The sequence below is a fragment of the Epargyreus clarus genome, unplaced genomic scaffold, assembly GCF_041222505.1.
Source record: "Epargyreus clarus isolate Ecla_fem2 unplaced genomic scaffold, WU_Ecla_fem_2.2 ptg000027l, whole genome shotgun sequence".
Classification (NCBI taxonomy): domain Eukaryota; kingdom Metazoa; phylum Arthropoda; class Insecta; order Lepidoptera; family Hesperiidae; genus Epargyreus; species Epargyreus clarus.
In genome coordinates this window covers 12,722,419-12,832,301 of record NW_027332234.1, presented here as the reverse complement: position 1 = coordinate 12,832,301, position 109,883 = coordinate 12,722,419, and the positions used below count along the sequence as shown (strand labels likewise).

Here is a 109,883-nt window from a genome sequence, read left to right as displayed (position 1 = left end):
AATAGGTGTGGCAATGGTGCCGCCGGAGTCGAACCACAAAGGGTTCTACCACCTTCAGTATTAGTAATTGAAGGATGTGGAAAGGAAGACATAATTCTCCGAGGCGTTCCAGCTTAGTCTTCAGGGGTAGCAGCGGCATCTGTGGCCGACTTCAGGTAGGAACATTTAATCTTATCTGGGATTGCGTACAAATTTTCATGGGCGGCAGTAGCCACTCAACATTACGTGGATTGAATGCTCGTCTTCTACTCTCATATTATAAAAAAGTGATGCTTACCTCATTTTCATGCAACCTGTGCACAGTATGAACCCGGATCTGGAACATCCAGGCCTGGCCGAGCACCGCCACGGAGCCGGTGAGCAGCAGCGGCATGCTGTAGCGGAACTGCCACGCCAGGTTCATGAGGAACAGGAACAGACTCTTGCGCCCCGCGGTCATCGTTCTGAAACTTGGAGCTTGGTCTTTTAAATGCTGTTTATGGCTCAGTCTGAATTTAATTTCGTCTTTTCAATTATTTTTATGGCCCAGTCTTAATTTAATTTGGTCTTTACAATGCTATTTATGGCCCAGTCGGAATTTAATTTGGTCTTTTCAATGCTTCTTATGGCCCAGTCGGAATTTAATTTGGTCTTTTCAATGCTTCTTATGGCCCAGTCGGAATTTAATTTGGTCTTTTCAATGCTATCTATGGCCCAGTCGGAATTTAATTTGGTCTTTTCAATGCTATTTATTGCTCAGTCTGATAATTATAATTAATATGGATCTAAATAAAAATAAAACATGAAATAAAATTATATTTAAAATGAAAGCTTTTTAGTAAGGTATTTCTAATTGAATTTAGAATAACGTCACTAAACTAATAATGGTAATAATATCATCATCATTAACCCATTACTGTCCCACTGATGAGATGAGAAGGATTAGACCATAGGCCAACCGCGCTGGCCAAGTGCGAATTGGTAAACTTCACATATCTTAGAAAACTCAGACCCCTTGATAAAGAGGCAGTTTCTTTACCACTAGGCTATGACTGCTTATAGTAATAATATACCTAACGTCATCCAAAGTAAACGTTTATGCATAGTTTAACTCAATCGGTTCAGGTTAACTAGTTCAGTTACAAGTTCAAAATTCAGTTGCAAGATTTGACCTTCTATCCCTCACATAGGATAGCCGTAACGAAATACGTGTAAGGTCAACATTAATGCAATAATTAACTAGCCTTAATATAATTACTATATACTACACTAACAACTACACTACTATACTACTATACACTAACTTAATGCAATAATTAACTAGCCTTAATATAATGACATTATGTATTAATAGCTGGTATTTTAATTTTCGACACGTTATTGTGTTAACACGATAATAGTTCAGGTTTTTTGCAAGTATTCCGAAAAATCAATGTATATTCAAATAAATAATGTATTTAAAATTGTGTTATTGTGACCTATAGATTACTAATGTTTGTTGTGACCATGAACTTACATAACATTTAAGCTAGTAGTCTAGCCTCCATTAATATATTTTTAATATCATTGTTAGCCTCATAATATCTGCGTCTATCGCAGACCTATTTTAGTCATTGCCACATACTTAAATCAGAATTTTTACGTATTTATGAGTTTTGGTAGGCATTTATAGCATTGAAAATATGTCTCAGTCAGGAGGTCCAAGGTACAAACCCAGGTACGAACTATTGGTTTATAAGTTATGCAAGTCATAGAAATAAATTATCACTTGCTCTAAAGGTAAGGAAAATATTGTGGGGAAATCTAGATACCAGAGTTCTTAAAATAAAAACAGTTTGGTGATGTATGACGTCAACCAATTCGCACTAGGCCAGCTCAGTGAACTATAAGCCTTTGGGGATTTACCTTTTTAACAAAAATGAGTTTTGTTGAAGATAAATAAAAATATTTAACACTTATGAATGTAACTCATATTAATAATATAACTCATAGGAAAATTAAAAATAAAACTGAAATAGGGTTGATTGAAAGTCAAAGTGTTAATTTCAAGCATTTATTGGTAATATGAATTGCATTCATAATTTACAAATATTGAATATACGTAACATGTATAGGAATAATGTTATAATATATAAATGGAATCTCTATAGGAATGTAATGTAAAACTTGTTTCTTGATTGTATAATAATGTGTTAATTAACATTATAATTAAATGTCTTCAAATGGTAATTTTAATGCAATTATCAAGTTTTAGTTTACATAATGACAAATAATCATTATGTAATTTGTGCTACATTGATAAAAACATTTTTTCATAAGATTTAAGTGGCAAACGACCATGCAATCCACCTGGTGGTAAGTGGACACAGCCTATGGATATTTATAACCAAATCTATAGAACGGGGCTTCCGGAAACAGAGCTCTGTTGTGTTGCCACTTCTGAGGAGCGAGATATTTGCCTCATATATAAATCTTATCTAAAATTACAAATGAGAAATCCAATTACAATGTTCATTAATAGTTTAAATGGTTGATAACATTTTCTTATCAATAAAACATTAACTATTCCTCCACAGATCCAATCAAGAAACAATCGTCAATGATTTAATTTTTCAAGTATTTTATAAACTGCATATTATTAAAGACAAACACGAGTACATTTTGAGATAGGATAGTAAGAAAACTACATTTAACAATAAGAGAGCCGAAGTCACATTATCAAACGTTACTCATCATCAAAATAATCGGTGTGTTCCCCAGAAGTAAATTTCCCGGAAAGTAAGACTTTAATGCACTTCTTTGCCGTCATCTCTGGCTTCAATAATGTGCCCTGACTCTTGAAGGAGTGGAAAACGTCTTTTAAGTTGTCGTTAATGGCCTCGGCAATGACATAGTCGATCATAGCTGTCTCAACAGGCCCTGGGGAGTAATTCAGCACCGTAATATGCTTTTTCTCCTCAGCGAGAACCTTGAAATATAACTCCTTTGCTGCCTTCCCACTGCAGTAATAGGCCATCCCACTCATAGGCTTTATCGCGCACAGCGACGAGATGTTCACAAGCACGACTCTCTCCTCGACCGGTTCAAATACTTTCAAGAACTGAGTGTTCAGCACAATAACATTGAAGACATTGAGATCATAATATTGCCTCAACTCTTCAACATTTTCCATGCGGGTTGTTTCAATTGCCAAGTTACCGAGAGAACCTACGTTGTGGAAGATTACGCACGTCTCGAAGTCAGTGACTTTTCTCCCCTCCAAAGCCTGGTTCAGAGCAGCCAGCATTTCGTCCTTGGTTGCCGTCGACAAATCAATAGAATTGTACAACACATGTACATTGCCGGACTTGCACAAGTCAGCTGTTTTAGCAAGCTCCTCCTTGTTGCGGGCGAGTAGCAGCATTACAGACTTAGGGCCGAGGAGTTTGGACACCTCCACTGAGATAGCTCTGCCAATTCCTTGCGAAGCTCCAGTCACTACACAGTAAGTTGTCCCGGAGAGGCTGACGTGGGAAGATGATGAAGAAGCCATGGTTACTTACAAGGTTCGGGTAGGATTATTCTTGAAGCAGCTTCTCGGACTCAGTGTCGCCGATAACGGGGTCCAAGTCGCAGCCCTCGCGCATCAAACGGTTAATGCAATCGGCCCTGTATGCAGCCAAATTTTCAACTACTTTATTCTTTTTCCTGAGCGCCTGGAGTTTTCTCTCTGTAATATAAATAAAAGTATTTGTAAATGAGCTTGTAAGTCAATATTGTACGGCAAGTAACAGTTGAACAAACACCCACACCGCAGAATATCACGTTACAGACTGACGTACATTACGAATTGCTCTCTCCGATAACCTATTGCAAACATTAAAAAACAATTATAACACAAACAATGTCATCTATCGCTCGTAATCACCTAAAATAGCGAGGTATTCGTCGGAATCGGCAAGTTTGTTGCAATCGCGTGCGGGCTTAAAGTTGTCCTCGAATTCAGGCACGATCGCTGTTTCTACAGCTTCACAGCCCCAAGGATCCATGAAACTGGAAAAATCAACAAATCATGTATCATTTTCTGTTTATTTACTCACGTATATAAGTAATCGTCTGTGAAGAAATAAAAAAAATAGCGCAAGAAAAGTGACGTCTCTGGTATGGAAAGGCACGCAACCTTATTCTAGTACTCACTTGAAGGCTTTACGCCGAATGTAATTGTAATTTTCCTTGTGGAAGGGATTAGAAAAAACTGGATATTGCTCGAATCATTGACCAAACATCTGACATTGACAATCACTAATTTACTTTTCTAATAACTTTTAATGGCTTTGCAATTCATTTTATTCGGCCAAAAATAATTTCCTTGAAATCTGTGAACTCTTACTACCATTTTAAACACAATACAACGTATGTGACATTAATTTAATTTTAATTGTACGCCTTAAATATGTTAACGATTTTATTTTATATTGCTAGTTATATTTATACTGAGTAATCAGTGTGAGTATCCGAACGCCAATAAAATTATATTGTCTATGGTCTTCGATTTGGCGGGAAATTAAAATCGAGGTGATTTATGAAGGCAGCCGAAGTTTAGGCGATAATAAAGCGAGCAATAAGGGAGGAGGTAAGTCACGAATTCACAATAGACAAAATAATTACAAGACAATGGCGGTAAATGAGGACATATTTCTAATCAAAATTTAGGTAAGTTATTTGTCTACTGCTGAGTGCATAATAAATGACAAATTAGATATTATTATTTGAAGTTAAAAAGTGGGTGACAGTTTTTTAAAGTGGGAACAGTATAATCCGTATTTGTACCAAATAACTTATATCTTCAATGACTGGTTTTTCTGACACTTTAGGGCGAATTTATTTACATATTAACATAAGTTTCGTTATTACCTAAATCCATAGATTATTAAAGATTACTCACTCCTAACAACAAAATGTACCCAGTTTTGAGAATTGGAATAGTTTTATTATTTTACTGATCTTCAAGCGCTTATTGACCGTAACATAAAGAGTGTAATAATCAAGAACTCTATCACATTGAGCGAGTAACTGTATAGGTCTATGGTATTATCCAATAAAATTATTATTAATAAAGAAAATTTAAAAAATCCTTTACGTCAGAATTTTTGTAATAAAGAATAAAACTTTATTTACGTCGATAGAGTCGATATTTTATACGAGTGCGATAAGGACGCGATTACTAATATCTTGTTACTGATTATTGGGAAAGTAATTCAAAGCATGTCTACGGAGAAATCTATTGTGTAATTATTATTTGCGTATAGAATATTATGTATAAATAAAACATACTTTATAGTTTCCATGCCTTTAAATATATATCCTTATGATTTTTTCTTGTATTTTGATGTTTAAAGGCAATGAATGGTTAGTGAAGTGCAATAGGTGCCTTGGGCCAAGAATCAAATATCAGGCACCTCTGATTTTCGAAGTTATGTGTATTGTGTATGTTAAAAATAAAAAACAAAAATAGCGAGGACACCTAAATGTCTGATTTTGTAAATATCTTAAACGTGTATGAAGGGCATGAAGTCTAATAAATCACACATGACCAGTGTCGTATAGGTCCTCAGGCCTTTCTCACTTTTAAACGAAGGAGACCCGTGCCTAGCAGTCGGAAAGAAATGGATCGGCGACAAATATATAATAGAGTTCGGGTTGTTAAAATCTAACAATTGTGATATTTGCCTTTTTCGATACCTGCCTATTTTCCTTATGATATCAGTATCAATTTAATTACAAAATTATCGTAATTTATCAATACAATCAACATTTATTTTTTAACACGCTTTTTTCTTCAGTTAGTAACAGACATGCCTCGTATATCATAATTATATGTTAATGAAATTAATTATCACTTAAAGCGCGATGAAAAACCTCACGAAAAAAGTTATACACCTGAGAGTTAAAAAATAAACGTTCTGAAAGTTGTTAACGAATTCGCACTTGGCTGGCGCGATGGACTAGGACTAGGACCTAGCCCGCCTGACTCTGAGAGAAGAGCCGTGCTTAGAAGATGACGATGATTATCTATATTCCCATTTAAAGGGCACTGGAATAGCGTGTTAGTGTGTGCTCCAAATCCTACCCGGGTTCGGGGAATCTTGTGCCAGATTTCTTCGTAACCGAGACTATTTATTTAATAAATTATGTATATTACTACCAGATTATCCGCTGTTTAAAAATATTATTAGCGGCGTATGACGTAACGTGGTTGTGACAGCGAAGTATTGCTTCGCACGCACTGAAGTAAAGCTTAGGGTTTCCAATCGTTCGGGTTTCGCCGGACATCTCTTTATTTAGAAAATAAAGGAAGCGTCCAGGCGGAGGTTTATATTAAAATCAGTATCAGAAACGAGTGTAAATAAGTTATAATTAATATAATAACCCAGGAAAGTATAGATCATTGTGGTGTCATCTTTAAATAGTAGCGTAAAACCCGAAAATCCGGGTCGTTGAGTCTATTTATCCGGTTTGTTTTTATTCATGGTAGACCTAGTAAAGCTGTAGAGATGGGTACTCAGCGGGCAGCGCAATTACAAAACGCTTTGTTTAGACCGCATATCGAAACCATACCTTATTTCGATAGAACCGAAGTCTACTTTCGTTAGACTGAACTTGGATACTCGTTGAAAGTAGTATTATTAATCTAAAATCAACTTTTAATGCTAGCAGTAAAGTTGTCTTTGGCGTGTGTAGACGTGAGTGATAAAAGCAGTTTTCACGGAGTTGCGACCGATCGCACTAGACGCAGCTGCCTGCCGCCCCGCGCCCCGCCGCCCGGCCGCCCCGCGCCCCGCGATTACCCCGCGCGTGTCGCGTTCCCATAGACTAACTTGTAGTAATATACCCAAAGGTGACGCTTGTATGCCTTACGAGCTCTCTACTCTCAGAGACATAATAAAACATAATTCTTAAATTATGTAGCATTAGAATGGGAAGTTATTTTATAACTAAAGTGTAATTCTTGTCATATGCCAGACTCTTTAATGCCGTACGAGATATTTAGTCTAAAAGACAATATAAAAATATTTCTTAAATTATGTAGAGTTGGAGACCTTAGTCATTGTCAGGACTAAAGTGTAGTTTCGTGTCAGATTCTTTAAAGGTTTATGTGATATCAATTCTTAGAGAATCATTGAATATTTTTCCTACTATAGTGTCAGGTTATTTTTATGCAAAATAGATGTAGAGTAAGGTAGAGGCGTAATCCAATGTATTGTACAAGATCAACTTGTATAATTTTTCTTTTCATAATTTTGTCAATTAAAGAAATTATAAATGTATATTTTAATTATTTATAAGATAATATGTTTTTGTTGCAGCGAACTACCTTAATTAGCCATTAAATTAACAGCCTAAATTTCTGAATGATAGTCGGTTGTAGTACTAAAACATTATTTAAATTTAATGAACTGGCTAACTGTTGCTAATAATAACTTACATTTGAATGGAGTATTTAACATACGTCAATTATTGGTGTATGTAGTATTGGTTACCTTACGGTTTTTATTGTATGACATAAGAAGTGCCCCATTTTCTCATCCCTTTTATAGAGTGGATTAATGATTTCGAACTATTGGAAGAGTGTATACTAACTGTTAATATTGCGCAGTGGTGTCCGTATGGTAGTGAAATGTCTCTCTGTCACCGTCGGTGAGCTATGACCGGCGGAGCGCCATTCTGGATATTTTGACGGGAAGGTCGGTCACGTGACGCGGCGCGGGGCGAGGTGCGCGGGGCGCCGGCTAGACTCTCCAGTAGCCGAGCCATCCGTCTGCTGCTTTGACTGCGGCCGGTCGCCGGAATCCACGCCCCCGTCTCGCGCGCCCGCTCCACTACGTGCGCCTCGGGACGCGGTCCGCGGCGCCTTTCCAATCGGAATTCCTCCTCGAGCCGCCGGATCCGCGAGTGGAGTCGAACGGCCGCCCGGGACGGCCGGATAGGAGATCCGACCGGGTGATGAGAAGGAATCGGCGAGTATTTTTGCACGGTTCCGTGTGCGGCGACGGGGCGGGGACGCCGGCGCGGCGCGCTCGGCCGGGCCGTCGCGGTGGCTCGCCTCGCCTCGCTCGGCAGACATGTTCGGATCGCGGCCGGAGCGCGTCGTGCGGTCGCGGGGCCGCGCGCGGTAGTCGGGTGTAGGCCGTGACATGCGCCCCTCGCGCGCAGGCGGCGAGCGACGGGAGCGACCATGGATATAGTGACGCCGCACATCACCTCCGTGCTGAAGACGTACCAGGCGAGCGCGCCGCGGAGCCTGCAGGGCCCGGGCTGCGGCCGCGCCGGGCCGGCCGCCGCGCCGCCGCCGCCGCCGCCGCCCGCCGCGCCGCCCATCCTGCTGGCCGCCGACCCCGTGCTGGGCGAGCGCGGCGAGACCGCGCTAGAGGGCGAGCCCATCTCCTGCTTCAGCGTGGGCGGCGAGCGGCGCCTGTGTCTGCCGCAGATCCTCACCTCGGTGCTGACGGACTTCACGTTGGAGCAGATCAATCGCGTGTGCGACGAGCTGCAGATCTACTGCTCGCGGTGCACGCCGGAGCAGCTGCACGAGCTGAAGTCGACGGGCGTGCTGCCGCGCTCGGCGCCGTCGTGCGGGCTGATCACGCAGACGGACGCGGAGCGGCTGTGCGCGGCGCTGCTGCACGCGCCCGCGTCGGCGGTGCGCAAGCTGCACGGCTTCCGCGTGTACCACGAGTGCTTCGGGGGCGCGCGCGGGGTGTGCTCGCCGGATCTGGGACTAGTGCAGTGTGTGGAATGTCGCGCGGTATACTCGCCGCGCCGGTTCGTGTGCCACTCGCACGCCACGGAGCACCGCACGTGCCACTGGGGCTTCGACTCGTCGCGCTGGCGACGGTTCCTGCTGGTGGCAGACGAGGAACCCGACCGGGAAAAGTGCGCCGCGCTGCTGGACGGCGTGGCCGAGCGCGACGTGCCGCTCGTGGCCCCTACACCGCTTATTGCTAAGCAACAACTCCCTGTCAAGAGGAAACAGGTAAGTTTACTGGCCAATATAGTCCAACTCTATATTATACTTATAGATAAATATTATCTACATAGGTCTGAAACATGTTTGTACAACGCATTGAAACAATTTAACTGAACCAAGTCCTAAGATAGAATTGGAAACAATGAAAAATGGCTCTACATTATTTGTTATGGCAGTAATTAACATATATCGCATGATTATATTCTGCATAAGTTTTTATTTACCTTATGTTTGCAGATAGTAATAATAAACTTTCTTAGCGGAATCTGATTCAACGCCTCTACACTGTTGAAATATTCCAATAAGAATTAAACAGTCTCTACATAGCCGCTATCCTTTATGAGAAAGATGTGACAAGAGCAGACAGTTTCTAATTATTCTAACAGAATATTTTCTTGAATACAACATGACTTTTCGTGGTCAATATAGCCCATTCATAACTGTATTTTCGTTAAAACTAAAACTTATGAAGCTCTACCTGACTTTGATCTCAGACATGTTGCTCCTTCTGGCTTTTCACATGATTTCATTATAGCCATTATTGATTCACTTCCTTAACACAATGAAATGGTTTTATAAAACTACTAATTAATATAAAAATAGGTAGCAACATAAAGTATATTTCCAATAATACGCATTTTATACTTATGATTTATAATACTAAATGCTGAAAATGCTCAAAATCAATTTGAGAGTTGAACAAAACCCTATTTTCTAGTGCATACTAATTACAGCCTTGTCCGCTACATTTGCATACAGTGTCGCTAAATCCTTAGAAATTAGTTAATCGTCACGCCACGATGCAAACATCTGCTCGATTGTTACGCGAGTGGCGTTCCACCTCTCACGATTCTACTTACACGTAGTTAATTATTACCCGTTCGACACCACATGAATTAACTATGACATAGGGTTTAACCTTCGTGAGATAGCGATTTACGAGGTTTTGTATTAAACTGTGAAAAACGGAAAATAGAAAATTGCAAATCAAATTGCAAAAGTTTATTTATTCATTGAATCATAATTTAATGATTTCTGACATACTTGTTACATTTCATTCATACTACAACTATAACCATTATGTTCACCTATTATAGCAGTGATAGCTTAGCGATTTGAAATTTGGCTTCGGAATCTGAGTCTTTAAATTTGAATCAGAGGCGTCTTGATTTTTAAAATTATAGTGCATATTATATCATTTGGTTAAAGATAAAGAAAACTATTGTGGGAAACATTCACGCGAACTTTATATAATACGCACTTTACCAACTTGGTGAAACCAAATCTCTCATTTTTTAGAGGAAGAGCCCAGCAGTAGGACATTTATGGCTAGACGACGACATAAAACAAGATTACAAAGAAAGTTCCAAGATAAATCAACACAACGCGTCTTATTAGAATCTTTCATACCTACATTCCAATTGCAAACATAGCCTGCGCACGCGCATCGCTGCAGACGGATCGGTTATTTATTTACGTAGCAGTTTTATCTAGCGGCGTAATTACACGTCTGAGTTTATGTCTGCGATTCAACATACTTTAGTCATCAGATACGCGCCATTGGATCTCGTCAGCCAGTATTACTGGAATTTCACATTCTTTGCGATAATTATCAAGCGATATTATTGTAAAACTCCGATTTGTTATTTTATTTCCTTGTTAGTTAAATGTTTGATATTGTGTAGGTTTGTTCGTTCTGGAACAAATTAATTAGTTTACTAAAACTTTGTAAAGGAGCTTTGTTTATGGAGAAGAAGCGACGAAAGAAACTTACGTACACGCATATTTTTCATCTTATTTATTTAGGTTATACTTAACTTAATTGACAAAAGTAGCCGTAAGGAGGAGAGTCACGTTCCTTTGGCATATACATCCCGGTAAAATCTCGCTAACAAGCATTTCCATTTTAATAGTTTCTATAGACAACCATGCTTAGTCCTGTTTCTCTTAAACTACATCTGAATTTGTCCAGGACTTTATATATTACACTTGGCACGCATAAAATATACACAGTTATTAATTATTTTGTGGGTATTGCATTGTTTTCAAATTATATACATAAAAACCCGACTGCCTATTAATATAGCCTATGTCATACCCACAATTTAGACGAATCCAGAGACACCTCATATCTTAACATCCGTGAGGCCATTAGGCCTATAAGACTTGCCCAATAACGACATACATATTATACACCCAAAAACCTACTCTACAATCGTGTAATAATTATAGTTTAAAAACTAAAAACCACGCTAATATCGCAAAGGAAAATCTTTAATCCTGATACCTGACGATCCTTATGAGGAGAATGGGATTAAATTATTAAAATGATGTATTGTCATCGGTTCCTGATAATTGTTCAAAATTTTAAATTAATCGGACCATTCAAAGTGGGTAAAAATCGAGTTCAAAGATTCCGTTACATACATAGATACAACCAAAGCTAATAAAACGGTGTTAAAAATTAGAATTGTTTTATTAAATAATATCTATGTATATTTTATATGTTATATATGAATGAATATTATTGCACTTTAAATAACTATATCAAATTGTGATAACGTTATCTGTGGTAAGCTTTACTTTGGATATTATCACGTCACGGATGCTAAAACCATTAAAATACTATATATCATGATAATGGCATTAATTCGTTTAATCCTTTAATGTATATAAACATAATTAAATTAATTATATTTCGTCTAGAAAGATCATGTTAAACCTAAGGAGTTGCAATGCATTTGCGATTCATTACTGTTCCCTTACCATGAGTTTTTGCGTTTTGACAAATATGACTGTTTTGGTATTTGTTTACGTATTTGCCCATATAATTTACAATCAGCGCCCCTAGAGGATTGTGTAAGAACTTGGAAATAGTATGGGCCAATACGTAAACAAATACCAAAACTATATTTGTCAAAACGTTAAAACTCCTGGTAAGGGTACTGTATTGACTTGGGTATAAATGGCAGTGGCCACTTACCATCAGATGAATTGCAACTTTGCTACTCCATTCATGTAAAAATGACAGATACTTGAGCTGACTCGAAAGTGGAACATAAACAGAGCTTTTCCCAGTAGTTATATCAAAAATATAGTAGTAGTAAGAGTAGGTAAGCAAGAGTTGATATTTTTAATCGACTGCGTTTTACACAATAACAGAATTATTTATATTAAGTTTGTAAATTATTGTCTTACTGAGACAAAGCTTTGTTAAAGAGTGTTATGTTTTTCGAGTGTATTTATGTATGCTTGTTTGTTTCAATCTTAACATAAATGAGTGTCGATACTTTTAAACCCAGTGACACTGGGTCTATAATTTTTTGTTGAATTCAAGATAACGTTTTTGAATTTCTTATTTAATACATAACCGCGATTCTCATTTTGAATATGTGACTTAAAATAGGTATATTATAAATATTAAATCTACATTAAATAAAAAATGTGATTTTAATTTCGAACACAGTAACTACCAAATAAACATTTTTATGGCAAAAATAGGTGATAAGAAACCTTATTGCCATCAGCAGGATGTACCATTGATATCGTCATAGCCGCCCCCAGCAAAAGGTATTTTTCCATCAGATTATTAATACATAATAATATAAAATCTAAAATACCTATATTTTCTTATCATTATTATGTCTGCCGCGGGCATAACAATCACCCCGTTATCGGCATTGTCGCAAAAAACAACTTTATCACCATTGATACCTACTATCAGAATGTTTTACGAGGCTATTATTATATGAAGGTCTTGTAACGAAAATATTTACTAGTCATGAAGTCGACTGTACGAGTCATTTGTAAGAAATGTATACCGTGTGTTTTATACAATGGTGGTAGGTGGTTCGAATCCACAACCTAGTCTCCACCTATTGCTAAATAAAAACATATATACTTCTTAGGTTTGATTGTTCCTAAAAAAAATTAACGGTTGCACTCAGGGAGTACCACCGCCACACGTATTTCTGCTTTAATACAGCAGTGTTAAGCGTTGCTGTGTTCTAATAAGAATGGTGTGGTGAGGTAGAGACATTTATACAAATGCGTTTGTGGCTAACCTTACGTAGGATTTTAAATCTATTTGGGTCGAGTGTGACTACTTACCATCAGGTAGTCCATCTGATGGTTAGTAATCACACTCGACTCGCTTGCTCGTTTGCTACGTCTATATGAATACAATGCATGTAAAACTTGTTTTTTAACCTGGATCCCCTTTATTCATTCCTATTTAACTCTATTGTGCTGCCAAACAGAGCTCTACGTAACCACAGCAGGACATTTCTTATTCGGTGATGAGTATGGACAGACATATTCGCAATTAGACTGCAATTCATCGTTGTGACATATCGTTTTAAAAACCTAGACATCTTTCCATTTTATTGAGCGATATGATATCTAGACGTACCTAATCTCTTTGAAAACGACGTATCATTTACGTAGACGAATCATGTAAGTAGACATGGTTCACGTGGTTGATCGGTCGCTTTACTAGCTCGATTTGCATGTTCCAGGTTCTATCCCCGGCCAGACAGATATCTAAATGATGAATTTAGAGATCCGTATGGGTTTATGTGTATTCGTATGTGTCGATGATATCCACGACACGGTAAAATCCTAGTAGGGACATAGATAAGTATATATATCTCACCGCCTTGTTATTGAAGGAAGCCATTAAATGGCTTAAACGGCTGACAATATGTTAGCCATTTAATGGCTGTCATGGTGTATATTACACGGAACAATGCTGACATGTGCAGTTAAGTGGTGCAAAACACGAAAACGAAGAAAAAGTGCGGAGAAATATCGTTTCATTCGTAAATGCTCTAAAAACTACATTTTTTTAATATTTTTCAAAACACGAAAATAGATGACAGTGACAATTTCAATTGTCAAAACTGGTTACATTTTCTTGTTAGGATCTTTACTAATCTATGGTGTGGGGTTATAAGTGTAGAAAGTGTTATGTAATTTCCGGAGTCATAGTTAAAATTAACTATGACGTTTGTAGGTAAATAAGTCGCTCGTTTAAAAGTGTTATGCTTAACTACTGCTTTTAACCGCCTCAAAAGCTTTCAGCTCTGAATCGTTGCAAAACACTTTCATTTGATGTCGTTAAGTGTTTGTGTATTAAAGTTTGACCGATTTCCGTGTTCTTGGACGCTTTATATACTTTGATGCGTGTCGAGTTACTAGTGAGTAGTGATAGCTTAGTGGTTTGAAAGATTAGGTAGTATGTACCTCTGTATAGTTCGCGTAAAACTGCTAGTCTGCTCTGAATATAGAAATGAGTCGCGTCGCCATAGCAAATTGTATGACTACACCTGCTCGCAACAACTTCAGAGCGGACTACCAGTTTCGCGTGGACTATACATACGAGTATCTGAGGTTTAAACTACACTACACCACCGATCTTTCGAAGTTAGTCATATATATAATAATGACTTGAATTATTGTTAAAGCAAAATTTCGTAAATACTACACGCCTGTTATTTTAAGTTGGGAATGACCTGTGCCCAGCAGTGGGACTAACGTAGGGTCCGACATGCACTAATGTACTAATGTCTGTCGATATACCCATTACCTTTTTTTTTATAATATAAGAGTAGCAGACGTGGCATGCAGTCCACCTGATGGTAAGTGGCTATTGCCGCCCATGGACATCTGTAATAAACCCCAGATAGGATTAGATATTCCTACCTGAGGTCGGCCACAGATGCGCCGCTACCCCTGAGGACTAAGCTGGAATGCCTCGGAAAAGTCTTTCTCCCTTACCACACCCTTCAAACCGGAACACAGCAGCACCTAACACTGCAGTTATTAGGTAGAAATAGCTGTGGCGGTGGTGCCGCCGGAGTCGAACCACAAAGGGTTCTACCACCTAAAACCTACCTACTCGAAGTTTCGGCCCGCACGTGGACTGAGCGATAGTTTATCTTTGCTTATCTTATTGTTTCGGCTGTTAATATCATATATTACCAATAACTAAGCTTTTTGACATATCTCGCCTGGATAAAGGCATTATAGCTTAACTGATAGTGGACCGATAATAATGTCTATGTCTACTGCACTCAGTGCAATGAAATATATTTTTGGATTTGTTTACTAAAGATCTAGGTTAGACTTCAATGCTCTGTTGATTTTGAAAAGTGTGCAATGTACACTCCTATTACAGGGATATTACGATAATCATAAAGATTTTTATCTTTGTAAGGTTTTAATTAATTACCAATTGAGCTTTTGTAGCACTGTTAATTATTGGTCGCACATTACAGTGAGAAGGAATTAATACAAGTTTCGCACATTACTAAACTTACGAGTATTTTACAGAACACTTATACAAATAAGTTTTCCTTCACCGTCAAATCAAGTTATATTTATTCTTAGGTTAAATTGTTCAGTTCAGTGTTCAGTCTCTCAGATTTTTCTGTCAGACGAATAGGTTTAAACGTAGAATATCTCAGACATTAATGATAGAGTCGCACCAACATCAAACAGAGGCCATCCCACCGTAACCTTCGGTCTTCACAACCCACTCATTTCACTGTTAACTAATTGAAGTGTACCGTGAAAACACCACACAAATATATCCCCTTTGCTATTCGAAATATAGATGCTATTCAGTTGCACATTTTGACATTTAGTGCAACTTGTAATTACGATATCATTGCATGTTTCGTTCGGAATGTTTCAATAACACAGCATTTATGTAATTTAGTGTCCATGTTTCTTAGAAGGCTCGGTCCTATGTCGGTGATACATTCCTATTTACGTTACCAATAATATAATTGAAATTAAAATGTCTGTCTCTGAATTTAAGGTATCTGTGTTTTTTCAATCTTATTTTATTCATCTATGTACATTGATACAAATAAAATAAAAAAAAAACAATGTGAGCCGTCACGGGACGCCTGGCAGATGTGAAACATCGACATTATTTTGTAAAAGTAATATGCAGAAAAGAACATATTGTGATAGGAACTAAATATGTCATAATGATAAAATAAAATATTACGATTTTTTTCCAGATAACGATGCGCATGGCGACGCGTCGCCACACCGTACACACTACTGCATATAGACTGTATATATATACCATCGTATAGCGTGGCCACGGCATGCGTCGCCACGCCAGAAATCGGTTTTACGTGCGGCTATAGATGTTTCACATCAAAAATAGACAAGCAATACAAATAATTTTGAAAATATGACTTTAGATATAAACTGCAGTCGGACCCAGATACATTGCAGGCTCTAAGAACTAAACAAGAACATTTCATAGCATTTCTCTTATACAGCTTTTATAAGAAAAGGTATGATACCGAAAGAGGTGTGGCGATAACGCAGTTGACTTACTAAGGGTTTTACTACCTTTTGTGGTCTATTTATCCTTGACTTTTATGAGAAAGTCGAGAACTTTATTGTGAGCAATATTGCGAATACTAATATAGAGCATATGTACAGTGCATTAGTATTGTACATATATTATGTTACATTATCATAATTGTAACATTTGTAACCGTGGGAATATACCGCTGGAAATAAATATAACTAATGGCATAGTAGTCAACCAGTGATTAAATTTGTACAATATTCTTACTGATATGAATTGAAAATGGCAGACCAAGCTTACGTAAAATGGCATACCTTTCAATTTCTGATACACACAAAAATTGGCATAACGATGATGAACTGTGTCGATTTAACGTCTTTACCATCGAAGTCTTTACCTACTTATCTATGGCCAACTATCTAGAGGCACACAATTCGTTAGATAGGCACATGGTTGCGTGTAATCTCTTAGGAAGACGCGAATAATAGAGCGAACTGAAGGACAAAGATAAGAAAACCCGATTCAACCGTCAATTGGGATGTGTTTGCAAGAGAGAGACGGGGAGTACGAAATCCTTTGTCTGTTGCCGCTACTTTGGGATTAACCCGGAGCTTTGTGGGAGACCGAAGTTTTCCCGGTGAAACAATAAAAATTATAACTTCCTTAATCCATGTTCTATATCGCTTATTTATCGCTTGTCTCTCAATATTCTTACAAAAGCCTCTATGGAATTGAATATCAGATAATTCAAATTGGAAGATGAATTATTCAAGTTGAACATAATCTCCATTGTACACGGTACCTTCCACAATGCAATACGTATGTTGAATAAAATTTCTAGCAGTGTTATCAAACATCTAACCACGTTGCACTATCCTCACACAAATAGTCGTGACATTAAAAAAAACAAACCCTTCCCTTGGCACCAAACAGTCTCGCCAGCGTGCCAATTGGGTCGTCAATTTGGCCTAGCCCAGTCTAGTTCGCGAATTAATAATGAACATACATACTTGATTATAGATAGAGACATTTAATGTTTCCTAAAAATACTATATACCGAGACCTTTTATTAAATTACGAATAAAACACAATATTATTTTTTACTTTCATTAATAATTAGGTAAGTAATTGTCAAGAATGAGTATGAAGTAAATACATAATTACGTAGGAAAAATTAAACAAATATAATCATTCGTTCGTAAATTTCATAGACATCTCACCGTTTTGTAATTGAAGGAAGCCATTAAATGGCTGACCATGTGTCATAAGTGATACAAAAACACGAAATCAAAGAACAATTCTAGAGAAATATCGTTTCATTCGTAAATGCTCAACTACATTTATTAATGTTTTTCAAACACGACAATAGATGACAGTGGCAATGTTAATTGTCAAAATTGGTTACATTTTCTTGTTAGGAGTGAGTAACCTACTATTCTATGGTAAATTCTTAGATAGTAGGTAATACAGATCCAAGTGATTGGCACTACGGTCCTTCAAACAGAGTTAAGTAAAGTCCACTAGACATTGAATTAATTACATCAATACAATTCATATTTTATGCATTTTATAGAGAAACTTTAATGTTTTAGAGGACTTAACAGTAAGCTTTTTATTTAAGTATGTAGGTACATTAAATATTTTAATTTGTGCACAGAGCTGCGGGGGCGATACCTGCGCCATACACGGAAGCTCGTCAAATTATCTATGTATTTCATTGAGTTGTCAGAAACTGCAACACCTTGTACGTTGTAAGTGTAGAAAGCGATATTTTTTAAATGCCAAAGGAACCTCGCCCATGTATATGCAACTGTTATTTACTAAGCGTATTATTGATAAAACTTTATTTACAGATACGAAAGTCATAGAAATATGGTTAAACTAACAATTACTTTGAAAAGTTACTGAATAATAATAAAAAAGAATACCTTATGGAATAGACTTTTTAACTTTTGCTATTACCTATTAAATTTTTATTATATCTAATGACACATTTTATCCAAGGCTTTGATTATTACCAAACAAGTAAAAAAATATTCACCTATGTACATATTATGTTAAAATACAAAACTAAAAACACAATTTTCCTCGCAGTTAGGTATTACTTTACGTGCTATAAGCTTCAGAATAGTATTTATGACAAAAAGATCAATTCAAAGTTGATATCCGTTGGCAATAAAACCGCAATGTTAATAAGATTCGATGTTTATACGCAGAACCAGTTTGTAAACAGACTTATTCACTATTGATATAGTCCGCGTAACACTGCTAGTCCGCTCTTAATATAGAAATGAATAGCGTCGCCATAGCATACCATACCATATGACTATTGACTATACCTGCTCGCAACAACTTCAGAGCGGACTATCAGTTTGGTGCGGACTATAGTTGTCCGCTAGTTTGAGTACGCGACTTTCGCGTGGACTATTATCCCACTGCTGGGATTCCTCAATGGCTTTCAGAGTAAGAAGATCAAAGTTCTACATGTTAGCTAGGTGTGGATTGGCAGACTTTACAAAACTTTGTGAAATTATGGAAAACTTTAGGACATGTTTGCTAAAGGACACACTGAATTTTATTAGTATGCAATGACACTAATCATTGATTAGTATTTTGTGTTTAATTTAAAAATACGTTTGCGTGTCGGGATTTCAATCCCGGACCCCTAGTCGCATGTGGCTCTACTCCATAAGTAAAAAACAGATATAAGTTCATAACTAAATTATTAAAACAATTCTAGTTTTAGAATTAAGTATTGCGTACATATAGGTACCTGAATTTATTTAGAAAAATAGTAATTAGAAAAATGTTACAGACAAATAATTTTATTTAATATTAAATAACATATCTTAAGTCATTTTTCTTGAAAATAAATTTAAAGTTGAATGAGGTAGAAATCGCAAATGCCCAATCGCAAATCTCTACCTTATTCAGCAGTCTCGTGTTGCTGTACTCGGCACACAGTTTGCAGGTGTGATGAGGTAAAAAATTAGTTATAGTATATACCTAAGGCGTTCCAAATGTAACTTACTCTTCAGTGTCTCCTTCACTACAACTATGAAATCCTGAATTATTATGATATGTCTTCATTATAAAAATAGAAAGAAGAGTAGAAAGTTATTTTTGCCTCCGACCTTTAGGAAATTTTCTTACACCTACATTATTTTTTCTTAAATAACAATATACCTATTTCTAATAGAAAACAGGTTCTTTCTAGATTTTAATGCGTAATCGTATCGTTTCGTTTTAATTTATATAGTTCTACATTTATAACAAACTTGAACGAAAAAATTGTATTTCAATTTACTTTTTAATATACCTAATAATAAATACAAAGATAGGATATGAGGTTAAAAAAGGTAATGGAAGTAAACCTATTCGTCACGTCTTCGTCTGCAATGTTCGACACAACGGTGATCCCAAAATTTGAGGTCAACATCGCGATTTGCAACGCTACAAAATAAGCTGATTTTAAAAATAGACCCTAATTAGTATGCTGACAGTACTCGTGAGCCTGCAATTCGCATGCGAACATATGAACGTGTGTCTATGTTCAAGTAAGCAAACGACCAATTTAAATTCCCATCATGCCGCTCTCACTGCAACTCATTCTCGGTATTTTCATTTTTGTCGCGTAACATTCACACTCGGTGTGGTAGGTATAGCCCGACCGGATTGAAGAGGCACTTCAAAACGGAGCAAACATTTGTGCCTTGTTTACACACAACTCGGCCGGTGTAAATGATTCTTGCCTAGTAACAGTCTGGCAGAATAGGTAATCTACCTACTCGTATTACTTGTTTATAGACGTGAGGGCGACAAGCAGGCCAGTGTTTTAGTTTTAGTGTTAAGCTAATACCTACTTCACGGAATTAATGTTATTGTTCAAAGAAAATGATGTCATGCTTAGACCAGACTATTGTAAAGACGTTAAATACGCTGACTTTAGCGTAAAGATTTTTCAATTCGAAAATTTAGCAAAATTCTATTAGGTATCTGTTTATTCTCCACATTAATCACAGAACAAGATAACGCCTGTAAAAACATGAGAGGCGAAGCCATTAACACATTTTAAAGTTGCTGTTGAAAAAGATGAATGTCCGTCCGATCTACAATGTAAGATGTAAATCAGATAGCAGGAAAACACAGTATTCATGAAGTTGGGTGCGTATCTAAAAAGATAATAGAATCTGGTTGGTCTTCGACCTCCGTAGAATCAAAACAACACTGAGCGATCCGTCATAGGAATTGGAAATTTGAATTAATTTTTAAAACAAGTTTAGTATTGCAGCGATACACGGCGCGCTGCGGGGTGCCGGTGCCAAGAATGGACACTGAAAATATCGCGCACATTCAAACCGGTCTTTGTGAGGACGCAGACACATTCAGCGTTCAAACGCTTTCTCAAATAGGTAAAATATCGAAATGTACAAAATGTAACGCACATGTTGAAGCAAATCTTAAATAAATAAATAAAAACACTCTTTGTTACTGTAATACTATTAATAATTCCCGTTAACAAAGGATCTGACAAGTTGGAAGAAAGTCAAGAAAGTCCTTGCAGTGAAGTCAAATAGGTTAGATGATTGTATTAATAACTGTACCCAGTACATTCAGTACGCACCTACTTAGATTATACTTATTGATTAATGTTACCTACTATTTGATAATTCTTACAACATTGTTATTATGCTCGTATAGTAGTCGCCTTATCAACTAGTGGGAGCTGTCGCGCGTCGGAGTAAATAATATTTAGTGATATTCCAATACCGTCATAATAAATACACAGTGGAATCTTATCGAAAATAACCTTTATATAGAAAGTAGAACATTTTACCTATCATCTGACGCAATATTATAATATCGTTATGTATTTAATAGCATAATGTGTATTATGTTGCAAAAGCTACATTAAAACAAAGTATTGATACCTTCCATCAAGTAGCCATTCACTAGTATTAACTATAAAATAAAATAAAAAACAAATTGGACGCTCAAGCGACAGCGGGTTAACCGACTACTCAGTAGCTTAAGCGAGAAGATATCTTATTATCGCTCACGATAGTAGCCCATGGAAGATCAACCTTATATGACTCTGTTTTCAATGATTATTGAGTTATCTTTTATCGCCTGTAATCTTCCTGCGAGCTCTCGTAAATTAGTTGTAACGGCGTCCGGCGCTTGTGACATGCAAATTATTGATTATCGATTGATTGTCAGCAAAACCGCTGAGTATGAAATTTGCTAATAAATGTGAGTCGACCATATGAGTGTCAGTTTCGCGTAGTTCATTGACACTTTCACAAAGATCTGTCTCCGGCGGCCTCGATGAACGAGGTAATGTATGGTAAACAGGCTGGTGACACGTCTCGTACCATTTATTTGCGTCCTAGTGGTGCAAAATGTTTGCACCGAAACTCACTTGCCTGACAGGTTTTTGTTTTGTAGGAATGTGGAAGGTGGATCGTAGAATTTGGATTTTATGAGCACTCGATAAAACAGGTGTGCTTTATTAAAAACAATTCTACTTAAGACTCGGGCTGGTCAATAAATTAATCTATTTTATTCGCCAATTCTGGTTCAAGTTGTAAATGGAAACATAATAGAGCAGGCTAAGCTAATATAAGTTTTTACCAAATATATCTTGCTAGAAATTCATTTTACAATATTTATACCCGATTTCTAGATACATTAGAACCTAAAAGAAGTAGCAAATAATCTCACGTGATATAAGGTGGTCACTACCGCTCTTATCGTCTGTAAGCATGTAAATCGATGTTCTACGAGAAGAAGATAATAGTCTTTTGAACACCAAATTTGCTCCAATACTTAATTGAGATACACTGCGTGAAAGCCATATGTAACCCAAACAATATTTTATTTAATAGTATTATTATAAACAATTATCTGTGAATACTAATGTAATACGCATATTCTTTTTAATACTACGTGAATTAGACAAAATAATATTGATATGCTTATTGGATACATTAAAATACAAAAAATCAAATGGTTATCTCTATCCGAAATAAATTAGGCTGTCGGACGAAAGAGCGATAAAAGATTACTTCATATACGGACAAATGGAAGTCTATATGTTATAGAAGTAACAAATGACCATACTCCTGTCCTGGACTACTGTGAGTAATCAACCCTAGATAGAATTATAGCTCTACCTGAACCAGGCCATAAATACGTATATGCTGCCCCTGACTACTAAACCAGAACGCCTCGTATCTTTTCCTTACCAAAATAATTATAGTTTAAAAACTAAAAACCACGCTAAAATCGCACAAGGAAAATCGTTAATTCCCTGACTCCTGACGATCCCGATGAGGAGAAATGAATAAAATTATTAAAATCTTTTATTGTCATTAGTTATTGATAATTGTTCCAAATTTTATATTAATCTGACCGTTCAATGTAGGTAAAAAACGAGTTCAAAAATTCCGTTACATAAATACATACGTACATACATAGATACAAGCTAATGGTAAAAATCTTCCAAAACACATCAAAACAATACTTAAATGTTTTTACGACTTGGGCGAATACTTTGCACATAAGGAAAATAATCAGTTGCTATATTGACATACATACTTTTTTCATGTTATTTAAATAAATTTAATTAAATTAAACATATTTGACATTAATATACATAATTGACTAAATTAACTAAAAATTATTACTGTATTATGAACTTGACATTGCACACTATTTTTATAGTAGAATGTAAGAACATATAAAATATTTGTCACCATTTACCATTACTACATTCTGGCAATAAATAATTTTCATTTCATTTCATTTTCATTTCATTAACACTGTTGTTATAAGTCAGAATTAGGTGTGGCGGTGATGCCTCAGCCACATCTATATGTCTTATGATCTTATCCAGTCAGGTAATAATTTAAATAACATCTTAATTATTAAAATAATATTATAATTTATTAAAATAAAAGCTGAACGCTGTCGTTACCTGACCTTACAAATTTATGAAGCCTAATTAGTATGGGTTGTATTTAGTACTGAGTTTTTTTAAACAAATATTTTGGCCTCGCTGGTATACTAGTTAGGATGCAAAGCGAAATAAAAAATACTTGATTGAAGTTGCCTGGTCTACAATACACATGATGATAAGTGGTCACTGCAATTTATATCTGTAAGCAACTCTATGTATAGTTATCACCAAACTGCTAGTCCGCTCTGAAGTTGTTGCGAGCAGGTGTAGTCATACAATTTGCTATGGCAACGTGTTTCATTTCTATATTCAGAGCGGACTAGCAGTTTAAGCGGACTATACTTCACCTGAAGCCGATTACAGATGCGTTGTCACTCCTGATGACTAGACAATCAACGTCTTTGTAGGTGTAGCTGTGGTACTTCCCCGGTCGAACCATGCTAGTTTTACCATCTTTTTTATTGTTAAGTACACACTAATGTTATTTTTATTCAGAGAACAAAAAGTGAGCAAGAGATTACCTTAAGGCAGTCCTGATCGCTGATTGCAACTTATAATTAACAATCGAAAGGCTAGACTAGCTAAATAATACACATGTCAGATAGCAACAACAGATCAAGCACTCGCACGATTACCAGTAAAGTGTCTACGAATGGCTGACGTCTGCCGAAGCCGTATAAGGATCAGATACACGTGCCGTTCATTATCAAGTTCGTTCACTCAACACGCCGACTTCAATTTGTTCATAATGAAATGCACGCTATTGTTCTTGGCAATGCCTAATCAGGTTTTGACTAAAAACTTGTTTAAAGCGTCTGGTTCTTTAAATCGACAAGTGAAATTATTGCACAAGACTCTCGAACTCTTCGATTTTCGATCGAAGTCATGTGAAAAGATCTAGTTTTCTTAAATAATATAATTCAGGAATAGAGGACACGCATACAGTCCATCTGATGATAAGTGGCTAATGCCGCCCATGGACATCTGTAATTAGCCCCAGATAAAATTAGATTCCTACCTACGGTAGACCATACACCCCTACCCCTAAGGATAGTTCCTATCCTAGTAGTATCTACACAAGAATGGCGTGATGTATTGTACCCAACCATTCTAAATAGGGATAGAGATCCTTGGCTAAAAAGGGCTGCATCTCGATTCAACTATTCTTAATTTCATATAAATTTAGTCAGTGGGAATTTAATGTAAAGGTTCTTAGGTTGTACGGCAGAAGTAAATGAAAGACTGGAAATGGAATCTATTTCTAGATCTCTAATTCTAGAATTTCATTAACAGAACATAGCATCTGTAACTTTATGAAATCAATATGCTCCACCAAGCATGACTACCTTTCATAACATTTGCCACTAGCGAACACCTACTCAAAAATCAATCACGCTAATGGACAAAGTTATGGGTATGTATAATTTCAATGGCAATTTACTACGTCCATTTGCGACAAATAGTTTTTCAAAAAATTCAAATGATTGTCCAGGTCATACCGCTACCATGCATAAATAAGTCTTACACATCGACTTAGTTTTTTTTCGCTACGCTTCCATATCTATGGTCTTACATGTAAAATTGCAAAGAAAACCGGATTTCCAAAGACTTATTATACATCACTCACTGAGTACCTTCATCCTCACGCTCATTCAGCGACTTGACGACTCCGCAACTGAAATACACGCCTCGTGTACGAATACATCTAAATAAAGCAGATAATGTCATCCGTGGCCAAAATTACTTCGTGTAGGAAGGCAAATTGTGAAAGTACTTCGATATATTCTTGTTTTCCAAAGGAACAATGTTACAATCCATAATAATAATAATATAATACTTTATTGCCTCAATATACAATACAATAAGAATTACAATTAAGATTTACAAAAAAGTAACAAACATAAGATTGTAGAGGCAAAAGGAGGTGGCTCAGCGTTTGCTGACACAGAGTCCGGGTTCCGTGCAGCGCTGTTTTTCAGCCACATCCTTGTCCCGCAGATGTTAAGCGGGAATAAGTGGCCGCCGCCTTTTCAAATACAGTTTCCACACAATTTGCATTACAATCCATCGTTTTAAAAGAACGCTAAATGACTAACGCCCGTTAAAAATAAACCAATATTAAAGTTTTTGTCTGCCAAAGGTCAAAGGTCGATTTTTGTCAAACAAAATAATCAAATTTCGAATTATGATAGATACAGATTGATTAACATCAATGTTTACAATTAACGGACTTACATTGAATTGGGCAGAATTGACACTACCAAAGTTATTTATTTAATTGAATTATCCAGAATCATTACTCTCACAGCGAAGCTTCCCACCTACACATGTATCGAACTGTGGTCGAAGTAATACTTGTATTTATAGGACCGCACACGTTCCTGCTTATCTGCCTGCTATTGACAGCCAGAACCCACATCCACGCAGGTGAAAACATTCACCCCGGGAGGCAACTCATGACATTTTTCATTTCCATGCTGGCGCGTAGCTAAAGTTATTATTCCCTACCCACCCCCTGTAGGGGAGCGGGCGAGGAAAGCGCTGAGAGCTATATACGTACGCTATGTGCTTCTAGTTCGTAGTACATAAAACGGAAATAGTTTCTAGGGTTTCGTTTACAACGGCACACTCACTTGATATCGATATTTTAGTAGTGCTTCATGAATGTTACATAAATTTCATGATAGGCTTTGTCAGTTTCAATTGACTTTCGGGGCTCAATTTCATTTTCATAACATTGCAAAGGTTATAGAACTCAGACATAACAAATTCTGACCCTACATACATTCATAGTATACAATTCCCTAGTACACGTAATACCTTCCTGAAATAAATAAAATGTTTTCTATAAAACCCTTTCAAGCGTATCTCATACGTACTTTTTATTCATCGACTTCCTTCCTCATTCTTTATACTTACGTTAGAAAATGGCAAAGGTTAATTCGGCCATACAGTCTAGTGGTAAAGATTCCTTTCGTCGAGCAAAGGTTAATTGAACCATACAGCCGTTTTAAATGTAATGAATAAATCCTTTGAACAACACAAAGGTTTGTAAAGCTGTTATTCTCTCGTAAATTCTGGTGGCATTCACAAAATGATACCCGCGTCATGGTCTGTAACGCTCTATTTGGGTCAACTAGGTCAGGGTATGTTGGTTTTTACACGTGTGGAGGATCGGGATTTATTGGCATCATAATAATATGATGAGTGTGCAGAGTAAATATCATTAGCATAATGTGCCACTTCCATCTTTATCATGGTGTCTAGTAAATCTGTATCCTATACAAGAGCGTAAAATGTGCGATGGCACAACAAAGGAAAAATTCTAGAAAGCCTCCAGAGCTCTGTTTGATTTTCATATTAATAGGTTTCAAAACAAATGACTATCTTATGACCTAACAAATTTAATTTTTAATTTAATTATCAAGCTGTGAATCTATTTTGTTTTTATTAATTCACACTTTAAAAATGAATTCACGTATTTTTTGTGTTCGGAAATTATTATTTCTGACCAGTTTCATCTCACATTTTTGCGATTACAAAGAATTATTAGCAATCTTATCTTAAAATGGGAAGCCAGCATTTGAAAACAGTATAAATCAAGTAATTATTACGTATTTATACACAATATGGAACTGTTTTTATAAAGGAAAAAAACTTAGAGCAGCGTAAAAATAAAAAGATAATTATCTCTACGCTTCAAGCACTCGTATTTTAGTTGAAAGTTTACTTGAGTATTTCTTATTTTTTCCGATGACGATACAGAAAAAAAAACATTGTTAAGCTATTGCATATCTTCTATCGCGGGCCTTGAGCGTGGAGACTGAATCCAGAAATTCCGTAACGAAAAAAACCTAACACCCCCCACTCCGACCGGCACAGCGGTGATACTTTTTAGTAGCGATCTGTGCGCCCCGGGGCGCACACGCCAGTTGACGGGTTAATGACTTTTTGCATACTGCATAAATAAAATAAATATATAATTGTAATTGCATAAGTTGATAAAAAATGCTATGCAATAGCTTTACCGCGGCAGTCTCCGAGTGCCATACGTATTTTTTTCTGTAATTCTTATAACATGAATTTTAATTATTCTTCCCATTCCGAACCGTCCATTAGCAACTATCCCTTGAGCGATAGTTCCGTAGGCTACCATTTTATCGCTATGGTACCCATAGAGCAATTTCTTACCGATACGTCTCAGCCCTTCAATTTGTTGTATCAGCGACAAAAAATCCGTCAACAGTTGATTGTCTACGAGTCTGTATAGATACATAGGCTAGTAAATAGTCGCCGTGCACCTTTTTTCAGTCCACGACTTAATCGCTGAAGCTACCAGTTCAAGCGTATAGTATAATCGTTTTTATTGTTGAACAAAACCAAACCTTTTCTTATGTTCTTGATCAATTGATATCCAGAAACAAAAGAACGAGAGGTTCTCTGGATAAATGGCCCGATAATCTGTAGAAAAAGGTAGTAAAAAGATGGACCCAGTACCAGTAAAACACAGCATTTGTATTTCGTTTTCGTCACTATCATTCTAAACGTCTCAACAAATGCAGCCATAAAACTTATGGTAACTAAATTATTATCAGCTTTGTAAGATGATGATGATGATTTCTATGCTAAGTGGCAACACGCGTAGCGGAAAATATCTAAGTCTGTGGTGGGAACTGCTGTCCGTGGACGTGTATACGTATCAATGCTAGATAGGATAACAGTTCTACATTACATGAGTTCGGAAACAGATGCGTTGCTAATTTGCTTCTAAAGACTAAGTTGGAACGGTCATATCTCACTCTCACCACATGAATTATAAAGGCGGTAGAACCCTTTGTGGTTCGACTCCAGCGGCACCACCGCCACACCTATTTCTGCCTAATAACAGCAGTGTTAAGCACTGCTGTGTTTTGAAGGGTGTGTTAAGGGAGACATACTTTTCTCCTAGGCGTTCCAGCTTAGTCCTCAGGGTTAGCGGCGCATCAGTGGTCGACCTCAGGTAGGAATATCTAATCCCATCTGGGGTTAATTACAGATGTCCATGGGCTGCAGTAGCCACTTATCATCAGGTGGACTGCATGCTCGTCTGCTACTCCTTTATTATAAAAAAAAAACATAGGTTTTAAACCAGAACAAAGGTATAAGGCAGAAACAGGCGTAACGGTAGTGCCATTTAACCACGAAATTTCCACCACTCAGCTTGCAAAAGACCACGACTGCTGCGTTAATAAATTTATCGTTGTGAAATAAATGGCTTATCAAATTCACGCATTGCGCAACCAAATCAAGTGGCTCGAATATGTTCAGAGTGGAATTTGACATCTAATTATACATTTTGGCCGCGTGACAATCCGCCCTCAGCGGCTTCGCGCAAATAAACCGAAATACGATTTATGTTCTATTTCTGCTGCTTTCTGCTGCTAAGTAGTATGAACGAAGCGGCAACTCGATTTTTTTTTCAATTTCGAGAGTTGAATGGGCATTATATATTATATTATATTGAACTAATGATTTAAGAGAAAGATAAATAAGGCCGATAAATGGATAGCACTCATTAGCAGCTAGCAGTAAATAATTACTTTCTAAGTCTTTTTTAAATAAAAATAAATGTTTTCATTCACTCGTCAAAGCCGTCGGAAATAAGATAAAATTCCGTTAGGCACGAGTAAAGTACCAATTACTGGAATCCTTTGAGGGGATTTTAAGAACATTACAATTTTATGAGATCCCACGCAACCGAGAATTCCTGTTAAGCCCTTTCTATACTTTCAGAGAAAAGGTTGAAGCTTCAGGAACTTGACCGAGTTAATTAAGAAAATTGTTTGCTCCTTATATTCTATTAAAAATGAACGTTAAAATTTTCATCTTTTAAGCGAACAGGTTTTCGTAAAATTTTAGTAGCTTCTCAATAAAGCTTCCAAAATTTTAATAATAATATAGCTTAATAGAGAAAACCAACATTTAAAATACATAGTTTAAATAGTTTATATATTCTATAACTAAACTTTAGTAATTACTAAGAATCTAGGGTTATTTAAAGATAAAACAGTATAAAAACTGTAATAAAGTTCTGTTACGACATTTAACATTTCGAAAAAATACATACTTATTTTTAACCCCGATTGAATTCAGGTAATAATACACTTTTTGGCTAAAATGGGTTAAGTTGGCCTTATTTCACTAGCTTTTGGATAACACAAAAAATCTTTACAGGAACGTATAAACTTTATAAAACGAATAATATTTATTGTTAATGTTTTGGGTTCTTGGAAATTAATTCCTTTATTTTAAATTTAAATTATGTTGAAATTGAAATAGTTTTGTAGCAAAGCTCTTCTGGCGATAATAGAGCTCAATGTGCTATCCGGGAGCTTTCCCCCACGATAAAAAAACAGCTGTAATGTAAGTATAACTTAACTTTTAACGTTTTATCCAAGCTATGTCAGTAGATTAATTATTATAATTTATTTGTAGTAATCGAATCATATAAGATTCCTATTAAAAATAAATTAAATCGAATATGCATGTAAACCTACACTTAAAGCATAGGATTTTAATACTAAAGAATCTAATAAGTACAGCAAGATATTCATAAACAGACAACAGGAACAAAAAATCTGATGGTAATCAGCTTGCATAAACATAAATCATTAAAAAAACTCCGGTAGCGCGTTACAACATTAGAACATTTCCGCTTCGAGCACTAGTTCGCTCCCTTTCAACATAATAGGGCATCAATCTAGCGAACAAAACACCGTAAGTTGTTACACGTAAGCGTGGCTGTCCGCTCGGCTATTTACCTTTTTAATTTATTCACATGTGAAGTAAGTTGCAATCATTGCAACGCGTGCATCCAGTTTTCTTACGCATCGCAGGTTAGCATGACCTGGCGTGACGTCACGCCGCCGCCGCCATTACCGTCTGCGCGCGCGCCCCTCCCGCGCCCCGCTGTCTGAGAGAACGGCTGACCAGTGACCTTGTCGTGCCGTCCCGCTCTAACACACCGCAGCCGACGCGCGCGACAAGGACGCGCGAACCGGTGTAGAAATAAGTTGTTTGTGCACGAAAGGTTCTCTTCTCTTATTTATTTTAATGTTTTTAAAAATCGCATTGTAATACGCGGTCAAGTTAAGTTTCGTTTGTCAGGGGTAACGACCTTGAGCTCGCTTAGCAACCGTACAGCCTTAATTGTTACGTCAAAACAGAACGACGATAAAATAGCTTCGTTTTAGTTTTGTTACAAAAAATGAGCACGAAAGTTGCGCCTTTTTTGCGGTTTGCTGCGTTTTTCTATGTTTTTTGTTTATTCAAGAGTTATTTCTAGCTATCTATCGCGTCTTTTCTCGTTAAGCTAGTTAAGTTACTTAGTTAATGTCAAACTTAATAATGTAATTTTTACCTATAGGTACTCTCTGGAATGTTGGATCGTAACGAGTCATTTCACAAAAAATGAAAGACCTCTTCAATAGTTAGACGTTTTTACATATCTCATAGAATATAAGAAAAGCTCGAGCTAAACGGAACTCAAAATAAAACGAACTCAAGTCTTTTATTTATTAAGTACCTGTCTTGAAAATATATAAAGTACCTACTCGTAATTTCACCACAAACATGGCTTTTACGAATATTTTGAATTATTTAATTAGGTTACTGCCCTTATTTGAGTAATAATGTTTTATAGTGAGTTCAATGCACTGTATTTCTTCTTGCGGTCAGTTTAAAAATAAAAATATATATTCTTACAGCAACACATAACTTAACATTTTTTCGATTTAAGATAAAACATATTAAATGAGCAATTATAATTTTACTTAAAAATTAAATTAAATATGCAACATTTGTATTATACCTACTTACTACCTTAGGTATACTTAGAGCCTGAGATCTCAGGTAGAACTTTAGTTCTATCTGAGGTTGATTATAGAAGTCCAAGAGTGGCAGGTGTCACTTACCATCGGGTAATGCATGCAGTTCACCCGATGGTAAGTGGCTACTGCCGCCCATGGACATCTGTAATCAACCCCAGATAGGATTAGATATTCCTACTTGAGGTCGGCCATAGATGCGCCGCTACCCCTGAGGACTAAGCTGGAACGCCTCGGAAAAGTATGTCTCCCTTACCACACCCTTCAAAACGGAACACAGCAGTGCTTAAAACTGCTGTTATGAGGCAGAAATAGGTGTGGCGGTGCCGCCGGAGTCGAACCACAATATTCCCGATATTTGTGTACGCAACCCGTGCGTTTAAATTAAATAAGTTTTAAGTGACATTGGACTCAGATGCCGTTTCAGCATCCCAATTAGTGAGATAACGAACTGTAGTTAATATGTCTGCCCTTTTATTTAGTCTGTCAGTGACTCAGAGTGAATCATTCCCACGTTGTAATTCACAACCTGCTACTTTTAAGGAAATGTGATATGTAACTACTTTATTTTAACTGTAGGCATTTCTCCTACACTGAGATTTTTATGTCTTTTATACACGCTTCATCTGTAAATCTGTAGAAAGTTACATTACCATCTCTACCCATAGATTGGTAATAAAATATCATTGTCTCTACCTTACAATAAAAATTAAGACAAGATTATGATTAATTAAGACATTAAGACAAGTTTATGAAGATGCATTTCGTTCATTACAACATGTTATTTAGTAGCATAATTGAGCGAAATAAAACTTACATGATTTTAGACTAATATTATCGCGAAATTTAGACATTTTAATATGTAACGGATACTCACGATACGCAAGTTTAATTTTAATATTTTTATAAAGAATAACATTATCCTTCCAGTAAGGGAATCGTTGCAACAACGATGCCGAGCCACCAAAATTATAAAAAATCAGCAAAAAAGGAAATTTCCAATCGGCAAAAAATTGCATCCACCAGCAAAACTCGTCTAAATTTTATCTGTGGCATCACAGATAAAATATCCGATGATACGAGGTCGTTGCCCTTGGGGGCGTCTCCTGTCAGCTGTTCGCAGGACGTCGACCTGCGCGGGGTCCGTCCCTACCTCACAGCTAAGATAATGGGTACTCCACACCATTGGATATAATATAGTACTATTTTATTCCGAGCTTTGTAAGTGAAAAGTTTTAAAGAATTTAGGAAGGATATTTTTTCTAATATTTTATTCTAGGTCCCCATAGATTAGTAAAGATTACTCACTCCTAACAAGAAAATGTACACAGTTTTGAGAATTGAAATAGTTGCGTAAATAAGTTTTGCCACGTCTCCATGCTAAAATGTCCCTAAAATATTTGAAATAATTATTTATTTATTATGTAAATTACGCAGTATTAATTATTTATTCGTAAATTTTCTCTAAAAATGTTTTTATTTGTCAAGAATTAAAAAAATAACTTACTAATAAGCCGTCTGTGGCTTCATTCAATGTCAAGGCAGCAAAGTATCTTTACGTATCTATGTAGGTGCCTAAACTTTTTTTACAAGGATTAAGTGTTTTCTCGGCGGCGGAAATATGACCATATCTAATCATGAATTTTGTAAGATATTTTATATATAATAAAGCTTTTCAGTCACCAAAACAAAACAAAATTAGCTGACAAATAAAAACCACTCCATTTAACTGATTTTTTTGCCTATCTAAGTGCAGTTACAGTAAGTATACAGATATAAGTTAAATTAAATAAAACATATTTGTATATGAAAATAATACATTAGTAAACGCTAAGTAAACGCCTTCTTCATAGTATTTGCAAATTTGTCTGAAATCTGCCAACACGTACTAGATAGCCTTAACTGAATCTTATTCTAAGAAGAGACCCATAATAAGGAAGATTATGGGTACATGACTATCTATGGAAATATGTTATTCATAGACAACGTGAATCTTATTGCTACGACTTATGTACAGCCAGCTCCAAATGTAAATGAATATATTAAGGTTCCAAAAATACTTATACACCCAAGCGGTTATAAGTAGCTGAACACAACTTGCACCATATTTAGATGAACGTAGTGAAGTTTCAAAAGTAGCTGAACAATGACATATAGTGACGTTAGCTATTTTGCACATATAATGTTCATATATTTGCCGCGTTAGTGTTCATTTACTTTTGACACTTTACAATGTTCATCTAATTATGATGCTAAGGTGTTCAGCTATTTATGAATGCTTGTGTGTATAGATATTTTTTTGAAATATTCATCTGCTCATGTACTTCTGAAGCTGACTGTACATCTTAACCAATCTACAAAGTTAAGCAATATCGGTCGAGTGACGGGTGCTGGGTGATCGCTAGTGGCTTTTTTGCGGGCATCATTGTTGTTATGATAGCAGTCGGTAACCGTTATCAGAGGTCTTATTGGCAACTTAAAAACATCCATTTCCATCAATCATCCATTCCTTCCTTCCTACCATCATTGAAAAAGGGCTGTGAAGTCAACTCTAAACCTCTCACATTCATAAGGTTCATTTTATTAGTTCGACTCCGACCACCGCCACACCTATTTCTGCCTCATAACAGCAGTGTTATACGCTGCTGTGTTCTGGTTTGAAGGGTGTGGTAAGGGAGACATACTTTTCCTCATAGATAGCAGCGCTCCTGTGGCCGACCTCAGGTAGGAATACCTAATCCTATCTGTATTTGATTACAGATGTCCATCGGCAGCAGTAGCCACTTACCAACAGGTGGACTGCATGCTTGTCTGCTACTCCTATAAAATAAATAAATGTTCGTGGGCAGCAGTGACCGCTTACCGTCAGTTGATCTGCATACTCGTTTTCAACTTACATCTTACAATTTTTTTTCCGAAGCTTTCCAGCTTAGGCCTCATCATAGATAACAGCGCTCCTGTGGCCGACTTCAGGAAGGAATATCTAATCCTATCTGGGGTTGGTTACAGACGTCCATCGGCAGCAGTAGGCACTTACAATCAGGTGGACTGCATGTTCGTTTTCCACTTCCATCTTATAAAAACAAACAAATAGGATGTAGAGTGGGTTGCAAAATATTCTCGTGGCACACGCATAATGTTCTCAGAAGCGTGCATCTACCGGTCATTGCAAGCATAAGAGCATTGAGGTAAAATTAGCATTTATGAGCGATACAATCTTAATGGCAGCCGACTACTAGGTCTCATTATGCTGTTAAACTGATGTTAGATCCCATCGCGCCGAGTGCATGCTGCATAATGCGAATGGAATAATAAAAATATGAAAATAACAGCAGAATGTAACTTAGCTGCTTTCATTGCGTTTTTAGGGTTCTGTACGCAAAGGGTAAAAACGTTGCTCTATTAGTAAGCGTCTTGTTTTTTAAGGTTTCCAACCCAAATGGTGCTATATTACTAAACCTTCACTGTCTGTACGGGACAATCTCTACAACTGTAATAGTTAAACACTTGATTTTTTACAAAGGTTGTAGGTATTGCGAATGCTATTGTCGCTATAACAAGAAATACTAAAATTTTAAAAAAATACTTAAAAGTGGGTTTTTAAAAGGTTCGGGTTATACAGATATGGGAAGTCTCGAAGGAAATCATTATTTTCCATAAAAAAAATTGACAGGCATGCCCGACGTTGTCCATGGTGTCGTTGGTCGTGTTAGAATAGATATAAATAGGTATACCCATAATATAGAAATATACTATTTTGACTGTCACGGCAAGCGCCTAGCACTATCTATGTAGATGTAAATGAACCCTCAGTCGATGTTTTTTTGCAAGTATCTAAATGTCCCATAAAGGGTTAAACAGGATATCGGTTACATTACCACAATATTATTTTTAACCTGTCCCCGTCAAGAGGCATACGAGTTCGATAAAAAAATTCTTTTGTGCTTTTTAAAGGTATTTTCAAAGTTTTACGACTTGTCGAGACTTTACATTTTACGAGCGCCTTTGCGGTGATCTGTACTTGAGTGCATCGCTATAAAATAAGAAAAAACAATTTTGATTTCGCCACGAAGCTTTAACACCTATCCTTTTTGCAAAATAAGGGTCTGTTTCGAAAAGTTTGTTTGAAGCTCTTTCGAAAATCTTTGTTGTGAAATTGGTATTGTAAAAATGATTCAAATCGTAAATCATTGTGAAGTAAAAGCAAACACCAAAATTATTTAAATGGTAAATTTATAAGTGAAATATTTATAGTATGTTTCCAAACGAATTTAGGTGTATGTACTATGTATACATAAACGTAACTTCACATGTGTATCAATGCGCAAATATGTACACAGAAATATAAGACAAAATTATACACATCTTAATATTTTCGTTTCTCGATACGAGCAAGAAACAATTTTCGGAATTACTGACGAACTATATCACTTATTTTAATTTATTGATAAACTCAAGAATAAATATAAAACGATTTAGAAGGAAAATATTTATCTTCGATGTCAATCAAACAGATTTCGGTTTCACTATAAAATTACTCAAATTGCGTGTTTTGACATAATGAAAATCTTAAACGTGGACCAAACTAATAGCTTGTTCCCTGTTTAATTCACTTATTTTTCGAGACAATGAGTTTAAAGAAATATAAAAATGAGCAAGAGTGTTCCGAAGCTGTCGCGCTTTGGTTCCGCATGAGTGGCGGCTACGGCAAGACAAAAACGTACAGTTTTTACCATCGACAGCAAAAATTGTGGAAAAAATAGAGAAGTAATTTTAACGGTGTATTAATGATTAGTACCAAAATCAAGATGATGATTAATTTCGTAACAAAAAGGTTGTGGTTTTTATGTATGTTACAATAATTTATAGCAGATAATCGTACAAGAAATAGGTACATATACAATAAAATTATTATAAATATAAAATCGAGTGCTTAAAAATACCTAACTGAAATGGGAAGTAATATCCTGTAAAGTAATATTCACTCCTCGATTTAGAAGAATCCATGAATCACATTCGTTAACGTAACCCTCGGATAAAATAACAGAATCAGAGCATATATTGAAAAATATGTCGACTCTACATTCGGTAAATATTATATTCATAGTTAACAATGAATTAATTTCAATGTTAATAGTCATTTTCGAGTTGCTCATTCTTTGTAAAATTACGCTTCTACGAAAGTGTAATTAAAAATTGGGTGAAATATTAAAATGGCATTGTCATTATTTTTAATCGTCCACAAGGTTTTATAAATTAATGTGTTGTTTTCACACTCCACATACGAACGAAACCCTTCAACTTCAACGAATGTCTCCTCTAATTCAGATATCAGACAGAAATCCCTTTAATATATTTCAATCGACTCGTGGAACTGACAAATGATATTGGAGACTAATCTGACGTGGAAGGCGAATGCACTCTATTCTATTCGGATTAACATCAAATAAAAGTAGTTTATTCTAAATCTTAATAGAATTATTCTTGAATATGTCTGTGTTTCGGTTGGAAGGGTTGACGTTTCGGTCAGAAGGGTTGAAGGGTTGATTGTCTTATATTTGAGGCGGCAATCGCCATAGTCCTCAGGAGTGCTAGTAACGCATCTTTCAGCTACCTGTTCCTGTTTATATAAGAGTGGAGTTGGTTACTAATGTTAATGGACGGCGGTGACCACTTACCATAAAGTGAAATACGTGACCGTTTGCTGCTTAATAAAAAAATGGTACTGAACAATGCTTCAGATAATTCGCTATCAAGCGTCCAAAACAAAACGAATTGTTTCACTCGTTAAACACGTAACATATTACATTGATTTATTAACAAACGTCAGAGCAACTTCATTAGATGTAATATTTCATATGTTTTTGGAATTATTGTATCAACTGTGTTTTTCTAGATTTTAGTAGCAAGCTCCATTCAATAAATATTGTCTTCGACTGAACTGAGGGTTCAGAGTTTTTCAAATATAAGCAATAAGATAGATAAATACATAATTAAGAAACAACCTCTTGATCGAAGACTCCGAGGTTCAAATCCGAGGCACTTTTGATTTTCAAAGTTATGTGTGTATTACAAATTAATTATCACTTGCTTAAATGGTGAAGGAAAACATCAGAAGAAAAATGTATACCTGAAAAATCTTTAAAAAAATGTTTTCAAAGGTATGTGAAGTCTACCAATTCCTACGTACCTCTGTTTTTTAAAGTTATGCGCGTTTTACAAATTGATTAACACTTGCTTAAACGACAAAGGAAAGCATCGTGAAACCTGCATACCTGAGAAATCTTTAAAAAAATGTTATCAAAGGTATGTGAAGTCTACCAACGTGTACTTGGCCAGCGCTGTGGACTATGGCCTAATCCTTCTCAATCTGAGATGAGACCCGTGCCCAGCAGTGGGGCAGCAATGAGTTGATGATGATAATACATAATTATGATGTATATCATATACTAGTAGGCCTATGTCTATTTGTTCTTATTAAGAGCTCTTCATAATCCATTTCCACATTTCGGCACGGAAGAGCGCCTCGGAAACACCGCTATTATTCAGTCCGTTCACGTCAAGTCAGTTTCTTCACTCATCGCTAGAGAGTGCATGTTGTTTCTGCATTTGCATAAACATGTACTGTTATAAGTATATGCTTGCACTTTGCTTTGAAATATTGCTTTTATTGTGGCGGAATGATCGGTTCGGATGTTGGGTATCTGTACGATGTGATGGTACGTGTTTTCATTTTTTGTTGCATTAGTTTCACTTCATGCGCGTGTAGTAGGTATATATTGATAAATATATATTTTTATTTTATTTTTAAATTAAATCTACTAAAAACATAAATCTTTTTACATTCGTACATAGGTACTTTCATCAACCCATTACTGTCCCACTGCTGGGCACGGGTCTCCTCTCTGAATGAGAAGGATTAGGCCATAGTCTACCGCGCTGGCCAAGTGCGTATTGGTAGACTTCACATACCTTTAAGATATTTATCTCTCAGGTATGCAGGTTTCCTCACGATGTTTTCCTTCACCGTTTTAAGCAAGTGATAATTAATTTCTAATACGCACATAAATTTGAAAATCAGAGGTGCGTGCCTGGGATTTGAACCTCGGACCCCTCGATCGAGAGGCCGCGTTTCTTAACCACTAGGCTATCACTACTTGTACTAGGTACACATACGCAATATTAGCGCATACATTGCAACATCCAAGTTACAACTCGCCCTTCCGTGCTGCCAGAGTAACATGTCTTTCCGGTGCATTAATTACTCCCTCCCATTTCAGAACGCACCCCATGTTACCACTTAGAATACACTCAGGCCCCCATTAAAAAGGGGAACCTGGAACCCTATGTATTGTAGTTCTGTTGGAAATATAGGTTGAGTGAACGTGGTAAATGTAAAGATATGTGTAATATGTGGATGTTGTTAGGAATATTACGTATTTTCACACCATACTGAAAAGAGCCTTTGCAGCTTGCACGAATGTATCAAATAAATTTTTAGAACATTGAACTGGCACACGAGGATGCAGTCCATCTGATGTTCACTATCGTATATAACCAAGCTAATTCTTTAGAATAGGGGTACGAACTAGCTGAATCCGATCATAGATACCTACATTGCGCCTTCTTAAAACTACGATAGTCGCGTCATTATATTATGTAAGTCCGTTGTCCACAGTATTGCAATTAAACGCTTAAACACTTAAAATAGGTGTGATGTCTCTCTTGTCAAACTCGAACCTCACTATTTGTACCACCTTTCAAATCATCTTTTACCAATACGACAGAGTTTCATAATAGATGGTGTAAAAAGAAATCCTATGATAGGGTAAAGAAAACGTATTTTAATTACTTTAAACGCTTTAAATTTTAACTAATAACACAAATAAGAAGCTCGCGGCGAAGTCTTCATAACGAAGCCAATGATATTTCTGCGTTCCCGCCAAAAATAAGCGGCCATTATTTTCAAGTCTTGTTTGACAGATCTAGACCGACACGCTTGGCATGCAGCTCGCGACGTTCTATTTTTTTATTATTTTATCACGCATCCGAATAATTTGTTAACGAATTGCCTACAAATAACACGTGTTGTTCTGTAATAAATTTATTTGGACTATTTTTATGTCCATAAGATTTAATACGCGTAATATTTTTTTAAATTTTTAAAGTTACGTTTAAATTAGGTATCTGTTTCTTTAACACTAATTTGCAGTAGGTTAATGCCTTTATGTTTAAGTCGCATTGACAGTAGTGCCACCTCGTGATCTATTTTCAAATAGTTTTCGTGTTGACAATTTTGCAACAAGGCAATGACATTACAGTTTTTATTTCTTATATTTTTTGCAACGATGTTTTGATGTTTTTTCAATGTGCCTAATGTGTTATTTTTATCTTGTTGCAGGTAACTCATAATTTGCGGTTTTTATGGTTAGTCACGATAAGGTAACTATTTTTAGAACAATAACTATTTCAATGTGTAAAGTAAATTTATCAAATATTTTAAATAGTAAATTTCACGCGTGTTTAAATGTAAAATATTTGAATTAGGCGCTATAAACTGTTACAATGGAATGCAATTTGCAATGTCGAATTGTGATACTATTCCGAGCTTGTGTTAATTTAAATGAACCGATAAATTCGATATTTCAATAGCGAATTCAACGACCTCGGGAAGATTAAATTCTGTGATCATGTACAGCGGACATGTAGTAATGATCGTTTTGGATTTTATCAATTTTACTCAGGAATCTATATATCCAAAGATATCCACTGTTGTTTTCTAAGTCTTGCGAAGTAGTAGTAGAGTTATTGATTTATGAACCTTCAGTGAACCCTTTGCGATTAGAGCCCTAGACTGCTGTTATAAGGCAGAAATAGGTTTAGCTGTGGTGTCGCGGCTAAGAACCAAGGAAAGTCTACCACCGCTACTATTTTTACTCGTTTGCTCTACATATAATATATTGTAATTATAATACGTACTATTTGAATTTGTGTGATTGACACTGCATTGATAATATATCAACACCTGCGCCATCTATTTAATCAATTATATCTTAATTCTTAAGATTAGACTTATAAAAAGCTATCTAGGAATTATAGTTTAACTCTATGGAATACTCCTATTCTGTATAGGATTGTAGATGGATTGCAGTGACCTAACAGAGACTGCATCCCGTTTCCCAACCACACGAATTGGGAACCGGCTGTACGAACCGGTTATTACCGGTTATTAGTCTTACAGAGCATAAAAAGTGTTCACAGACTCGTTACACTAAGATTAAATGTTGTAATAGACGTAAGCTATCTCCGACGCTCGCGTTTTCCGACATGGCGTGTACCGTGGCGTCAGTCTGCCGCCTACGGCCGCGGCAAAAAGCGGTTAGGCGTTAGGCTAGGCACACACGAGCCGGCTAAACTGACACACGGTTTAACCTAACCGGACAAACACCCTATCATAAATGCAATGATATGTGAACATTATTTTAGTATTTGTTTACTGATTTATAGGATTGTACTTAAGTCTACAATGAGTTACATCAATCCATAAGCAAATATGAATGTTATTTTTGTTTTCCATTTTTGTTTATTTGTTTTAGAGACGTAATAACTGTAGCTACGCCTGCAATGTTTTTCTCGGGTTTGTATTCTTCATTTCAAATGGATTCAAGCATGAATGTCAGAAATTTGTTTTAGTTTGTAATTTTCCGTCCCTTGATATGATGCAAGATAATGAGCGAAATTACACAGAGGTATCAAGAAGATTTTTGTCTTATCTATATCCATTCGCATTGAAATCAAAATAACACATGTTGAAATCAACAACAACCCCCACAAAGAAACAATAAAAAATGAAATGAAAAGAAAAACTTGTGATTCAATTGATATAGATTACAACTATAATTTAATATTAAAATAAAGATATATTGGAATGAATATGACGTTAGTCTAGATTCAAGAGTATAACATCGTCCATGATTCGCCACCAAAATATTTTAATATTAGCAAAGAAATGGAATCAAGAACCCTTAAAAAACAAAATTTCGTTGAATTCGATTCAGCGGTTTTGGAAATTAGCGTGTATGAAAACTGACACAACGACAAAAAAAACGTCATATAATAATAAAATGTTAGTAAGTAGTACTAGCCATTAATGCCACGAATTGATACGATAGTACTAGCCATGAAGGAATTGATCACTGATAGTTCAGAATAATTACATGTATATCTTCAATTAGTATTAGACGTGAACAATCGGATCGTGAGATTCTGGCTTAGTGCATGTTCCGTGTCGGCGTATGTCGGTGTGGTGTCGGCGCAGTTGCGTCACGTAGTGAAATCAATGGTGGCGCGGCCCAGTTGTAAAGTTGACCTTGGTCGCGGTGGCCGTACCACCACACACTTGTCCACAAAACGATAATTGTCTATGCTTACGTACATTATAATTATATTGCATGTATAATAAAGTTACCTTTGCCTTTTGGCTGTGAAAAGAAAAAGCAAAGCGATTGACTGACAAGGGAGTTGGCGGGAATAGTTTTTTTTATGTTATCGAAGCTGTAGTTTTCCGCCAGAAAGTTAAAAAATAGCAAAATATTTTAATGTAATTCAGATAACTGCCCATTAATCACAATCTATGTATTATTTTGTAATAATAGTCGTATTTCGCCGGAGGCAAGATCAAATTGATAGTTTTAAGCAATTCCGTCCACGTGTCGGTCACAAAAACTTAAATTGCTTCATAAATCAGTAAATCGAAAATAAATAATAATCATCAATCAAATTTTTTGTGTAGTTGTTTTTTATTTTCATTTTTCACTGTTGTCAAAATTCAATTCGTACGAAAAATATCTTTGTAACCAATGTTGCCAGTAGCACGAAATGTAGGGTTAATTTTACCGGTATATAAAAGTGTTTTTATCTGTGAGTTCTGTGACTAACATTATTATAATCTATAGGAGGGATTCCCAAACTATTTGAGGCAAGAGACCACTCTTGCCAAAAGATCGGATCCCTCAGACCTCGAAGCCTCATAGCCCAATGACTTTAAAAACGTCTGTAGTTTTTTCCTATAGTAATAAATATAGTTCAAAAAACTAAAAAACTCGCTTTTATGACAAAATCAACTAAAAAGTAGAAAATGATTTTCAATCAAAGAATCAATTAAGGAACAGCAAATAGGATATTGTGAAAAAAGCGTGGGATGCTCCATTTATCAGGTTCGAAAAGCTGGAACGCCTCGGAAGAGTATGTCTCCCATACCACGCCCTTCAAACCAGAACACAGCAGCGCTTAACAATATAAGGCAGAAATAGGTGTGGCGGTGGTGCCACTGGAGTCGAACCACAAAGGGTTCAACCACCTTCAACTTACAAGATTATTGTTTAAAACTTATCCAATAGATGAAATAGCATTTCTTGTTGTGCATATGACAAAAATCTCAATAAAAATGTTATGAGGTTTAAGTAATTATTTTTTTTACTCGATATTCTTAAATTCTCCAAACAATATTTGACGTAGCAAACTAGGAAGCAGGCTCTACATTGAATAATCAACGCAGGCCAAAAGGCAAAAGCTTATCAATTGGAATGTTATTAAAAATTGACGCAGACAAAATAATTGAGATATAATTTATAATTACGTTCCACGTATTTATACATACCCTTTTTGATGTGACGTCACAAAATAATAATTAAAGGTATAACCATAGATTAGTAAAGATACTTCGCCGCCTTAAAATTGAATGAAGCCACAAACGGCTTATTAGTAAGTTCTTTTTTTTAATTTTTGACAAATAAAAACATTTTTAGAGAAAATTTACGAATAAATAACTAATACTGCGTAATTTACATCATAAATAGATAATTATTTCGGAGACGTGGCAAAACGTTTTTACGCAACTATTTCAATTCTCAAAACTGGGTACATTTTCTTGTTAGGAGTGAGTAATCTTTGCTAACCTTATATGGGTATAACTTACCTTTTTATTATTAATTAATCACATAAAGCACTTCTGCCACTAAGATTTTATATATATTTAGTGTATTAAGTATGAACTTACCTAAAGTTAGTAACATGAGTTTGAATACACGATAAAAATTAATAGACCCAAAGCTAGTCACTCAATAACAATTGGCCTAGTACGAGTCAATCTCGCACACTTAGGGTTCCATACCACCGAATATTTATTTTATTTTTAGTATTTCTTATTGTAGCAACCGTAGAAATACATACTCTGTGCAAATTTCAAGATATTAAGATTTAAGAGATAGAGTCCAGTATCAGGCGGAGAGTTGGTAATAGGGTTCCGTTTTAACCCTTTGGGTACGGATAAAATAATAATTTAATGTGGAATTGATTGCAAATATTAATTTTGCTATTGCCAATCGATATCTGCTTAGTTTCTGACGCCACGCGGCCATTTTCTCGGAAGTATATAGAGATTAAAGTTTGAATAACAATGATACCCTTCGGTGATGCATTATGCAGAATACGAACGCATCCTGCCTATACGGCGGTCCATCAGTAACGTGGCCAAACGTCCCGTTTTTCACGGGACCGTCTCTTTTTTCGGTCCTTTATTCCGAGAAAATCCTTGGAATGTTAAATTATTGCGTTTTCCCAAATTGCTAAAGTGATAATTTGATAACTAAAGTGAATATTAAAAATTAAACAATATACTCAATAAAATACAGTTTCTTTTTATGTTGGGCAACTTATTAAATGTGTAGTTAAGACGCCTTTATAGATAAAATATATTTGTTTTATTGTTAACTTAGCTAATTATTCATAAAGTAAAGTTTGTTATCTTTATAAGTTCGCCAAAATTTAAGGGCGAGCACAACAAAACTAGCAAGATTCAAATTTAGTTTCAAACATAAATAAAGCAATGTCCCGTTTAAGTCGTAAAACAAATGGCCACGTTATCCATCAATATTCCTCCGTAGCACCCGGACATAGCGCGGACATACACATCAATAGAGTATCTAGCGGCCGCCGGCGCAACGAATATAAATTACACAAAATTATAGTATACGCATAAAATCTGCTGGACGCATACGTGTCGGGCTCCGTCGTCCGTCGGGCCGCATCGGGCGTCGCCATTTTGAAATCTAAGCGGTCGCGTTCTGAAGCGCGGTGCGCCGACCCCGTGACCGCGCGCACATATTAATGCGTTGACCGCCCACGGTCACGTTTTACCCGGCCAAGTTTATTTACAACTCAATAACATAAATGGAGTGGCAATAAAGGCGCTCCGCGAAGCGGTTGCGTATTACGACGCGGCCAGACTCGCCTCGGACGGCTCTCGGCGTCGCAGACACGTTTATTGTTTTCGATTTACACTTTTTTTCGTGTTTACGATCTGAGGCGAGGTCGCATCGCATCCGTTTTGAATATTGTTTCTTTTTACGAGCGCTCGCGTATGGGTTTAGCGGCGAGATGAGGCAGCCCGAAAGTTGGAAAGTTGGAGCTTTTGTGAAGATGCCCTGTTACAAACAGCCCTGCCTACGCGCTGTGATCTAGAATAGAATTGGAACCCATTGTGCTAGATTTTACCTCAATTGAATGCCTACGTAAATGTTACCGTTGCTTTTATTGATATACATATCCCACATTATGTCTTTACTATCTAAACATAAAATATGTTGAGTAACAAGAAACGCAATAATGAAATCATTATATAAAAGAATTGATTATTGCATCAAAGCAAAGATCGGCCCTTGTGTTTACATCCCCTTAAAAATAATTTAATAACAGGCATTCAATCCCGTAACAGCCATTATTTTATTTCAATCTACGTTATAAGTAAAGTCTACGTTTTGTAATAAAACAACATATTTTTTTTGGAAAATGACCATGTTTAATTACCAAGTCGAGTTTGATTTTTGAGAAACTTCGAATGAGTCTTTCTTAGATCTGGATGACATCGTTTCATACTTAAAATTTCTGTATCTTTTTCTTAGTTTTCGACTTCCCCCTCGATGAAACACTGTATTAAACGTTCAACGTGAAAAGCGTTCTACGAGCTGTCCCTAAGGACTACGCTGAAACGTCTCATGTATGATGTACCTAAAATAAACAGAATGCTTCTTAAATGCATAAGTAAAGATTACTCACTCCTAACAAGAAAATGTACCCAGTTTTGAGAATTGAAATAGTTGTGAAAAACAGTTTTGCCACGTCTCCGTGCTAAAATGTCCCTAAAATATTTAAAATAAGTATTTATTAATTAAATAAATTACGCAGTATTAGTTGTTTATTCGTAAATTTTCTCTAAAAATGTTTTTATTTGTCAAGAATTCAAAAAAAGAACTTACTAATAAGCCGTTTGTGGCTTCATTCAATTTCAAGGCGGCGAAGTATCTTTATTAATCTATGCTTACATGATATAGTTTCCTGAAGTTCTTCTTTTGGCGCATTTGTAAAAATTAAGAGTATGTATTTATCCAACATGAACAGCTAAAATTTACACCATGAAGTTCGCAAGTTAGCAAATGCCTCTAGTTTTGCAGAAAAGCCTATCAATATTAATCAATTTTAATTAATATACTTAGTTTTTAGTTGTAATATGATATGATATGTCACGATACGACACGATACAACAGAATGAACGATATTTAAAATGACTTTGTTAGCTTTTTCTGCAATACTTGTGACATTTACGAAACAACTTTATGGTGTCGATTGTAGAAGTCGGTGTTGTAAAAATTTGCTCTCATTATTTTTCCCAAACGCACCAAAGAGCTAAAATAAAATAAAACTTGGTATAGTCCGAGCCAAACTGCCAGTCCGCTCTGAAGTTGAAGCGAGCAGGTGTAGTCGAACAATTTGCTATGGCGACGCGATTCATTTCTATATTCAGAGCGGACTAGCAGTTTTACGCGAACTATAACATTGTAAACTAAGATCGCTAAATGAACACCCGCTCAGAAAGTTCTAGGCACTATTCCTGTAGCTTCACGTTGGTAATTATACTAATTATGCGATGTAATGCAAACATCACTTCGCAGCTTCTCTTAATTAAACTTCTTGGGACAAAGTTACAAATGTGAAGCGATATCGACTAACAAACTTTACGTGTGGAAACTAGAACGTTTGTATGTGTGTATGTATATATGTATGTGTTTATGTATGATCAGTATCAGCTTCATTAGTAGATGAGTAGCTCAATATTCAAAAAATACCTAAACACCCTGAAAAAATCTAATTAATGCTTGGATGTATACATATATATGTATTTTTGAAACCTTAATATGATAATCTACTTTTGGAGCTGACTGTACCTATGTATGTAAGCCATGTGTAGCTAACAAATCTATAATTTTTCTGCATATCCCTAAGGTTGACTGGGAGAAAATGCTATTTAGCATTAAGTGCGCCTTTTGCACCCCATTGTTTTTAACATGGTCAATAAAGAGTAAATAAATAAATAAATACAAAAAGTGAATTATTCGAGTGGGCATGGATGATTGAATTTGACAATATCTGGTATGAAGAAAATGTGAAATGTTGATCTTTATAGGCGAAACGTTGGATAGATTGATTAATAATAACGGGCATTAGTAATAGGTACATTTTATAAGCTATGATCTTTCACTGAACATAACCCACTAAATCTTATATGTATTAATTATTTAAATTAATAAACTTGTACCAAATTTGATACGTAAAAAAAAAAGAATTATTAAAATCGGTCCACTAACGGCGGAGTAATTCGTGTACATTCATAAAAAAAAGATACCGGCCGAATTGATAACCACCGCCTTTTTGAAGTCGGTTAACAAAAGTGTAGGGGGTCGCGCAAAATTCCTCATGCTCACAGGGGGTCGTAGCAGCAGTTTGGAAAACGCTGCCTTACGTAATATTCGAGAAATTTATCTCTCAAAAACTTGTTGTTGAGTTACATTTAGTTTCTATGGCTTCTGTAAGGGTCTTTTGTGGCTCTACTTTTCGGGTTAGACAATTGTCATTACGAAAGCCTTCTCGTGCTTAAACTTCCCTACTTATAAAATTTCACAATGTTGATATATAATGCGCCCTTTAGTACTTTTATAAAGGTCAATTTCGTCTTCCCTTTTTATAACTGTGTGACGCGATATATGTATAAAAAACAAATTGAAAAAGACAAATAATTGTGGTCTATTTAGATATAATCACATATGCGACGTTAGAGGAAATCTAATATAACGCCACACATGATCAACTCATCATCATCATCATCAACACATTACTGTCCCACTGCTGGGCACGGGTCTCCTCTCAGAATGAGAAGGATTAGGCCATAGTCCACCGCGCTGGCCAAGTGCGTATTGGTAGACTTCACATACCTTTAAGATTTTTTTTTATAAATCTCTCAGGTATGCAGGTTTCCTCACTATGTTTTCCTTCACCGTTTAAGCAAGTGTTAATTAATTTCTAATACGCACATAAATTTGAAAATCAGAGGTGCGTGCCTGGGATTTGAACCTCGAACCCCTCGATCGAGAGGCCGCGTTTCTTAACCATTAGGCTATCACTGCTTATCAACTAAAAGGTGGTAAAACCACCGATATGAGTATTTTAGCTCTAACAAGCAAGTAAAAGTTAATTTCTAATCCCTACTATTTATATAATATTTCCAAAAATCGGAGTGGCACGCCTGGGATTTCAACCCCAGACCACCAGCCTAAGAGTACATTCAAAAACATTAAATATTACTTACTCCAATCTAATAAATGTCTCACCGACATTTTTTATATTACGGACATAGATTAGTAAAGATTACTCACTCCTAACAAGAAAATATACCCAGTTTTGAGAATTGAAATAGTTGCGTAAAAAAATTATGCCACGTCTCCGTGCTAAAATGTCCCTAAAATATTTTAAATAATTACTTATTTATTATTTAAATTACGCAGTATTAGTTATTTATTCGTAAATTTTCTCTAAAAATTATTTTGTTTGACAAGAATTCAAAAAAGAACTTACTAATAAGCCGTCTGTGGCTTCATTCAATTTCAAGGCGGCGAAGTATCTTTACTAATCTATGGTTACGGGACGATGTGTCGTAAATAGACTTCTTAACACAAGACAGTTTGGATATAAACAAGCGAAACAAAGTATCGTAACTTCTTCTATTTATTCGATTGATTTTCTTCGCGTGGTGCCAAATATTCGGAGGGGAAATGAGATAATGTAATGTCTTATGACGTCTCTTATTCCTCGCTTCAAAGATACAGAAAATAGATAGACATAAAGTAATTTGAAATTCGGCCTCTTATTCTAGCGTCCTGGGTTCAAATCCTAGACATGCAGCTCTGATTTTTCGAGGTTATATACATATTGAAAATTAGCACTTTAGTTGTGATAAAAAAAATAGATGAAATCTGCCAATGCGTACTTTGCTTGCGTGTACTATGGCCAAGCCAAAACCTCTATCACTCTGAGAGGAGAACCGTGCCCAATAGAGGGACAGTAATGGGAGGATGACAAAGAAACCCCCCTGGAACTTTTTTTTTATAATATAGGAGTAGCAGACGAGCATACAGTCCACCTGATGGTAAGTGGCTACTGCCGCCCATGGACAGCTGTAATCAACCCCAGATAGGATTAGATATTCCCTGATGAACTGTTAAAAGAATTATCAAAGGTACATACAATCTACCAATACGCGCCTGACCATGGTATGCTATGATTGTGCGGTGGGCCATAACTTGAACACTATGGCTGGAAATGAAAGAATAGGCTTGTCGTCCTCAACCCATTACTGTCCCACTGCTGAACGCGGGTATCTTCCTAGAGTAAGAAGGGATTTAGGCCGTAGTCCTCCGCGCAGTCCAAGTGCATATCGGTAGACTTCACATATCCTTGGAGTTTCCAAAACTCTCAGGCATACATGTTTTATAGAACAGTAATGTTTAGAAGGTAATTTCACTGGTATAGAATCATTAGCACGCGTTAATTAGCTTGTTCCACTTAGTTATCACTGCAGTGGGGTCGACAACCGATGCACGCGTGGCCTCCGACCCGTGATACCGTGGCCTAATAGATAACATTATCATTACTGCAAATAATGTGCTAATTTTTTGAGATAACTGTGGGCCGAGTACTTGATGCATGGCTTCTGAAATGTTCCCGGTCGAACTTAGTTTCGGTGGTATGGTTTATGATGTAGGGTAAAGATGATAAAAACACGTTTAAGACGCTTCTACATTCGTAGTCTCACGCTAAGATTCCGTGTCGTGGATTCTATGGACACACACAAAGACCAATACACAAATACCCAGATATCTAAATTCATCTTTCTAATATTCTAATAAATATATTTCTAATATCTGTCTGGCCAGGAATCGAACCCGAAACCATGTGCGCGAAAGACCGGCATGGTGACCGCTCCGCCACGCGAGTCGTCAAATATCGTCGGATCATGGTAACTGACAGACTGACTTAGCCTAAGACCTTACGAAGCGCCTAAACTTTAACTTCTAACTGACTTTATGACATAACTCCTACGCGTTTACAGGAACTTCTACGCTCAACAAGAATAGATTGAAGATGAAAGGTCTTGCGTATTTTTATATCAGTTAGAATTAAATGTAGAGCCCTTCGCAACACGACGTCAGTACCACAGCCACGCTTATTTCTTATAACAGTAGTGTTAAGTGCTGCTGTGTTCGGTTTTAAAGGTGTAGAAAGGGAGAGATACTTAGATAGATAGATGAGGCCTTCCAACTTAGATCTTCAGGGAAGCATCGAATTTGTGGCCGATCTCAGGTAAGACTCCAATCTGAGGTTGATTACAAATGTACCATCTACGGCAGCGGCCAATGTGTTTATTTCCTACAACTATACTGGTATACGTGGGCTTAGTAAAACTTCCAGCTATAAAAACTACAATAGCCATAAAATCTCCGGGGTGGTCGAACGCAATAAATCCTAAGCATTTGCATATCTGGACCCGACAGCGCGTGAGTAGCTTTCGACAAGCATATCGCCGAAATAAATCAGGCTATACCGTCAGTATAGATATCAAATGTGCTTGAATCTCAGAATAATAAAACTATGTAGATTAAAAGTCTGTTTATGTATGCACATAAGAATATGGATATGAAGGTGGTAGAACCTTCTGTGGTTCGATTCCGGCAGCACCGTGCACCGCCACACCTACTTCTGCCCACAGTACAGTGTCAAACGCTGCCTTGTTCTGGTTTCAAGAGTGTGCTAAGGACATACTTATCCGAGGCATTCCGCCTTAGACCTCAGAGGACGGCGCATCTGTGGCCGACCTCAGGTTCGAATATGTAATCTTAACTGGGGTTCATTACAGATGTCTATGTACGGCAGTAGCCACTTACCATTAGATAGACTGCATGGTCGTCTGCTACTCTTATAAAAAAAAGTTTCATTCGAACCACATAAGCACACAAGGTTTTATTTCTATACAACCATTAGAAGTAGTTTAAGAATTAGCACAAGTCTGCAAGTTCTAACAACAAAGAAATATACATCAGAGACCTCTTCAAGCCCGTCGTATCTCGCGTTAGTGCTACAAAATCTTGAGCCATTCTGCTCCGAGCGTCGACAGGCTGCTTAAATCACAAATTGAGTTATAAAGCACAAAAAACGGGATAACCTCAGCAAAAGCGGCGTCTGGTTAGCCTTTCGGAAAAGAATTGATGTTTTAAATGCAAATGTGCCTTATTTACATACGAACGACCTTATACAAAAAACTGGGGGTCTGCCACGCGGTTCTAGCTCTTGTTGCGAGTGGGATAGTGTTTGTAATTCCGTGCTCGTGTGCAGTGGATTGTGTCACTGACCTATCCTTTGCGAAGTTGGACGCTATAGTTTAGGGTTCCGTTCTGAAATATGAGACAGTTTTTGTGTGTCCTTTGTATGCTTTTTGACAAAAAAAAAATGTGGTAACAAATAAGTGGCAAGGACCCTTGTGTAAGGCTGGGTTGGACCCTACTAGGTACTCCGCTCTTCCAAGATATGCATACTATTTTTAGATCGTCTGTTTTATATGCATTTTTTTTAGATAATCTGGATAATACAGGTGGCTGGCAGAATATGGTTGCGACTACTTAAAAAAAAATAAGTTATACTTCAGGCCTATGAAAGAGAAAACTATTGCTAAAACGATTTTTGTAAGGGAAATGGTTACTTGCAGCGTTACTTTACGATAATAACATATGACTTTTATCGATTTATACATATTATATGATTTAATATAGAGACGATAGGATATTCCACGGACAAAAGCGACAGAGTATAAACGTTTTTTATTTTAATTAATTATGCCAATATTTATTTATAACATATTATAATTTGACAAACCTAGTCAACAAACCAAAAACCTAGTCAAAAGGCTACATTAAAATCCGAATATATTAAAAGTATTTTAATGTTGCAAAAACTGAACCATTACTTATTTTTTACGTTTGCCTTAATCAAATCAAATCAAATCAATTTTTTTTATTCAAAATAGGTTCTTTACAGAGCACTTTTTGAATGTCAAACTACCATACCGCATACCGGCGGTATAATCAATTTAATTAAGCGAAAACAATAATCGTAAAATAGGGCTATTAATTCAGTAATTAAAATAATAAAACACCTACATTTTAGCGTAATATTTTCTCTACATAACGGGGCTTTCAAGTTAAAAACGAATAAAAATAAGCCTCAGGGGTAGTACGGTCTAATTAGACGCCCTTCGCTAACGAGCGCAGAAATCTTGTCGGCCCTGATTGTAAAGAGGGATAAATTGTGTGTAACGGTTTATATATAACCTTCGTAGATGTTAATATCTTCTCTGAAAAGAATATGTACGCAATCTAGGTATCTTTTTTTTTGTTTACGAGGTGGAAACCTTCAAAAGGTACCCGGCGCCGTGGGAGCGACGCCGGGTTATGTGGGATTTTTACCGCAATAAAACCCCCCCGGTGGCCGTCCTTGGCGCTGCGTGAGGGATCTCCAAAGGTACGCAACCGGTGTCCTCTTAGCGCGTTGCACCGTCGGGCTCCGCCCAGGTGAGCTTGACGCTCGCCACACCGTCTGGTGCGTAACTGCGTACGCCGGTATGCGACCACATATACCACCGCCCTTCGCAGGGTCGCTTACAATCTAGGTATCTATGAGCACCGACTTCAGAACTATGTACTAAACCAACATTTATTTGAATTATTTTTTTTTACGCTAACTCATACAATCGTACATACGTGCAGTGATAAATAAGAACTTAATATTATAAAAATAAAACATCATGAAAATAACACAAAATAATTAATTAAAATAATACTAATAATACAATAATTTGAATAGATTTGTAACAGTTGCTACTTCAAAGGACTATGTATATTTCCCTCAACACACTTAAACACAGAACACAGCCACAATATAATAAACAAAAAACATAGATTAGTATAGATTACTCACTCCTAACAAGAAAATGTACCCAGTTTTGAGAATTGAAATAGTTGCGTAAAAAAGTTTTGCCACGTCTCCGTGCTAAAATATTTGAAATAATTATTAACTTATTATGTAAATTACGCAGTATTAGTTATTTATTCGTAAATTTTCTCTAAAAATGTTTTTATTTGTCAAGAATAAAAAAAAAGAACTTACTAATAAGCCGTTTGTGGCTTCATTCAATTTCAAGGCGGCGAAGTATCTTTACTAATCTATGACAAAAAAACACAATTTTCGATTTTTAAATAGATACGGAACCGTAACTCGCTTAATCCGTGCAAACTGTTGCCAAGGCAACCAAAAGCTTTGTGATCGCAGACCGTGACGAGAGGTAAAATTAAATTTTATTGATGTCATTCTTATCACAAGATCGGTCGCTGTACGAACAGAAATCCTTAATAGTGGAACATTTTTTAAGAAACTTAAAAAAAGAAGTACTTACTATGTTCGTCTGTTTTTATGTTTGTTCGCCGATTGTTAGATGCCTCACCCGATTTAGATATTTCAACATCCTTACTAATTCCTTACTATTCCTTACTAATATTATAAATCCGAAAGTAACTCTGTCTGTCTGTCTGTCTGGTTGTCTCTGCTTCACGCCTAAACCACTGAACCGATTTTAATGAAATTTTGTACAAAGATAGTCTGAGACCCGAGAAAGGACATAGGATAGTTTTTATCCCGGAAGTCCTACGGAAAGTAGGGATGGCGATCTAAGATCGATTAATCAGAGAATCGATTAATGGTAATCGTGGTTTATAACTAAAAACCACGCTAAAATCACAGAAGTAAAATCGTTAATCCTGATACCTGACGATCCTAATGAGGAGAATTCGATAAAATTATTAAAGTCGTGTATTGTCATCGGTTCTTGATAATTGTTCCAAATTTTAAATTAATCGGACCGTTCAAAGTGGGTGAAAATCGAGTTCAAAGATTCCGTTACATACATACATACAGGTCAAGCTAATAAAAGCGTGGTAATTATGCGGCTAGTTTCAGAGGTGATCCTGTTTAATGTCATGGAAAATCAGTAAAATTTCCGCAGTTTTCGTGACAAAGTGGAAGAGCACGATTTCTTATAATTTTGAATGAGTTATTATTTTTTTTTATAATATATGAGTAGCAGACGAGCATGCAGTCCACCTGATGGTAAGTGGCTACTGCCGCCCATGGACATCTGTAATCAACCACAGATAGGATTAGATATTCCTACCTGAGGTCGGCCGCAGATGCGCCGCTACCCCTGAGGACTAAGCTGGAACGCCTCGGTTAAGTCTGTCTCCCTTACCACATCCTTCAAAACGGAACACAGCAGCGCCTAACACCGCTGTTATAAGGCAGAAATAGGTGCCGCCGGAGTCGAACCACAAAGGGTTCTACCACCTTCAAAACTTCTTACTGTTACTGTTCTTTTGTAGGTATTAAGTAAAAACGCTTCGTACTTAGTGTAGGCATAGTAAATGGTGTAGGAGTCTGTCTCTTAACACACCCTTCACACCAGAACGCAGCAGCCCCTTACACTGTTAAAGTTTAAATGACATAAAACACTTTCAATCGTGAGTGAAGTCTTCCAATCGGCTGTTAGTGTCATGGTGGTCAAAATCGTCTTCTTTCCGACAGATTCGTGCCCAGCAGTGGGACAAAGGCTTAGTGACGTCACCAGATCTCTATCTCGGGTAGCTAGCAGGACAGATCATTGACTCGTTCTGACAGATCCATGCCCACCAGTAGGATAGTGGTGACGTCATCAGGTTGCCAGTCCCGAGTAGTAGACAAGACAGATAATTGACTCTCATTCTGTCAGATCTGCGCCCAATATTGGAATAAAGGTGACGTCACATGTCCCCAATCACAGACAGATCACTAGCAAAACAGATCACTGACCCATTCTAACAGATCCATGCCCAGCAGTGGGACAGTGACGTCAGGCCCCCAGTCAGGACAGATCATTGACTCCACTCGAGGCTCCTGAGCTAAATCTGCGCGCGCACTTGTTCTTGTTGCGTGCTATTCTCGTCAGTAATCCTGCTTGACATTTCTGCGGGCTCCAGGGCTGCCATGTACATAGGATAGGATTTAATTACAGCAGCGTTAAAGCATGCACCGCTACCCATGAGGACTCGATAAAGTATGTCTCCCTTACCACACCTTTCAAACCAGGATACGGCAGCGCTTAACACTGCTGTTATTAGGCAGAAATAGGTGTGGCGGTAGTGCCGTCGGAGTCGAAGCACTGAGTAAATCACCTTTATACCATACTTTATTGTATCTTTATAAGAGTACTGGCAGACCCGGCAAACTTTGTACCGCCTCAAAATGTATTTATCAAATATATTTCCTATTAAATATAACCTATGTTACTCGTAGATAATGTAGCTTTCAAATGGTGAAAGAATTTTTAAAATCGGTCCAGTAGTTTTTGAACCTATTCATTACAACCAAACAAACAAACAAAGTTTTCCTCTTTATAATATTAGTATAGATATCGATTCTAATGTATTGAAATCGAATTAGGACTTCTACATATTATCTATATTTATCTTTATTCACTGATTTATCTTTTGGGAAAATTATCGTTGCCATCCTGGCAATCATGGTGACTTCCCGATCTAATTGCTCATCGCTATAGCAACACCCTCTTCCCATGGCAACCCCGCAAAGTCCGGATGTCTATGTAAGTTTCCTAGTTACAGATAATACACATACATAAATATGAAAGCTATGTTTTCGGATCAAGAAAGCATATGCCCGAAAAATCAATCACTTTTCTCGCGAGTTCTATAGTTTTATATATTAAATAAATAAATTGGAAGTTACATTTTCTTTAATAATATTCTATTGTAATAAAGGTTATTAACTATTTAAACAATTGAAATTATATAAACATAGAAAAAGAACTATATATTTATTTATTTTTAAATTTCTTTTGAAGCGTTTCGAGAAACTGATGATTTCGTACAAAACCGACACGATACAGTTGGCTAGTTTTGTGTAAAGTCTACCAATAAAGTAATTTACAAAATTTGATAATTTCAAACTTTGGCAGACAATATTTTCCATGTATTTTCAGCGTATTATAAATTTCCCTGCAAGCTGGCAACCCTGTCAATTTCCGAACGCAACTAGTTTTGTTTCTTACAAGCACTCGCCGTCGAAATGAAATATGAGTTGTCATTGTAATGAGTGACCTGTCCCGCTCATTGTGCCGTATTAATCCTGAGCTGAACTAAACGACTATTTTAGAACGATATTTATGGGTGGTCGAACCCTGCTTTGAATTAGCAGAAGAGCTTGCAGTCCACCTGTCTTGAGATGTCACTGTGGGCTGCCACTAACACTGCCACAAGTAGCAATTGCAGTCCATAAATATATCTTTAATGAACACCAGTATTCTGTAGATTAGACTGCAGTTGCAGGTCCAGGGTTCGAATCGAAGACCGACGTCTCACTTTTCAAAGTTACGTGCGTATTAGAAATGAACAGCGGGCCTACCACCTTTTAAAAACCATCATAGTTCAGGAAAGCTTTATTTCCTCCTTAAAACAGTTAAATATTCCATCATACACAGTTGAACAAACTTTAACCCTTATACATTTTTCGCTTATCCAACCAACTGAAATTGTCATATTTTGCTTAAAAAGTTAAATCTCCTACAAAAAAAGTTAAATTCTGGTTAAAATAATTTTGTTTTAAGAGATGGTAGTAACCACCTGATGAAATCGAAGAAGAAACAAAGAGAGAGAGCCTGAGTGATTTTAAAAAATGTTTTCAAAATTGGCCGCAGTCTTCCAATCCGCACTTGGCTAGTGTGGACACCTATGGCCTAACTCTCTCACTCTGAAAAAAAACTCGCGCTCAACAGTTTAACAGTAATAGATTGCTGATGATTATGAATTACGCATAGACTTTTTAACTTCAACTTACATATAAGTATCTGGGGTCGGTGTCCAGTGCTGGCAAGCTGCCAACGTGGCTATAATTGCAAATCCAAGCATATAACGCTATACCATACCTGATACCTTACTCTGATGAAATAAGACTCATTTTACTCCAGCCCTTAATCCAAGGAATTAGTTTGAGGAATTAGAAGTGTGTAGTTGTGACCAATTGTGTTATATGTAGTAGATGTTTTGTTTATTAAGTAAATGGGTAGAGTAGGTGGGTAAAGTAAATGTGTTGCGGATGGGTGTGACTGTGGATGTGTGAATAAAGGTGGTAGAACTCTTTGTGGTTCGACTCCGGCGGCACCACCGCCACACCTATTTCTGCCTATTAACAGTAGTTAGGCGCTGTTGTGTTCCGGTTTGAAGGGTGTGGTAAGGGAGACATACTTTTCCGAGGCGTTCCAGCTTAGTCCTCAGGGGTAGCGGCGTATTAGTGACTATCTCATACCATCAGTTGAACTGTATATTTCTTATCTACTTTACTTATTCATAAAAACAGATTATATACTCGTATTATACCTATCTAAAATTATGATCACAATATGTCTGCCCGACAACAAATTAAACCAGTCTATTTATAAATTTTATACCAAACTCTAGACATACGAAAATGGTTATACGTTTTATTTCTATTTTTCTTTTGTTGTGATAACTTCAAGATAAACGAGCACGTAGGTACTAACATTGAATTGCCTCAGTTTCTTCATGCCCTAATAGGATAAAAGATAGCTACGTTTCTATCTTAAGGCAGTGGTTTTCAATCTTTCCCTACCATGACCCTCTTAATATGTCAAAATATTTCGCAACCTCTTACGTTCTGTCTTTTTGCATTCATTATGTTGCAAATATGAAATTCGTACAATATTTTATTTCTATAATTAGGTACGTATAGCTTAAATATTTAATTAGGTTCCTAAAACAAACGTATTTATACAAAGATTCTGTTGCCAATTACAGGCTTAAACCTTTTTTTTTAACAAAATCATTTTCCAGTTTATGTTTTATTAAGCCGTCGTCACCGCCACGGTCACAAACCCCCAGGGGGCGATGAGCAATACTTTGAAAAACACTGCCCCAAAGTTACGAAGTCTTATGTAGTTACCGACGTTTATCTAAATCGCAACGTGCCCGCGATCAATTTTAGACAACGAATCTATTTCAAGAGGTCTGTGTTAATGAACCGAGGTCTGACAACAAGTGGAAGTCTGCTTGAAAACATTTCCCGATGTATGACAGTGTTGCCAACGTGTCGACAACAGTTTTCCTTAAAAACTTTTCGGAAATATTTTTCGTCGACAATTAAAAATCTTAAATTTTTTGAACATTGTTTCTTTTTTCATTAAATGTACATGAAATATTTTTTTACTTCCAGGAGACCCTCGATATAAAATCAAGTAGAATTATTATGGTTTTAAATACAATATTGTAATTATTTAAAAAGTATATTCACTTTTCAATAATACGGTACGCCTCCCGGTGCGCGTGCAACGTGGCAGCGCCACACGTGCACCGGACTGGCAGGGTCGCCATGTAGTGTTAGGATGCAGGCTCGTATGTATTGAAGAGGCGTGTTGGTTGAATGATGTCTTTATTGTTACTGTTTAATATTACTCTTACATACTATACTAACTTATATACTATATGGTTCAGCTAATTACGTATAGCAGCCCTAAGAGGATCGCTGACGCTACCAACACGTGCATTGGCGAGTCACCGACTTAGACCTAGATTTATTGCACATTAGCAATTTCGCAATTACCAATCAATACTTTCCTTAATTATTGTAATATAAAATTGTGCATTCTTCATCCAACTTAGATAGGAATCACTAGCCTTAAATATAAGTTTTATTGTAATTTTAATATAATTAAATTAGTTTTAAAGTAAATTGGCTTTTTTTTGGAGCCTCCGAGAGCAGCAAACGTAATTGGCGCAGTCGGTAGGATACTCGCGGGCCGGTTCGCGTTAGCTAGGACTTCTAATATCGAAGATCGCGTCGCGAGTCACCCGGGTGGCTATCCAGCCCCGTCATCGAGTATCCAGAATCTACGGACCTGCTGCGACACAGGAGGAGTTTCCAGACATCGAAGCACCAGAGAAAACCAGATGAAACACCTGTAAGTGCACTTGAATCGTTCTCGTGTTGCTATCCTGTTGCCCTAAGTACCCTTCACCATTTTCCACCCTAGATCCGATAGGGACCGGCAGTCTGAATCTCGTCAGGCTCGCCGCGATAGTGTTAGCGATAGAACTAGAAATTTAGATTTTGAGTTAGATAATCAATTAGATAGTTTTAATAAATTAGATTATAATATAACAATGGCAGTTGACCCGGACACCATTTTTAAGGCACTCCGCCTAGTCCCGGACTTTGATGGCAACCCTAACGTATTAACGAGATTCATTAAGGTTTGCGACCAAGTAGTTATCAAGTACTTGCGCCCTGATCCAGGCAGTGAATTTTCAAATACATGCCTTCTAAACGGCATACTTAATAAGATTACAGGGACAGCAGCTTGTACCATCAATTCCAATGGCATCCCTGATAGTTGGGCAGGCATACGTAGTACTCTTATTAACAATTTTTCCGATCAACGTGACGAGACTACACTATACAATGACCTCTCATTAGCCACGCAAGGCAATAGATCCCCACAGGAGTTTTCCGACCACTGCATGACACTTTTTAGTACCATTATGACCTATGTGACCTTGCACGAAACTATAGACACCACTGTGACAGCTAAACGTGACTTGTATAAAAAAGTGACAATGCAAGCGTTCGTTCGTGGTTTAAAGGAACCCTTAGGGTCCCGTATACGCTGTATGCGCCCCGAAACTATTGAGAAAGCGCTCGAATATGTTCAGGAGGAAATGAACATCACATACCTCCAACAACGTAACGAGCCTCACAGAAGTCAGTTTATTCCAAAAACCCCTGTATTCCCGTCCACGTCATTCGCACCACCACGTGCACCTCCCAATTTCCAAAACCCAGCATCCAAGTGGCCGTCACCGATAGGGCAGCAGCCCATGAGGCCCCCGCCTCAACCATTTAAATTCCAACAACCCATGCAACATCATCGCATGCCAACCAATACTCAAAGGATGTTCGGCGCACCGCCTCCTAATTATAATCCTCACAGTAATGTATTTAAACTACCACCAAGAAATAACCCTACTCAGTCATCAGCTCCTCAACCTATGAGTGGCGTTCAGAGATTCACTCCGAAACCATTACCTCACACCTTGATGACTGGTCATGATTGGAGAAGGTCAGGGAACCCGCCACCCAATAATTATTTTAAAACACGTGAAATGAACATGAACGAATGTGCTGCATATGACGGATCATATTACTACCCATATGATTGTTACCAAGAGCCGGTGTACGATTACGATGACTATAACAACTACTACACTAGTGACTATGCCCCCGACTTCACTTGCGACCCGACATATTATGTCGCTTCAATCTACAACCCTTTACGAACTGAAAATACCACTCAGGTAGAAGATGTTAGTGACGATCAGGATTTTCAGAAGGACCCCCCTATACGAAAACCAAAATAGAACTTAACTTACAGACACAGAGACAATTACCATATATACAGATATCCGACCCACCTTTAAAATTATTAGTAGATACGGGTGCTAACCAATCTTTTATTAGTCCTGAAGCTGTTGAAAATTACTTTAATCAATTTCCACTTAATTATGACCCCTTCGAAGTTACTAACATACACGCGACAAGTAGGATTCTATAACGCTACCATGTTTTTCAGAGTTCAATGATCGCGATAATATTAAATTATTTGTCTACCGATTCCATAATTATTTCGATGGACTTCTTGGATTAGATTTATTAAATAAATGGGAAGCTCGAATAGATTTGAAAGACGGACAATTAATAACTCGCTCCGCTTCGAATCCTATAATGATGTATGATTCTCGGAACGTAAATCTGTACGAGGACATCATACCAGCTGGAACATCAAAGGCTATTCGTATACCGATAGACACTAGTGATGGCGATGTTTTTATTAAAGAACAAGTAGTTTGTAATTGTATAATTCACGAATGTATCACCACCGTTATTAACAACCGCGCTTACGTTGAGATCGAAAATCCAACACCAAACGACTTAATATTCTCGCTCGATCGGCCGGCGCACGCGGAATTATTTAATATCGAGTGCATGCGCACTAACCAACCATCGGCGCGCGCGTGGGAAGTAGTTTCACGCTTACGTTTAGATCATTTAAACGAGGAAGAAAAAGCGAATCTTAAGGCTCTTTGTTCTCGCTACTCAGACGTCTTTTATTTAGACGGCGAACCCTTAACATTCACTAATAAAATAAAACATCGTATTAGAACTACGGATGAGGTTCCCGTGCACACTAAAAGTTATAGATATCCGTTCGTTCATCGACAAGAGGTTAGGGATCAGATTGCGAAAATGCTAGACCAGGGAATAATCAGACCATCCGATTCCGCCTGGAGTTCACCTATTTGGGTTGTACCTAAAAAGATAGATTCCTCAGGTAAGCAGAAGTGGCGCCTTGTCGTAGACTTTCGTAAGTTAAACGAAAAAACGTTAGACGATAAGTACCCTATACCTAATATTACTGACGTACTAGACAAGTTAGGGAAGTGCCAATATTTTACCACCTTAGATTTAACCAACGGATTTTACCAAGTAGAGATGGACCCCCAGGACATACCAAAGACAGCTTTTAATGTCGAGCATGGCCATTTTGAGTTCCTTAGAATGCCAATGGGTCTAAAAAACTCACCTAGCACATTCCAACGTGTCATGGACAACGTTCTAAGAGGTCTACAAAACGACATATGTTTAGTATACCTAGATGACATCATAGTATTTAGCACGTCCCTTCAGGAACACATGTTGAACTTGGAAAAGGTATTTCAACGTCTTCGAGAGTCCAACTTTAAGATCCAAATGGACAAGTCAGAATTCCTGAAACTCGAGACTGCCTATCTTGGTCACATCATCAGTAAAGATGGCGTGAAACCTAACCCCGATAAGATTTCAGCCATAGAGAAATATCCCATTCCTAAGACACCAAAAGAGATAAAACAGTTTTTAGGTCTTCTCAGTTATTACCGAAAATTCATTCCTGACTTTGCTCGTATTACCAAACCATTAACACAATGTTTAAAAAAGGGTAAGAAGATTACTTTCGATACCGAATACGTTAACTGTTTCGAAAAATGCAAAACCCTTCTTACTAATGACCCAATTTTGCAGTATCCAGATTTTTCTAAAGAGTTCAACCTAACCACAGATGCTTCAAACTTTGTTATCGGTGCAATATTATCCCAAGGCCCCATAGGTTCAGACAAACCCGTGTGCTACGCTTCTCGTACACTTAACGAAAGTGAGACGAACTATAGCACCATAGAAAAAGAATTGTTAGCAATTGTATGGGCAACTAAATACTTCCGCCCTTATCTCTTTGGTAGGAAATTTAAAGTTTATAGTGACCATAAACCACTACAGTGGATTATGAGTCTAAAAGAACCCAACTCACGGCTAACTCGATGGCGACTCAGGCTTAGTGAATATGATTTTACAGTCATATATAAGAAAGGAAAATATAACGTTAACGCAGATGCCCTCTCTCGAGTAGAAATTCATAACGACGAGATTAAGACGTTGATGATGCAAATCGACGACTTAAACTCCTTTATAAGAAAGCCGACTGAATGTCTGCCTACTCCAAATAATAGTTCTTCAAAGGAAATTGTCAAACCCCCGACGGAAAACCCGACCGACTTACAACCTACTAGAGCTAACTCTTCCACGGAAACCGTCGACTCCTTGTTGGGTAACCCAACTGACTTTCCACTAACACATGTTAACTCTTCTACAGAAACCGTTCACACCAATAAGGAAAATCCCATATTAGAAATCCCCATTACTGACGAACCTCTAAACAAATTTAACCGACAGATACACTTAACTATTGTGAGCGATATTAAAAGAAAACCCGTTCTTACTAAACCCTTTGATACCCACACTCGAATTAGTATACAAATCTCAGAACATAATTTGGAAGAAGATCTTATAAACGCTGTAAAAGAATACGTTAAACCTAAAATCAAAACCGCCCTCTTAATCAACCCCACTCTAGCGATGTATTCCGTCATACCTATCTTACAGAGTAAATTCAAAAGCTCCTCTATGAACCTTGTATTAACTAAATTTGAGATAGAAAACGTAAAAGAATATCTTCGCCAGCAGGAGATTATCCAGCACTACCATGATGGTAAAACAAACCATCGAGGCATTACCGAGTGTTACCTAGCTTTGTCATCCAAGTACTATTGGCCTAAGATGAAAGAGCATATCACTAAATTTATTAATGAATGCACCATATGTGGACAAGCCAAGTATGACCGGAACCCAGTGAGACCTCAATTCAATGTAGTTCCACCTGCTACTAAACCCTTCGAAATTGTACATATGGACCTATTTACAGTTCAGGGTGAAAAGTACATTACTTTTATAGACGTTTTCACTAAATATGGTCAAGCCTATCCACTTCGCGACGGAACAGCTATCGGTATACTACAGACATTATTAACATATTGTACACATTTTGGTGTGCCAGTAACGTTAATTACAGATAACGGGACTGAGTTCACAAACCAATTATTTTTAGAATTTACTAGACTACATAAAATAAATCACCATAGAATCCTAGCTCACTCTCCTAACGATAACGGTAATATAGAAAGATTTCATTCCACATTATTAGAACACCTTAGAATTCTTAAGTTACAACATAAAGACCAACCTATAATCCACCTTGTTCCTTACGCTATAATCGCCTATAATAGCTCCATACATAGCTTTACTAAGTGCAGACCTTTCGACTTACTTACCGGACATTTTGACCCAAGAGACTGTCTTGACATAGACTTGACTCATCATCTATTACAACAATATACGCAGAACCATAGGGAACAGATTAAACAGGTATATAAAATTATTAACGACTCCTCTCTTGCTAAACGCACTAATCTAATAGAGAATAGGAATAAGTCTCGCGAACCTGAAATAGAATATTCAAATTCAAATTCAAATTCAAATCTCATTTATTCAAAATTGATTCATATAGAATACTTTTTGAAAGTCAACAAACTACCACCGCTTCGGAAGGTATTTCGCTATGGAGAAGAAGCGGCGCAAGAAACTCCATACGTGTGCATATTTGCATCTTTTAAAGAGTAAATAATATACAATTTTACATAGTGGTACATATAATTAATTTTTGATGTTGGAGCTGGAGTTGTCATACCATACGGATTTATCATTTAAGTACTGATTTACATTATAATAAGCTTTTTTACATAAAGTTAATTTTATAGTAGATTTAAACCTTTTCTCGGATAGATCGATAATGTCTTTTGGTATTTTATTGTAGAAACGAATACAGTTCCCCATAAAAGAATTACACACCTTGCTTAATCTAAATTGAGGTATGGCCAATTTATCTTTATTTCTAGTATTATGACTGTGCCTATTATAATTTTTTTCCAAAGAAGAATAATTTTTGCGAGCATATAAGATATTTTCATAAATATATTGACTAGGCACTGTCAAAATATTTATAGATTTAAACAGTTCTCGTAAGGACTCACGGGGGCGAAGACTATAAATGGCTCTAATTGCACGTTTTTGAAGTATAAAAATGACATCTATGCTAGCAGCGTTACCCCACAGCAGAATACCGTAAGACATAATGCTATGAAAATAACTAAAGTAAACAAGCCTAGCGGTTGGTATATCGGTAAGATGTCTTATCTTCTTTACCGCATAGGCTGCCGAACTAAGTCTACTACATAACTTTGCTATCTGAGGGCTCCATTGTAGTTTAGAATCTAAATTTATCCCTAAGAAAACTGTTTCATCTACAAATTCTAAGTGATCATTGTTAAGGGTAACATTCATCGTCAGCTTTTTAACATTAGGCAGAGCAAATCGGACACATTTAGTCTTTTTATTATTTAATACAAGATTGTTTGCGCTAAACCAGTTGTGAATTATGTCAAGTGCTTTATTGACAGCGCTCACGTCGTTAGATTGTCTTTTAACTTTAAATATTAAGGAAGTATCGTCAGCAAACAACACAACCTTTGATATGTCCTGCATTACATACGGTAGATCATTAATGTATACCAAAAACAAGAATGGCCCCAAAATAGAGCCTTGTGGGACGCCTACTTTAACACCAGAACCTAACGATTTGTGTCCCTTAACCTGAACTCGTTGTACTCTATTATCTAGATAAGACCTAAGCAGTTTTAGAGACGTACCGCGTATACCATAATATTCCAACTTTAACAAGAGAGTTTTATGTTCTACACAATCAAATGCCTTAGAAAGATCACAGAATACACCTATAGTATCCTGCGCATCTTCCCAAGCGTCAAAAATGTTTCGCATTAATTCAACACCCGCATCAACGGTTGATCTACCTTTGGTGAAGCCGAACTGTTTATTATGGAATAAATTATAAAAATTAAAGTGCACTAATAATTGATTAAGTATTAGTTTTTCAAATATTTTACTAAAAACAGGCAAAACAGAAATTGGTCTATAATTACTAGGATCTTTGTTGTCACCAGACTTAAATAAAGGAATGACCTTACTTTGTTTCATTAGATCAGGAAAGCAACCATGATCTACGCATAAATTAAAAATTTTGGCTAAGTAAGGAGCTATAGTCTCAATAATAAAACTACAAATTTTTATAGACATTCCCCATAAATCCTCAGTAGTTTTAATATTTATATCTTTGAACACTTTAATTACATCTTTGCTATTAACATGTCTAAATATAAATCTATCACTGCAACTTTTTACATTTTCTTTAAGGAAATTTACAGAAAGAGCAGGCGAAGACTTTAGAAATTGTGTAGTTTTCATGGGAATATTAGTAAAGAAGGATTCAAATTCTTGTGCCACATCCTTATGTGATGTGACAATGCCTTTTTCAGTATTAAGAGTTATATCATCAGTATACATATTTGACTTACCCGCTTCGGCATTTATTACTTTCCATACTGCCTTTATTTTATTATCGGATGATTTTATTTTGTTATGATAATAATTTGACTTAGCAATTTTGCAAACCCTTTTAAACAATTTAGAGTACCTTCGAACTTGCTCGTTAAGCTTGGGGCTAGGACTATTGGCCCTTTCATTATACAAGTCAAAAAGAGTTTCCCGACTTATACGAATACCCTTAGTAGCCCATTCATTGAATTTAAAACCGACTGATTTCTGATATTTTTTAAGTATAAATATTTTTTTGAACTCCGTATTTATTATTTTAAAGAAATTTGAATAAACACTATTGACATTGTTATTATAATTTAAAAATTTTAAACTATTTAATAGCTGCTGGTTAAACTTTTTTAGACGCATTTTTGTTATTAGTCTATATTCCAAAAATACTTTATTTTCTGTGTGATTATTACAGAGAATATGAACACTTTGGCCACTGTGATCCGACTGAATGCAATTTATTATGGACTTATCTATAATATTACAATTACAAAAAATGTTATCAATACATGTAGCTGAAGATGTTGTCACCCTTGTAGGTTCACAAAAAACATTGTTTAAGTTAAATGATTTAAATAAAGACAATAATTTAGTTGTTAATAAGCTATTGTGCAAGATATTTACATTAAAATCTCCACATATTATAATTAATTTATTACTTTTGGAAATTATGTTTAAAACATCCTCCATAACAGTTTCAAAACAATAATAGTTATCATTACAAGGGGGCCTGTATACGCAAACCACAATATGTTTCTCCAGCTCAACACAAGACAATTCTATAGAACGCTCAACCGAAAGATCCACAATGTCTAAACGTTCTTTAAATTTAATATTATTTCTCAGTAATATTAAGGTACCACCATGAATTGCAGACTTACGGTTGAATGAACTGGCTATAATATAATTTTTATAACGTATAAGCAATTCGTGATTTCTTAACCAATGTTCAGTTATACACATTATGTCATATTTATATTTTTCTAAAAATAATTCCAGTTCTAATTCTTTACTCGCAAGACCTTGTATATTCTGGTGTAAGATTTTTAATATTCCACTTTTTATTTTATTTTTGCCAGAAATACCTTGTTCAGTACATTTACTTAATATAGTTTTATGTGGTATTTCTGTTGTCAGTATATTTAATTTAAAAAATGATTGTTAGTAATACTACTAACATCAGTCTGTAAAGAGGACTGCGTTATAGTGTCTATAACTGAATCGTGTAATGTAATATGCACCAGAACAACAGGTCTTCATAAAGAATCCAAGTGCTCACCGTCAGAAAACGGCACCCCGTTACACCCAGGATACTGTTCTCGCAAACTTACCTATTCACATTTATACCTCTAAGAAACGCGGACCGATCGCCAAGTCCAGATTAAAACGAATTCCTAAATCCGCGAATTTGTTGCATGATCCTTTACATTAATAAACAGATAGTTATAGTTTTTAAATTTCCAATAATTTCTAAAGATAGTTATGAGCTTTTAAGTTAGCAATAGCACCTAATAAAGACAACCAAGGCCTCATTCCTCCCTTTCCTTTCATAGCAACTTACGAGAAAACATTCGTGTACATAGAGACAGAATGTCCGAAGCTCAATTCCTGGTATCTCTGTGACGAATTAGTCAACCTGCAAATCCGTAGCAAGAATGACTGCATCCAGGAGGTGATAACCAGCCAACGTCTTCAAGAATCTGAATCTTGCCAATTCGCCAAAGTCATCCAACAAAGGGAGGCCATGGAGAAGCTAGATGATCGACACTATGTGCCATCCTTTCGACACCAGGTTCGAGTACAACTTTCCTGCGGTCGAGTTGATTACATCTCAGTGGATGGAAGTTACCTAGCAACGATTCCAGTTAGCTGTCAACTAAAAACCGAGGAATTCACAATAGTAAATGACAACGACGAGGTAGAAGGACAGCCCCTGAAACGGACCGGAATCACGAAAAGCATCGGCATCCAATCTTCGCCAGCAACGCATATCCAATTGAACTCCATTAACCTGCAGGATCTGCACGGCATCCAGGAGAGAATCATGGCACAGACTCCACTACAGCATCATCATTCTGATGTAGTTTATCATACAACTCTACCATTTTACATGATCCTGTCAATCGGAAGTATATTAACATCATTATCATCCTCTACAAGTACAAGCTTGGGGCATTGCAAGAAAAAGAGCAGTAAAGAAGAAGATAGCAAGGAAGATACTCCTGGAAAGATGCCGGCAACATTTTCACTAAGCGTTCTCAAATAGTTGCCGCTCTGGGGGTGGAGGAATTACGTATAGCAGCCCTAAGAGGATCGCTGACGCTACCAACACGTGCATTGGCGAGTCACCGACTTAGACCTAGATTTATTGCACATTAGCAATTTCGCAATTACCAATCAATACTTTCCTTAATTATTGTAATATAAAATTGTGCATTCTTCATCCAACTTAGATAGGAATCACTAGCCTTAAATATAAGTTTTATTGTAATTTTAATATAATTAAATTAGTTTTAAAGTAAATCTGGCTTTTTTTTGGAGCCTCCGAGAGCAGCAAACGTAATTAGCTCTACAACTAGTGTTCTTAAGATTTCCATTTCTTCACATATTTACGTTAAATGATTTTAGAATATTTTCATACATTGTTTAAAGAATTTATGAATATTGTCATTGATTGGACAAATTGTTATTTCAGCTGATAAACATAAATTCGTTATATTTACTGTTATGTAATGTGTAAAAATGTCAATACGACTTCTTGAAAAACAATCACATATTGGTTTTAACTAATTTTAGAACGCAGCTCGTTTCTGTCAATGAAATGGCGGGAAATTTGTTTACTTTTTTATTTGTCTTTGTTGGCAAACGTAACCGTGAGTCACTCAGCCACCTGAATTATATTCAGTTTTAATGGGAGCGTTCCTATTTTACGATCCGCTTAATGACCCGTGACTAATTATTATTTGACGAAGAACGATGGAGCGAAGATCGAAAATAATGGGAATAAATGTACTTCCTAAGAACTCTGTCACAATAATGGGATAATTAATATACATAACTACTCTTTATTGTCTTTTAATGGTAATTTAGAAATGTTAAGTTTTTATAGGATGAGAGGAAACAAGCTTGCAGTCCGTCTGAAGTTAAGAGATTACTGCTGTCATAACTAGCTGTAATCAACTCCATAGAGAACAGCTACCTATGACTCTACCTTTTTTTTTTCTCGAGGGGGAAACCTTCAAAAGGTACCCGACGATGTGGGAGCGATGTCAGGTTATCTGGGACTTTTACCGCACTAAAACCCCACCGGTGGCCGTCCTCAACGTTTGTTGGAGAACTCCGGGATCTCCAACGGAACACAACCGGAGCTCTCCAAGCGCGATGCCCGACGGGCTCTACCCTGGGGGAGCAGTTTTCGCTCCTCCCACACCATGTAGTGTTTACGACGGTATGCGACCACACATACCGCCGTCCTTCCGGGGGTCGCTTACTGGACGGTTCGAGCTCCCACTCTTGCCGCTCGCAACTCCGGAAGCCCTTTTAGTCGCCTCCTACAACAGGCAGGGGATACCTAGTCCCGGAACTACAGGGACAACCTATGACTCTACCTAAAGACGATCACAGATACGTTACTAGTCTTGACTATGATGATCGCTTCATCACATTCTTCATCATTAAGTTAGTCGGCATCCACATACTTACACCGAAATGTAGTGCTTCACGGAAGTACTTTTCTCATACTAATGTTTTATTTGACGTAAATGTACTCTTATTTGAGGCTGCTAGAACCAGAGTGGCCTAACTGCATTTTAATGATTTTTGACCTATCTGTATTTTCGTAATTTAAAAATGTTGTATAGTCCGCGTAAAACTGCTAGTCCGCTCCGAATATAGGTATGAAGCGCGTCGCCATAGTAAATTGTATGACTACACTTCCGCGCAACAACTTCAGAGCGGACTATACTTTTACTTTCCGCTATATTGTAAATCGTTTTTTGTAGTTGGGCTACTCTGGTTCTAACAGCCTCATTTCAACAATATAAAATTTAAAACCTGCTCACAACATGTTTGTTTGTTTGTTCCAGGTAATGGAGTAACCTATTTTATGGCAAGGGTAAAGGGTAAAGAAGTAATAATGTCATACATGTTCGACTGTCCCTAGATTTACCAATGCCTTATTAATACTCAAACTATCCAAATTATGTGTACTAATGATTGAAATTTGATAATTTAGGTAGACAAAACGTTGGATAGATTAATAATTAATAATCGATGATAATTGCACCATGAATAGTCGATCGCTACTGTTGAAAGTAACTAAGTGTGCTCTAGCTACTTAGATTTTTCTATACGTTATTATAAATTACTTACCACTTGTCTTAACGGTGAAGGAAAACACCGTGTGGAAATGTGCATACCTGAAAGATCTTAAAAAAAAAATCTTAAAGGCCTGTGAAGTCTACCAATACGCACTCGGCCGTGGTGGACTATGGCCTAATCCTTCTCATTACGAGAGGAGACCGTGCCCATTAGGACAGTAATGGAATGACGGCATTTTAACACTCACGCTAATACTAACATCACTGCTAACTATAATATACTAGCTGGCAAACGTTGTGTTGCCATATAAATAAAAAAAATGTTAAGGGTGAACAACCCTTATCACTTACGAGTTTGATAAATAGATAGAATATTTGAAACTGCGATGGTAGCGAAGTCTGTCGAATCCAATGTGAAACATTTCAAATCAACAACTACTAACGAATTAAAAATTAATTTAAAAAACCTTTTCCCACGGACTAAATTGTGAATCGAAATAATTCTCAAGTCCCCTTGAACACACAACAAATTTCATCAAAATCAGTCCAGTCGTTTAGGAGGAGTTCAGTGACATACACACGCACATAAGAAATATATATATAAAGATAGATAGCTACAATAATGAGCAAGGGAAACATGAGCGAATGTGACCTTGGCTAGCTGCAACGTAGCCACAGCCGAGCTAACACAGTCTGATAGTGTTATCTTGCTATTCCTATTTGTTCGAATATAGTCATTCTGGGAAAATATAACAGAATAATGTATTTTAACAACTGTTTTTGTACCTGAGTGTAAAAATACTATTGGTCTTTCGAGCGTTTGGATGTCTCAATGGACCCCAACTACCTTAGGGCCATAGAGCCCAATGATCAACATATTACCGTCCCACTGCTGGGCACGGGTCTCCTCTCAAAATGAGAAGGATTAGGCCATAGTCCACCGCGCTGGCCAGTGCGTATTGGTAGACTTCACATACCTTTGAGATTGTTTTTTTTTATCTCAGGTATACAGGTTTCCTCACGATATGTTTCCTTAACCGTTTATGCAAGTGATAATTAATTTCTAATACGCACATTATTTTGAAAAATCAGAGGTGCGTGGGATTTGAACCTTGGACCCTCGACCGAGAGGCCGAGTTTCTTAACCACTAGGCTATCACTGCTTTTTAGCCCATAGAGCCCAAACGGCTTGATAGATTTAAATATAATATGAGATGTCGTTGGATTCTTCTTGTGGAAGTGACGTAGGCTACGATTGGTTACGTCACTTTGTAGTTAATTTTAAAGCAGTTAAGTTTTTGTTTTTATCTTATCTAACCATCGTAATAATACTACAGGATAAAAAACAATCTTATGGACACTGCAGTCCTAATCGTGGTATGTAAATATTCTTAGTTCAATCAGATTCCAAAAATTAAAATAAAAACCAACGCTGCCTGACTCTCCAAATTTCAAAGTACTATTTTTTTTATAATATAGGAGTAACAGACGAGCATACATTCCACCTGATGGTAAGTGGCTACTGCTGCCCATGGACATCTGTAATCAACCCCAGATAGGATTAGATATTCCTACCCGAGGTCGGCCACAGATGCGCCGCTACCCCTGAGGACTAAGCTGGAACGCCTCGGATAAGTCTGTCTCCCTTACCACACTCTTCAAACCGGAACACAGCACTAACACTGCTGTTATAAGGCAGAAATAGGTGTGGCGGTGGTGCCGCCGGAGTCGAACCACAAAGGGTTCTACCACCTTCGACTATAGACAAAACATATATTTTTAGTAATTGCAGAAACATTTAAATAAAAGCAAATAACGTTTACACGTATATTTAAATATGATGTATGAGACAAAATAAGAATTTATTAAGCCTTTCCTCTTTAAGATAATAAAATACGCTTTCAAAAATTACTATACAGTTTATGGTATCATTTATCATTGTGTCTCGCGAACCCGAATCCTATTTTATTTGTGTTATTTGTCATATATTTGACGTTGACAAATGACAGTGACAGCCAACCGAGGTTGTTCGGTTGTTATGAAAGGTTCGGAATGGGTTGCATCTATCACCAGCCCTTAGTCTACTGTTGAAAACCTCCCCTTTAAAGAGAGACCCCCTTTCTGAAAGGGCTTGAATTCTATAAGCAAAAATCGTATTAGTTTTGTATTTTTGTAAGATTGAAATAGCATATGCCTGCAGTCCACTTGTTGGTCATAGATAAGTATAGATATCTCACCGCCTTGTAATTGAAGGAAGCCATTAACTGGCTTAAACGGCTGACAATTCTGTCAGCCATTTAATGGATGTCATGTTGTAATTTACGCGGAACAATGCTGACATGCGCAGTTAAGACACGAAATCACGAAAAAAAAGTGCGGAGAAATATTGTTTCATTCATAAATGATCTACAAACTACTTACATTTTTTTAATATTTTTCAAACACGAAAATAGATGACAGTGACAATTTCAATTGTCAAAACTGGTTACATTTTCTTGTTAGGAGTGAATAATCTTTACTAATCTATGATGGTGGTAATCAATGCCGCTTGACATCTGTAACTAAGATCTTACACAAGAACGTACAGGTGTTGAGGAATAATCCGCGCCGTAAATTAGCTGTAAGTCTAAAAGTAAATATAAATACAAAAAGCATTTTTACAAGTGGTTTATATAAACAAGTGCTTACGTCACCTTTTTTGTCTTAAACGTCAGTGTAGTGCTACTGTGTTCCATTTTGAAGACGATAAGAAGATTCATTTAAAGACGAAACGTTCCTACTTAGTTCTTAGTAGTACAGCTAAATTATCTGTGGCACACCTCAGTTAGGACTTCAATCCTATCTGGGGTTGATAACAGATGTACATGGACGACTGTAGCCATATCTACACACTTGTTTAGAAATTCTAAATTTAAAAAAAACGCAGCCCTAGCACATGACAGCTGTCAACATGACAGCGAATGAATCACGATTAACACAATGGCGTTGCATGTTGTGATAAGCGGTATTATAACAGTGTTATGTAATGCACACGTGTTATTTCGACATTGATACCGTATGCTAGACTTGCCGGCACGCTGCCGTCTAGACTGGACTCGGGGAAAAATAATACCTATTAGCATGAAATACGGATGTTTACGTTGGAACGTGCATGGGCATAGACAATTTTAATGCTAATTCTGTTACGTTGAATATGGTTTTCTTTTTAATTAAAGGAAGTTATGATATTTAAAATGCAAAGATCTTGTTGGTAATTTATAGTATGCAGAAATTTCAAATATCAATCTGTGTTAAGCGAACCGCTGTTAGATTTAATATTAATAAGGTAACAATATTTTTAAAAACTTATGTAATGTTTAAAGAAAAAAAGTGATCGTGGGATTATGTACGTAGATTTATACAAGTTTAGGAGTACTACTTAAAAGGTAAAAAAATGAGTAAAAGGCTGTTAATTCAAAATACGAATTGTTCACACAATAGACGGGGTTCATAATCATATATTTTATTAGTTTATTTTAATCTTCGATCACTAATAAGAGTTATAACAAAAACTTTTATTTATTATAAAAAACTTGGATTGTTTAACAAAAACTTAGATTTAACAAAAGGGGCCTCGACGGAAGACGCTGGCGCGCAGACGCATTCACTCGCGCGGCTCCTAAGCAACTCCGCTTTATTCTCAAAAACACGGCGCAAGGCATAAGCTCAGGCGCATGCGCGGTATCCTTGGACATCGTACGATCGCTCCTGATTGGTCAGGCGCCGGCAAGGACATCGTACGATGTTTGGGGATCCGTCGGGCAAATCGAACCTTCTTTTTTTTTAAAATAATAAAACCGAAAAGTGTTCCCGCGCTACATCCTCCCCCTATAGCCCTACTTAGCGCCCTCGCAGTTGGGCTAGCATTCCGCGATTAATCGACGAGGCCTACCGCGCCTACGCTTTTCCCTCACTGGAGGTTCGATTGGACCTACAAATGGCGTTAAATGCGAGACGTGATATCTACCTATCTCATCATCGCTACGCGTACTTTGTAGCACGTAGGATGTGGGGCTTACTTTATATTTGATTTTGTATGGGCCGTCGCGACGTGGCACAAACTTCACGGACTGTCCGCGACCTACCTCGTTCTGCCCCTGAGTCCTTAGTAAAACTAAATCTCCCACTCGATACGCGGGCGGCGTCCTTCGTCCCTTATCAGCGTTCCTTTTCTGGGTATCCTGCGCTCTCTCATGGGTATCTCTGGCGTCTTCCAACGTGCAGGCTATCCTCTTCAGGTATGGAGTAATAGCTGGCACAAAATTATCATTCTCAACGATAACTCTCATATCCGACGCAGAATCTGATGGTGCTCTCAGCTCTCTCCCAAAGGTAAGATAAGCTGGAGAAAATCCGGTGCTAGCAGTGATCCCAGAGTTCATAGCGAACCTCACCGACGCAAGATGCAGATCCCACGTAGAATGGTCTTGACCTACGAGTATGGCCAGCTGAGGTTTGAGGTCTCTATTTTTCCGCTCAATCGGGTTGGCTTGAGGATGATAATATGGAGTGAGTGACTGAGTTATCCCCAACACGTGACAAACCTGCTGCATTACCCCACTCACGAACTGCACACCATTGTCACTGATTAGACGACGTGGCACGCCATACCTAAGAAACACCTCGTTGGTCAAAGTTAGAGCGCACTCGGCGCTGGTGGCCTGCTGCAGTGGAAAAAGTTCCACCCAACGTGAACTTACATCTTCCACAATCAGGATCCATCGATTCTTCCTAGACGTCTCAACGAGGGGTCCGAAGAGATCCACAGAAACTACTTCGAATCGTCTGGACACGGCCGGAGTTTGCAACAATCCCGCCGGCTTCCTGTTATCCGCCTTATATCTCTGGCATAGTGTACATCCTTTTATATAATTAGTCGCAAATTTGCGCATGCCGGGCCAATAAAACCGCGCGCGCACTCGGTGCAATGTTCGCTCCACACCTAAGTGACCTGCTGTAGGTGCATCATATAAATCCTCCATCACTTTCGCGCGCTCATGCTCTGGCACTACTAGACACGCTTCTTCATCTTCGTCGGACTCCAAGCTGTACCTGTATAAAATGCCGTCAGATATAGTGAAACCTTTATCTGACCAGGGTCTCCCCCTTGAGGGTTCGTCAGCTTCAAGATCGTCGATGATCTTGCACACCTCTGGGTCCTTTCGCTGGTTTTCACGGACGTCAGCTTTGCTTCGCCTCGGCATATCTACAATTGCCATATACATATCGGAGTCCGGGTCTTGCGCACATGCTGGGCGTGACAGCGTATCTGCCACTACGTTAGACCGACCGGGCGTGTATTCGATGACAAGGTCGAACTCCTGCAACACCAGAGCCCATCGAGCCAGTCGTCCGCACGGTGACCGTTGGCTCATAAGCCAGCGTAGTGGCTGATGATCTGTCCGAACAGTAATCTTCGCTCCTTCTATATAGCCACGGAACTTACCTACAGCCCATACGACCGCCAAGGCCTCGCGCTCTGTCGTCGAGTAATTTCGTTCAGCGCTAGTAAGGAGTCGGCTCGCATACTCTATCGGTCTTTCGTCAGGGCCCTCCCCCTGCATCAAAACCGCACCTAAACAGTATGCACTGCTATCTGTGCAAAGAATAAAAGGTTTCGTCTCATCTGCTTGTCGCAGAATTGGAGCACTTACCAAAAGATTTTTAATATGCTCGAACGCTTGTTTTTCTTCAGCACCCCACTTCCAGGAGCTGGTCTTCTTCAATAGGTTCGTGAGGGGTCTCGCCACCTCTGCGTAATTATTGATAAAACGACGAAACCAACTTGCAGTTTGTATAAAACACTTTAACTCTTTGACATTATTTGGGCTTCCCATACTCTCAATCGCAGCAGTCTTTTCGGGGTCCATTTGGATACCTCCCGGAACGATCACATGGCCCAAAAACTTTACCTGATCACACGCGAAATGGCTTTTCTCCCTGTTAACACGCAGCTTGAACATTTTCAGTCGCTCGAAAACCGCTTCCAGATCTGCTAAATGTCTCTCGAAGGGCCCAGGAGATAGTACTACCAAATCGTCCAAGTAAGCAAATAGTTCAATACCTTTCAGGTTAGATCGAAAACGATCAATGAGCCTCTGAAATGTAGCTCCTGAATTACGCAATCCCATTGGCATACGTTTAAACCTATACGTACCTAATGGACTCGTAAAAGCTGTCTTGTCTTGATCTTCAAGTGCCACGTTCACCTGATGATATCCCGACCTTAGATCTAATGTCGTCATGAAATTACTAGTCTTGGCTGCATGCAGTATGTCTTCCATGCGAGGGAGCGGGTACCGGTCTGGCTCGGTGACGGCATTGAGTTTCCTGTAATCAATACACAGTCTCCATCCACCCCCTTTCTTCGATACTAGTACGACATTAGAGGCCCAAGGGGACTCACATTCCTCGATGACGTCATCTCGAAGGAGCTTCTCTAGTTCGTTCTGTAGAGCTTCTTTCCTATTTTGGGATAAACGATATGGCGGCGACGCGATTGGCTCCTGGTTTGGCTTTACCTTTATATGATGTACTGCGAACTCCGTTGCAGGTCCATTCAGGGCGAACTGCGCGGTTCTTCGCTGTATAAAATCATCTAAAGTACGTCTCTGCTGGTGAGTAAGTTTGATTCCCTCATCGGCGCGCAAGGAGAGATCTGCGGAACTGGCGAACATCAATTCTTTCGCGGGGGCGTTCCGCGAGTGCTCTTGCCTAAAATAATAGTGACGATCGGGTTCGTCCGCGAATGTCCACTTACCCTGCGCAACGTCCATCACTATACCCGCACGGGACAGAAACTCGATACCAAGGAGTGTCCTAGTATTATCGCCAGGCAGTACCAAAAAATCCGTCTGTATCTCGCGACCTTCTACGGTCACTGTAACGCTGGCTTCCAATAACTCCCGTTCTACTCGAGAGCCATCTGCTAAACGTATCCTATATTCGACATTCCTAAATTTTATGTTAGAATCTAATAATATTTTATACAGGGACGGACTGGCTATGCAATGTGTAGCACCAGTATCCATAACTGCCACACCTCGACGACCCATAACGCTAATATTCAATAACGGTTGAATAGCACTCTTACTTGTAACGGTACTAAAATCGACATCAAAGTAGTGTTCGACGTCAGACTCGCATCTGACGTCGTACGTGCACTTGACCTCTGACCTTCCGTCGACGTCAGAGTCCTGTACGCTGTCGACCCTATCATCGACGTCAGACCCGTGTCTGGCGTCGGACGTACACTCGAAATTATACCTACTTTTGACGTCTAACTTCTGTACATGATCAGACCTACCAACGACGTCGGACTCGTGTCCGGCGTCGGACGTACATTTACGGTCACATTTACGCGCGGTGTCCGAACCTAACATTTTTGTTCTCGTCGCTTCGACAACAGCAACGTGGAAATCTGTGGGCTTAGCGTTATAATTATTACACACGTCGCATTTCGACCTAATCACGCCTACTTTCCCACAACCATAACACTTAATTACTTTATTCGGTCCACCTACTCGTGACTGATTAACACACTCATCTACTGAATGCCCGAATTTTCTACAAGCGCTGCAACGCGGTCTCCTTGTATTACGCGGTAACTCAGTCGAATCAGTAAGCGCGGGAAAACTTTCATTGGACTTACCCGAGGTTCGCTTTGCACTTGCCTGACTGGATTTTACTTCTCGTGCCGCGTCTTCCGCTACCCGTGCCCTCTCAATCAAATGATTTAAATCTATCACACACTCGCGGGGAACACGTTTGCGAATACGCCGGTCTAGGAGTCCGTACACAATGTCTACTTGTAACTCGTCCGCTAAACGATATGGCAATTGCGCAATAAGGGACCTAATGCCATTAATAAATTTGTCACTTTGCACTTCTCTTTGCTCGCGGGCAAACACCTCACGCAACACTTTGTACGCTGGTCGAGGAGCACCATACATGGCCCGCAAACGCATCTTCGCGTCCGCCCACGTAGTCACGTAGTCTCGTACGCCGCGCCACCACACGGCGGCGTCCCCGGAGAGGAGCATAGGCAGGCCTCGCAGCGCGTGCACGTCGGAAACATTGGCGCACTCTTTATACACTCCCACGGAGTCCAGAAACGCCTCCAGTACTTCTGGGTCGTTTGATGCGCCGTCAAACCGCGCCGTACACGCGGTGAAGTTGCCGCCTGCGGCCGGTACTGCCCCGTGGTCTATGAACGACGACGTCATCGCAGCCGTCGTCGGACTCGTCGGGCCAGCCGCTACCTCAGGAGACGACGCCTCGGAGTTCACGACTCCACGAGGCGCCGCGAGCAGCGCGTTGATAAGCGCCTTATTTGCCTCCGCTTGCGTCTTCGCGATGTTTTCCAGTAAGGTGGACAGAAATTGTTCAGAAGGTCCATACTGCGTCGGCGCCGTCGCGCCGGTAACAGGCTCTTCCCCAGTGGAGCTAGAGTCCTCCACTGGAACGACGTCCTCCTTCTCCACAACACGCTGTCTCGTCGTCGGCATTTTCCACTATCCGAAACTAAAGAATACGTTCGGCCGCTAAGTTGGGCGACAATTTATAACAAAAACTTTTATTTATTATAAAAAACTTGGATTGTTTAACAAAAACTTAGATTTAACAAAAAGGGGCCTCGACGGAAGACGCTGGCGCGCAGACGCATTCACTCGCGCGGCTCCAAAGCAACTCCGCTTTATTCTCAAAAACACGGCGCAAGGCATAAGCTCAGGCGCATGCGCGGTATCCTTGGACATCGTACGATCGCTCCTGATTGGTCAGGCGCCGGCAAGGACATCGTACGATGTTTGGGGATCCGTCGGGCAAACCGAACCTTCTTTTTTTTTAAAATAATAAAACCGAAAAGTGTTCCCGCGCTACAGAGTTTTAATACTGAAATCTATTATCACTACTATTATTAGAAATAAATTATCACTTGCTTAAACGGTGAAGGAAAACATCGTGAGGAAACCTACATACCTGAGAGATTTATAAAAAAAAATCTCAAGGCTATGTGAATTCTACCAATACGCACTTGGCCAGCGTGGTGAACTATGGCCTAATCCTTCTCATTCTGAGAGGAGACCCGTGCCCGGTAGTGGGTTGATGACGATGATGATAATGAATACTGAAATCTTGTCAATAAATACCTACATTAAAAATCGGTGAGACAAAGAAAGAAAAAGTTTTCGAATCTTCCTATGTATAGATTTATATCCGTAATTGAGAAACAAACTATCTATCTTTTTTCCTACCAAAGATCGATTTTTGATAATTTCTGCACACTACAAATTGTCTGAAATTGTATTTCGATCTATAGTAAGCAAAACGTAGATACATTCTTAATAACGGGTTCTAGGGAACAACTATATGTCATGTTTTATGTGGGTGTTTTTTTCAATTCAGACTAAAATATGAGCCAAATACTATCCAAACACACTGCCAATATTCTGTCGTAAACATATGTAAGAAAATAATGCTAGAGATATTCTGCCATTCGATCTTTCGTCGTGGTCGCTATAAACAGGCATTTTTTGAAACTTGTTTAATTTTATGAAAACAAAGTTTAATAAATGCAAGTAGGGAATGAGAATGGAACGCACATTTCCTTGCTTTGACGAATTATGTATAATATCTTGCGAATAATTGTTGTAACGATTTTCTTGCTTCCGAGATCCATTTTTAGGAAACCAGGCTACACATGAGTCAGCTATCTTGCAAAGGGGAATAATTATATCGTATTCAAACTTATGCGTAGGGAATCGCCATCGAAATGGAATCTCGGAATGTTGGCAACACTGCCAAGTTGACAATGAAACCTCTTTGAGTGGAGAAAAAAATAATTTACGATTCGAATTGAAAGAGATTCTTCTAATTTATTTTTCCGCTGGCACGTGGTGGAAAGGATGTTAGTTTTTATGAATTCATCAAAATTTGTTTTCTAGGAAATGTTTTTAAAACTAATAATATCGGATACTTTCGTAATCATTTGGAATCTAAGTAAAGCTTTATTATTTAAAAGTGTAGGGAAATGTAGAGCATTAGTATGCTCTACGGCAATTAAATTGACATTGATTTTTATAGGCTGAACCATAGATTAGTAAAGATTACTCACTCCTAACAAGAAAATGTACCCAGTTTTGAGAATTGAAATAGTTGCGTAAAAAAGTTTTGCCACGTCTCCGTGCCAAAATATCCCTAAAATAATGCTAAAATATTTGAAATAATTATTTATTTATTACGTAAATTACGCAGTGTTAGTTATTTATTCGTAAATTTTCACTAAAAATGTTCTATTTGTCAAGAATTCAAAAAAAGAACTTACTAAAATAAGCCGTTTGCGGCTTCATTCAATTTCAAGGCGGCGAAGTATCTTTACTAATCTATGGGCTGAACATAATACATAGATAACATCTACGACAAACTAACAAACATATTTGTTTGTTATCGGTTTTGCATAGGTGTGAAAACATAATAAAGATCATAAAATGCAATGTAATAGTTTTTTGGCAACATGTCACACATTACACATATACATCATAAATTTCGCGTTCCGGTGAATGGCTATTTTACACCTATTTGTGATGCGACCATCTTATTGTCTCAAGAGTTACGCATCTATGGCCTCTAGGACTAAGACTCTTACGTTTTTTTTTTTTTTATAATATAAGGGTAGCAGACGAGCATGCAGTCCACCAGATGGTAAGTGGCTACTGCCGCCCATGGACATCTGTAATCAACCCCAGATAGGATTAGATATTCCTACCTGAGGTCGGCCACAGGTGCGCCGCTACCCCTGAGGACTAAGCTGGAACGCCTCGGAAAAGTATGTCTCCCTTACCACACCCTTCAAACCGGAACACAGCAGCGCCTAACACTGCTGTTATTAGGTAGAAATAGGTGTGGCGGTGGTGCCGCCGGAGTCGAACCATAAAAGGTTCTACCACCTTGAATTAGTTATTTGGAGTTAGTTTACAGTCCATGGGCGGCAGCATTCACTAACCATCAGGTGAACTGCACGCTCGTCTGCTACTTCTACGAGTATAATATCTTCGTTTCGTCACAATGTTAGTTACGGTACTCCTCCGAAACGGCTTTACCGGCTTAAACGGCTTTTCACCAATTTTTATATGCATATTCAGTAGGTGTGAGAATCGGCTACTATCTATTCATCATACCCCTAGTGATAAGGGCTGTTAACCCTTAACATTTTTTTATTTATATTTCAACACCGTTTGCCGGGTCAGCTAGTATATTTATAAAAAATCACATTCCCGTGCTCCGTTAACCAAATTTGTCAATAACTTTCTTTATTTATATATAACTTTTTTCCGAGAAGCCACATCACACTGAAAGCACGCGAAGCCCCTCGTCGCCAAATTTTCAGCATACCACACCGCAAATTCGTCATTACATTCGCAGTATTCGCTCCTCAATTTGTTATTAGTTATTGCTAGTAAATCATTTTGTTTACAGCTGTTCACTTTAGTTTAAATTTTGTCTCTGGTTGAATTGGATAGTGTTTTATGAGGGATAAAGTGTTGTGTTAAGAAGTTTGGGTTTGGAAGTGGATGATTTGATTTTGGATTTACGGCTTTTGGTTTTTGGCAGCTTTTAGGTAACGATACAAAACAATGTTGTGACATGGGCATATTATAGGCTTTCTATGACAGATTTCTTTAAAACGTAGCGCCACTATGGTTCACTTTCTTTAGTGAAGCAGTTCTGTTCTGTTTTTATTTTTGTGGAAGTGTGTGAATGCCTGCTAAATGACAACATATATGTAATTGACTTTAGGTATCCCCTGTTCTTTATCTTTTTAACACGCTTTTATTAGCTTCAGACGTATGTATGTTGGTATGTTGGTATGTTAGTATGTTAGTATGTAACGGAATCTTTGAACATGATTTTAACCCCCTTCAAAACGTCGGATTAACTCGAAATTTGGCATACTTATTAAGGACCGATGACAATTCAATATTTTAAACATTAATAATTTTGTACCATTGTCCTTATCAACATCCTCAGGATTAACGATTTTCGAGGCGAGATTGTTCAAGCACCTTCAGCAAAGTTCATCGCAACTTTAGATTGCAAATAATTATTGCTATTTAGTTTCAATAGGCGTAACTTTTATATCGTGATTTTTAGTTTAGAAAATAATAATGTTATTTCCCTATAACTCAAATGTTCTGAAACATATCTATAATGCCCTCTTGTAGAATGATTTTTAGGATTCCGTACTCAAAGGTTAAAACGAAACCCTCTGCGGTCTGTTCGTCTGTCGTTTATCTCTTAAATCGTAATAGATAGACACTTGATTTTTTTACAAACGATGAATAATGGTGGTCGCTATAACGAGAAATACTAAAAATTCCATTTATCAGGTTCGAAAAGCACCCCACACTTTTTCCACAATTATACTATTTACTGTTCCTTAATTGATTCTTAGATTGAAAATTATTTTCTACTTTTTAGTTGATTTTATCATAAAAGCGTGTTTTTTAGTTTTTTGAACTATAATTATTTATTTTTTTCTATGCAATATTGTAATATAGCACGCAAGAAACCTAAAACAGGTCGCAATGCACTGAAGCGTTTATTATTAGTCATATCGCTACACGTGCCAGTGTAGTTCGATATTAGTTGACTTCCAACGACTAATTGTTACTTGGAACCGTGGAATGTTTAGCCCTTGACATTGGAATAATGAGGATGGACAAGTTCCGATGGCACCATATCCGACTTGAAACTTGATAAATAGATGTATTTCCAATGACATTTCTGGTAATGTATGAGTCAAATTGTAATTTAGAATTTTACATGTAATCGCTGTTTACCTGACTATGGAAGGTAATGTTTTATGGTATGAGTCATTCTTCGGCAACCCGAACGGTATGACGAATTTTACTCGTATTCGTATATGAGGTATCGTTAGTATTCGTATATGAGGTATCGTTCGTTTAAATTGAGGGAGAAACATTGTCTATATTTGTAAGCACATGGATTTTTTTTATTTTAATTATATTTCTGTAGTTAGAATATATTGTCGTAAAGAACACTTTAAATACTTTTCATTTGATTTAGTCTGTTTCGCATTTTTGGTCCTGTGTTCCGCTTTGATGTGGAAAGGGAGAAATGCAGAAATGAAATCAGAGGCGTTTCAACTGCACAGGGATAGCAAAGTATCTGTTGTATCACCAACCTCAGGTAGGATTGTAATCTTACCTTAGGTTGATTACCTACATATTATGTCCATGCCCATTGGCGGCAATATCCACTTACCATAAGGTAGAATTCTCGTTTGTTAATTCAACATTAAAAGTCGAAGCGGAATAGTGGACATATATAACATACACACAGATTACTCCTTGAAGGTCAAGATGACTAAAATGAAAAATTGGAGCGCGTATCACGAATTCTTTTACATGTCGCCAGCAAAAGATTCCTAGACGATTACCTAGTTGTAAACGCAGTAAATTTTATCGTCTTTCGTATGATTTTAATTCTCAGTTTATTCTCAAAGTGCGAAATGGTTTAATGGGTAACCAGAAGAACATTATAAAATAAGTGCACATGTATCACCCACGCGACAATATATTTTTATGTATTTCTAAGTATGAGCAGGTTTATAGATTGTTATGAATTTGGCATAATCTGTGCCAAATAGTCGTCACTTAGTTAGTAAAGGTCTAATATGTGAATAGGTACAAAAAAAAACTCAAGGTCTAGTAGTGAACTAAAAAAAAAATACGTGTGGCACTCGGAGACTGCCGCGGTAAAGCTATTACATAGCATTTTTTTATGCTATGAAAACGCTCAGAAGGAATTCCAGAAATACAATACATTCTTCCATAATCATCAACATTTACATTAATACATCTTTATCCACTATTTTATCATATCTCCATTATATAAGACATTGCAAATATCAGCTATAAAATATACTTCACGCAATTTTAAGATTTTCGCACGGATTATAAAAAAATGTGTATTACTGCCATCTGTGTTCAAGTTGACGAATCAAGGTTATCAAATAAAATAATAAGGAATGTAAAATAGTACTTTATTCAATTATATCCATATTTTTCTATTGACAGTCAACAACTCGGTTACCTGGACACTTGATATCCAACAGTCCTCCACCGCTATTTTTACTTACACCACCAGGGGCGCCGGCAGCATTTGGTCAAGGTGACGGCGCACCAGTATGCCATTTTCAGTTCTGACTTCATAATGGAGTCTACCTAATCTTCGGATGACGACTCCGAACTCCCATTTAACTCCTGGGTTGGTGTAACTGCAGACTTGTACCTTATCACCTTGTCTGAACTCCTTCGTTGACGGTGCATTGTAATGTAATCTGGATAGTGGGGCGGATTTCTTAAATAAGGCATGCATATAGGTTCTTACCTCTCTGCCAAACATTAACTGATAAGGTGATAACTCTTTTGTATTAGGTGTACGTCTCAAGCGTGCCTTGACAGTTAACAGTTTATCAAATAAACTTCCGCTCTTGCTGATATAAAAGAACATTCAGGTATTAGCCGATTATTTTCTTTTTGTACATTCAAAAATTTAAATTTTAGCTTTGTATATATTTCTTCAAATTCGTACCTGTATTTTATTTCCTCTTCTAAATTTTCTTCTGTAAGCCATTCAATTTTTTCTTGAATCGCGTAGAATTTGTTCAAATTTTCTTGTAAAGAATTCAGTCGTATATTTATTTCTTCAATGTCAATTTTTTCTATTCCCGAAATGTAATTTTCGGTTCGTTTCATTAACCCACGTAATGTGGCTCGTATTTCCTTATTGTTTTTTAGTTCATTCGACATCTCGTCGCCAATATCAAATAAAATAATAAGGAATGTAAAATAATACTTTATTCAATTATATCCATATTTTTCTATTGACAGTCAACAACTCGGTTGCCTGGAGACTTGATAGTTGGATATCAAGTCTCCAGGCAACCGAGTTGTTGAAAGGTGTTACTTATTTTCGTTACGGAATTTCTCGATTCGGTCGCCGCGCTCAAAGCCCGCGATAAAAGCTATGCAATAGCTTAAAAATGCTAAAAATAAACTTTTTCCTTTTGTTTGTCACGTATCATTACTTTCCAGAATTTGATCCTTATAAGCGACGAGCTTTTGCCCGCGGCTTCGCTCGCGTTATTAAGTAATATTTTCGTCCCCTATTTTATCCCCTTGGTGGTAGAATTTATCAAAATCCTTTCTTAGCGGATGCCTACGTCATAACATCTACCTGCATGCCAAATTTCAGCCCGATCCCTCCAGTGGTTTGGGCTGTGCGTTGATAGATCACTATGTCAATCAGTTACCTTTGAGTTATATATATATATTTAGATAGATAATATCCGATGATGTAATAATACAGGATTTTTATTTTTTATACAACTCTGAATACTTTGATAATAAATACTTTGATAATAAAAAAAATATTCCTTATACATATTTTGGGATTTGGCCATCCACGCCCCATTAAATAATCACCCTACATACTTATCTAAAACAAAGAATCTCCATCAACTCTGCTCAAATCACTGGAATATTCCTCTAACAACGTTTCATTCGTAGGATTCTTATAGATTCCTATTATACTTTTTATTCGCGTCAGTGGGGCGTAGGACCGTTAATGGCCGCGCCTAGTGAATATTCCCAAGCTTTTCTAACGTAAAAAATACAATTTGGCGACGCCATTCGGACGTAATGAGCCGACAAAGCTATAGAATCCAATTCTAAAAGCGGTTCTGATTCTCGGAACTGTATAATGTAGTACTAACACGTATATAACTTAGACTTAGGCCTATATCGCTCATATAGGAGCTTTGGTAAAATCTTGTCGTATTTGGGGTTTACAGATATCCACGGGCCGCAGTAGCCTTACCATGGTTTGAAAGGTGTGGTAAGGGAGAAATACTTTTCCGAGGCTGTCCAGCTTAGACCTTAGTTGTAGGGGCGCATCTGTGGCCTACCTCAGATAGGAATCTAATCTTATCTGGGTTTATTACTGATGTCCATGGGCAGCAGTAGCTACTTACCATCAGGTGGACTGCATGCTCGGCTATTCCTGTATTATAAAAAATGCAGCTCACCTGGTGTTAGGTTAGGTTAGGTTAAAAGATAAGAATTAGAATTATATCTGAGGTCGGACACACATGCGTGTCTCTCCCTTCCATACCCTTTAAATTAGAAGAGCAGTGCCTCACAGCTTATATGACAAATATGATTAAACCTTTTAACCTTAGTGACTTGTAAACTTTACTACCATATTGCGCAAAAAAACAAACAAAACAATTTCTCGTAAATATTGACATGATTTTAATTAATGTGACCGCAGTACCATGCCAATAGCGTTAGTCACAGATGACCCATAAACTGAGAAATCCGGTCGCGTGATGAATGCTACTTTCCGATTTTCCTCAGTTAGTTTCAGATAATTATGACATCCGGTGCCACTGTCAAAGACAGTGAACATCATGAGTCAGGGAACATCAAAGTAACTTTAAAACATATTAGAATAATAAATATGATTTTACGAGTACTTTATTTCATTTCGAAATAACTATTTTAACCGCATAAATAACTAAATTTCATTTTAACTTAAATGCTTAATTTTGGTAACCATTTTTTTAGGTTTCTGTCAGTTTTGAAATATTAATAAATAATCGAACCTATAATCCTTCTCATTCTGAGATTCTCATTCTGAGATTCGGGTCTCCTACCCGTGCCCTGCAGGGATAGTAACGGGTTGTTGATGATGATGATGATGAGCCTAAATACCTACCTAGCTACTGTTGAGTTGACAATTATTTTATGTCAATATTTTCTTCTTATTTATATCAAAGTTTACGTAAGTTTTGTTTATGTTTAAGTATGTTTATATACTACCGATTCACTAGCAGACGAACATGCAGTCCACCTGATGGTAAGTGGCTACTGCCGCCCATGGACATCTGTAATCAACCCCAGATAGGATTAGATATTCCTGAGGTCGGACACAGATGCTCCGCTACCCCTGAGGACTAAGCTGGAACGCCTCGGAAAAGTCTGTCTCCCTTACCACACACCCTTCAAACCGGAACACAGCAGCGCCTAACACTGCTGTTATTAGGCAGAAATAGGTGTGGCGGTAAATAAATGCGTATTGTTTCTTTGCCAATTTACAAATAGATTTTTACTATTTTGTGTATTCAACCTGAAATTGATATTTGAAACTGAAATATGAAATACGCAGTAAAACCTCAGTATTACAGAGAGGAAATATATTTATAATAATTTATTGGACACTCACCAAAATATGACACAGTTAAAAACGGAAGCCATACTTAAATATTTAAACAAAATATTTTCTAACCGTTATTGAGAATTTATAATCTTTTTCTCGGTAGCGCCGATGTTTGCGAGGTTAAAGTATTATTGAAAATTGACTGAACCTTGGAAGTTATATTATTTAACTATCCAAATTGAATTTTATGTTTTTATTTTGCACGTTTGGTTTTTCTCTGTGGTGGTCTTAGATTAGTAAAGATTACTCACTCCTAACAAGAAAATGTAATCAGTTTTGACAATTGAAATTGTCACTGTCATCTATTTTAGTGTTTGAAAAATATTAAAAAATGTAGTTTTTAGAGCAATTACGAATGAAACGATATTTCTCCGCACTTTTTCTTCGATTTCGTGTTTTTGCACCACATAACTGCACATGTCGGCATTGTTCTGCGTTAATTACACCATAACAGCCATTGAATGGCTAACACATTTGTCAGCCGTTTAAGCCATTTAATGGCTTCCTTTAATTACAAGGCGGTGAGACATTTATACTTATCTATGGTGGTGGTGCTGTCGACGTCATTTGATTAGAACGTGATTAGTTGGGTTAGAACGTCATGGGATCGCGATTGTACAGTTACGCTTAAAATCTTCCCGAAAAGACGTAAATAATTTTGCCCGCTATGTTGCATTTCACGAGTGAACGAAGTAGCATGAGTGAATTGTTTAATAGATAATAATTGATAAATAACTTTAATAACACTTTTAGAAAATTCTGTCTTGAGGCTTAATGCCTCAAGACAGAATTATCTTTCAGGTTTCACGTTTCACAGGTTTCACGTTGCTTTCCTTAGCTGTTAAATTACTTCAAAATCTAGTACCTACGATTTAAACCCTACACCTCTCTAGGAAAGCTATTCGATCACATTAAACAATTATCACCCTTTACCAATAATTAAACTATCCATTTTTTACACGCCTATCCAATTTTTACTTATTTACAAAAGATCGTAATTTCATAATGTCAAATATAAAATTGTTAAATGTCGATCTTCGTAGACAAAACAACGGATAAATTATTAATAACGGGTGTATGTAAAGATAATATTTAACTAGTGCAAGTTAGCCACATCAGGCAGACATGTAAACAAAGTAGTAAAAAATAATGGCTAATTCAAGTGCCGCTCCGTTACCCACACAGTCAAAACATTACTATAAACATTTGACATGTCGTGTCGCATACAACATAATGTGTTCCACTAGTAGGTACAGTTAGCAAATAAACTAGTTGCGAGTTCTGAAATAAGAAAATTAAAAGGAAAAACTCGCTGAAACGTTTGGTGTTGTACTTATATACAGGCTAGTCCGTTCTTTTGGAACTACTACAAGGCTCAATTTGTCCAATGGACTGTCCATGCATTACATTATTTTAAAATGGAACGCCATAAAAGATTTCGCTGGAAAGTTAATAGTATAAATGTTTCATTTTGTGAAGGGGAAGATTTTGTAAAAAAAACATCGTGAGAAAATCTAAACGTCAGGGATTTCTTTAAAAAGCCTAAAAGGTGAAGTCTACCAATCTTAGCTAGCGCGGTGGACTATGGCCTAACCCTTCTTACTCTGAGAGACCCAGCAGTAGAACAATAATGAATTGACGACAACTATATTTAAAGTTCCAAAGGGTTCTTAAGGTCGGTGTAGAAAATACGAACCAATGAGAACTACAGAATATATCGAATCGCTGACATTGATCTGAACCTAAAAATTTTCTTTTAAACGACAAGTGAGATCTGGCTGACAGATAGGTTTCGGCTGAGGACACCGCCCCGTTGTTGTCATGCCTGCTGCCAACAGTTATAATTAACTGGCTTTTTCTGTTTGTGTCGTATGGTAGGTACATGGTAATATTTAAATAGTGACTGATACTGTCATATTTACTCATTGTAGATACTATTCAACCTTTGGTAATATTCAAAGAGACTATAGAATATATTGTCATATCTAAGCATTGTATATATTATGGCCACAATGATATAAAGAAGTAAAAACCTCATTTAGAGGTAGTACCTGTTTTTACCCGATTGGCGAGGGAAATGTTATTCTAGCGTGTGTATACGAGTATCTTTCTTTGACATTCCCTGCAGCATACTGCTTTACAGATTTTAACATATGTCTTTGGATTCGTCTAAATTGTGAGAATGACATTTATGATTTTGGACCAAAATTATGGCGGAATTGACACATTTTATTATGTAACGGATACTCACGATATGCGTTTTTCAATTTCTTTATTGCCGATATTTCGACCCAGTTGCATGGATTGTGGTCATGGCGAAACAGTTTCATTATTAATTATTAATTAAGTAAATTTTAGCCCACCTGATGGTATGTAGCCGCTGCGCAAATGGACATCTGTAATCGGTCATATATACTCGTACCTATATTTGACGACCCGCGTGATGGAGCGGTCACCATACCAGTCTGACGCGCAGTGGGTCCCGGGTTCGATCCCCGGTCAGACAGATATCTAAATGATGATTTACGTGTCTGTTTCTGGGTGTTTGTGTATATGTCTATGTGTGTGTCCATGGCACCCACGATACAGGGAATCCTAGTGTGGGGTTGTGAGTGTAGAAAGCGTTATTCTATCTGTTTCTATCCTAGCTGAAGTCGGCTACAGATACATTGCTATCTGTAAGGACTAAGTTGGAACGTCTCGTATACAGTACATACCTATTAAACTAAAACACAGTTCCATTTTTGTTATTAAGGCAGAAGTAAAGCAGATATGCAGTATCAAATAAAAATATTGATATAATTTAGTCTGTCACGACCCGTGCCTGACACGTGCAATGTCTGTACGTTCAAACGAGGTTATATACTAAAATTATATTATATTAAAATCTGTACCTAATGGTTTTAATAACTTATGTAGGTAGTAGGTACAATAGACGTTATTAGAAAAACGTCAAAATCCCCAATTATTATAAGAGGGAAGAATATTACTTGGAAATAAAAGATTTCGATGGAAATTTTCCATTAACAATGTTTCATTTTGCGAGGGATTATTGTATGAAAGTTTTATATTCGTTATAGCTTTTGTCGACGGTACATCTTACACGTGTCCCGAAGGCATTTACTAATTTATTCTTCGTATGAGTTGAGTATATACATGTATGTATGTGATTATCTTACTGGTAGCCTAGTCATATCAACTGCCTCTCTTGCTCGGAGTCCGGGGTTCAATACCGAGTTACCGCTGATTCTTGAAGTTTGTATTAGAAATTATCATCTTGTTTTGACGTTAAATAAATGTGGAAATGCATGCCTGAAAGCTGTTTCCATGAAATCATTTATTAATAAAACAAGACATCCGATTAATTAAAGATATATATTTCAAAATACTCTTAAATACTTCGTGAAGGACTTCTCTACTCTATCTACTTTGAATAAAAAAATTTGTTTCAATTTGAATTCAAACTCTTAAGGTTATTCATTGATCTGACATGAAAGGTGTAATTTTTTTTAACACGATTAAAAAAATTAAATGAAAATGGAAAAACACATACTATAATAATTGTTAGTTTTATTTTTCTGTAAGTATTGATTTTCTTCATCATATCTATACACAAACAAAGTGCTGCCTGAGACTCGAACCTTGAAACTCCCGATATTGTAACCAGTCTATCACTTACAAATCTCGAAATAGGTAAGTAATTCGATTACAAAATGCAATGAATCATTTCATAACAATAGTTCACCAGCTCTTTCTCTAACGCTTTTAACGTTGTCAGTTTGTCAGATGTTTGTCTTGGAATACCTTCAAAGTGCAGCTAATGGAACTTGACAAGCTGGTGTTCACAGCTCACAGTATACGGATTTAGGTTAAAATTCCGGAGACCATTACAGTTTGCTAGCAAACATGCCGTTTAAGTGTTTGTTTCACAATTGTAAGCTTACTTTGACCGACTCAGGCGCGGTCGCATAAATTTTTTGGGGGCTGGGGAAATTTGGTTCAATTAGAACACTTTTTTTCTAACGCGTTTTAAATGATTGATGATGATTGATGATATTTGATGATTAATGATAATTGAAGGTGGTAGAAGCCTTAGTGGTACGAATTAAAAATTCATTAAAAAAACATTTTAAAATTGTGAATCTAAACCCTTCTCAAGTCCCCTTGAACACACACAACAAATTTCATCAAAATCAGTCCAGTCGTTTAGGAGGAGTTCAGTGACATACACGCGCACATAAGAAATATATATATAAAGACTACACAATCATAAAAAGCATCTGAATACTTAAAGAATCGTTCTATTTCTAAAGACGGTCTTATCACTGGCGCCTTTCCCGAGCACTGCTTGAAAAGACCAAAATAGATAATTTGGCGCCTTCATTGTATTTTTTTGTCCCAATTCAAAGAGTCGATGTACGATAACCTATTTGGTTTTTCTTAGTTACCATAGACAATTAGGCTTTTGTCCACAATTACCCTTTTTCAACATAACAAAATTCATTTGAGGTTTTCTATTTATTTCTATTATGAGATGGGATCTTGGTCGTACAACCATTTTGACAGCGACAAATTAATAAATAATAATAATATTTCATTAAGGTCTTATTTATTAATTATTATTTAAATGACGTGAAATATTCTTTAAATATATCACATCAAAAAAACATCTCTCGGACTTAAGTATGCGCGATTTTCTACGTACATATATCGTGTTTTTAAAAAAAGAATCATAATTAAATTGCCTGGCAAACGTCATTATTTATATATTATGTAGTGCTAACTTCGTTAGTTAATTTACGTAACAATGCTGATAAACGAAGGCAATAAAATCAGGAAAGTGTCTTCATTTGCATTATCTTTCATTTAACTCTCACTCCTCATTAATAATCAATCTATCCACTGTTTTGCCTATCAAAGATCGAAGTTTGCATCAGGTACTTCATACGAGACTGTCAAATTTCGATCCTTGGTGGATAAAAAATTAAGATTGATTATTAATTCTGAAGCTACAACACTAATCCGTTGAATATTCCCACGGACATTCGACTACAGCAACATGCTTAGTAGTCACCATTAAGATTCTTAAACAATATCGTACATTAGCCAATCAGATTAGTATCGTGTTAGATGACATTTACACTGACCACCGTTGACATTTTGGTTAAAGTGGCTTGCTTGGGAACCGATACAAGATGCTGATTTGTTATAACACGGTTCTTTTTTTAACGCCATATTTAGACCATAGGCTGATAAAATTATTCTTTTACTGAGAACTATTTTATTTAAGAACTCATAAGCGTGTACTTTTCTTTACGAGTGAATCAAGTTACAATTAATTTCCTAATCACAGATCCCTCGATTGAGAGGCCAAATTTTAAGTTTACTAAGCTATCACTGCCGTTACTACCAAACATACACAGTATCATTTGTGCCCATAGATTAGTAAAGATTACTTACTCCTAACAAGAAAATGTACCCAGTTTTGAGAATTGAAATAGTTGCGTAAAAAAGTTTTGCCATGTCTCCGTGCTAAAATGTCCCTAAAATATTTGAAATAATTATTTATTTATTATGTAAATTACGCAGTATTCGTTATTTATTCGTAAATTTTCTCTAAAAATGTTTTTATTTGTCAAGAATTCAAAAAAATAACTTACTAATAAGCCATTTGTGGCTTCATTCAATTTCAAGGCGGCGAAGTATCTTTACCAATCTATGTATTTAGACCATATACCATTGATAAACTTCTTTTTAACTGAGAACTATTTTTTTAATAACTCGTAAGCGTGTATCTCTCCTCACGATATTTTCTTACCGTTTAAGCAATATATAATTTATATTAAGCAAATACTTGATTTAAAAATCACAGATCACTCGCTAGAGAGCCTAAATTTTTAAGAACTAAGCTATCTCTACTACGAAACATACATATTTGTGTCATGAAATCACATAAAGAGAAAAAAGTAAAAAGTAGAGAAAAAAACATAGTCTATGGGTAAGTTCTTATTTTTTTTACGTTAATGGTTACTTAACTGATTACTTCTTTCTTTGTAAAAATAATGTTGTGCAAACCTTTAATTTAAGTGCATATAACTGTAATATTGTGAGTTTTTATTTTTATTTTGTATATTTTCGCATAATATGTACTTAGTTGGTATGCCTGTAATAAATAAATAAATAAATGGTCTTTTAAATTCTTTGTTTATTTTTTTAATTTAGTTGGCCTAGAATAGCTAATTAATTAGCACGAATTAATTACAAAAATAAGTGTATAAATATGCTGAATTTAGTTGCTTAGTACGTCAGAATTCTCTAGAATTGTACCAATATATTGAACGGCGTAGAGAAAGCGGCGTAGCGTTGAATCCACTCGCTAATACACAAAGCCATTGGTGGAAAGGTGATACAAATGGACGTTTAGGGTTACCAGGCTCCAGCCAAGAACCTGGACATCGAAAAAAACTTCTTAAACGGTGGTGATTGATAAAATAAATCAAGTGTCTATTTATATTACGATTTAAGAGATAGACTGATACCATGACCATGTGACAGACTGATAGACGGACAGACAGCGGAGGCTTAGTAATAGGGTGCCGTTTTTACCCTTTGGGTACGGAACCCTAAAAAAGACGCTTTCTTCACTCACAGCCCCTTCTAGGATTCCCTGTGTCATGTGCCATGAACATAAACATAGACGAAAACACAAACTCAGACTCAAAACAGGAATCTATATCTAAATTCATAATTTAGATATATGTCTGGCCGGGGATCGAACCCGGGACCCGGCGCGCCAGACCGGTATGGTGTCCGCTCCGCCACGCGGGTCGTCAAATTATCCTTTGTGGTACGCCTGCGAAGGCACCACCTCTACACCTTTTTACACGCTTTATACGCTTCACTTGTATGTTTGTCAGTAAGTAACTCCGTTTTTCAGTAGAAAGAGATCAACATACATCCTTATCTTACCATCCATATATGAAAGAATCAGATAGAATACCGAAAGCTTTTTAGTTGATTTTACCATAAAAGCGTGTTTTTTAGTTTTTTGAACTATATGTATTCTGCCTAATAACGGCAGTATTAAGCGCTGCTATTGTGGATTGGTTCCGACTTAGTCCTCTGGGGTAGCAACTCATCTGTGGCCGACCTGAAGATGGAAGCCAATCTTATCTGCGGTTGATTACTGATGTCCATTCATTCGTCCAACGCAAAATTGATCTAAGGTCTGTAAGGCACAAGCATTCTATATTTTCCCCAGTGGGGAAAGACCAGGCCCATCAGACGGATATGAAAAGGACTACTATATCCAGCGAAAGTCAGACACGTTGAAATCCTACATAGATATATGATTACTCACTTGATTACAGTGTGTCTGCTCGCTTAATGTAGTGAAGGTGAATACATATCAATTAATCAGAGAATCGATACTTTTGATAAAAAAAATAGATATTTCGAATGGAACTCAGTTATCAAATCTTTTTTGTAGACCAAATTTTGGGTAGCACGGAAGACTAGTGATGTTTTTTCACCTACACATTTCAAAATGAAAAGTGAAGATCGATTTTAGAAACATTGAACCTTAATCCTCTATTTTGTGTATCGATTCTTCCGACTTCCATTCCATTCGAAACAAAATCGTTTTTATTCGGCATAATCCCATCCCTAGCTCAATGTCTCTTTGACTGTCACTGTGGGTAGCATTTACGTACCGAATCAAAAAGTCAAATGCGCAATCCGGAGAACTGTACACAATAGTAACCTTTAATCCAATGGCTATAAATATGAAAATCGCGTGGCTTTGTAACATGATGTCGTGGTAAAGGCTAGCGCACATGCGCACATGTGTGAAACTACATACAAGTTCATACATATGCACGAAGCATACGCTTGTGTTTTATAACAATGAAGTACTCGTTGAAGGTGGTAGAACCCTTTGTGGTTCGACTCCAGCGGCACCACCGCCACACCTATTTCTACCTAATAACAGCACTGTTAGGCGCTGCTGTGTTCTGGTTTGAAGGGTGTGGTAAGGGAGACAGACTTTTCGGAGGCGTTCCAACTTAGTCCTCAGGGGTAGCGGCGCATCTGGGGTCGACCTCAGGTAGGAATATCTAATCCTATCTGGGGTTGATTACAGATGTCCATGGGCGGCAGTAGCCACTTACCATCAGGTGGACTGCATGCTCGTCTGCTACTCTTATATTATAAAAAAAAAAAAAATCCTCGTAGCGTACATGCAGTCCATCTGATGGTAATAGACAACTGTCATTCGTAGACGTCTGTTATCTACGTTACATAGGATTGAAGGCCACCTGAGGGTAGCCACAGATACGTTGTTACTCCAGAAGATTGGAAGATCCAACTTTTCGCCTACCTAATCGGAACTTGAAAACTGCCTGCTGTAATTGCCAAATTTCTATATTTGCAACGGCAAAACAATGGATAGATTGATTTTCACTAACGGCATATAACAATATAACAAATAAATGAAACTGATACTCATTGACATATTATCTATGCTGACATCGGATGACTTCTTGACTTGCAGTTTGCTTGTTTTTACTTTGGCGTCTTATAAACTTTCGATCAGGCTACGTGTCCTGACGCGAGTTTAACATTTTTTACCCATCACAAAAAATGCACAACGCCGCTCAAGAAGTTTTCACTTCAAAAAAACGTCAACACCAAACATAGTACAATCGGTATAATATTACATAGTTGTATAGCACGTTACCATTGTGTAGAGACCCTATCCGCGCATCAGTCTTAAGGCAGATCGTTTCCAGAAAGCTATTACGGAGGTAGCCTCAGCATTAGTGGTTCTAAGAAACCTTAATGCCTGAGAGCGGCAGAATGTGCTGTCCTCAATAAGTAGCTTAAATGAAGCTTTTTTACAAAAAATGCCGGCTTTCTAACCGACGTAAAGGCCTTTACCCTGTATTTTCCGTTTTTACGCAACTGCAAGGAATTTTTCGCACCTATTTTTGTATGTGTAATCCTTATTTTAATGCGTAATCGAAACAAATCCTTTATACGAATATGTGGCGTACATAAAAGATTAGGCAGAATAAGAATTAATATGGGGATGGAGCGCAAAAAGAAAAAATATGTACGAGTATAATATGCGTTACAAACATAAAATACATTCATTATTTACTTTCATACTACTTAACATTGTAGAACACATAATGTGAACACAATAGCCTCGGATAAGTATGTCTCCCTTACCACCTTCAAACTTGAACACAGCAGCGCTTAACACTACTATTAGGCAGAAATAGGTGGTGCCGCCGGAGTCGAGCCACAGAGCGTTATCCCTTAAAAACATAAATACTAGAAGAATCTACCTGCGTTTCACAATAAAACATTTATTGAACAACTCAACAGAAAAAATTGTTCATTTTATTCGGAAATTAATTTGGGGCCAGGGGGCCTCCACTCCTTTGTTGCCCCAAGGCCTCTAGACCTCTAAATCCGGCCCTGAACTCAGCTGTTAATGTATTAGGCAGAAATAGGTGTGGCTGTAGTATCTCGAGTTTCGAACCACAGAGGAATCTATCTTCAAGTTACCGTAAATGAAGTTAAAACCGTTTTTGTTTCTCCCCTCAATGCTTACCGATTTTCTGCTAAATCGATGCGATATACGAGCACGTGTTTTTGTTTGGTGTAATACCTTCTCGGAAAGGGAAAGGTGTTTGACAGTTACTGCACACTACAAATAAGTAAAACTGTGTACGTATGTTTTCATCATCATCAACCCATTATTGTCCCACCGCTGGGCACGGGTCTCCTCTCATAATGAGAAGGATTAAGCCATAGTCCACCGCGCTGGCCAAGTGCGTATTGGTAGACTTCACATACCTTTGTTTCTTTTTTATAAATCTCTCAAGTATGCAGATTTCCCCACGATGTTTTCCTTCACCGTTTAAGCAAGTGATAATTAATTTCTAATACGCACATAACTTTGGAAAATCAGAGGTGCGTGCCTGAGATTTCAACCTCGGACCCCTCGATCGAGAGGCTGAGTTTCTTAACCACTAGGCTCTCACTGCTATGTTTTCAAGTTAATTGCAATTTTGTAAGCTTTTCATGAAAGCCGCGACTCCGGCGGCAGAACCGCCACACCTATTTCTGCCTAATAACAGCAGTGTTGAGCACTGTGTTTCAAGGGTGTGGTAAGGGAGACATACTTTTTCGAGGCGTTCCAGTTCAGTCCTCGGGAGTAGCGGCGCATTTGTGGCCGACCTAAGGTACGAATATAATCCTATCTGGGGTTGATCACAGAAGTCCATAGACGGCAGTAGCCTTACCATCAGTATACTACTTCTAAATATAGGAGTAGTAGTAGTAGTAATTTTATAATAATAAAAAGGAACAATCACTACCTAAAACTAGGCATTCAGCATATAAGACTACTGTTAGTTTGTTTTCAAACACCGTAACCGCACGACGCTACAACGCTATACATAATTCATACAGAGCTAGAACTCATTGATTACCCAACGGGCGACGTACTACCAAATACTACAATGCCACTACAAAGGCATCTAGCCTTTATTGCATCGAAATAGGGGCTAGAGTTCGGTGAATGGATCCTGAACGAATATAGCTCTACCGCTCTCGACTAGGGACTTGACGTATCGATACTTGCTATCGAAAACTTTGCCTTTCGATAGTATACTTTTGTACTCGATACTTTGTATTCAATCCTTTTACGCAATGAGTACAGGTATTGTATCGAATCAATTTTAGATATTACCTTCCTAAAGCCTGCATATTTATGGCAATGTCAGGCCATATAGTGTTAGACAAAATAATGGCGGGCCGTATTTCGGTATTGGTCGACGAAAAATTAAGACAGTACAAGGCAGGCAAGGAAGGCAGGTAGAAACAAAAATAGTCCCTGAAATTTGACGTCCAAAAAACATCGTCATGAAGTTTCCATCACTGTATTCGACTCATAATTATTATTATTATAAGAATGACGCCTAGGTTACGTATGGCATTAGTCCCTAAGAAAACTAGATACTTTTACGATTACGATACTTTTTCTCGATACTCATGAGTTCATCGATACTTTCTATCCAATACGTCCCTGCCCTCTTTGGGTTGAATTTTGCTCGATATATTGTGACCTTGGCGGGGTGGTTTGGGGTGTAGTCTGCCACCGAGGGTGTGATGCGTCGGCGGCTTACGTAATAGATATTTTTATACGCCGAGCCAAGAATTGCTTCGAGTACAATTTGAAAATCCATCGTGTTATATTTTTTATGGTTTCTCTCTCAAAATACTCTCTTGAGACGCACATTTACTTAGTTATTTTTGATACATTTGCTCATTGATAATGTTGAATTCGAAGTTTAACTGTTAGTAGGTTACAATACAGATAAATGAAAGTAGAAAATAATGGTTGCTAGAAAACGACCCCTCTTAAGTTTCATTTAGGTGATTTTCCAAAAACAATTTCTTCATGATAACCTACACTTCCCATTTTCTTTTATACTTCTATAGTCTATACCTCAAAACTCATAAATTTAAACGTTTTTGTGGTTTTAGTCAGACCACGTACTCTATCTACAATCGCTTGAGCGATACGATAGTTGCTAAAGCTGCCAATTTGGGGGCTGCTGCCGCTTGGGCGACCAATTACTTGCTGGTGCTTTTTTTTCATATTATTCGAAAAATATGACCACAGTCGAATGCTTATGTGTTTATTTAGATGCGTATGATACTAAATAGGCGGCATAATCGACTCCGGCGGCACCATCGCCACACCTTTATCTGCCTTATAACAGCAGTGTTAGGCGCTGCTGTGTTCCGTTTTGAAGGGTGTGGTAAGGGAGACAACTTTTCCGAGGCGTTCTAGCTTCGTCCTCAGGGGTAGCGGCGCATCTGTGGCCGACCTTAGGTTGTGACCTGAGGTTGATTACTGATGTCCATGGGCGGCAGTAGCCACTTACCATCAGGTGGACTGCATGCTCGTCTGCTACTACTATATCATAAAAAAAACTTTGAAAAATCAGAGGTGCGTGACTGGGATTTCAACCTCGGACCTGTCGATCAAGAAGCCGAGGTAACCACTAGGCTATCACTGCTTACCGGTAGTATTTATTGTAATGTACCTGTCAAACCAATTTCATAGTAATAAATCTTGTCCGCGCCGGCATAATCCAATTTCGCTTCTACGAATTGAGAAACTAATTTAATATTTGTTATTTGAGAATGTTATCACAATTCGGGGCTTGAGCTTCCGCGAACTATCGTTTAATTAATTTTATTTTATTTTGGATCACTAATGTTAATGAAAAATGAAATGTTTTCAGATCATGCGTAAAAATATAAACTAAATTTGTAATTAAAATAGCGGGAAGACCCTGGGTTGTTACAATAATAATTGTTTAAAAAATCAAAATGGCGTCTTTAGTGGCAGCAATCATGTTTATCAATTTTCAAAACATTTTATTTAAAAAAGTAGGCGTTGTTCGAAACAGATGATCCTAGAATCTTTCGTATGGAAATATATTTTTTTCTTTTTAATATAAATACTATTGATTGATTATAACTATTAGTAGTTTATTATTTATAGTTTTGTATTAAAAACCAAAAAATAAAAAAGCGGTATGAATGAGTCAAAAACCATCTGTTTCGAAGAATTACCTTCCAAAAATTCCATAAACAATTTTATTATATTTATGTTCCAAGAATAGAGCGGTAATAAATAATTAGTATTACGCGAGTATATTTTATTATATATATGTTATCTGTGACGAAAAAAGCAAATTATCGTGAAAAGATTATTGCGCCTTGAGCCCACTTCAATGCCAGCGTCATAACATTCGTATCTTATATCCTATATACCGCTTATCCTTGACAATAAAAGATAAACTGGGAGTTTATAATATTTGACTCACATATTTCCTAAAACTATTTAATGTAGTTTTTTCAGGATAGTGCCTGAATTTGCAAATGAAGTTCCATATTGTGTTACACTTAAACATTTTCAAACGTAAACTTTATAAAATTTAAGAATACGATAGTCGATACATTATGCAAGATAGCCAGTCTTCACAACTATGTAATTAGCCACTGAAACCCAAAAAATATTCACGCTAGAAAAGGGTGTAGCGTTGGTAAAGTTCTGACATAATCCGCTAGGGGCGCTGATTGGAAATTGTACGGGCAAATACGTAAACAAATACCAAAACAGTCCTATTTGTCGAAACGTAAAAACTCATGGTAAGGGTACTGGTAACTATACCGGCTCTACCACCTTTCATAAAGCATTTTCAAGTACATGACATTTGCAGTTACATCATTGTAATTCTACCTAATGGAGCGATTGTGTCATAATCATAGTAAATAATATAATATAACAAAACATTTTATTACCTTTATACAGTTAATCATATAATTTATTATACCTATAGTAGAATGTCTGCGAATATTATTAGACGGCGGGGCTATATACTCTTATTATCTTGTCACTAAGGTGAATGGTAAACTGATAACAGCCACATACCACGATAAAAATATTGTTGGTCTGATAAAAATGTTATCTGGCGAGACGAAAGGTAATAAAACATTTATTACGTATAATACAATGCTTCAGTATATAATTTACTAGCTGACCCGGCAAACTTTGTACCGCCTCAAAATCTATTTATCAAATATATGTCATATAAAATATAGCCTATGTTACTCGTGAATAATGTAGCTTTCGAATGGTGAAAGAATTTTTAAAATCGTTCCAGTAGTTTTTGAGCCTATTCATTACAATCAAACAAACAAACAAAGTTTTCCTCTTTATAATATTAGTATAGATAAAGGAAATTACAAACGGATTAAGTATTTTATTTAAGTGTGTAGGTAACTTTCGCCGCTACTGTAAATTAATTTTAGAACCAATATTTTATTTCTGGCTACATACATCTATTTTACTTTTATTTTTTTCGATTATATAAAGGTTAATATTACGTCAAAGCTTTATAATATTTAAGCTAAAGATGACATTGTAATACTAATAACTCAACAGATTCTATTATTGAAAAGACAAATGCATATTGGTACTATTTATTTGTGCATTACAATTTATATTCTTACTAGCGACCCGGCAAACGTTGTGTTGCCAATTTGCCATATAAATAAAAAAATGTTAAGGGCGATAAAACTCTTATCACTTAGGGTACGAAAAATAAATAGTAGCCGATTCTCAGACCTAGGTACTGAATATGTATATAAAATTTGGTGAAAATCGGTAAAACCGTTTCGGAAGAGTACGGTAACTAACATTGTGACACGAGAATTTTATATGTAAGATTAATATACCTATAGATCAACTCATTTCACTATTTTACTCCGCTAGTCTCTATAGAAGGAGGCCATTCGACTAGATTTTGTAATAAACTACTTCTAACAAGCTGCTTGTTTACGTCTGGTTAAAATGTCGTAAACTATGCGAGATCTCGGAAATTCTCCGCATTTCTCACGAACCGCTACTCGTATAAAGGCCAGACACGTAACATTATCAATTCGGCCGATTCACGAGGTGCGCTATAAAAGTGTAATGGCAGCTGAAATGGACTATTCTTCGTGAGACACCGATTCATTCAAGAATGCCGTCCATAAACACGTCTGGCGGCGTAATCGTGTAATGAACGCTAAATCAACACAGTTTTAATTAACCGTTAAATAACCGTTGATCCGTCTGTAGCGTAGTAGATGTAATACGCGCGAGAATTCGCGCCATTTCTTGCGCTGTCAAAACAAACATTGATTCCCGCGCTGTTGACAAGACAGCTGTCATAACTTATTAGTTTTTTTTACAAAACGCAAAGGCGTCTTGTTTACTCTGTTAACGATAACAATGTATGTTGATTGGCGTTTCTTACTTAGATAATTGTGTAAGCTTTCTATTTTTAATAAAATCTATAAAACATTTCGTTCAATATATATCACACGTTAATATAGGTACTACAGAGGGCTTACCTACGTAAGTACCTAGGAAAGTAAATAAGTAAGAGGTAAGAATATAGTTTATTTTTGTTCTGTTTTGCTGAACATTTACTCGTACATAGGTGAAGTAAGTAAATAAATAACAATCAATTAAACTGAAGAACTCGTTGTAAAGAGAAATAGGAAATAATCAAGGGTTTCATTCAGACAAGATGTTTACGTGAATAGCACGGAATTATATTTGCGGCTCGCACGAGCCACATGACGCCGGCCGTCCGGCGCCTCCATTTGCTTATTTTCATCGTCCTACACAAAAATCTGAACAAATAAATAATATCGAAATGAGATCGAGTTCCGTAATTTCAAAATAACTAACTTCCACAGTTATTTGTTCAATAGTAAACAACATTTTTATATTTTTCGGTGCGTTCAGAAAAAGGTGGTGTCTTTTTGCAAAGAACCAGGTTGTATTGTAACACACACACAGATGTAACACATAATTTATTTGTTTTACTTTCGTCAATTAGTCGCTTACATAGTTAACATTTAAATTAACGCATAACAATAAGTAGTTAGGTATATAATTTTATTTATTTGGGAAAAAATCATCTTCGCTGTGTAGCTATACATTAGTAAAGATTACTCACTCCTAACAAGAAAATGTACCCAGTTTTGAGAATTGAAATAGTTGCGTAAAAAAGTTTTGCCACCCCTCCGTGCTAAAATGTCCCTAAAATATTTGAAATAATTATTTATTTATTATGTAAATTACGCAGTATTAGGTATATATTCGTAAATTTTCTCTAAAAATGTTTTTATTTGTCAAGAATTCAAAAAAATAACTTACAAATAAGCCGTTTGTGGCTTCATTCAATTTCAAGGCGGTGAAGTATCTTTACTAATCTATGTGTGTAGCTATAAAAAGAATTCGCACAACAAAAATGCAGGCACGTGCCGGTACAAAAACAGTCGCTAAATTACTTGCAAGTAGGCCACAGTATGTCAGCCCACACAACCACTCTAGTTTGACCCCTGGAGACCCATTGACCCGCGTCTCGCCACCCTCGACGCTGTGGGCGCGGGGGGCGGGGGAGGTCTGGCAATGTAGCCGTCACACGTTCAGATGAGCATGGTACACGGTTCTCTCATTACCAACATTGTTCGCTATCTACTATAATACGCTGAGATTATTTATTTTTGGCTATTTGAGCCGAGCAAAAAATATAACGTCTTCGAAGTAGAAATAATGTTATCAATTTTATGATATTAGTGATATGTAGAGATATACTTTGATGTCTCCACCTCTATAGGTCCTTTGCTACAAAATGGCGGTGATTTTTTCAATATTTTCACGTTTATGTTACAACCACCCACCCACAATGACAGGCTGATGTTTATGTAAAAGTACCTTACGTTTTGACTTATCTTACCGAAAATTAACATTTATTGTATGTATGAACATAGAGGATAACAAAATGTTACATAACAAATAGTAATTACCTATACAAAATTATGTTACGTAACAAACGTAAGGACAATAATTAAAAATAAAAACAAAATAAAGGCTCCCATAACTATAACGTTCTTTATACAAACATTTATGTAAAATATGTGTAAAATAATGATTAAATAATAATCAGCCAAGCGTGAGATGTAGAGAATATAAACGACATAAGCCTATTTACTTATTTCGACAACAAAAGCACGTATTCCTTTTCAGGATTACTTTAATTTAATTAATTTTACGCTAATAGGATCGCGAAACGTAATCGCTCCTTTAATCCGAACAAGTACAGCGTACACCACTCAAAGGAGGATTACGAACTACTATGTACCTACTCAATTTTGCCGCTTAATCCCTCTTGAAGCTTAGTGTTGTGCTGTAACAGGGGACAGATAATTAAAAATTAATAGTGTTTATTATTATAAAATCTGTATGTTGCTGTATTCTGATTCACACGAGAATCATTCAGATTTATACGAGGCATTACTTACGCCCTTTATTAATATTCAATCTATCCTATATTTTGCTTAACAAAGATCGACAATTTATTCACAAAATTCGATAAAAAAATTAAAGATAGAGTATAAATAATGAGAAGTCATGGTCGCAACACGTCTGTGACCGATCTCAGGTCACAGAGAGTTCTTATAATTTCATCAACTCCGGATATGATTAGATTCCTACCTGAAGTCGTCCATCGATGCGCTGCTAACACTCAACACTGCTGATATTAGGCAGAAATAGGTGTGGCGGTGGTGCCGCCGGGGTTGAACCACAAAGGGTTCTACCACCTTCTATCTAGCATTGTATGAATATCCTTGTGCAGCTGTAGCCACTTACCATCAGGTTAACTACATACCTACTCATTTGTTACATTTATAATACACTAGCTGTATTATAAATGTAACATACACTAGCTGTATTATAAATGTAACAAATGAGTAGGTATTGAGTAGGTAGGTAGGTAGGCCCGGCAAAGTTTGTACCGCCTCAAAATCTATTTATCAAATACATTTCATATAAAATATAGCCTATGTTAGCCTGTTATATGAATGGTGAAAGAATTTTTAAAATCGGTCCAGTAGTTTTTGAGTCTATTTATTGCAACCAAACAATCAAACAAAGTTTTCCTCTTTATAATATTAGTGTAGAAAAGCGAATATTCAAAGTACAAAAATATCAAATTCTATTTCTACAAATAATCTGCCTTTATCAGCAGCTTAAGCGCGCGGTTCTAGGAATAGATAATAAATTGATTATTGATTTTGTTATGATTAATTGCGGGGTGTATGCGTGAAAGAGAAAGCACCGCGATTTTAATATAAGTGAAAGAGACAACAACAGATCTTCGCTATGTTCAATGTCACTTGATAGCTTGATACGTATGTCATTTGCATGTCATTAAAAATAATGTCATACATTATGTCGTTTTAGCATTGATATGTTTTGTTTATATCTACGATTTTTTTACAATAAAATACCAAAAAAGTTTGAAAAATCCAAAAGTGCACGACTCATAATGCTCATTTAATTATGAAATATAAAAAAAAAAAAAACTTAAGTCGTTCAAAATTAATTGCCGAAAAAACAGCTGTAGTAGGAAGAAGGTACTGCACAAGCGCCCCTGGTGGAATAAATGTACATTGATCAAAATTATCCAAAAACTTACAAACAAAAAGTGCTATAAACCGTAAAAAAGCACTAAGCACCAAAAAGTCTCAAAAATGAAAAAAAAACGCTATTTAAACATCTATGCATTTGTTCCAATTGAAGTTACAAAAAATAAATGAAAATGATTCAATAGTTAATCTAATAAAAGAAATATGACAATCGTATTATAGCGACGCTTTAGATGTGTTATAACTTTTTTATGAATAAAACCGTAAGTATCTCTCTGTCTAACAAGATGGCTGCATTGCTAACCAAAACTTGAATGAAATCTTGGTTCGCTAATAATAATGATAACGTTTAATATTTGATAGCAATGTTTGTTCATTCACCAAAATAATATATATTTTTTTCTAAAACTACCCAAAAATACTGAACACTTATTATTCTGTTTTTAAATAGATTGTAAACAAAGTAAATTGCGAATTATGCGTACCTACTGCGCAGTAACGAAACGCACGTCATTTTTAACCTTAATTGGGTGCACCAGGGTGAGGCCGTCTGGGGGTCGTCTGGGCCCCACGACCTACATCGGCCCGCCGGCCCGCCGCCCCCGACCCCCGACCCCCCGCGACCCGTCTGCATTACGTAATGTGATTCACTGGCTCAATGCCGAGATGTTTAAGATATTTTCGCGTTTGCTAGGACCTTAGGATTTAGGCTGTCTGAACTTTAGAGGCGCGTGGTTTATACTTAAGATATACATTGCAGCTAAAGTTAGAAATAATGTACGAATAGTTGTGAAATAACCTGTGATTAAATAAACAGTAAAATAAACACTTTCTACACTCACAGCCCCACACTAGGATTCCCTGTGTCGTGGATGACACATAGACAAATACACAAACACCCAGACCCAGAAACAGAAATCTAAATTCATCATTTAGATATCTGTCTGGCCGGGGATCGAACCCGGGACCCTTTGCACGTCAGACCGGTATGGTAACCGCTCCGCCACGCGGGTCGTCGATTTGCAGCCTTATTGCCTAATTTGGAGTCTGAGTGGCCACTGAGTCTGAGACACTGAAATAAGATGACACACATAAAATTATACATCATCGGCGTAACCAATAACTAATAAGAATACTTTTTTACTCTGTGGTTTGTATCGTTAAATTTAATATAGTATCGTATGATATCGAACACATCGTAAATATTATATCATATTAATTAATTAATAATAATTTAAAATATTTTTGTAACGTAACTGTCAAGCGTAACCGTTTCCGTTACAAAAATCGTTCCACCAACACCATTCCTGTAAAGATTGTCGCGTCTAAAGATGTAAAACTTTACAAAATATGGTCCAAGACCCCACATAATGCCCTACATTACGTTATTGTAGCCATTTCTGCTATTATCTAGGCGCTGTGCTGATAACCTTTGACGTAGGCGCTACAACTATGAAAAACAACTTTATTTGTTTTACTTTGTTTACATTTACATACCGACTTGCAGTACACTCGTACCTACATTTATTCATTTATTTATTATCTCAAACGAAATCCTGTTTTTTTTATAATGTAAGAGTAGCAGACGAGCATGCAGTCCACCTCATGGTAAGTGGCTACTGCCGCCCATGGACATCTCTAATCAACCCCAGATAAGATAAGATATTCCTACCTGAGGTCGGCCACAGATGCGCCGCTACCCCTGAGGACTAAGCTGGAACGCCTCGGAAAAGTCTGTCTCCCTTACCCACGCCCTTCAAACCGGAACACAGCAGCACCTAACACTGCTGTTATTAGGTAGAAATAGGTGTAGCGGTGGTGCCGCCGGAGTCGAACTACAAAGGGTTCTACCACCTTCAAACAATATTTTTATAAACTGTGGAATTTGTTTATTCTGATTCCCAATTTGCAGTAGAATATATTGTAATTATTTATTACATAATAGAATATCTATTCTATTAGAATATATGAAGTAATACATATTATATTAAAATGTCGTCAGAGACGTTAAGCTGTTTGAGTTCAGCCTGACAACGTAAACGTTAATTAATTCGAAGAAAATCAATAGGAGCATTACTTTCCATAATAAAAGTGTATTAACGTATCTATTACTCAATTTCAGGTGGTGGAAACCGTGGTGTGCAAGCCGGAGCCACCGGAGTCGCCGCCGAAGAAAGTTCGGGGGGAGGATTACGGCTACGCTGTGTACATCGACCCGTACGTGTACCCGCCGTACCGCGCCGTGCCCGCGTTCCGGCCGTGGGGCAAGCGGGAACCTGTGCTGCAGAACCCAGAGAGGGTAGTGCGGGTGGCGGACTGCACGCGGTTCGAGCGCGACTTCCAGCCGAACGTGGCGTTAAAGCCGCTGACGCCGCCCGTCGATGACGTCACGTCGTCGACGTCACCGCCCCCGCACACCGACCCCGAGCTTGCCGCGCGGCTGCTGGACGCGGAGGCGAGGCTGGCGGAGCGCTCGCGACAGCTGGACGAGCGGGAAGCGGAGCTGGTCCGACGTGAGGCCAGGCTCGAGGAACGCGAGAGAGAACTCCAGCGGCGACAAGAGGAAAAAGCGGAACGCGCTGCGACGCCACGCGAGGACCCCGCGCCGCCCTGTTGATTAGTGATTTACGATGAACGCTAGTGACATTGCGTCTCCAGAGTACAAAACGTTCGGTGCTGGACGTGTGAGCCGAAACATTTCGGAATAACCGTGTAAATAACCTTTTTAACCGTCTACTGCTACTGGCAGTATCTGTTGTGATTTTAATGTTTACTTCGGTAAATCGGTGGAAAGCGATCGCCGTACAGAAGTAGGGCGATGTAAACAGGTGTACATAATATAATCATATCAAGTACAGTTTTGTGAAATTATTACCTAGTTGTTTTCTACATAATTTACAGTTTTCTTGTAGACTCTTGATGTGTGCCATTCTGAAGGTACTGCTGTTACCTCCGTATAACCTCAACTATGCTTTTTCAATTAATAAAATACTCACGTATGTTATAGTAAAATAGTTGTAAACTACAAACCGTAAGCATAATTTATACAGGGTTATTTTTAAGATTTTACGTACATGAATCTATGCGGGCTCACTCGGTGTATCTTTGTTTTTTGGTCCTCCCATTTTCTGACAGTAAAAACTTTTTATTCTTGTAACAAAACTGACCAGTGGGTGTAAAGATACCTTAATACGTCAGCATTAATTTTTCTGCATAATATGTTTAAGTTGCAAAAATGTGAATATGCTAAAAATATGTAAAATTTACGTTTTACTCGTTCAATAATTATTCGTTTATAATTAATGTTGTTGTACTCAAGTCTTAGTTAAAATATCTGATTATTTTTTGTATTTTACCAGTCTCCTTAATAGTATCCTTAATTCAGTTTTGTTTCTAGAATAAAAAGTACTACTGCAATATCAACGTACCTTTTATAGAATATGTCATAATAATTCTTCGCATTTTCTTTCGTTTTCATACTAAATAACTCTGTATAAAACCTCAGCAATACCAAATAATAATGATTAAAACATACAATGTATGAATCCAATATGAACCCGTATAAGAATCTAATATAAATCCATTTAAGTACCTTCGTTATTGAAGCAAAATCGATTTCGATTTACGCTTTTTAAAAAAAACAACATTTTTATAAACTGCGGAATTACATAAGATTTGTTTGTCGACGAATTCATATTTATTATTAAATTAAATAATTGGTGTGTTCTCAAATTCACAATTTGTTAATGTGTGTCTTGTTAATATTATGTATGCAAACAAATTATTAAGAATAATCGATGCAATTAAGAAATGAAATTTATTTATTGTAGATGTCGCTACATTTCGAACCGCTGTGTTAGTTCTCCATATTTCTACAAAAAAAAAGTTTTTGTAGTAAATTTTGTCTATGTCAGTACTTTGGGTCTTGTAACTATTGTTATTAATAATGTATCGAATATTTTTAATGATTAGTTAGCATGTAATAATATTGACAATACATAGATTGTCGTTTGGATGTATACAGACTTATTCTTGCAATAATGACGTAGGTACACCTTCTAAATGTCAATTTCACTAGAAGATATCTTTTTTATAGTAATAAAAACTATTTTTTCAATAGTTTACGTGTGAGCAGAATTTAAAATTAATCTTGAAATAATTTGGCCTAATAAAATTAAAACTCTTCTAGTGAAAAACTGTAATAATTGGCTTCCATGGTAATAATGAATATGTAACTATACTACCTACCTTACTATTATATTTAATAATAGCAACGTCTAGGCTAACAAAATTAAAATAAGGGTTTTATCCCACGTTCTACCTCATTGTATATAAAATATTTGGCTAAATAAGAAAAAAACATTATATAAGCATCTTCGTTGTATATGTCGACAAAGATTTTATGGAACAAAAAAAACCTTATGTTATTTTAATAATTTAAGGTTTTGCATTTTTTGGATGATTATAGTATTTTTCAAAATAGGCCATAAAAGAATAT

General features: G+C 37.1%; 2 protein-coding genes across 4 annotated transcripts in view; one reads left to right on the top strand and one right to left on the bottom strand.

Moving 5' to 3' along the window:
- Sptr (Sepiapterin reductase) overlaps positions 1 to 4,374 on the bottom strand; it is a 5,625-nt gene extending 1,251 nt beyond the window's left edge. The window contains exons 1-3 of one of the 3 annotated variants that reach the window (XM_073088409.1): positions 4,059 to 4,374; positions 3,522 to 3,688; positions 278 to 443 (exon numbers count right to left, since the gene is read on the bottom strand). In XM_073088409.1, the coding sequence (XP_072944510.1) occupies positions 278 to 439 (162 nt within the window). In that variant the 5' untranslated portion in view covers positions 440 to 443; positions 3,522 to 3,688; positions 4,059 to 4,374. Of the gene's footprint in view, positions 1 to 277; positions 450 to 2,018; positions 3,689 to 4,058 lie in introns of those variants that run through there. The other 2 variants (XM_073088407.1, XM_073088406.1) reach the window with 2 other exon arrangements.
- A 3,804-nt stretch (positions 4,375 to 8,178) lies between these two features.
- On the top strand, positions 8,179 to 109,528 carry Snoo (Sno oncogene). The gene is made up of 2 exons (XM_073088832.1): positions 8,179 to 8,992; positions 107,508 to 109,528. Exons 1-2 carry the CDS (start codon positions 8,195 to 8,197, stop codon positions 108,000 to 108,002), a joined length of 1,293 nt encoding a protein of 430 aa, XP_072944933.1. The 5' UTR covers positions 8,179 to 8,194; the 3' UTR covers positions 108,003 to 109,528.
- The last annotated feature ends 355 nt before the right edge of the window (positions 109,529 to 109,883 follow it).

Bases quoted from the DNA above. Each gene is read 5' to 3' on its own strand.
- Snoo (XM_073088832.1), top strand. From the start codon at position 8,195: ATGGATATAGTGACGCCGCACATCACCTCCGTGCTGAAGACGTACCAG. The intron at 8,993-107,507 runs GTAAGTTTACTG...ACTCAATTTCAG, and splicing joins TCCCTGTCAAGAGGAAACAG to GTGGTGGAAACCGTGGTGTG.